The following is a 116,576-nucleotide window of genomic DNA, read 5'->3' on the forward strand; positions in this document are numbered from 1 at the left end:
AGGGAGGCGTGACAACTACGTGATTTTGGAGGTATAACAATGCGAGACTAATGCGATTCCAATGGAGTTTCCCATGTCCTCTAAAGTATCTCTGGACTGACTCAGCCATTTTTTTGGTTATACTCTTCAATACCATGTAGTGTCTAATTTAATTTAACCGAGTCTGCAATCAAGTTTGTTTAGGTAATATACACAGGGTAACACTTTACTTGACACCCAGTGTCATAACACATTATGACACATTCATAACCATGTCATAATATGTCATAACAGCTGACATAACTTGTCATAACCTGTTATAATATGGCCATAACACTGTCATGACACATATATCTAGATCTGTTGTGACATATATTGTGTTATTTTATGGCTGGTTATGACACCTACATAAGACTGTCAAAACCCACAAAACCTACCACACAAGGCAAAACACTCCATTACACCATAGCCTACGTGTCAACAGTATGTTTATGTTATATGCAGTATATGTTTTTTAATTGACCCAATTAAACTACCATTGTAATTGTGCACACATTGATGTCAGACATGCAATGCTCTGCTGCTGATGACTGGGATGAATGCAGGAGCAGATTTCAGTAACAGGACAAGGCATCCTCTTTTTGACTGATGACTGATATAAGGGAATGTAGGTGATAGGCCTTTCTGGCTTGTATGATTATGATGGTCATAATGCTTCTTGACAGTGTCATAAAGTGTATTTTCTTAGTCCAAGTAAAGTGACACAGGATGGTCATAATGCTTTGTGAAGGTGTCATAAAGAGTATTTTCGTAGTCCAAGTAAAGTGACACAGGATGGTCATAATGCTTCATGAAAGTTATTTAAAATATGATGAAAAAAACATGACTGTAAAGAATGCATTACATCAACAACAAAGGAGTTAAGAAACAAACTTTCAAACGAAAGGAAACTTCTTGGCAGGGAAAAAACTAATTTAAACAAATGTGGGTTTTGACACTCTTATGTAGGTGTTATAACCAGCCATAAAATAATGCAATATATGTCACAACAGGTGTAAATATATGGGTCATGACAGTGTTATGACCATATTATAAATGGTTATGACCGTGTCATAATGTGTTATGACACTGGATGTCAAGTAAAGTGTTACCGAAACAGTAATACAACAATTTAACTGTTGTAAATCTCTAAAACTGATAAGCTGGTTTTACTATAAAAAATATTTGCCTAAGCATGCCTGTTAGATATGGCTGGAGCTAGATACTGTCTGCCTACCTACCTAGGTACATTTGTCTGGTCTGGTCACTGTGCAAAGGTTGAGGGTTATGCCATATTTATTTCTATTAGTCTAGATATTGTTCTAAATGTAATCTTTTTGCCTATGCACATGTATGCATGTTCAACTAGTCTACTCTAATGGTGTTATGCTGCCACAGTTCAACTGTCGTTCAAACCTGGCAATGAAGTATCATTTATTATCTTTTTTTGTCTTACAGACGTGTGGTGCCTGGACTTCTTTCTGGCGTGGATTCTTGGAGAGAAACATCAACTGAAATCAAATCAAATTTAATTTGCCACATGCGCCAAATACAACAGGTGAACACCTTACAGTGAAATGCTTACAAGCCCTTAACCAACCATGCAGTTAAAAAAAAAAAGTTAAGGAAAAAACAGATAAGGAAAAAATAAAAATAGCAAATTATTAAAGAGCAGCAGTAAAATAAAATAACAGTAGGGAGGCTATATACAGGGGGTACCGGTACAGAGTTGATGTGAGGGGGCACCGGTTAGTCGAGGTAATTGAGGTAATATGTACATGTGGGTAGAGTTAAAGGGACTATGCATAGATAATAAACAGAGTAGCAGCAGTGTAAAAGAGGGGGTGGGGTGAGTGGGGTGGGAGGGACAATGCAAATAGTCCGGGTAGCCATGATTAGCTGTTCAGGAGTCTTATGGCTTGGGGGTAGAAGCTGTTTAGAAGCCTTTTGGACCTAGACTTGGCGCTCCGTTACCGCTTGCTGTGCGGTAGCAGAGAGAACAGTCTATGACTAGGGTGGCTGGAGTCTTTGACAATATTTAGGGCCTTCCTCTTACACCGCCTGGTATAGAGGTTCTGGATGGCAGTCAGGATGCTCTCAATGGTGCAGCTGTAGAACGTTTTGAGGATCTGAGGAACCATGCCAAATCTTTTCAGTCTCCTGAGGGGGAATAGGCTTTGTTGTGCCCTCTTCACAACTGTCTTGGTGTGTTTGGACCATGATAGTTTGTTGGTGATGTGGACACAAAGGAACTTGAAGCTCTCAACCTGTTCCACTACAGCCCCGTCGATGAGAATGGGGTGCTCAGTCCACTTTTTTTCCCTGTAGTCCACAGTCATCTCCTTTGTCTTGATCACATTGAGGGAGAGGTTGTTATCCTGGCACCACACGGCCAAGTCTCTGACCTCCTCCCTATAGGCTGTCTCATCGTTGTCGGTGATCAGGCCTACCACTGTTGTGTCGTCGGCAAACTTAATGATGGTGTTGGAGTCGTGCATGGCCATGCAGTCATGGGTGAACAGGGAGTACAGGAGGGGACTGAGCACTCACCCGTGAGGGGCCCCCGTTTTGAGGATTAGCGTGGCAGATGTGTTGTTACCTACCCTTACCACCTGGGGGCGGCCCGTCAGGAAGGCCAGGATCCAGTTGCAGAGGGAGGTGTTTAGTCCCAGGGTCCTTAGCTTAGTGATGATCTTTGAGGGCCCTATGGTGTTGAACGCTGAGCTGTAGTCAATGAATAGCATTCTCACGTAGGTGTTCTTCTTGTCCAGGTGGGAAAGGGCAGTGTGGAGTGCAATAGAGATTGCATCATCTGTGGATCTGTTGGGGCAGTATATACTGTATTCTATACTATTCTACTCTATCTTAGTCCATGCCTCTCTAACATTGCTTGTATATATATGTATATATTCTTAATTCATTCCTTACTTAGATTTGTGTGTATTGGGTATATGTTGTGAAATTGTCAGATATTACTTGTTAGATATTACTGCACTGTTGGAGCTGGAAGCACAAGCATTTCGCTACACCCACAATAACTTCTGCTAAACACATATATGTGACCAATACAATTGTATTTTATTTTATTAGAATCAGCTCACTGAAGCTGGCCGTTTTAACAGACTTTTACTCAAGTAGAATTTTTCTGGGTGACTTTTTCTTGAGTCATTTTCTATTAAGGTACATTTTACTTTTACTCAAGTATGACAATTGGATACTTTTTCCACCACTGCCTTTTGGAAGCTCCATATGCGACTATCACCGGCTTCCTCGCAACATACCAGAAAGTGTTTTACTATTTTCATTAACGTTGTAGACCAGACTGGATCGCCTTCAACAGAACAGGTATGTTGAACTTTTAGTGTCAGTGTGGTAACGTTTCTTTTGAGGGGGATTTCAAAGATTTATGAATTGCGTTGAAACTGGTTTTCTAAACATATCCTCCCTTGCAGTAAATAAAGGAATTATTCCTTGATTAATTCCTTGGCTAATTGCATCTCTCTGGCTCAGCCATAACGCTACTGTCCATACCACACTATGGTTTGAGTTTTTTGCAGTTTTAGTGTTGAAATTCTGAATGACATCCATGTGAAAAAACCCAACAGAATGTAGCTAATTAGCTGCTGACGTTGAATCCGCCCCCCTTTTCTGTTTTGGTGTCGTATATTGATTACGTGGAAGAAAGTTGTTGAAACCGAAACAAGTAGCTGACTCGGGCTCTTTCAAACGTATTTTCACTCTTAGCTAAATGTTTATTTTAAGTGAAAATGAGAGCAACATACAAAACCTTGTTCGGATGTGTTTTGATATCGAGTGTTCTTGTGAACGCGCTCGGTTCAATCTCTGCAATGTTAGTCGGTGCGGGACTTGGAGGAGTAGCAGTAGCAGCAGTATATCGTTATTTACTTGAAAGTGAAAATTGCAATTCAAAATGGACTCATTTTAATTCAACAGGTATATGCACAGCTAAACTGTTATGGTTGATATTTTGTCATGGTCTACTTGGGCTATTTGGTACTCCACTGATCGTGTAGACAGTAGCTATGTTACATTAATGCAGCAATATGTAACTTTGGGCGACCCGACCAAATTCACAGAAATGTATTATATATGTATGTATATATATATATATATATATGTGTGTGTATATATACAGTGGGGAGAACAAGTATTTGATACACTGCCAATTTTGCAGGTTTTCCTACTTACAAAGCATGTAGAGGTCTGTAATTTTTATCATAGGTACACTTCAACTGTGAGAGACGGAATCTAAAACAAAAATCCAGAAAATCACATTGTATGATTTTTAAGTAATTAATTTGCATTTTATGGCATGACATAAGTATTTGATACATCAGAAAAGCAGAACTTAATATTTGGTACAGAAACCTTTGTTTGCAATTACAGAGATCATACGTTTCCTGTAGGTCTTGACCAGGTTTGCACACACTGCAGCAGGGATTTTGGCCCACTCCTCCATACAGACCTTCGCCAGATCCTTCAGGTTTCGGGGCTGTCGCTGGGCAATACGGACTTTCAGCTCCCTCCAAAGATTTTCTATTGGGTTCAGGTCTGGAGACTGGCTAGGCCACTCCAGGACCTTGAGATGCTTCTTACGGAGCCACTCCTTAGTTGCCCTGGCTGTGTGTTTCGGGTCGTTGTCATGCTGGAAGACCCAGCCACGACCCATCTTCAATGCTCTTACTGAGGGAAGGAGGTTGTTGGCCAAGATCTCGCGATACATGGCCCCAACCATCCTCCACTCAATACGGTGCAGTCGTCCTGTCCCCTTTGCAGAAAAGCATCCCCAAAGAATGATGTTTCCACCTCCATGCTTCACGGTTGGGATGGTGTTCTTGGGGTTGTACTCATCCTTCTTCTTCCTCCAAACACGGCGAGTGGAGTTTAGACCAAAAAGCTCTATTTTTGTCTCATCAGACCACATGACCTTCTCCCATTCCTCCTCTGGATCATCCAGATGGTCATTGGCAAACTTCAGACGGGCCTGGACATGCGCTGGCTTGAGCAGGGGGACCTTGCGTGCGCTGCAGGATTTTAATCCATGACGGCGTAGTGTGTTACTAATGGTTTTCTTTGAGACTGTGGTCCCAGCTCTCTTCAGGTCATTGACCAGGTCCTGACGTGTAGTTCTGGGCTGATCTCTCACCTTCCTCATGATCATTGATGCCCCACGAGGTGAGATCTTGCATGGACCCCCAGACCGAGGGTGATTGACCGTCATCTTGAACTTCTTCCATTTTCTAATAATTGCGCCAACAGTTGTTGCCTTCTCACCAAGCTGCTTGCCTATTGTCCTGTAGCCCATCCCAGCCTTGTGCAGGTCTACAATTTTATCCCTGATGTCCTTACACAGCTCTCTGGTCTTGGCCATTGTGGAGAGGTTGGAGTCTGTTTGATTGAGTGTGTGGACAGGTGTCTTTTATACAGGTAACGAGTTCAAACAGGTGCAGTTAATACAGGTAATGAGTGGAGAACAGGAGGGCTTCTTAAAGAAAAACTAACAGGTCTGTGAGAGCCGGAATTCTTACTGGTTGGTAGGTGATCAAATACTTATGTCATGCAATAAAATGCAAATTAATTACTGAAAAATCATACAATGTGATTTTCTAGATTTTTGTTTTAGATTCCGTCTCTCACAGTTGAAGTGTACCAATGATAAAAATTACAGACCTCTACATGCTTTGTAAGTAGGAAAATCTGCAAAATCGGCAGTGTATCAAATACTTGTTCTCCCCACTGTGTATATATATATATATATATATATATGTGTGTCATTCTCATTGAAAGCAACCGACTGTGTCATTGCGTTTTGGTACACCAGAAGTACATTCATTTCCAATGGAATGCAGCGTTTGCCTCGCAGCGTTGCAGAGGCAGTTGCAATGCGTTCGGTGTGGTACATATGTTAGATTTATCGAACATATGCGTCAAACTGTATGCTTTAAAGGGTTGACAGAAATGGTAGCAGAAGGTGAATGTTGAACTTTTATTGCACACATATCTAGATGATGCTGCATACTATTTTGCGCATGACACAGTCGGTGTGTTCGAAGCGTTACACACCGACTGTGTCATTGCGTTTTGGTACACCAGGAGTACATAAATCTAACGTATGTGCCACACAGAACGCACTGCAACTGCCTCTGCAACGCAATGCTGCAAGGCAAATGCAGCGTTCCATTGGAAATGAATGTACCTCATGTATTACTAATCACATGTTATGAAAATTACCACCTATCCCCATGGATCATTTGAATCGAAATTATGATGGTGGTGTAATAGTGATCACTTTCTGCCCCATCAGGTTTGGAATTTGACCTAGATCATAAGCTGTTTGGTCAACATGTTGCCTCCAGAGTTATCCTGAAAGCTGTAACGGGTTTCATGAACAATAAAAACCCTAAAAAGCCCCTGGTGCTTTCTCTACATGGCTCAACTGGCACAGGGAAGAACTTTGCCAGCGAGCTGATAGCTGAAAACATCTATAAGGAGGGCATGGCCAGCAGTTTCATCCACCAGTTTGTATCTACAGTTCACTTCCCCCATCAGAGAAATATTGAGAACTACAAAGTAAATTGCTATAATTTTGTTATTCCTTTACACAGTAAAGTAATTTAAGTATTATTAGGAAGGAAATTCACAGTAATGAAAAGCTGTAAGATATAGGATGTAAATGTCTTTTGTGGCTGTGCTGGAAGTTATTCTCCACAGCTCTAGATAAGTCTGTTTATACTGTTGTATTCATCCCCATTCCCCAGTCAAAGCTGAAGCAGTGGATCAAAGGCAACGTCACCATCTGCCCACGCTCCATATTCATCTTTGATGAGATGGACAAGATGCAGCCAGGTCTGATCGACAGTATAAAGGCCTACCTGGACTACTACAAAAATCTGGACGGGATCTCATACCGCCATGCCATCTTCATCTTCCTCAGGTAGGGGAGACAGACCAGCGGTGTGTGTTTAAGAAATCATGTGTTGTTTTTTATACTTTTATACTATCATTTTTAAAACTGGATCTATAGTCATCCATTATCCTATCTTTACCAGTATTCTATTTAGCTGAAAGTCAGCTGTCAATAAGAAATCTAATAATGCGAAATTAAAGTTTTTATTTCTTATGTCTTAATATTTACTGTGTGTTTAAGGCACTGCATCGCAGTGCTTGAGGCTTCACTACAGCCCCGGGTTCGATCCCAGGCTGTGTTACAGCCGGCTGTGACCGGGAGACCCATGAGGCGGCGCACAATTGGCCCAGCGTCGTCCGAGTTAGGGGAGGGTTTGGCAGGCCGGGATTTCCTTGTCCCATCGCGCTCTAGTGACTCCTTGTGGCGGGCCGGGTGCCTGCAAGCTGACTTTGGTCGCCGGTTGGACGGTGTTTCCTCCGACACATTGGTGCGGCTGTCTTCCGGGTTAAGCGAGCAGTGTGTCAAGAAGCAGTGCGGCTTGGCAGGGTCGTGTTTCGGAGGACGCATGGCTCTCGACCTTCGCCTCTCCCGAGTCCGTAGGGGAGTTGCAGTGATGGGACAAGACTGTAACTACCAATTGGATATCACGAAAAGGGGGTAGAAGTACCCCAAAAAATATTTACTGTGTGTTGATCATCTCCATAGCAACGCTGGAGGAGAGAAAATCATGCAGGTGGCCCTGGACTTCTGGAGAGCAGGGCGAGACCGAGAGGAAATGGAGCTGAAAGATCTGGAAACAGCGCTCTCCCTGTCCGTGTTCAACAACAAGCAGAGTAAGACACCTGTTCACTACTGTAGATGCACTGTTGTAACTCATTCTCGTATTTAACAAATCATGCATTGAAAGATCAAATCACACGTGTGTCTAACGTTAAGATCCGTCCCTTTTGGGTTTTTTATCCTGGGTTTAGAAAACAGGAGGCTTTTTAGACCTCAAATACAAAAATCCCCAGTGTTCTTATTTATTCTGTCCATCCATGTTTCTTGTCCCTAACCCATCTTATGACTGTCTCACTCCAACCTCTCTCTCTCTTTAAAGGTGGGTTCTGGCACGCCAGTCTGATAGACAAGAACCTGGTGGACTTCTTTGTCCCCTTCCTGCCTCTGGAGTACAAACACGTTCTGCTGTGTGGCATGGCTGAGATGGCCGCCAAGGGCCTGAAGCCCAACCATGACGTGGCCACCCAGATGGCCAGAGAAATGATTTACACCCCCAAAACAGAGAAGCTCTTCTCCGTAAAGGGCTGCAAGACCATCAGCAGCAAGCTGGACTACTACACATAGACTGCGTTGCAGTTGGCGGCTGTGGAGTGAACAATTTACGAATCATAATGAGTAGTAACTTAGGATGAAAGGGGATTTGTTGGTCTGATCAGTCAGTCTGCAGTCGCCAACGGAAATTTAGTTGATTTCAAAGAGGGAACAGCTATCTATCTACCGCCTACTCTACTGTGTGGACTTTCTTAATGAGAACATCTCCGCCAGTCGGCGGGAGGAAGTCAGTGACAAAGTGGATGACCCTCAGGTATCCTAACCTCAACACAACCATGTGGAGGACATCAACGGGCTTGCGCTGATGTCACTTTTCCCTGAATAGTAATGAATGGACTACTGAGATCCCAGCTGCTCGATCCCAACTTTTATGTATTCTGTAAATGAGAATCTCCAAAAACATGTTCCTTTTTTTTTTTTTCCAGGGAATTCAAATCAAAGTTGATTTGTTTGTATACACAGATTTGCAGATGTTATCGCATGTGCAGTGAAATGCTCGTGTTTCTAGCTCCAACAGTGCAGTAATACCTAGCAATAAAAACATTGTAAATACAATACACATAATCCAAAACATAAACAATTTTTTAAATCATAGCTCAATATTAGAAAGATGTTCCTAATGTTTGTGTTACGAACCCCGTGGCTTTAAACGTCTAGGGTGGATGGACATGAGACCCGTAACATAATTCATGCAAATTAGGATGATGACATGGAACAGTGAGAACAAAAAACTACACGACAACCATATCTACCGTCAAACATAAAAGGTTTATTGCTGAACACACTGTAAAGGTTTGGGAAAAAGGGCTGAGCAGGACCCAAGAAATGAAACAACAGTGTAAAAAACCCTTAAACTGATCTTGCCTGCCTCAAGAACCGCTAAGCTACTGCTAATCATTCAAAAGTACAGTGGGTGGTCCGCTCAGGTCTAACTAGTGTTTTTAGACAGATTTCTTCCAAGGGTAATGTACGCCCAAGGGCAACTAGCTTAAACTCCCCTTTTCCCAGAAACACACACAGTTACCAAACAGAGTAATCAGCAAATTAGTGAGTACACAATACACAGGACACCACAGTATCCATACTCACATAGGGCAAATAGTCTCTAACAAAGTTACCAAACAGAGTAACCAGCAACTTAGTGAGTAAACAAAAAACAGGACACCACAGTATCCATACTCACATACGGAAAATAGTCTTTCTCTCTAACAACAAACACAACTGACCGGCTTTTATTCAATGGGATGTGTGATTGAAAAACCAGCAACAGGTGGTGCAATGCAGAGGAATGTTCACTGATTGGTCCACCTTAGCAATCAGCAGACACCTCAACGACCACCAATCAGGAACATACAGGACACCTGTTATTAGGGCAGAAGGAGAGGAAACACAAAAAGACACAGGATACCTGTATCCGTAACAGTTTGGTATGTATACTCAGTGTAGATTAAGTTAATGTGCAGCAGAATACCAAAGTGGTAAGTGAAAACTAGTTGTGTATAAGAAACAAATGTGGTTTAAAGCTACAATCTGTAATAATTTTTTTCATCCAAACGGATTGTCGTCAATACCTGGGCTACCAAAACCTTTAAAAAAATCTGCCTTAATACTTGCATCTATTTTGCCTTTGGTTTTAATCCTTAATTATTCACGTGAAGCATTGTGTACATTATAAAAACTGCTGTAAGTTTAACTTTGTGGGTATACAAGTATATAGTGGTCAGTCCATCAACTTTTTCATTTTTCCTAAATAATTGAATTGAGTAGTCTTAACAACCATTCCTTGACAATGTCTCTGGAGCGAAGTAAATCCAAATGGTATGTGTTTTAATATAAGCCACAATTAAACAATTGTATGATTTATTTTCAGTTGGCATTCGGCTGTTCCTGGTTTAAATGCACAAAATCATTACGGGAAGGAAGGTTCACTATTTGTCATTTAAATGTTTGTACAAAAACTTTTGTTTTACTTTTGTTTGAGTAAATGAAAAATCAAAGGTTGAAGGAAATGTAAGAACTCCTACTGTGAAGTCAGAACCCCGATGGAGGCACCAAACACTATATATTTCTACATTTTACTCTAAGCTCAGAACTACAATGAATCTCAAAGCATTCTAGCTTGCTCATTAATGTGTTATATTCATGCAAGTCAATAACAAATTAACTGTGATTTTGGTCAATGGACATGTTGTAGGCTTGTCTGATGTAGTCAATCTGTAATATTATCATCTCCACTCTCACCGAAAGTATTGGGACATTCACTTGTGTGTATTAAAGTAGTCAAAAGTTTAGTATTTGGTCCCATATTCCTAGCACACAATGATTACAAGAAGCTTGTGACTCTTCAAACTTGTTGGATGCACTTGTTTGTTTTGGTTGTGTTTCAGATTATGTGGTGCCCAATAGAAATCTATGGTAAATATGGTATTGTGTCATTTTGGAGTCATTTTTAATGTAAATAATTGAATATTTTTCATAACACTTCTACATTCATGTGGATGCTACCATGATTACAGATCGTCCTGAATGAATTGTGAATAATTATGAGTGAGAAAGTTACAGAAGGACAAGTATCATACCCCCAAGACATGCTAACCTCTCACCATTACAATAAAAGCAGAGGCTAGCATTTTTTGTGGGGGTAGGATATTTATGCCTCTTTCTCACATTATTCACAATTCATTCAGATTAAGCGCAATCATGGTAGCATCCACATTAATGTAGAAGTTTTCATAAACATATTCTATTCTTATTTACATTAGTGACTCTACTAGGACCTTCACGTTCTCCATAGAGCCCCCGTGTAGAGCTGAAGGAGCCCCACAGCCAATCTCCCTACAGACTTGCAACCTGCCAGTCAGTCAGCTTCACATACCGAGGCCCAGGATTGATTGGACTTCACCTCCACTCTCCCAGAGCACCTCAGACCTGATCCATTTTCAAGCCTCACAGTCGAGGCAGATCACATTGGCATCATTTTAATTTGGTTTTTGAATAACACTGACCAACAGTAGACTAATCTCCTCTGCACCCAGCTCCATATAATAGTCTTTCTATCGCTCCCTTTCCAAACTGTGGTTCGTCTGGACACCAACAGCTCCCACAGCCAAGCTGTCTACACACCACCGTTGCAGCCATCATGTCCCAATGAAAGCCACATACTGTCATCCATTTTCCTTTGTTAAGGACTAACACTCTCCCAGAGCACAGGCTGGTCCCATTCTGAAGTCAGACTGTGCCTTCTGGTGGCTGGTCTAACTGAGCCTGGAGAAACAACCACCAGGTCTTAATCCTTGATGTGATGGGAAGTCATTAATTGGTGTAACACCCATTCCACCCTCACAGTATGTGTTAGTGAATGCATGTGTGACACCAACAGCCCTAGTATACAGTCAAGTTTTAAATATACTAAACATATATAAGATAGCCCTGTATGCATTTAAACATGTGTTTATCAGTTTAACAGCCCTACATACAATAACACAGGTTTATATCAGTATAACAGAATCCTACCTGTACTCAAGCAGATGATCATCAATATCACTGCAGGTATCATATTGGTCTTAAACTGGGGCTCCACTGAGCTGTGTTAGCCTGCTGTCAGAATACTTTTCTGAGGAGTGGAGGGGACTGGCTATCATTCTCCCTTTCTCACACTAATAACCATCCTTTTTCACACTCATTGCGCTTAATCAGTATAATCTGTTTTGAACCCCCCCCCAACGCTGCAATCCTCTCAGAGCGCAGTCACGTATGAATGTTGTTGTGAAGCAATTTGCAACCAAGAAAAACAAAATCAGAAGAACGATTTATATGACAACTGTATTTGACAAACATTTTTAAAAAAAAACATTATTTAGTCACATTCCTTTGAGTACGTTTCAGAATTTAGTTACGAGACACCTTGATGCAAAATATGCCTTCTGATCTTTTCTGGGCTTTCGTGATTATCTCCATGGCTGGACACACGGTTTAAACACAGATGTCCGTTATTCCATGCCAGCCGTAACTGTATGTTACAGGCACAGTCTGTGTAGAGGGGCGGTTTCCCAGACACAGATGAAGCCTAGTCCTGGACTATAAAGCAAGGTCAATGGAGTCTCCAATGAAAATGCTTTTTAGTCCAGGATTAGGCTTCATCTGTGACCGGGAAAACGTCCCATAGAGTTCTTCATTTACACCAGCAGTACAGCATTAATGCAGCCGTCGTTCTCTGGGTTATTTGTCACCTGGGCGTATTTACCTGAGGAGGAGAAAAAAAAGATGCATTTTAATCTTAATTTCAGAAATGGAATTGCACTGACAGATTGTATGCAGTTGTTTATATTAGTGTTGTCAGGAGTGAAATAAAGCTAATACATTGTCATCACTGATTATTCTTTACTTTGATTAGAAGACTGGTGTGGCCAGATGTTTCTGCACCGTTTCATAAAAGTATGCATCTCCTTGTGGCAATGTCAGACAAACACCAACCCAACCCCCACAATTCTAGCAGCTATGCAGCCCCCTGGTTAAATAAATCAAATATATAGGGCCGGTTTCCATAGTCGTGGACTAAGAAGCATGTTTAATGGAGAATCTCCATGGAAAGTGCTTTTTAGTCCAGAACTAGGCTTAATCTGTGTCTGGGAAACCGGCCCATACTGATCCAGATAAATATCAATAGGCGGCCATGTGAGAAGACAGGAGATGACTCACCCCAGATGACCTTTCCCCCCTGCGTTACCAGGCCCAGCTCGCTGACGTTGACCTCTACCACGGTTCCCTTGGTGATGACCCCCAGGGTGGTGTAGAGGGGTGACGAGGGGTTCTTCTTCACCCCCAGGATGGGAAGACAGAACGTGGCCTTCAGCTCCGGGTGGGTCACATGGGCCTTTTTGAAACGTAGACCCTGAAGAAAGGAAGTGACAGGCGGGTGGGGACAGTTATTGAGTTATTTCAGGCCATTTCATTTTTTATAGTCTTAAAGTAGTAGGAACGTCATTGAAATAAAGGGAGAAAGCAGCTCAACACTGAGCCCACTGGAGGAAGTTTGCCAATGACCTTTGGTCCCCAAAGAGCAAAAGGATTTAAGTCAAGTTGTTTTACCTAATTTAGTTGAATGCACTGGTTGTAACTAAGTCTCTCTAGACAGTAGTCTGATAAATGTGTTAAATATAGTAAAAGTTACTCTGATGCTCACACAGTGATAAGGAGGGTGTTTACACATCAGAGTTTCAATCCAACCTTGCAACTACCTGAGAAAGGCGTCAACATGCCAAATACTGTATATTAAAGAATACATGCATACATATACACACATTAAGGGCTGGACGATATATCGAATTAACTTCATTAACTTGAATGTATGTTTTTCGCGATATTCCAAATGGCTGTATCGCAGAATCGTTTGAATCCGCTTGTTCTCATGTTGTCTTTTAGGTCTTGTCTCGTTCGCTCCTTCTGTGCAACTTTACATTTACACCAGAGATCTGTTTATAATGACGAGATACTCATGTATCCGCCCTAACAATGGGGGTGTTGTCCCAAAGGCGGGAAGGAACGCGACAAGCGTAGGTTCAAAATAAGCACATAGAATCGCATTGGGCTTATTTTGGACAGATTTTGGCGAGAGTGAAACCTCTCGCTTTGCCTCTTTCTCCCAAGCTCCTCCCCCTACCAAAATCAAATTTGATTTGCCACATGCGCCGAATACAACAGGTGTAGACCTTACAGTGAAATGCTTACTTACAAGCCCTTAACCAACAATGCAGTTAAGAAAATAAAAAGTGTTAAGTAAAAAATAGGTAAGTAAAAAATTGCAAATAATTAAAGAGTAGCAGTAAAATAAAATAACAGTCGGGAGGCTATATACAGGGGGTACCGGTACAGAGTCAATGTGCGGGGGCACCGGTTACCACTCAAAACAACAAAGATGAAAGATCACTTCTTCCTCCCTGACAAACAGTTTCAACTTGGTATATTTGCATTTGAAGTTTGGTCCAAGAGAATGGGTCATATGGACACTGAAACACATGGATACATTATTTTACTGTAATAGAGGATAAATTAACCTTTCCAACCATACTATGTTTTAACTCCTCAAATTTCGAGCAGAGCATACACTACCAAAACTGATGTACCAATGAAGTTTCATTCTGGAAAATTAATGCTCAGTTTTTCACGCGCGCATTATGGTACCACATATCGCTAGCAGCATTTTTGTCAAATAAAAATAGCTATACTAGCTGTTTAGTCGGTTTTATAAAATGTGCAATAAGCATAAAACAATTATAAAAAGGAATTGGCAACTCATACTCATTCTGAGAAATAAGGTAGGCCACTTAATTTCAACATCTGAACAAAGTGGACAGGCTAGCATGCTGTTCAAACAGTCAGAAGGTTGTGTTCATAGAGCTTGTGAAATTATACCTAGATCTAAGTTGGCTAAACTTGAAATATAAATATTAGCTGGCTACTCACTAGCACGTGGGCCTGTTTATGAGACCGGTGTTCATTTTCTATAATGCCTGCTACATTATTATTGAATGTGCATTATGCATGGTTCTGGTTAAATTTGTAACAAAAAGGACATTTTTATAGACAGACCTGAAAGCCAGTAATTGTCAGTGTCAGTGATAATTGCATAAAAAAAAGCAGGTACAACTATTTTGATAAAATCATTACATTAGTGTTTTATGGTTGTGGAAGGCATATATTCAGCCTAGGTATAATTTCACAAGCTCTGAATTCATTAGATTATTGCTGACTTTTAAATTCAGTGTATTTGACCTTTAATTGCACAACAAAGCTTATTGTTGTTGTTTTTTTTAATGGAGAAATTAGTTTTAGGCCATATTGCCCAGCCCTAACACACATATACAGTGCATTCGGAAAGTATTCAGACCCCTTGACTTCTCACATTGTTACGTTACAGCCTTATTCTAAAATGTATTTAAATGATATCCCCCCCCCCCAATCTACACACAATACCCCATAATTACAAAGCGAAAACAGGTTTAGAAATGTGAGCAAATTTATATATATATATAAAAAAAAACTGAAATACCTTATTTACTTAAGTATTCAGACCCTTTCCTATGAGACTCGAAATTGAGCTCAGGTGCATCCTGTTTCCATTGATCATCCTTGAGATGTTTCTATAAATTGATTGGAGTCCATCTGTGGTAAATTCAATTGATTGGACATGATTTGGAAAGGCACACACCTGTCTATATAAGGTCCCACAGTTGACAGTGCATGTCAGAGCAAAAACCAAGCCATGAGGTCGAAGGAATTGTCCGTAGCGCTCTGAGACAGGATTGTGTCAAGGCACAGATGTGGGGAAGGGTACCAATAAATGTCTGCAGCATTAAAAGGTCCCCAAGAACACAGTGGCCTCCATTTTTAAATGGAAGAAGTTTGGAACCAACAAGACTCTTCCTAGAGCTGGCCGCCCGGCCAAACTGAGCAATCCGGGGAGAAGGGCCTTGGTCAGGGAGGTGACCAAGAACCCAATGGTCACTGACAGAGCTCCAGAGTTCCTGTGTTGAGATGGGAGAACCTTACAGAAGGACAACAATCTCTGCAGCACTCCACCAATCAGGCCTTTATGGTAGAGTGGCCAGACGGAAGCCACTCCTCAGTGAAAGGCACATGACAGCCCACTTGGAGCTCTCCAAAAGGCACCTTAAAGGACTCTGACCATGAGAAACAAGATTCTCTGGTCTGATGAAACCAAGATTGAACTTTTTCGATCTTAATGCCAAGCGTCACGTCTGGAAGAAACCTGGCACCATCCCTACGGTGAAGCATGGTGGTGGCAGCATGCGGTGGGGATGTTTTTCAGTGGCAGGGACTAGGAGACTAGTCAGGATCAAGGGAAAGATGAACGAGCAAAGTACAGAGAGATCCTTGATGAAAACCTGCTCCAGAATAGTTATGTAAATAAGGTATCGGTTTCCCCCCTCCATAAATTTGAAAAAATGTCTAAAAAAACATTTTTGCTTTGTCATTATGGGGAATTTTGTGTAGATTGATGAGGGGAAAAAAACAACTTCATCCATTTTAGAATAAGGCTGTAATGTAACAAAATGTGGAAAAAGTGAAGGGGTCTGAATACTTTCCGTATGCACTGTATACATACAGATATACACACACGTATACATACACTAAATATACAAAAGTATATGGACACCTATTCAAATTAGTGGATTGGGCTATTTCAGCCACACCCGTTGCTGACAGGTGTATAAAATCCAGCACACAGCCATGCAACATCCATTGACAAACATTGACAGTAGAATGGCCTTATTGAAGAGCTCAGTGACTTTAATTGTGGCACTGTCATAGGATGCCACCTTTCCAACAAGTCAGTTTGTAAAATTTCTGCCTTCCTAAAGCTGCCCCGGTCAACTGTAAGTGCTGTTATTGTGAAGTGGAAACATCTAGGAACAAGCTCACAGAACGGGACCGCCGAGTGCTGAAGCACGTAAAAATCACCTGTCCTCGGTTGCGACACTCACTACCGAGTTCGAAACGGTCTTTGGAAGCAACGTCAGCACAAGAACGGTTCGTCGGGAGCTTCATGAAATGGGTTTCCATGGCCGGGCAGCCGCACACAAGCCAAAGATCACAATGCGCAATGCCAAGCATCGGCTGGAGTGGTGTAAAGCTCGCTGCCATTGGAGCAGTGGAAACGCGTTCTCTGGAGTGATGAATCACACTTCATCATCTGGCAGTCCACCAGGAGAACGCTACCTGCCCAAATGCACAGTGCCAACTGTAATGTTTGGTTCAAGAGGAATAATGGTCTGGGGCGGTCTTTCATGGTTTGGTGCTAGCCCCATTAGTTCCAGTGAAAGGAAGTCTTTACGCTACCTTCTAAAAGATTCTGTGCTTCCAACTTTTTGTGGCAACAGTTTGGGGAAGGCCCTTTCCTGTTTCATCATGACAATGCCCCCATGCACAAAGCGAGACCCATACATTATTATTTTTTTTTTGTCATTTAGCAGACGCTCTTATCCAGAGCGACTTACAGTTAGTGAGTGCATACATTTTCATACTGGCCCCCGTGGGAAACGAACCCACAACCCTGGCGTTGCAAGCGCCATGCTCTACCAACTGAGCTACAGGGGACCCATACAGAAATGTTTTGTCAAGATCGGTGTGGAAGAACTTGACTGGCCTGCACAGAGCCCTGACCTCAACCCCATCGAACACCTTTGGGATGAATTGGAACGCCGACTGCAAGCCAGGCCTAATCACCCAACATCAGTGGCCGACCTCACGAATGCTCATGGCTGAATGGAAGCTAGTCCCAGCAGCAATGTTCCAACATCTAGTGGAAATCCTTCCCATTATTTTGGAATGAGCAGGTGTCCACATACTTTAGGTACGTAGTGTACACACACACACACTGAACAAAAATATAAAAACACAATATGCAACAATTTCAAAGATTTTACTGAGTTACAGTTAATAAGGAAATCAATTGAAATAAATTCATTAGGCCATAATCTTTCACATGACTGGGCAGGGGTGCAACTATGGGTGGGAAGAGGCCCACCCACTGGAGAGCCAATCAGAAAGATTTTTCAACACAAAAGGGCTTTATGAAAGAAATACAGCTCAGCATTTTAGCTAAATAAGCTTTTTGTGTGTATGGAACATTTCTGGGATTTCATTTTTTTCAGCTCATGAAACCAACACTTTATACCATAACTTATTATTTCACATGTATACAGAATGTATATGATATGGGTCAAGGAAGGGTAAAGAGGAACTTTGTGTGTGGAAAGTTACTGAGTGATATGGAAAGTTACTGAGTGAGAAAAGGGGAAGTGCAGAAAGTTCATACTCTGTTCAAATATATTATTGTTGAATATGAATGTTCCTAAGGAGGGAGGCAAAGGTCAACAGCCAAGCCAGTTGCTGCGGAACCAGGACCATGAGGGATGTGGCACTCAACTCGCGATAAGGTCAACAGACACTGCTGGGAGGGGGGCCACAGGGGCCCACCCAGAAGACCATCTGATTACAGTCCTCTCACACACACACATTTCCACACCCAGGGCCATGACAATACCAGTAAGAAGAACCTACTGTGTTTCTGCCTAACAGAGAAGGAGTGTTTATTTTAGACATCCAAGGAGATGACTTGGTTTGAGCTTTTTCTAGTCATCCGTTTGAGTTTCTGCTCTGTTTGTTCAGAGCCTTAACAGTATGTTCATATACACATATATACAGTGCATTTGGAAAATGTATTCAGACCCCTTCACTTTCGTTACAGCCTCATTCAAAAATGTATTACAGTGGGGGAAAAAAGTATTTAGTCAGCCACCAATTGTGCAAGTTCTCCCACTTAAAAAGATGAGGCCTGTAATTTTCATCATAGGTACACGTCAACTATGACAGACAAAATGAGATTTTTTTTCTCCAGAAAATCACATTGTAGGATTTTTAATGAATTTATTTGCTAATTATGGTGGAAAATAAGTATTTGGTCAATAACAAAAGTTTCTCAATACTTTGTTATATACCCTTTGTTGGCAATGACACAGGTCAAACGATTTCTGTAAGTCTTCACAAGGTTTTCACACACTGTTGCTGGTATTTTGGCCCATTCCTCCATGCAGATCTCCTCTAGAGCAGTGATGTTTTGGGGCTGTCGCTGGGCAACACGGACTTTCAACTCCCTCCAAAGATTTTCTATGGGGTTGAGATCTGGAGACTGGCTAGGCCACTCCAGGACCTTGAAATGCTTCTTACGAAGCCACTCCTTCGTTGCCGGGCGGTGTGTTTGGGATCATTGTCATGCTGAAAGACCCAGCCACGTTTCATCTTCAATGCCCTTGCTGATGGAAGGAGCTTTTCACTCAAAATCTCACGATACATGGCCCCATTCATTCTTTCCTTTACACGGATCAGTCGTCCTGGTCCCTTTGCAGAAAAGCATCCCCAAAGCATGATGTTTCCACCCCCATGCTTCACAGTAGGTATGATGTTCTTTGGATGCAACTCAGCATTCTTTGTCCTCCAAACACGACTGAGTTGAGTTTTTACCAAAAGTTCTATTTTGGTTTCATCTGACCATATGACATTCTCCCAATCCTCTTCTGGATCATCCAAATGCACTCTAGCAAACTTCAGACGGGCCTGGACATGTACTGGTTTAAGCAGGGGACACGTCTGGCACTGCAGGATTTGAGTCCCTGGCGGCGTAGTGTGTTACTGATGGTAGGCTTTGTTACTTTGGTCCCAGCTCTCTGCAGGTCATTCACTAGGTCCCCCCGTGTGGTTCTGGGATTTTTGCTCACCGTTCTTGTGATCATTTTGACCCCACGGGGTGAGATCTTGCGTGGAGCTCCAGATCAAATCAAATCAAATTTTATTGGTCACATGCGCCGAATACAACAGGTGCAGACATTACAGTGAAATGCTTACTTACAGCCCTTAACCAACAGTGCATTTATTTTAAACAAAAAAAAGTAAGAATAAAACAACAACAAAAAAGTGTTGAGAAAAAAAAGAGCAGAAGTAAAATAAAGTGACAGTAGGGAGGCTATATATACAGTAAAATAAAGTGACAGTAGGGAGGCTATATATACAGGGGGGTACGCAGCAGAGTCAATGTGCGGGGCACCGGCTAGTTGAGGTAGTTGAGGTAATATGTACATGTGGGTAGAGTTAAAGTGACTATGCATAAATACTTAACAGAGTAGCAGCAGCGTAAAAAGGATGGGGTGGGGGGCAGTGCAAATAGTCCGGGTAGCCATGATTAGCTGTTCAGGAGTCTTATGGCTTGGGGGTAGAAGCTGTTGAGAAGTCTTTTGACCTAGACTTGGCACTCCGGTACCGCTTGCCGTCACGGTAGCAGAGAGAACAGTCTATGACTAGGGTGGCTGGAGTCTTTGACAATTTTGAGGGCCTTCCTCTGACACCGCCTGGTATAGAGGTCCTGAATGGCAGGGAGCTTTGCCCCCAGTGATGTACTGGGCCGTACGCACTACCCTCTGTAGTGCCTTGCGGTCAGAGGCCAAGCAGTTGCCATACCAGGCGGTGATGCAACCAGTCAGGATGCTCTCGATGGTGCAGCTGTAGAATTTTTTTGAGGATCTGAGGACCCATGCCAAATCTTTTCAGTCTCCTGAGGGGAATAGGCTTTGTCGTGCCTCTTCACGACTGTCTTGGTGTGTTTGGACCATGATAGTTCGTTGGTGATGTGGACACCAAGGAACTTGAAGCTCTCAACCTGTTCCACTACAGCCCCTCGATGAGAATGGGGGCGTGCTCAGTCCTCTTTTTTTTCCTGTAGTCCACAATCATCTCCTTTGTCTTGGTCACGTTGAGGGAGAGGTTGTTGTCCTGGCACCACACGGCCAGATCTCCGACCTCCTCCCTATAGGCTGTCTCATCGTTGTCGGTGATCAGGCCTACCACTGTTGTGTCGTCGGCAAACTTAATGATGGTGATGGAGTCGTGCCTGGCCATGCAGTCATGGGTGAACAGAGAGTACAGGAGGGGACTGAGCACGCACCCCTGAGGGGCCCCCGTGTTGAGGATCAGTGTGGCAGATGTGTTGTTACCTACCCTTACCACCTGGGGGCGGCCCGTCAGGAAGTCCAGATCGAGGGAGATTATCAGTGGTCTTGTATGTCTTCCATTTCCTAATAATTGCTCCCACAGTTGATTTCTTCAAACCAAGCTGCTTACCTATTGCAGATTCAGTCTTCCCAGCCTGGTGCAGGTCTACAATGTTGTTTCTGGTGTCCTTTGACAGCTCTTTGGTCTTGGCCATAGTGGAGTTTGGAGTGTGACTGTTTGAGGTTGTGGACAGGTGTCTTTTATACTGATAAGTTCAAACAGGTGCCATTAATACAGGTAACGAGTGGAGGACAGAGGAGCCTCTTAAAGAACAAGTTACAGGTCTGTGAGAGCCAGAAATCTTGCTTGTTTGTAGGTGACCAAATACTTATTTTCCACCATCATTTGCAAATAAATTCATTAAAAATCCTACAATGTGATTTTCTGGATTTTATTTTCTCAATTTGTCTGTCATAGTTGACGTGTACCTATGATGAAAATTACAGGCCACTCTCATCTTTTTAAGTGGGAGAACTTGCACAATTGGTGGCTGACTAATTACTTTTTTTCCCCACTGTACAACGTTTTTTCCCCTCATCAGTCTACACACAATACCCCATAATAACAAAGCAAAAACAGGTTTTTAGAAATGTTTGCAAATTTATATACAAAAAAAAGCAACTAAAATATCAAATTTACATAAGCATTCAGACCCTTTACTCAGTACTCTGTTGAAGCACCTTTTGTAGCGATTACAGCCTCGAGTCTTCTTGGGTATGACGCTACAAGCTTGGCACACCTGTATTTGGGGTGTTTATCCCATTCTTCTCTGCAGATCCTCTCAAGCTCTGTCAGGTTGGATGGACAGTGTTGCTGCACAGCTACTTTCAGGTCACTACAGAGATGTTCGATCGGGTTCAAGTCCAGGCTCTGGCTGGGCCACTCAAGGACATTCAGAGATTTGTCCCGAAGCCACTCCTGCGTTGTCTTGGCTGTGTGCTTAGGGTCGTTGTCCTGTTGGAAGGTGAATCTTCGCCCCAGTCTGAGGTCCTGAGTGCTCTGGAGCAGGTTTTCATCAAGGATCTCTCTGTATTTTGCGCTGTTCATCTTTCCCTCGATCCTGACTAGTCTCCCAGTCCATGCCGCTGAAAATATCCTCACAGCATGATGCTGCCACCACCATGCTTCACCGTAGGGATAGTGCCAGGTTTCCTCCATACGTGACGCTTGGCATTCAGGCCAAAGAGTTCAATCTTGGTTTCATCAGACCAGAAAATCTTGTTTCTCATGGTCTGAGAGTCCTTTAGGTGCCTTTTGGAAAACTCCAAGCGGGCTGTTATGTGTATTTTACTGAGGAGTGGCTTCAGTCTGGCTACTCTACCATAAAGGCCTGATTGTTGGAATGCTGCAGAGATGGTTGTCCTTCTGGAAGGGTCTACCATCTCCACAGAGGAACTCTGGAGCTCTGTCAAAGTGACCATCGGGTTCTTGGTCACCTCCCTGACCAAGGCCCTTCTCCCCCGATTGCTCAGTTTGGCCGGGCGGCCAGTGCTAGGAAGAGTCTTGGTGGTTCCAAACTTCTTCCATTTAAGAACTTTTTTGGTACCCTTCCCCAGATCTGTGCCGACACAATCCTGTCTCTGAGCTCTATGGACAAATACTTCGACCTCACGGCTTGGTTTTTGCTCTGACATGCACTGTCAACTGTGGGACCTTATATAGACAGGTGTGTGCCTTTCCAAATCATGTCCAATCAATTGAATTTACCACAGGTGGACTCCAATAAAGTTGTATAAACATCTCAAGGATGATCAATGAAAAAAGGATGCACCTGAGCTCAATTTCGAGTCTCATAGCAAAGGGTCTGAATACTTATGTTAATAAGGGAGCAGTTAATTTTTTTTATACATTTGCAAACATTTCTAAAAACCTGGTTATGCTTTGTCCTTATTGGGTATTGTGAGTAGATTGATGAGGTAACAATTTAATTTAATCAATTTTAGAATAAGGCTGTAATGTAACTAAATGTGGAAAAGGGGAAGGGGTCTGAATACTTTCCGAATGTACTGTATATACACACACGCACACACACACAGTATGCTAGTCAGTAGTGGCGTTATCCTCCTTACCATGGGTCTGATGAAGCGTTCATATTTGGGAGGCTTGCGGGTGAAGTTGTCGCCTACGAAGCACACTTTGGTCACCATCCTCTTCCAGGCCTTTTTCTGCCTCTTGCCTGTACGGATTACTTTGAGCACCTCCGTCTCCCCCTGGGCCCGAACCTTGGGCAGGGGCACCTCCCATTTACCCTACAGGGAGAAATAGAAGATCGGATCAGATAACATTTCAGGATGCCTTTAAAAACCTGTTTTCAACTAAACTGGCATGGCCTTTGCACACATAGGTCCAATTTCATTGAAAGTGCATTTAGGTCCAGGACTAGGCTTAATATGAGAGTGCTGGAAACCCGTCCATACAGTATTAAGTTGACATTTGAAACAATTAGTCAGGATTCAGCTAGGTATTGTTCCCTTTTACAAGAGAATCTGTCCAGACATACAGTGAGGGGAAAAAAGTATTTGATCCCCTGCTGATTTTGTATGTTTGCCCACTAACAAAGACATGATTAGTCTATAATTTCAATGGTAGGTTTATTTGAACAGTGAGAGACAGAATAACAACAAAAAAATCCAGAAAAACGCATGTCAAAAATGTTATAAATTTATTTGCATTTTAAATGAGGGAAATAAGTATTTGACCCCCTCTCAATCAGAAAGATTCCTGGCTCCCAGGTGTCTTTTATACAGGTAACGAGTTGAGATTAGGAGCACACTCTTAAAGGGAGTGCTCCTAATCTCAGCTTGTTACCTGTATAAAAGACACCTGTCCACAGAAGCAATCAATCAATCAGATTCCAAACTCTCCACCATGGCCAAGACCAGAGAGCTCTCCAAGTATGTCAGGGACAAGATTGTAGACCTACACAAGGCTGGAATATTTCCCTCATTAAATTGCAAATCAATTTATAACATTTTTGACATGCGTTTTTCTGGATTTTTTTGTTGTTATTCTGTCTCTCACTGTTCAAATAAACCTACCATTAAAATTATAGACTGACCATGTCTTTGTCAGTGGGCAAACATACAAAATCAGCAGGGGATCAGGGGCGGTGTGTTCATTAGGGCGATATGGGCGACGCACTGCCAAACGGGAAAAGGAAGGGATTTTTTTTCTAATCAATTATATCACGGCAACAGTAGTTATCAGTGTTCTAATCTAGACGTCTGATCTGCCACTAAATGTCCAATCAGGCTAAAGTCGTGCTTCAAATGTCCCCGCCCGTTTTGGGGCGATTTCAGTCAGGTTGAAAATCGCCCAGAAGTCTCTCATAGCCTCTAATGTAAAATCAATTTTTTTCAAATATCAGAGCTTTCAATACAATCTCTATGGGTTTCTGAGGGCTTGCACTTACGCGCTTTCGTCATACGTAACATAACCATGAACGTAACTAAGAAAAGAGCGGGTAGCCTCATCAATCAATGCACTACTACTGTCAAAATGGCTAGCCTTCAGTGCAACTCGATTGTCTCTTTGAAAGAAGTTCCTTTTTGTCGGCGAACAAATCAAGATAAATTGGCAACGAAACAATTAGGACCTCCCAGACCAAATTTAATAATTCAACAGGTTTCTACTAAGCAGAGTCGTGAACACTGTCTACGAGAATCGAGACGACCTCATAGAATGTTTTGAAGCCATTCGGACGGGTTCATTGGGTTCATTTGACCAGCCCACCGTGAGAGAGGCATCTGGCTACGTGAGGATGCTACATGATGAAGATTTTATTTTTTTCCTGCGGCTTTTTCACAAAATCATGCCCCACGTCGACATTCTGTACCAGAAGCTACAGAAGAAGGACATCGATGCTGTCTTTATCAAACGTGCCCTCGACAGCTTCACAAGCAGTGTGCAGGCCATAAGGTAAGATTAAACAATATCATTCGATCTTTCTCAAAGCAGAGCTTTATTTGAGAATGTATGCATGAAAGGAGACTGCATTTGTGTTTGAAATTACATTATTCTCATTATATATGGCCAGTGGTGTAATCTAGCTTATTTTATATACTATGTGTACTGTACAGTGGTGCTCATAAGTGTATGAACACATTCTAAAGTTGACTAAAAAGAGGAATAAAAAAATAAAAAAATATTTTGGAAATTGATCTTAATGACTTAATTAAAAAAGTTGGAAAATCCAACCTTTAAGGACACCAATTTTCTTTTCTTTTTTATTCCTCTTTTTAGTCAACTTTAGCATGGGATCATAAGCTTATGAGCACCACTGTATACTGTGCTGAACATCCAGGCTATGTGAGACACAAAGGCTAACTTAAACACTAAAGACTTTATGCATCCCTGCCCATTTTAAGTGGAACTGAAGTATTTGTACTATACATGGATACATTGCATATACCTGTGCATCACATAGACAACAATACTGTACAAAGCCAACAAACACATTGGTCTGTTTGCCTTCAGGGACTCCTCTCAACAGCAGCTGCAAGAAGCAACAGGAGCCAAAAGACCCAGAACAGCTTTGAGAGAAGAGGAGAAGCAGAGGCTGTCTGAAGAGGTCTGCAACACCATCCTGGATCACACCAAAGAAAGGTTCTCTTTCTCTGGCCACCTTGTGAGTGCTACCTTACTGCAAGCAGACATGTTTGAAAGGTACTGCCATTCATTTCCTGATGAGGCTCTGAATGCCACTGTGAATGCATACCCCATGATGAGCAAGGCAAAGCTCAAGACAGAACTATCTCTGATCTATGAGAATCCTGAATTCAAGGGCTGCTGTGGTGCACTGGCACTGTACCAGGTTCTCATGAGCTACAACCTCCAGGAGACGTTCTCTGAGACTGTGACTCTGTTGAACATCCTCATAACTACTCCCATGACAACAGCTGAAGCTGAGAGATGTTTCTCAACTTTGACACGAGTTAAGACATTCCTGCGAAATTCAATGGGCCAGGAACGTCCTGAATGCACTGGCCATGCTTTCCATGGAGAGGGAACTAGTCCTCAGCATGCCTGATTTCAATGAGAAAGTCATTGAACGCTTTGCTGTATTGAAACAGAGAAGAGAACAGTTTCAGTACAAGTAATGTAGCCTCTCTCTCTCTTTGTCCCTCCCTGTCTGTCTCTTTAACACACACACGCCCAAATCAGTTCACAGTTGATGTTGTTTAAAATAGTTATTTTTCATTTTAAAAAAAAAAAAAAAAAAAAAAAATCTGTTCATGTTCATTTTTACAAATCTATACAATTGGCCAGAATATGGTTGTTCATATTTACAAATCTATACAATTGGCCAGAATATGGTTGTTCATTTTACAAAGCCATACAGATAGCTGTGTTTACCTTTTCTAGAAATTACTTTCAAATTCTGTTTTCAGGCAAAATGTCTATCACTGTTCATTTTCACAAATCTATACAAGAGGGCAGAATATGGAAGTCTATAAAAATGTCTTATTACCAATAACTTGCATCAATGTTTTCAGTAGCCTCTATCAAAAGCTCCTGCTTGCTTGTTGTGAATTATGCTCAGGTGCACATATTTCCAATTCAACCATGAGGCAAAAAATGTGGTAAAAGCTCTTGTTGATCCTGCAATCTGAACAAATACCAAGATGCTGTATTTTCAGCTGATATTTCATTTGTTTATGGAAATGCATATTGTTTATGCAGTGTTGAGGAATGTGAAAGAACACCCTTGATTATTTTTACTGTGATAACTTATTTTGATTTTGTAAGCCAACACTTTTGAGATCAGTCAATAAATGCTTCTGGTATTGACTTATATGCTGCCCCTGTCTTCATGTTGTTGCTGGACATATCTTTTTAAAAATGTGTGTTGGTCACCTAAATCATCAGAAAAATTGCCCCCCCTGAGAATTTTTTCAGGAGCCGCCACTGCAGGGGATCAAATACTTTTTCCCCTCACTGTACACTATTACCGGTCTTCAGGGAGATGATGACGAAAACACAAACATGTAAAAGAAAGGCATTGAATACTCACAGCCTTCTCCTTCCTCTTCTGTTTGATCATGTTGGAGAGGATCTTGGCGCGTGACTGTCCCTCTCTGTCCAGCAGGTAGGCTGGTACTGCTCCCTCAGGAGTCTTGTCGTCGTTCTTCTGCTTGGTCTTCCTCTGTTCGTGCATTTTGAGGCTGTGGTGATACATAGCGGTCAACAAACAGCGGCAATGGCAAAGGAAACATTTGTTTGCCCGCGCTACAGACAGCTATATTGGTCCATTAATACAGGACTAGTAAAGGCCCAGCGCACTACTTTCGTTAAGATTTTGTACATTTTATTCTGATTTTTCAGAGGGTGCTGCAGCATGGTAGTGTATGACTATATACTCACGTCTTTTTCATTTGGATCTTCTCAGAGTGCCTCTGTTTGTGGTAGAGTTTGGCCTTCAGACCAATCATCTTCCTGGCTTTATGTGAGCGCTCATGGGCCTCACGGCTTTCCTTCTTCCTCTTCCTCTCCTGATGGTCCAGGCGCTGGCCATGGCGCTTGCGATGTAACTCAATGTGTTCGTTCTGGGGCTGGGGTAAGAAGCAAAGAAGGATTACAGTTCGACTCCTTCCTTAAAGGTTTGTGGCTTTCTGAACGTATTCTTAAGTAAACAAACATCACAGAAATAATGAATGATTTCAGAATATTCAATTCTAAAGGTAGGCTAACTTGGCTCAAGGATCCTCAAAATGTTTGGCATGATGACCATTAAAGTAACTTAGTTAACTAATTGCTGATTGATTAGTCAGCTAGCGTTAGGTAATTAGGGTAAGGCAAAATCAAAACAATTCAGGCCAGAGCAGTTCGACCAACATAACACATTTGTTTGAGAAACTGTATGTCGTCAGGTGTCTGCCACATGTTAGCTAGCCAGCATACTAATACATTTCCCTATCAAATATGTTATAAAGAACGTGAAACATGGGGACATCTTACCATTTTGTGTCTTGAATGTTACGTGTTCAGGTACAATACTTATTTGATGGAATTGGTTGTTTCAAATGTGTTTTTCTTTCGTCGTTTTGACTTAAGGCTTGGGTCGTTGGTGTTTTCCCCGAAGCCAATATTTTAGAGGAAGTACGTCATTGGAGTGTCCTCTCAAACAAATTCCGGAATGAAACCTGGTAAGAGGGTTCAGGAACTGTCCCGTTGCATACTTATAAATTGTACTAAGTTGATGAGTTACCTATAAATTATTAACAAAAAATATAAAAAATCTGGCCGGTTTTAATATTCATTACACCTTTCAGAACTATTCAACAATAAATAAAAATGGCTTTTTAAAATGTAAAACCAGAAGTGAAATTCTGATGGGACTGCTTGCTTGGGGGTGTATGTTGAAGGTTCCCCTCATAAGGAAAGCTAGAATTTATGTGGATAGATTTCTTCTAGTTGCATCATTGAGATAATGAATATATTACTGTTTTTGATTATTGTTATAAGGAAAAATGAAGGCCAGGCATTTAGAGAATGTGTTTACATTATTTGACAGCCAGTTCAAGGCCAACAGTAGTAGCTAATTTTAGAGTTGAGCATGGGCGTAGGTCTGGGGGTCCTCCCTCAGAAATGTTTGGCCATCTAAAGAATTTCCTGCATTTCTACTAGGGCTGTCCCCGACAAAAAAATTATAATCTTGGCTGACCAACAGTAGTCTTTTCTAATCGATTGGTTGTAATTTTAAAACGTGTATTTTTCCATATATAGACACACCCTATGTGTTTTAATAAAATAAACTAGGCTATATGTACTGAACTTGTTTGAGCTTTAGGCAGGCTGTTTGATTAAATAATTATGACACACAAATGACTCAAGAGGGAGCCAGAGAGCAAGATAGCCTAACCAGAAGAAGAAAAAACTGTTCCCGACCCTCCTCCCGCTGCTGCTGGCCTTCACAGATTCTGCCATTATGCACCTGAAGTTGCCGGTAATAGGCTGCTACACCAGCGGTCAGCAACCTTTATCATTTGGAGTGCCAGTGTATCTTACCATTTTTACCAATCTGAGTGCCAGTTATGATTTTCATATGCACATTTTTGTGGAACAGTTTCATTTAACTTATAATAGTCTTTGTATCTCATTTTACCTTTTAGTCATTTAGCAGACGCTCTTATCCAGAGCGACTTACAGTTAGTGAGTGCATACATTTTTCATACTGGCCCCCCGTGGGAAACAAACCCACAACCCTGGCGTTGCAAGCGCCATGCTCTACCAACTGAGCTACAGGGGACTATCTCAAAATCATTATCTGTGGTTAATCTACATTCTATCTAAATCTAAAAGTAACTTATTGCCATTGCCACCTATGTAAAAAATAGCCTACATAAAGATAACACATAAAAACATTGCAGCCTGCAGGTAGAAAATATCCTGATATAAATAAATATCCTATAAATCACATTGGCTACCTGTCTGTAACAAACTTGAAATATTGTACAACTATCAACTGGGACGCCGAAACTTGCGCTGGCAAACTTGAAACATTGTATAAAATATTCTGGGCCCAGTTTCCAGCGCCAGTGACCTCGGGGCAAATACAGCTGTAGGCTATTTGTGCACAGGATAAGAAGTAATCAGGTATTTTATGACATTTCCACTGGATAACAGCATTACATTTTTCCCTTTAATGCCGAGTGGTTATCGAAAGGGAGAGCTGGAAATATTGTTCAAATACTTTGAGGAACTATTGTCATTCTCAATTGATTCTAAAATCATACTTTGTTTACTTGCTGTTTGAGTTGAAGAAAAATTACTTTGAGAAGCTCCACAGCTCATTAGTGGTGGTGAGTTAAGACAATCAGAAATACTATAAGACATCCCCAAATCAAATCAAATTGTATTTGTCACATACACGTGTCTAGCAAATGTTATTGCGGGTGTAGCGAAATGCTTGTGCTTCTAGCTCTGTCAGTGCAGTAATATCTAACAAGTAATATCTAACAATTTCACAACATTGACCTAATACACACAAATCTAAGTAAGGAATAAAATTTAAGAATATATACATACAGTTGAAGTCGGAAGTTTACAAACACCTTAGCCAAATACATTTACACTCAGTTTTTCACAATTCCTGACATTTAATCCTAGTAAAAATTCCCTGTCTTAGGTCAGTTAGGATCACCACTTTATTTTAAGAATGTGAAATGTCCGAATAATAATAGAGAGAATGATTTATTTCAGCGTTTATTTATTTAATCACATTCCCAGTGGGTCAGAAGTTTACATACACTCAATTAGTATTTGGTAGCATTGCCTTTAAATTGTTTAACTTGGGTCAAACATTTTGGGTAGCCTTCCACAAGCTTCCCACAATACATTTAATTAATTTTGGCCCATTCCTCCTGACAGAGCTGGTGTAACTGAGTCAGGTTTGTAGGCCTCCATGCTCGCACATGCTTTTTCAGTTCTGCCCACAAATTTTCTATAGGATTGAGGTCAGGGCTTTGTGATGGCCACTCCAATACCTTAACTTTGTTGCCTTAAGCCATTTTGCCACAACTTTGGAAGTACGCTTGGGGTCATTGTCCATTTGGAAGACCCATTTGCGACCAAGCTTTAACTTCCTGACTGATGTCTTGAGATGTTGCTTCAATATATCCACATAATTTTCCTTCCTCATGATGCCATCTATTTTGTGAAGTGCACCAGTCCCTCCTGCAGCAAAGCCCGCTCACAGTATGATGCTGCCACCCTCGTGCTTCACGGTTGGGATGGTATTCTTCGGCTTGCAAGCATTCCCCTTTTTCCTCCAAACATAACGATGGTCATTATGGCCAAACAGTTCTATTTTTGTTTAATCAAACCAGAGGACATTTCTCCAAAAAGTACGATCTTTGTCCCCATGTGCAGTTGCAAACCGTAGTCTGGCTTTTTTATGGCGGTTTTGGAACAGTGGCTTCTTCCTTGCTGAGCGGCCTTTCAGGTTATGTCGATATAGGACACGTTTACTGTGGATATAGATACTTTTGTACCTGTTTCCTCCAGCATCTTCACAAGGTCTTTTGCTGTTGTTCTGGGATTGATTTGCACTTTTCGCACCAAAGTACGTTAATCTCTAGGAGACAGAACGCGTCTCCTTCCTGAGCGGTTTGATCCCATGGTGTTTATACTTGCGTACTATTGTTTGTACAGATGAACGTGGTACCTTCAGACGTTTGGAAATTGCTCCCAAGGATGAACCAGACTTGTGGAGGTCTACAATTTTGTTTCTGAGGTCTTGGCTGATTTCTTTTGATTTTCCCATGATGTCAAGGAAAGAGGCACTGAGTTTGAAGGTAGGCCTTGAAATACTTCCACAGGTACACCTCCAATTGAATCAAATGATGTCAATTACCCTATCATAAGCTTCTAAAGCCATGACATCATGTTCTGGAATTTTCCAAGCTGTTTAAAGGCACAGTCAACTTAGTGTATGTAAACTTCTGACCCACTGGAATTGTGATACAGTGAATTATAAGTGAAATAATCTGTCTGTAAACAATTGTTGGAAAAATGACTTGTGTCATGCACAAAGTAGATGTCCTAACCGACTTGCCAAAACTATAGTTTGTTAACAAGAAATTTGTGGAGTGGTTGAAAAACAAGTTTTAATGACTCCAACCTAAGTGTATGTAAACTTCCGACTTCAACTGTATATGGACAAGCATTGACAGAGCGGCATGGACTAAGATACAGTAGAATATTATAGAATAGAATACAGTATATACATATGAGATGATTAGTGAAAGATATGTAAACATTATTCAAGTGACTAGTGTTCCATTTCTTAAAGTGGCCAGTGATTTCAAATAGGCAGCAGCAGCCTCTAATGTGCTAGTGATGGCTATTTAACAGTCTGATGGCCTTGAGATAGAAGCTGTTTTTCATTCTCTCAGTCCCAGCTTTGATGCACCTGTACTGACCTCGCCTTCTGGATGATAGCGGGGTGAACAGGCAGTGGCTGTGGTGGTTGATGTCCTTGATGACCTTTTTGGCCTTCCTGTGACATCGGGTGCTGTAGGTGTCCTGGAGGGTGGGTAGTTTGCCCCCGGTAATGCGTTCGGCAGACTGCACCACCCTCTGGAGAGCCCTGCGGTTGCAGGCGGTGCAGTTGCCGTACCAGGCGGTGATACAGCCCGACAGGATGCTCTCAATTGTGCATCTGTAAAAGTTTGTGAGGGTTTTAGGTGCCAAGCCAAATTTGTTCAGCCTCCTGAGGTTGAAGAGGCTCTGTTGTGCCTTCTTCACCACACTGTCTGCGTGGGTGGACCATTTCAGTTTGTCAGTGATGTGTACGCCATGGAACTTGAAGCTTTCCACCTTCTCCACTGCGGTCCCGTCGATGTGGATAGGGGGGTGCACCTTCTGCTGTTTCCTGAAGTCCACGATCATCTCTTTGTTTTGTTGACGTTGAGTGAGAGGTTATTCTCCTGGCACCACACTCCCAGAGCCCTCACCTCCTCCCTGTAGGCTGTCTCGTCATTGTTGGTAATCAAGCCTACTACTGTTGTGTCGTCTGCAAACTTCATGATTGAGTTGGAGGCGTGCTTGGCCACGCAGTCATGGGTGAACAGGGAGTACAGGAGTGGGCTGAGCACTGTAATTATAATAATACAGGGCCTAAAATTAACACCCGCCACCTGCCAAATGCAGGTAGATTTTGACGTTGGCAGGTGGTCAGGGCTCGACAGTGCGAGCATTTCACTTGCATTTGTGAATAAAAATAGTGAAATATGATCACATTCATAGCAAAGTAAATGCTGCAGTAGCTGTTTTATAAATGAGAAACTACCTGTTGCACAGATTCCAATTGGCAGCGGGAAGAGCTTCACAGGATTGGTCGACTTGATTACCAACCAGCGAATGACGTGGCGGGTGAAATCCAGAGGATGGCCATTTGTTTGAGGCCAAACCCCTCAGCCAATTAGATGACCTGGAACTTCTACAGGAGGCCATGGAGGTCAGGGAAGCTCTGATATAACAGGTCATGGAAATGACATCATCATCCCAACTCAAGACACCTCAATTGGTAGATCACGAAGCAAAACGTTTGGGAACCCCTGATCTAGTGTGGATGTAGGAAGATACTCCTACTGATAGCTAACATCACTTTACAAACGAGTACAGCACAAACCTGTGTAAAAGCTATGAGATGAACCACCCAGAGATTCTACAGTTGGTATTTCAATTGTTCTCCTTCACAGGTTTGACACGGTTCCAGGAGGGGGAGAGGAAGAGGCGTGGTTTCGTATGATATGTTATGAATCCAATTTGTACAATATCTTATGAATTTGTTGTGCTTAAGATCCTGGACAGCATCTTCAAAACCTGCACAGAGACATCGTTTGATAGTGTTGTGCACACAATGAGATCTCTGCCTATGTACTGTACTGTAGTCGTGTCGTGGATTTGTGAGTGTCCATAGAAGAGGAGTGTCCATAGAAGGAGAGTGCAAATAGGAGTCTCCATAGAAGAGGTGTCCATAGAAGTGTCCATAGAAGAAGAGTGTCCACAGAAAAGAATTGTCCATAGAAGAAGACATTAGCAGCAATACAGTAGTGGGTTTGTTGGTGATAGTAGTACAGCGGTAGTAACAGTGCCCCTAATTGTAATACTGGGCTGGAGCTTGGGATGTCACTGGAGGTGACAGTGTGGGAGGAGCACCTGAGCTCGGTGACTTGGCTCAGAGACGAGGGGCTATCCGGGACATCCAGTTATGTCCCAGGTTGTAATGGATCTAATCTTTCCTCCTCCTGTTTCAGGGCTACTCCAATGCCCTGCAAACTCTGACAACGCCACCTTCTCCTTCCAGCTGGACAGCTACGAGGCCATGAACCTCCAGCACCAGAACACCCTGTTCAACAAGATGGCTGGCCTCGCCTGATGACATCACCTCCTGTTCCTGAACTACAGGAAATGGCTGCAGGATTTGCGATTGTTGCACTTCGAAACTGAACAGTTGGGGTTTGACAAATCTCGGCATCCAGTTCAAGTATGTGGCATGGCCGTGTTGTGTCACAAGAGACTAGGATTGGACTAATGGACTTTTGTACCAAACTGAGCAAGAGCACAATTCAGTGGTTATAGTATGTTTCTGTGGAATATACATGGATGTTTGAATGTAAATGTAAGCCAGGAATGCCACTGTCAATACTCTTGTAAGGGCGTTTGCTGTGCAAACAGATGAATCAAGAACATGGTACTCTGTGTATGTTGGCATACAGTACTGCTGCTGAACATATTGTAGTGGTGGAGGTATGTCATTCAAATGTATAGATATTGTATGAAAGATGCTCTTGTGATGAAAAGTGTCCCCAATGTGTCATTTCCATGAGTTTGTAAAACTATCACAATTCAGGTGTCCACAGCACTGTACACAGACAATTTACCTTGCAAAGGTTTATTATTATTAAGTCCCGTTTGGCTCAGTTGGTAGAGCATGGTGCTTGCAATTTCAGGGTTGTGGGTTTGAATCCCACGGGGGACCAGTATAAAAAAAAAGTATGAAACTGTATGCACTAACTACTGCAAGTCGCTGTAAGAGCATCTGCTAATTGACTAAAATGTAATTATTATTAATTTAAAACATACATTCATATTAAAATAAATGGCTTTCTAAAAACAAGATCAATGTGACATTGCATGGAATGAGGATTGTTCTGGAAAACATTGTTAAAAATACAAATTTTGGCTCGTATCAGTGCATCAATCAAGTCATGAAGACGATCACAGTGGTCTTCACTTTTCATACCCCTTTGTACTCATGTGCACAGTAACCTGTAAAAAGAGGCTCAGCTGGGATACCACGCCTGGGGAGGAGAGGACAGGAAGAGAGAGTTACAAGTCAAGAGAGAGGACAGGAAGAGAGAGTTGCCACATTGTATACCACAGTCAAGAGTTGATCATAATCTTTTACACACCTGTCTATAACAGGGGGCCACCATAGAATTAAATAGAACAGCAATTAACAGAAGTATGCATCTTTATGTCTCGACATACTGGACCATGCGACAGCGGTGCTTGGCCAGACGACTGTAGGCATCGTTTAAGTTCCTCACATCCCTGTCACTCCACAACCGCTCCCCCACAGCACTGGCACGGGGCCTGAGGATAGGAGAGAAACACGTTATGGGACCAACAGACTTCTTAGTAATGAATGTATAGGCTATAACATTGCTGAACATGTGTGAGAAAGATGAGAGAAAGGATGTTTTATGATTATTATTGATAATATTTATGGGGTGTTGTGTGGTGTACCAGAGTCTAGGTGTCAGGTTGGTAGCATCCACATATTCTCCCCACAGACATGCCTCTCCCCCAATCACCAGCTTTTTCTGGGTATCCGTGCCTGGGTTCACAAGGTCAAAGGTCAATTAGGGGTCAGGGGGTAATCACATTCACATAAATGTTTACATATGATGTTTATATATGCCCATTTCTGTATTTAATCTTACCATGGGAACAGAGTTTTTGGAGGTATATTTTTTCTGCTACTTCAGTCAACAGGCTTGCACTTAGTTGCACAGAAATCCAAACCGTGTGACCATTGGCTCATAAGAAAAAAAGCAGATGGCTTTTGGCATGGAGGGCGTTTTCCCTATTCAGACTCAGAGCAGGTGGGTGACCTCAGAACTGCGTCACATGAATCCATTATCACTCTAGAACAGGAGGGCCAGGGGCCAGGCAAAGTATTTCTTAATCACAAACCATAAAAGCAAGTCAATCACTGTATTGGTCTTTGCTGCCCTACTGTTAATATAGAGTGAAGTATTGTCAGTGGTGGAAAAAGTACCCAATTGTCGTACTTGAGTAAAAGTAAAGATACGTTAATAGAAAATGACTCAAGTAAAAGTGAAAGTCACCCAGTAAAATACTGCTTGAGTAAAAGTCAAAGTATTTAGTTTTAAATATACTTAAGTATCAAAAGTTAAAGTACCAAATCATTTCAAATTCCTTATATTAAGCAAACCAGGCAGCACAATTTTTTTTTCTTTTTTTTCCATTTACGGATAGCCAGGGGCACACTCCAACACTCAGACATCATTTACAAAAGAAGCATTTGTGTTTAGTGAGTCCGCCAGATCAGGTAGTAGGGATGACCAGGGATGTTCTCTTGATAAGTGCGTGAATTGGACAATTTTCCTGTCCTGCTAAGCATTCAAAATGTAACAAGTATTTTTAGGTATCAGGGAAAATGTATGGAGTAAAAAGTACATTATTTTCTTTAGGAATGTAGTGTAGTAAAAGTAAAAGTAGTCCAAAATATAAATAGTAAAGTAATGTACAGATTCAAAAAATGACTTAAGTAGTACTTTAAAGTATTTTTACTTAAGTACTTTACACCACTGGATATTGTGATGAGTGTTGGGCCAGTGTGTAAAATGACCAACTAAAAACTCCTCAAACCTTAAAATCAACAAGAACCAAATAAGTTGGACATTGAGGATGCACGAGTCATACCAACACAGCAAAGAAAAGAGCCGAGGAATAGTACTTTCCCAGAAATAAAGCCTCTCTCCAAAGCATTTAGATAGGCTGCGTTTACACAGGCAGACCAATTCTGATCTTTTTTTCCAAATTGGTCATTTGACCAATCACATCATCTCTGAAAAAGATCTGATGTTATTGGTCACAAGACCAATTATTGGACAACATTTTCAGAATTGATCTGCCTGTGTAAATGCAGCCATATAGGGGACACACCATTGAAGTTCTGTGGGTCGGCCTTGTAAGCGGCCTGCCAGTCCTGGCATTAGGAGATGCGGTTGTGGTACCAGGGTGTGGAGAGCAGGGTCTGGTAGCCTGATGCTGTGACCCTCGTCATCTCAGCCTGGTACTGCTGCTGGTTGCCTTTCCACACATGGATTAGTGAGTCTGCCTTCAGCTACATACACTACCGGTCAAAAGTTTTAGGACACCTACTCATTCAAGGGTTTTTCTTTATTTTTACTATTTTCTACATTGTAGAATAATAGTGAAGACATCAAAACTATGAAATAACACATATGGAATCATGTAGTAACCAAAAAAGTGCTAAACAAAGTTTATTTCCTTCTTAATGCGTTTGAGCCAATCAGTTGTGTTGTGACAAGGTAGGGGGGTATACAGAAGATAGCCCTATTTGGTAAAAGACCAAGTCCATATTATGGCATATAAATAAGCAGAGAGAAATGACAGTCCATCATTACTTTGAGACATGAAGGTCAGTAAATACGGAACATCTCAAGAACTTTGAAGGTTTCTTCAAGTGCAATCACAAAAACCATCAAGCGCTATGATGAACCTGGCTATCATGAGGACCACCACAGGAATGGAAGACCCAGAGGAACCTCTGCTGCAGAGGATAAGTTCATTAGAGTTACCAGCCTCAGAAATTGCAGCCCAAATAAATGCTTCACAGAGTTCAGGTAACAGACACATCTCAACATCAACTGTTCAAAGGAGACTGTGTGAATCAGGCCTTCATGGTCGAATTGCTGCAAAGAAACCACTACTAAAAGGACACCAATAAGAAGAAGAGACTTGCTTGGAACAAGAAACACGAGCAATGGACATTAGACCGGTGGAAATGTGTCCTTTGGTCTGGAGTCCAAATTAGAGATTTTTGGTTCCAACCGCCTTGTCTTTGTGAGACGCGGTGTGGGTGAACGGATGATCTCCGCATGTATATTTCCCACCGTAAAGCATGGAGGAGGAGGTGTTATGGTGTGGGGGTGCTTTGCTGGTGACACTGTCTGTGATTTATTTAGAATTCAAGGCACACTTAACCAGCATGGCTCCCACAGCATTCTGCAGCGATATGCCATCCCATCTGGTTTGGGCTTAGTGGGACTATCATTTGTTTTTCAACAGGACAATGACCCAACACACCTCCAGGCTGTGTAAGGGCTATATGACCAAGAAGGAGAGTGATGGAGTGCTGCATCAGATGACCTGGCCTCCACAATCCCCCGACCTCAACCAAATTTAGATGGTTTGGGATGAGTCGGACCGCAGAGTGAAGGAAAAGCAGCCAACAAGTGCTCAGCATACGTATACGTGGTAACTCCTTCAAGACTGTTGGAAAAGCATTCCAGGTGAAGCTAGTTGAGAGAATGCCAAGAATATGCAAAGCTGTCATCAAGGAAAGGTGGCTATTTGAAGAATCTCAAATATAAAATATATTTTGATTTGTTTCATACCTTTTTTTTTTTTGGTTACTACATGATTTCACATGCGTTATTTCATAGTTTTGATGTCTTCACTATTATTCTACAATGTAGAAAATAGTAAAAAGAAAAGAAAAACCCTTGAATGAGTAGGTGTTCTAAAACCTTTGACCGGTAGTGTACAGTAGACACACATAGATACACATGCAACATGTGGTTGAGAAATAGCCTTAGTATTTAGGAGTATTATTAGCACTAATTAGTGTAGAGTAGTATTTTTGGGGGAGAAAGACATTTAAAACAAATGCCACAGCAGAGCTCTCCATGGATAAGCTTGCATCAGGGTACATTCAAGATGCAAAACCACAGAGCAGGGACCAATTGAAGGAGCTTTCCTCTTGCAAGATGCTTCCGGTGGAGTGGTTTTCATCAGTGCATTGGTGTTTGTATCTCTTCGTGGTAGACATCACAATACAGATGGAGCAAAGTTCCAAAGTTGCCTGCATTTGTAAGGTTTTACAGTGCATTCGGAAAGTATTCAGACCCCTTGACTATTTCCAAATTTTTGTTAAGTTACAATATCCCCATAATGACAAAGCAAAAACAGGTTTATACATTTTTGGGAATGTATTAAAAATAAAAAATGGAAATATGACATTTACATAAGTATTCAGACCCTTTACTCAGTACTTTGTTGAAGCACCTTTGGCAGTGATTACAGCCTCGAGTCTTCTTGAGTATAACGCTACAAGCTTGGCACACCTGTATTTGGGGAGTTTCTCCCATTATTCTGTGCAGATCCTCTCAAACTCTGTCAGGTTAGATGGGGAGCATTGCTGCACAGCTATTTTCAGGTCTCTCCAGAGATGTTAGATCGGGTTCAAGTCCGGCCTTTGGCTGGGCCACTCAGACATTGAGACTTGTCCCGAAGCCACTTCTGCGTTGTCTTGGCTGTGTGCTTAGGATCGTTGTCCTGTTGGATGGTGAACCTTCGGCCCAGTCTGAGGTCCTGAGCGCTCTGGTGCAGGTTTTCATCAAGGACCTCTCTGTACTTTGCTCCGTTCATCTTTCCCTCAATCCTGACTAGTCTCCCATTCCCTGCCGCTGAAAAACATCCCCACAGCATGATGCTGCCACCACCATGCTTCACCGTAGGGATGGTGCCAGGTTTCCTCCATACGTGACGCTTGGCATTCAGGCCAAAGAGTTCAATCTTGGTTTCATCAGACCAGAGAATATTTTTTCTCATGGTCTGAGAGTCCTTTAGGTGCCTTTTGGCAAACTCCAAGCGGCCTTTCATGTGCCCTTTACTTAGGAGTGGCTTCCGTCTGGCCACTCTACCATGAAGGCCTGATTGGTGGAGAGCTGCAGAGATGGTTGTCCTTCTGGAATGTTCTCCCATCTCCGCAGAGGAACTCTGGAGCTCTGTCAGAATGGCCATCGGGTTCTTGGTCACCTCCCTGACCAAGGCCCTTCTCCCCCGATTGCTCAGTTTGGCCCGGCGGCCAGCTCTAGGAAGGGTCTTGGTGGTTCCAAACTTCTTCCATTTAAGAATGATGGAGGCCACTGTGTTCTTGGGGACCTTCAATGCTGCAGACATTTTTTGGTACCCTTTCTCAGATCTGTGTCTCGACACAATCCTGTCTCAGAGCTCTATGGACAATTCATTCGACCTTATGGCTTGGTTTTTGCTCTGACATGCACTGTCAACTGTGGGACCTTATTTAGACAGGTGTGTGCCTTTCCAAATCATGTCCAATCAATTGAATTTGCCACAGGTGGACTCCAATCAAGTTGTAGAAACATCTCAAGGATGATCAATGGAAACAGGAAGCGCCGGAGCCCAATTCTGAGTCTCATAGCAAAGGGTCTGAATACTTATGTAAATAAGGTATTTCAGTTTTTTATTTTTAATACATTTGTCAGTATGGGGTATTGTGTGTAGATTGATGAGAATTGTAAAAAAATAAAAATAATAATTGAAATCCATTTTAGAATAAGGCTGTAACGTAACAAAATGTGGAAAAAAGGAAGGTGTCTAAATACTTTCCGAATGCACTGTATGTCCACTTCTTGCTCACAATGTTTAACATGTTACAGTGTTGCTGATCTTGAATGTAACCCTGATATAAGAGAAGCATTGTGCAGCTGGGAAACAATGCATTATGAATGCCAAGTGAACATGTATAGAAAGGAAAATAACTGACAATGTAGGAATTGTCAGGGATAGTATCTGGAAAGTAATGCATTGCAACAAGCTATGAAAATTTATATTTCGGGCCACCTGTCAATGTTGTAATACAGTGTTTCTCAATAATGGTCCTGGGGACCCAAAGGGGTATTTTAGATTTTTCCTAGAAATAAACAGCTGATTCAAATGATCAACTCATCATCAAGCTTTGATGATATAAATCAGGTGTGTAGTGCTAAGGCAAAAACAAAAGTACCCCTTTGGGTCCCCAGGACCAGGATGGAGAAACATGTGTAATAGATGTAAACAAGACACTTTTTCAACTGAATAGGCTGCTCTCAAAACCACCAAGAGCTAATGCCACAACAAAATAGTGCCAAACCCACCTTCCAGCAGTGACCATCTCTGTACAACACAACTTTCGCCCAGAGAGCAGACATTTCGATACAGCTGTACAATATTCAAGCGCAAACCTGTTGAGTGAGGTCTTTCAGTTTTTAAGCACTATTTTGGCATTTTCAGCTTTGGAGTGTTAGGCCAAAAAAATCAGAGCAATTTCCATCTCTCCTGGAACACTGTCCTTTAGATTTTTACACGTTGGGAGTATAAAAACACCATCTGATGAAGACAACTGACCCTTGAAGCCCAGCGGCTCGGCCCTGTAGTACTTCTGCCAGTCCTGTCCGTAGCTAATGTAGTCTAGGTACCAGGGGGCAGAGAGGATGGTGGTGAAGCCTGCCTCTGTCACCTTCTGAAGCTCCTCCTCCACCTTGTTCCCCATCCACACATGCACTACCGTGTCCGACTTCAACTGCAAGTATTACACTGATTTGTTAGGACTCAGAAAACATGTTTGTCTGTGTATTATTTGTGGATGTGGTGGTCAGACTTGGGTTTCAAATAGCCGATCGATTCAAATACTTTGAGCGTTTGCTTGAGTCTGAGGGAATTAGATTAAGCTTAATTGAATCCCCTCTCTGCCTGGAGTGCCAGATGGGTGGTATTTTCCGTTTTGGGACTTTTGTATTGGTCTATTCATCCAGGCAAGCTCAAACAGGCACAGATACACTGTACATAGACTTTAAGTATGTGAACCAAGGTCTGGTGGTTATCAGATAGAGTTGGAAAGGAAAAGCTAATACTAACAGGGGGGAAACTATAGAAGCCAAGCCATGAAGCTAAATGTACTACTATGTAAACACCAGGTAAGAAGTGAGTAAGGTAACTGAAGATATTTTGATTATAGAAATATCAGAATTTGATTTCAGAAACATCAGAGTGGCTGCTTTTCTCTCTTTCAGTGCTGATAACTGCTGTTGTTCAGTTACCTTTACTCCATTGTCAAATACCTCCTGCCAGATCATGTAGCCCTTGTTGGTAGTGGTGACAATATCCAAGAGCCTATCACGTGACAGAAAATAACCACATGATAATGTGAATAATTAAGCTTCAGAAAAAAAAGAGTGGAAATCAAGGAGTGGAAATCTTTGACAATATATGGATAAGTTACGGTTTCTCAGGTTGGCCGAATGTCTGATCAACGTAATTTGTTTAACTTTAAGGCCATGTCTGAATGAAGCCACACCTCTGGATGTAGAATGATTCCAGCTTGCTGTAGTCCGTCCCAAAGCCTTGCTGCTCCATGAACTTCTGGATGTCAGGGTTGGACTTCCTGTGGATCAGAGGCAGAAAGTAGAAGTGTTTTTATTGATGTGCTTGATCAGATCAAATCAAATTGTATTGGTCACATGCGCCAAATACAACAGGTGCAGACATTACAGTGAAATGCTTACTTACAGCCCTTAACCAACAGTGCATTTATTTTTAACAAAAAAAGTAAAAATAAAACAACAACAAAAAAAGTGTTGAGAAAAAAAGAGCAGAAGTAAAATAAAATAACAGTAGGGAGGCTATATATACAGGGGGGTACCGGTGCAGAGTCAATGTGCGGGGGCACCGGCTAGTTGAGATGGTTGAAGTAATATGTACATGTGGGTAGAGTTAAAGTGACTATGCATAAATAATTAACAGAGTAGCAGCAGCGTAAAAAGGATGGGGTGGGGGGGGCAGTGCAAATAGTCCGGGTAGCCATGATGTTGGCCAAGACACAGCCTACAGTACTGTTTCTGTGATTTAATTTCCATTGACTGTCAAACAAGCCAGTGTCACATGGCTGTTGGCTATTGACAATTATTGTGGTCATATAACTTTGTAGTGGATGAGGAGTCTGTGGTTCAGTGGGTGCTGAATATGTTAACTGTAACTCCCATTGGAAAGTGCATGTTAAATGTCCCTGTCTCACCAGCAGCTGAAGTCGACCTCGTCTCCTCCCAGATGGACGTAGGCATCAGGGAACACTGTGCTGACTTCCTTGAAGAACATGCTCATAAAGTCATAGGTGGTGTTGAGGATGGGGTTGACTGGTCCGAACGAACCAGAGGGGCTGGCTCCAGAGTAACAGGGGGTCAGCAGGTCCTTCTGCCCTGGAAGGGCATGAGTGAGAGGGGTGCATTCGAGAGGCAAGAGGAGTCATTTGGTGCAGATAAAACGAATGCAATATCAGGTAGCTGCATTTTTCAGTTAAATTCTTACAAAAAGATTATGAAAATGTGCATGTCTTAAAGACAAAAGACTACCCTGACCCCATAGAAATGAACCCCTCGATACAGCCAGAAAATGTTAATCTGAATGACCCCACATTCACCTTTGCCCCATGACTGAGTGTGCCCAGGGGTGTCAAACTCAGGGACAACCCGAATGCCCCTGAGGCGAGCAAACTCGATTATCATCTTCACATCAGAAGGCGTGTACACATGTGTGTATGGGTGGTATGCTCCCTGCAGTCATGCAATAGAAAAAGTTATCTACACACAATTGACATCTATATAAAACATGCATAATTTATGGACATGTACTGTACTTCATGATCACAATGAAGATTAGACTGGTTATATATCCCTACATCTATGATTACAGATGTGTTAGCAATATGATGGCTCTACCTAGCCCTCCAATAGGCTTTGTGAAGCTCCGACCCTATCCTTTTCACTTTCGCTATATCACCTTCAATCATCTAGTCCTTTCAGGTGTGTGAAAACTGAAGGCATAGCAGCTGAAATGGGACCAAGATATCAATAACAACGCCCACCACACTCACCTGTTGACTCAGCTGGGGGAAGGTACGGCTCAGGTAGGGGAAGGAGGGGTCATCTACTATGTGCCAGTGGAAAACATTGAATTTGTTCCACGCCATGGCTTCCTGTGTATGGATCGGGGGAGAACAAGATGTTATGAGTATAACGTTATGTTATGCCATTAACAGAAATGGAAAATGATTTGATCATATGGCCAACACAAACATTTAACCATAACAAAGTGAACTGAAATCAGGATCTATGTATCATCCTCTCACCAGATTGGCTAAGATGACTTTGATGGGCAGGAAGTGACGAGAGGTGTCCAATAAGAGGCCTCGATGTGCAAACCGTGGGAAGTCGTGAATGTCTGTCCTATTGATGCTTTTCTGTGAAAAAAAAGAAATGCAAAATTAAAGTATTATTGAAAAATTGCTACAATTTAAACTATTTACATATAATCACATGGCACTAATGCAAACTTACTGCTCCATATTCATCCTTATACACCAACTGGCTAAAAGTCTCCAGACCTAGCACATAGACAATGGTTAATCAACAGAGTCACAATCGCAACATGATTGCAAACACATGCTTTACAACTAGAGATGTGCATCTTTCCAGGATGTATGGGCTCCGATACGATACAGGAAAGATACGTTTTAGTTTAGTTTGAAATGATTTGTGAGATTCGGTTTGATGTGAGTTGTGTGTGTGTGTGTGGGTGTGTGTGTGTGTGTGTGTGTGTGTAAATGATGTATGTCTATGGTGTATGTACTATGTAGGCTCCTGTGTTGAGCCATAAGGGAGACTAGGCCTCTACCCCCCCCCACACACACACACACACACACACTTTGGTTCTGAATTAACTTGTCATTTTTGCAGATGAAGTGTTTGAGCTAGTATCAATGTATCAATATTTATCGTTTAGAAATGAGCTATGACATTAGCTATGACATAGCCAATGAATACATTGCAACACTTATGGAGTAAGTACTTTCTGTAGCTCTCAAGGTCTAGACACAAGAAACTCTGTAAGGCAACCACAAAAGTTGCACAAGGGTTATGAAACAAGTGAAATGTTCTAAGCACGCAGAACAATAAAGGGTTATTACAGTACGAAAATAGAGGAAGAAGTGACGGTCTTGAACAAACCTCTTCATCAGAATATAAACATAGTGTGTAGAATAAAAGCCATGACCCCTACCTCTGTGTGTGTGTGTGTGTGTGAATAAAAGCGAAGGACCCTACCTCTTAGAGCTCCCCACACCTTAGGTGCTTTCAGCACAGCAACAGGAGAGTCCACTGACAGTTCGTCTGTGGAAAGGCAGAGAGAACACAGTAAGTCCTATGTTTTTATTAATTTTTTTAAACATCTGATAATGCCTATTGATTCAAAGACATGCATTTGTCATCCATCCAGGTAAGTGAATGTTTCTTCTTTGATGTGTGAGTAAATACATTCACTTCTCTATTAGTTTGGGGCCTTGAAACTCGTCTATGACCAAACTTGCATGTGTACTACTGGTGTGCATTCATGAAAAAGTAGCTAAGGGTCTTTACAACAAAGATCTGAACATAGAATAAACCCATTATCTCCCAAGACAATCCAGGTAATCCCTCCGTAGGATAATCTCAATTGCATTTCCTTGATTCCTCGCGTCTGCTCTCCTCAACTCCTTCTCAAAACCCATTGGATGAGAAGGTCAGAGGTCCCTCCCTTCTGACCATCTCATCCAATGGGTCTCCCTCTCGGTCGACTACTGACGTATAATATACTGGCAGACTTAAGCCGTACTACAGGATAATACTCCCCTAAACACTGGTGTGGGATGATGAGACCCCGATCCTCAATCCCTCTGGGGAGGCCCCTCCATTATACTACTGAAGTCTCTGCCATTTGCATGTATCCTGCTTCAGTCCAAAACTTGAAAACATGGGTCCGTAGTCACAGAGACTCAGAAGTGCTGATCTAGGATTAGGTCCCCCCTGACCATATGCTTTAGAAATCAGATCCTGTATGAGCACACTCAAAGTCTTTGTGCATACGGACCCTGTCTTAGAACACCAGCACTCGCACTTGTCTTTTCTTACTAGCACTGACTTTGCTGATAGCGGTTTTATTGGGGTAAAATGTACATATTATGACTGAAATATGTAGTTGTCTCTCCTAGCTACCATAAGATGAATGCATTATAATTGTAAGTCGCTCTGGATAAGAGTGTCTGCTAAATGACTAAAATGGAAATGGCCTCCCGAGTGGTGCAGTGGTCTAAGGAACTGCATCGCAGTGCTAGCTGTGCCACTAGAGATCCTGGTTCGAATCCAGGGCGGCGCACAATTGGCCCAGCGTCGTCCAGGGTAGGGGAGGGAATGGCCGGCAGGGATGTACCTCAGTTGGTAGAGCATGGCGTTTGCAACGCCAGGGTTGTGGGTTTGATTCCCACGGGGGGCCAGTATATAAAATAATGTGTGCACTCACTAACTGTAAGTCGCTCTGGATAAGAGCGTCTGCTAAATGACTAAAATGTAAATGTAAATGGAAGACAAACACCATGCCTGGGCACTCACATGATTCGTCAGATGTCACACTGGGGTAGCTGTCACACTCCGAGTCAGCTGACGTGATCCACACCTGTAATTCAGATATGTCAGAGGCCAATGCCTTCTTGCTCTTGTTTTGCCCTTGCTTTCTGGAACTGGTAAAGATGTACTCATCATACCTGAAGGAGAAGTTAGGAGGAACAAAACCAGTGTATGTCATGTGTATTAGATATTTCTTGTGGAACTGTAGATATTACTTGCTAGATATTACTGCACTGTCGGAACTAGAAGCACAAGCATTTCGCTACATTCGTAATAACATCTGCTAACCATGTGTATGTGACCAATACATTTGATTTGATGTTGTTTATGTGACGATTGGTCTAGAACCCCAGGAAGAGAAGGAATGTAAGGGGAATTTCTATCCATAATATACTTCAGTGGCAAGTCATTTGTATTTATACATTAATTTCTCGTACTTCTGAAAAACTTTCAGATTGATACATCTGTAGGCCTAATTAAATCAAACGTGACTACCGGCATTTAAAGCAAACGTTAATTATTAAAATGGTCATCTGCAGTTCAAACAACAATAAGCACCACATTTTGGGGTAAACAGCTTTGGGTTGGGGCTGGAGAAATGTAACCACTCAAATTCATAAACTCATGAGGCAATTATAAGTTATATTCTTCAAGAATCAATGGGTACATTCATTTAAAAGTAAAACAGTTGCTGTAGCAACCGTATATTGCCACTTTAAAAGGAGTTCAAGCAAAACAAACAAATCATGAAAGCATGCTGATGCCTATTATTCACATGACTCGGCCGTCTTACCTTCTATATGCATTTTGAAGAAGTATGCAGCTTGCACCAGAAGACGATTCTTTAGCGTCGATTATATGGAAGCTAGCACCGCTGAGTTTGAATACTACCGTGGATATTTGGACTTTCTGAGGCAACGGCCAAAGAGATCCATACTGAGAATCAGTAGGCTCCTCGTCCATTTCAGCGTCATTATAATCATAATCTTGCGCTGCCCGGCAGACAACAAGCGCGAGCAACAACGCTGCAAACTTCAGCGTCGCGAACATGATGTGCTACGTTGTTGCCAGCTACCAGTCAGCTGACAACTGGCGAGACGGTAATAGATCCGAGAGGGCGAGGCTTGAATCAATGTGGAAATAGAACAAATCGAATCTAGCAAATCATATAAGACATCTCACAATGAGACAGTACATCACTGAAAATCGAGCATTTGTTTGGTTGATGGTCAGGCAGCCAGTGAAATATGTGACCATTGGGACTGGCTAGATGACCTTACAATCTAGCTATCTGAGGACTTTCAACTCATAAATAATGGAAAGGAAATATAAATACATTATTTATGAGTTAGAAGTCCTCAAGATAGCTAGGCTATTTATTGTAAATACCTACTACAAGTATGAATGTCTAGAATATCTCCACAAACACATTACAACATGAATATGTTTATTTGCTCTCATCCCCACCGGATGGATTAAAGTCTTATTGCCACAGAAATAGATTATGGTTAAAAAAAGCATATGGACAAAAATACATAAGCAGGTTGAAAGGTAATCTAGCCAGTCCCTATGGTCACATATTACACTGGCTGCCTGAGCATTGACCAAACGAATGTTCGATTTTCAGTGAGTGAGTACGATAAGACTTGTTAATATGACTCCTTGCTCTTTGAACGTTCTAGAATAAACCTTTTCTCAAACTTAAATTTTCTCCAGCAAGTGGCGATGTTGTCACAAAAACAGTTGTTTCAGGTTCTCTAATGAAGTTTTCATTCAGTATCACATCAACCTCAACAATATCTCCTCATTTCACAATTTCTAACTGGATTAATTATTTGTGACAATATGTTTCTGCAGTAAAACTTTTGGAATTTTGCAAATGTTGCATGCCAATATGACCTATATCCATCTAAATCATACTGTGCCGTGTCTGTCCATTATATTTCACAAATATGAACTAATTTAGCTGTAAAGACCCTGGCAGGCAAAATGTACAGGGTCCCCTGTAGCTCAGTTGGTAGAGCATGGCGCTTGCAACGCCAGGATTGTGGGTTCGTTTCCCACAGGGGGCCAGTATGGAAATGAATGCACTCACTAACTGTAAGTCGCTCTGGATAAGAGTGTCTGCTAAATGACTAAAATGTACACTAGACTATGTTGGATCATGGCCAGGCCTCTGGTGATGTGTATATTGGCACACACCTACAGTGCCTTCAGAAAGTATTACATACCCCTTCTCTTATCCCACATTTTATTGTGTTACAGCCTGAATTCAAAATGGATTAAAGCAACAAAACAAATCTCACCCATCTACACACAATACCCCATAATGACAAAGTAAACACATATTTTTTGAAATGTTGCATATTTATTGAAAATGAAATACACAAATATCTCCCTGAAATATTCATATCTCTGAGTCAGTACATGTTAGAATCACCTTCGGCAGTGATTACAGCTGCGAGTCTTTCTGGGTATGTCTCTAAGAGCTTTGCACACCTGGAATTGTACAATATTTGCCCATTATTCTTTTCAAAATTCATCAAACTCTGTCAAATTGGTTATTGATCATTGCTAAACAACCATTTTCAAGTCTTGCCATAGATTTTTACTGTAAGTCAGTCTTTTTGGTAAGCAACTCTTTTTGGTAAGCAATGTGTTTTACATTAATGTCCTGCTGAAAAGTGAATTCATCTCCCAGTGTCTGGTGGAAAGCAGATTGAACCAGGTTTTCCTCTAGGATTTTGCCTGTGCTTAGCCCCATTCCATTTATTTTTTATCCTGAAAAACTCCTGATAGAGAAATATGTATTTCCAATGACATCATCAACCAATTAGTAGACAATTAGTAGGCAATTAGTACAATTCACAATTGGTCAAAACCACATGAATGCACACCGATGATGTCATTGAAAACACTTATCTTCCTCTATGTTTTTAGTACAAAACATAGAAATGCACAATTTTCACATATGTTGATGTTGGGGTGGTGCAGGAGATGATGACTAGGAAGTTGAAAAATTGTGAAGCTTCCCTTTAAGGAAGTTGACTTCATGGAATTCAAATGTAGCCTAATATAAATTTTATTTTGTGCATTTTATCATCCAGTAGGCCAAGTATGGTGTGCAAAAAATATGAACTCAAATGCCTACATTACAGAGTGTAGGTAGGCTATAGGCTCTATATGCCTACTGATGGATCAGGATCCAATTTGTCTGTTGAGCATCCGTTTGTAATAAAGGGCACAGTTCTGCAGGTGAGTAAATATTACCACTCTCGGATTTGAGTCGGCTGACTCTTTCTCACTCACTATTTAACTGTTTTATTACCTCCCCCTTCTTTCTGCCTTCCCTTGTCATCCTACCGCCTCTGCCTCTGCTGCTGCTGCTCTGTTCGCATCACGCTATGCTACTTCCCACTCCGCTTCCTCGACACGAGGACGTTCCTCCCCCTTTCTCACTATAAACACACCCATTGATTTTACGGAGGGAAGACCCGACTCACCCGAGCGCACCGTACGCACTAGCGACATAGAACTCCTATATGATCAGACGCAAGTCTGGAGTCAGTCCGCGAGCGCAAACCTTTATCTTTATTCCTTTAAACTGGACTGAACGACGAATGTTGAACTGGAGATCTCATCACTGAACGATACATTTGCATGATTCGACTCCATTGACATCTCTATAGGGATAGAAATAGTGTCCAGATCCTCTCCAAATAAGGCTATTTCTTATTGAGGAACCCAAGACGCGCATACTCCCAAGCACAAGTGGCTTGCTTGAACCAGCATCGTGGCTACTCTTCCAGCAGTGGCATGTTCGAAGGATAAAGCGGACAAAATTGAACTCCTACTTTCACCCAAAGAGGTATGCATGGCACATATTTTCCACATTTGAGAATTGTTATTGCCATTATTGTTGCTGTTGTGATATAGGCTCCATGCATGGAGGAGCTCTGATAGAGCATTTGAGAAGATCACATCTACCATTATTGTGTATTTTTTTGGGGAAACGCCTAATTTAAGAACAAAGCCTAAAGACACCTTCCTGTAATGTATTTTGCAGCATGACACTTAAAGAAATTCCTCAAACATATGTCTAGGAGATGCCATATTATAATAATTTAGAGGACAATATTCAGAGGGAACGTTATGTTTTACATTTGCAATATCATGTTAATATTCTAGGCTGCATGTATTCTAGCATACTTCAATGAGAGAAGCAAGACAAAGCGAAGATTGAGATCATATAGCCTAAAATGTGTTATTTTTAGGGCACGAAGAGGAGTTTTAACATGTGTATGTCGTTTATAAATATCTTCAAGCCAATCCCATCTAGAAACACTGAGGCTATATTTATAAACAGAATAAATCATCCCTTGAAATTGTAACCCTTATATTGTGTTGTCTTCTCATTGATTAAACCCGGTCTATTCTGAATGGTCTCCCTGGGTGCCCTTCACAGCTGCTCCCGGTGTAACCAGATTAACGGGGGGTATCAGGTGCGATATAGTGCCAACATAGCTGCTGATGTGTCTTTAATGTAGGCCTACCTTATTCGGTTAAATTCGGTAAGGAACACAATTTTAGTCCAGTGGAGCGTTGGGTTTAATAACACAATTAACCTCTCGCGCAGAGACGGTGACAGCCAGTCGGGGACCGCCGGCATTGTACTGGGTACATGACAATTAGGACTGATTGGATTTGAATATACACTCGCGATGACGGCTGTTTACACTGACGGGTTATGTTGACATCTTGCCCAGTGATAGGGTTTATTTTTCCTGTAGCCATTGGACAGTTATAGGATACACATGCCTTGCTGTTTACTTTTGAAAGTTTTCTCCCTGCATAGTATCCCTGGTCCACTTTGAACACCTGGCAATGATTAGACAGATTCCAGCCAGCCCCAGACATCAGATCAGACAGGGTCTGTGTGTGTGTCATGACATCATCCAGCACAGCAGCTATCTGTCTATCTGTCCCAGTCATATCAGCGTCTCTGGCAGATAGGCATTGCTTTCTTGATCCCAGCCCAGGGAGTGACCCTGCTGATATTGATCATATCACACACTCCCCATGAAATCAAAATGAGACTGAGAGTCTGCATCCCAAATGGGACCATATTCTCTATATAGTGCACTTCTTTGACCAGGGCCCATAGGGCTATATAGGGAATATGGGGCCAATTGGGACGCAACCTGAGAATGAGATGGAGACTCACTACCCTTAGGACTGTGTAGAGATTAGTAATACACTCTAACAGGGTTTGGCTTGGCTTGGACTAGCTTCCATTTATATTCAGGGTTTCTGGTTAGAAAAGGGACTTTGAACTGTAGGCTATATCCCCAGGCTTTAAATATATTATCATGCATTATTCTATCATGTTTTTGTATGGGTTTCCATATGTTTGTATGGGTTTTCATTTTAGAATCACCCATGCCACTGGCTATGTCTATTACTTGATTATTATACAGTATAATAATGTAAATACAATTCAGAATTTTGTTCTCTTTCTCCAGGATTCAATGAAAATGTCTGTCTGCGTCCATGAGAACCGCAAGTCACGTGCCAGCACTGGCTCCATGAACATCTACCTGTTCCACAAGTCGTCGTACGCTGACAGCGTCCTCATGCACCTGAACACGCTGCGGCAGCAACGTCTCTTCACCGACGTCCTCCTCCACGCCGGGAGCCGCTCCTTCCCCTGCCACCGTGCCGTGCTGGCCGCCTGCAGCCGCTACTTCGAGGTAAAGACACTGTTTATCAAGGCAGGGAACTGTTAGTGTTTCCCATTGGAAAACATGTCACTTTTAGCTGCCATGCTAACACTAGCTGGGCTAAATGCTAATGAGCTAATGCGCTAACTCTTGGTTTCCCACCCCCTTGTTTGTCTGTCAGGCTATGTTCTCTGGAGGTCTCCGGGAGAGCCAGGCCAGCGAGGTTGACTTCAGGGACTCCATCCACCCTGAGGTCCTGGAGCTATTATTAGACTACGCCTACTCCTCCCGCGTGGTCATTAACGAGGAGAACGCAGAGTCCCTCCTGGAGGCCGGGGACATGCTGGAGTTCCAGGACATCCGGGACGCCTGCGCCGAGTTCCTGGAGAGGAACCTGCACCCGTCCAACTGCCTGGGCATGCTGCTGCTGTCCGACGCCCACCAGTGCACCAAGCTGTCCGAGCTCTCCTGGGGCATGTGCCTCAGCAACTTCCCCGCCATCTGCAAGACGGAGGACTTCCTGCAGCTCCCCAAAGACATGGTGGTGCAGCTCCTTTCCCATGAGGAGCTGGAGACAGAGGACGAGAGGCTGGTCTATGAGGCCACCCTCAACTGGGTCAACTACGACCTGGAGAGGAGGCACTGCCACCTGCCAGAGCTGCTGCAGACCGTCCGCCTGGCGCTCCTCCCTGCCATCTTCCTCATGGAGAACGTGTCCACGGAGGAGCTGATCAACGCCCAGTTAAAGAGCAAGGAGCTGGTGGACGAGGCCATCCACTGCAAGCTGAAGATCCTCCAGAACGACGGGGTGGTGAACAGCCCCTGCGCCCGGCCCAGGAAGACCAGCCACGCCCTGTTCCTCCTGGGAGGGCAGACCTTCATGTGTGACAAGCTGTACTTGGTGGACCAGAAGGCCAAGGAGATCATCCCCAAGGCGGACATCCCCAGCCCCAGGAAGGAGTTCAGCGCTTGCGCAATCGGCTGTAAGGTCTACGTGACCGGTGGGAGGGGCTCGGAGAACGGTGTGTCCAAAGACGTGTGGGTCTACGACACCGTGCATGAGGAGTGGTCCAAGGCGGCGCCCATGCTCATCGCCCGCTTCGGCCATGGGTCAGCCGAGCTGAAACACTGCTTGTACGTGGTTGGAGGACACACGGCAGGCACCGGCTGTCTCCCCGCCTCGCCCTCGGTGTCCCTGAAACAGGTGGAGCAGTTCGACCCGGCGGCCAATAAGTGGACCATGGTGGCGCCGCTGAGGGAAGGCGTGAGCAACGCGGCGGTGGTCAGTGTCAAATTGAAACTCTTCGCCTTCGGAGGCACCAGCGTCACCCATGACAAACTACCCAAGGTGCAGTGCTATGACCCGCAGGAGAATTGCTGGGTGGTACCCGCCTCCTGCCCGCAGCCCTGGCGCTACACTGCCGCCGCCGTCCTCGGCAACCAGATCTTTGTGATGGGCGGGGACACAGAGTTCTCTGCGTGCTCGGCCTATAAGTTCAGCAGCGATACCTACCAGTGGACTAAAGTGGGAGACGTGACGGCCAAGAGGATGAGCTGCCAGGCCGTGGCGTCAGGTAACAAACTCTACGTGGTGGGGGGCTACTTTGGCACGCAGCGGTGTAAGACTCTGGACTGTTATGACCCGACGCTGGACGCTTGGAACAGCATCACTACCGTACCCTACTCCCTCATCCCCACTGCCTTCGTCAGCACCTGGAAACATCTCCCAGCCTGAGCCGGATGGCATTCTGGGATAGCCCCACACCTCCATCCCAACCCCCCTCCCATGAGGTATGGAGATCAGTCTCTCTCTTTCTTTCTTTCTTTCTCTCTCTCTCACTCTCTCTCTCTCTCTCTCTCTCTCTCTCTCTCTCTCACTCTCTCTCTCTCTATCTATCTCGCTGTGTCTCTCTCTCTCTGTCTCTCCCTGTATGTCTCTTTATCTCTCTCTCTCTCTCTCTCTCTCTCTCTCTCTCTCTCTCTCTCTCTCTCTCTCTCTCTCTCTCTCTCTCTCTCTCTCTCTCTCTCTCTCTCTCTCTCTCTCTCTCTCTCTCTCTCTCTCAGTGTTGTTGTTTGTTACTGTCTGTCAGTAGGGGAACGAGATGGAATGCATAATGTATTAGTGATACTCTGGACAGTCCAAACTGGAGAGTTCAAGTGATTTCAAGTATTCTCAGCTGAGCTGAGTGCGTAAGACAGTTTCTTGTTGTCAGTTTTTCCCCAACATTTTTTTCACTTAGTCACATATCTATTGGGCTGTGTTTTGAGCTCTCATTGTCACATACTGGGATGTTATTAGTAAAATTCCCAGCTCATAGGTTAAAGATAGCTGTTTTCATTCAATAGCCAGTAGATCAAAATCCCATTCTCCCTCCGTCACCCTACAAAGATCCTGATTGAATCAAGCACAAATGGACTATTGATAGAGTAATTAGATTGCCATGCGATTTTGGCCAGGGCTGAACTGCATGCTTTGAATACTAACCAAGCAGCCGCTGCTATTTGATTTCTGTCTGTCGATTCCACTGAAAACCACAGATACAGGGATAAACAAAATGCATCAGACCACAGATTTCACCATAGCTGGATATCCCTTTGTATCTGAGCGTGTGTGTGTGTGTGTATTTGAGCATGTGTGCGGGGGTCTGTGTGGAGAGAGGGGAGTGAGTGGTAGGATAGAATATAGGGGATTGTATGTGTAGGTTATGAGAGTTATGAGACCGCAGGGTTGGGGTGAGGCAATTTTGACTTTGCAGCTGGCCTAAGGGGAAATCGCTCAGTTCTGCCTCCAGGACAAGACTCATGACAATAAACTTCAACCTGCACGAGGCAGCGAGGGAGGAGGCACACAGGGGGTAATTGAAACAGAATAGAATACTTTTATTATCCCTGTGGGTGACATTTGTCTGAGGGGGTTGAGGGGGGAGGCCAATTAGACAAGTTACATGCCGGCAGGCTACAACATCCTGGTGAGGCTAATCCACTCTCAATCGCCTCCTTTTGATGGGTTTATGGTGCTCTGGGTGGGAGGGAGAGAGGGAGGGAAGAGAGGAAAGAGTGGGAGGGAGAAATGGAGGGATGGAAGAAACGGGAGGGAGGGACGGAGGACAGGAGGGAGGGAGAGAGAGAGGGGGATGGGGGAAAGAGGGATTGAGGGAGGGAGGCAGCCAGCAGCTCAGGGAGGCAGACTGCTGCTCTTCAGTTGCAGTCTGGGGTTACTGAGATGAGGAGAAGGCAGAGGGTGGTAGTAGGGAGTAGTGGGGAGAGAGTAAGGCTTTGGCATTTGTCTTTTAGAGAGAACGCGGCTGCACAGCCATGCAGACAAGCAAAACACACAGCCAGTACACTCCGGCCCTGACAAATAACAGTGCCTGGCCTGGAAGTGAGTGTTTACTGTTGCTCTGAGCAGCCCCAGTCTCCCCCACCTCTCCCCCACTTCTCCCCTGTGCCCTGTGTCTGTCTGTGTGTGTCTGCATAGCCTTATAGTAACCACTCTCTGTCTCCGTGACGATAAGCAGGCCAGACGGATGTAGAGCACAGACCATTGGCAACTGTGCTCATTCTGAACACTGGAGACCCTGGTGTCATAATCCGACTCTCTGTTTCACACTCACACACGATCGCATAAAGGCACACGCATGCACACACACAATTGGCAGACCTTCTCATTTCGCAGACCTTGGTGAAATGGCTGTGTGCCCTCAGCTCATGAGCCAAAGAGAGCGGAGAGACAGAGAGGGAGAGAGAAACAGGAGAGAGTGAGACAGAGAGGGAGGGATAGATAAATAGATTGATCGATCGGCCCTGGGATACTGATGCGCCTCTCCACTCCACTATTCTCCGCTCTCCTTTTATGAAATGCTCCCTGACTTATAAGTGCTCATTTTTCTTCAGTGACTCATCTCTGAAACTGCAGTGAAGGCTTTAACCTAGACCAATGCAAAATGACTGATTTTGGGTGTACAATTATTTCAGATGTCAGTCACTGATTTATAATAAGGGCTGATCCTCTCTTCTGTGTAGGTGCCCATTTTTCTGTTATCAGTTATAGTGTGGAGCGGTGACTACACAGAGACACAATGACAGTGATGTATTACTGTCCACTAAATAGTGGGAGGGGAGGAGAGAAGGGTGAAAAACAGATCTCTCCTCTTCAGTTTGTCTGTTCTCACACTTTTTTAGTTGCTCAACACTTCCCAGGGGGACTCCACTCTACATTTCCCTACTCTTCCCTCCCCACTCTACTCTGCACTTCCCTCCTCTCTCTACCCTTCCCTCCCCTCTCTACTCTTCCCTCCCCTCTCTACTCTTCCCTCCTCTCTCTACTCTCCCCTCCCCTCTCTACTCTTCCCTCCCCACTCTACTCTGCACTTCCCTCCTCTCTCTACTCTTCCCTCCTCTCTCTACTCTTCCCTCCCCTCTCTACTCTTCCCTCCCCTCTCTACTCTTCCCTCCTCTCTCTACTCTCCCCTCCCCTCTCTACTCTTCCCTCCCCTCTCTACTCTCCCCTCCCCTCTCTACTCTTCCCTCCCCTCTCTACTCTTCCCTCCCCTCCCCTCCCCTCTCTACTCTTCCCTCCCCTCTCTACTCTTCCCTCCCCTCTCTACTCTTCCCTCCTCTCTCTACACTTCCCTCCTCTCTCTACTCTTCCCTCCCCTCTCTACTCTTCCTTCCCCTCTCTACTCTTCCCTCCCCTCTCTACTCTTCCCTCCCCTCTCTCTTCATCCCTCCCTTTCTCTTGCTCCCTCTCCCTCCATCAGGTCTAGTCTGTCCTGCTGGCTTGTACTGGTTAGAGCCCCACTAGGAATCTGGTGTCAAGCCAATTCATGTTTTTGTTCAGTGATCAGCTTTAGTCTCGCAAGGGTGCCAATATTGATCAAATCCAATTTGTTATCGTTCCATTTTGTAACTCCCAAGGTTGGTAAGGACTAGGGAACTCCAGGGTATAGAATCTCCCAAAATCTGAAATGAGGATTATTTTATCAGTCAGCTAGCTCATTCCACTCATGCGTTGGAGAGGAGAGAGATGCTTCCTTCGCTATGCTATGACCTCCAGGCAGATATCCCCATCACTACGCCAGTATAACTAGATATTTTCTGTAAGCCTAAATGAGAAAGGCCTCTTCTGGGAGGAAGAGTTGGCTTCTTGCATAGGATGTTCGGGCGCAACCGTTATGCACTCATCTCTGTGTGTGTGTGTGTGTGTGTGTATGTGTGTGTGCGTTTCCTCTAGCTACCACAGCCAGTTGTAAGATTGGGTTTCCCCCTCTAGATAGGGCCACATGGGAAGAAGGCGAGAGAGATTGGGGAGGAGGATATGTTTTTAAAATGGATATTAGACTCATGTTACACATGGGGCCTTCCCTAGGCTATAAACCATCTGGGGTGTAATGCTGAAAAAAGAAAAAAAGAAAGCTTTTAAAACCGAAAAGTCAGAATGAGATGCAGAGCAGAACTCAAAGGCCGTCAGATTTGAAATATCTATCTGGATTTAGATTTGGGGGAGCGTTAAAAAGAAGCCTAACTGTGTCGGGAATGGCAGTAAAGTGAATGAATTTCACAAAGGAGTCCATTAGCCTTCTAGCCTAATGCGTGATATCTCTGGCACTTCTCTAGAGAAACAGGTGCAAACGCCACAGCAGGCAAAGCAGTGTCTGTTTAGTTTTTTTACTGAGGGGAGAAAGAGAAGGAGTGAGGGGGACAGTAAGGGAGTGAAGATAGGGTCTGGAGTCTATTTGAGGGATTTTTCCGTCCAAACATTTGACTCTTAGCAAATGTGTTAAATTGTCTACTTTTGAGCCTTTTTTCGAGGCGCGAAAGCAGAGATATTTTCCATGACCTCTTAAACACTGTTTGTCTAATGTTTTTTTTTTTTCTCTCTCTCCTTTTTCCTCAGATTTCTCTGTTTTGCATCATCCACTGGATTCCAGATGTGAAGATAGAATCACACTCTTTAACTTCCTGTCTGTGCAATAAAAAAAAACGACTTTCTAATTTTCTTCCATGAAAAAAACTGAACCATGGTGTAAGTGTGAAAACGCACATTGATCCACCCTAATGCTACTGTGAGTTTACAGATGTTTAAAGAACTATCAATGCTCCTGAGAGGACCTTGTACACAGAATGATGTCATAATGTCAATGATGTCATATCGTTTTTGAGAGAGAGGTTTGGACGTTATTCATGCAAACAAACCCAACAACCTGCTGCTTGTGCTGTAAGATCCAACAACCCCCTAATCCCAGTGTACTATCGGCATACCGCGCCTGTGCTTCTCAGCCTTCCATGAAACACCCATCAACATATCAGTCAGTCACACACTCACACTGCCTGGATTTCTTTCCATTCAATCATGAAATACTTGTACTACGGACTATGTCTTTGCTCTTCTCACTCTGATAATTCTGTGATATGAAATTAGAAAAATAAATGTAAAAACCCTCTGTACAGGGCCTTTAATTTAATAGCATGAAGGAAGTTTGTCCTGTTTGGACATAGGATACATGTGAGGAGAGGGGAGAGACCTTGATCAGCATGTGAGTGACCAGAGACAGACAACTCTTCAGCTTGATTATAACCAACTGATCCATAAACAGTTTTATCTCCTCCCTAGTGTATCTGAGACATTAGACTCTTCTTGTTCCAGTCGTTCTGCCCTCGCCAAGGAAGAGGAGAGAAGAAAGAGAGAGATGGACAACCTCCTCCCCTCCTCTTCCTGTCTCCGTCACCTAGTAGGCGTTTGGGGTTTAAAACGGTGTAATGGGTGTTGGAAGTTCGTCTTTGGCAGTTTGCTGTGAGACCTGGCTCTAGCTGTCACTACGTGTCGTGGGGACTTGAGGTGCCAGCACCAGCTGAGTCTGAGAGGGGCGTTGGGGAGAGGGTGAAGGAGGGTCATGTCCTGACATGTCTACCGATGTGAAGTTGCCACCCCCTTTCACCCTGCCTCCCCCCGACCCTGCCTCCCCCAACCCCAAAGGAAGCCCATTCTGGCAGTAGGTCACTACACTCTCCTGATCCAAAATAACAATAATCCAAGAAGAGTAGTGAACAATGCAGCACAGAACTGAAGAAAATGCTAATTCAAGCTCAGTTGGACACTATGGGCTCGATTCAATCTGTAGCGCTGAATATCAGGGTTACAGCGTGATTGAAATTGAAAGGCAATGTTTCCGCGTTCGCAGAGACTGCATTTACGGTAATAGCTGCATATGTCGGCTCAATCGGAAATGACCTTTACATTTTAAGCTTGCTGTATGGATTGCATCCAGCCCTAAAGGGTTTGCTCTTGCACACTATTTACTGTTTGTTCTAAAGTAATTCCAATGAGAAGTATTATTTTGTTGGATTACTGATGGATAGATTTTCCACTTTGCCTAGAAGATTATTCTGAACTCTTCAGAGCATGTACTACGGACATGGGGACTCAATAAGATTGGCATGATGAACTTCTCTGGTCAAGATCATCTTGTCACCTTGCTAACCCAAACTTAATACATTATTGTCTTATCTTGCTCCAATGTATCATGTTTCATAAATCTTAATTTATATGAAAATTACTTTACTTTATTTGTTTACGTAAAGAAAAAGTTGAATCCTATTTATTGTTTCTCTGCCTGCATTCATTTCCAAGTGAATGAATGTTGATCTTTTTAAGGGTATATCATGCATGACCCTTTTTTTTGCACTGTTCAGTTTCTCCCAAAGTGGAACCTGTTCCAACCATTTGGTCAGTGAGGTGAACAGGTCAGAGGTTAGAGGTCTGGGGTTAGGGGTCAGTGTAGGGATGGACGCTCAGATTACCTAGAGTGCAAGTGTCCAGTGGGTGGGTCAACAAGGCCTTGCTTAGAGAATGTGTTTGTTTTAGAGATGGACTCTTGGTAGAGTAACATCTCCCATTTAAATGTTGACTCTGCTAGGAGGCATATCTGCTTAATTCTAAGTCCCACACTCAAATATTCAATATTCTGACTTGAGAGGAGCGTATGTAGCTCAGACTTCTGTGTACATCATTTATCAATGTCAACAGGAGACTTGCACGAATAATATGAGCTAAGCATGTAGATCTCAAGTCAGAATACTGCCCTTTTAGTGTGAAGATGAGGAGGAGAAAGAGGATGTGTAGTTAGCTGAATCCTGTAAGCTTAAATGGCAGGCAGACCCCGCAGTGCTCTTCACCATCGTGTCACTGATGTATGGGAGGAAATATGACAGGGAAGAGTTCCAAAGACCAAAAAAGAGAATGTCTTAAATACTTGCATCCAAAACTTCGTACCAGTAGTCGTTGATTTCTGGATGTTTTTGTCTGTTTGTCTGTCTGGGTGGCCAAAATATTGACATGTACAGTTTAGCATGATTAAATAATTGTCACGGTCAACATAAAAGCTAACAGTTGTATAGATTTTCCCAGGCAGGATGTGTTCTGGATGGATTCAGTGAATCGCCTCAATCCCTTGCATTCCACATTCCTGTTTGATTATTTGAGCCACCAACCTCCCAGATCAACTCCCACCTCCCAGCCCACCTCCCAGCCCAACTCCCACCTCCCAGGCTTAAAAAAGCACAAACTGTTTAAGGAATTCTATGGAGAGCTCATTGGCTCCTTGATGTCGACCCCCTAACCAACCCGCTCACAGAACACTGCGCCTTTCGCCTCACCAATCAGATAAGAGGGTTCCTTTTGAACATAAGTTACCTTGGCAACGGTCAACAGTGAGTGCCCCTCCAATTTACAAGTAATTGTTGAGAGTCATTTTCTTCCCTTTCTCTTTTTGCCCTCTCTCTCTTCCCCCTTTATCGGGATTCAGCTCGCTTACGTGTAGTGTGTTCTCCCTGACTGGCTTGCTGTAGGCGTTCACCAAAATGATGTAAAATTCTGACAGGATGCATCTTTAAAAACACTGTCAATGTGCATTTGTTTTCATTTTGTCTGTCATGTCAAAGTTTTATTTTATTATGATTTTTTTAAATAACATTGTTTTGTACATGTGACAGATTTTCTTTCACAGTGTAAAATTCATGACAAAATAAACATGAGTTTTTCCTCTTTACTGTAATGACTTGCCTTACCTGTCTTTATTTGCAATTGAGCTTTGATATATTGTCTATGTAACTATGTGGTGTACACACACAATGACATCTTTAAGATTTATTTTAACACTATGTTTAAACCAACATCCAATGTATTTTCCAGGCTAAACACATGTGAAGGCACGTGAAGGTTTTGCATATAGGCTATCTATCATTCCTAAGACAAACTTCCCCCATAAACCTCCTGCAAATATTTTGACATAGCTCTTGAGTAGTAGGAATGAGGAAAAATACAACCCACTCATTCCAGCAGTAGCACCATATCCTTGGGTCCTGAAGGTCTAGCAAGCTCATTACTGCATGTTTCACATATTTAGGCAGCTTTAGAGGGAATGTAGTTCACTTTAATTGTCCCACGGTATTAAAGCCCATTGTATTGTCCATCCACACAGCCCTTTGTTCTGTTAGAGGAGAGACTAAAATAATCGTATCTACTGTATGCATGTGGTTTTCCTTCTCCGCTCTGCTCTCACTCTGTTCTCTCTCCCTCTGCACTCTCTCTGTTCTCTCACTCTGTTATCTCTGTCTGTTCTCTCTGTGCTCTCTCTGTTCTCTCACTCTGTTCTCTCTCCGCTCTGCTCTGCTCTCTCTCTGTTCTCTCACTCTGTTATCTCTGTCTGTTCTCTCTGTGCTCTCTCTGTTCTCTCTCCGCTCTGCTCTGCTCTGCTCTCTGCTCCCTCTCAGTTCTCTCTCTGCTCTCTCTCTCTTTCTCTATCTGCAGCTCGGGAAGGAACAAGGCAAAAAAAGACTGACCAGATAGTTTCCCTTTTTCTGCCAAGTCACCTAGGCAACGGTGACCTTTATCTGCTGAAAACTGTGGGGGCTGAGGAAGGAAGAAGGAGAACTCTCTCCCTCTGCTCTCTCCCTCCCTTCCCTCATCTCTCACTTCCTACGCCCTCCACTCGCTCTTTCCACATGAGACTGTGCAGAGAATACAGTACCTATCTGCTTGCCAACTGTGGACTCCCTGTGTTTAACGTTTCCTTGTTTCTCCAACAAGTTTAATATCCCATTAGTGTGGAGACTGCAAAGCAGAGAGCACACAGCACAGCACAGCCCAGCTGCTTACTAAGATGGCATCCCAAATGACCCTATTTAGTGCACTACTTTTGACCAAAGCCCCATGGAGTTTGGGTGCCATTTGGGACTCAACATAACACTGCATTCCTCTAGTGCTGTGGAGTCCAGCTCCTCTCCTTTCTGCTCTGCTTAGTGTTTCTATTTAAATGTTTTGTCTAAAACAACTCTTGATCGTTGACAGCAGGTTGTGAAACACCAGTTTAACTGGCTCCAGTCCTGACCCTCACCATAGACAAACACAACACACGTACCCTTTCACGGAAATATGTGGAATGCGACTAAAAGAGACATTCTTCAAGTTCATAGGTTGGATTCAGCTTCACTTTTGTGGTTAGAACCGAAAGTATTGCGATGCCCAGCCTTTTTTGCAGTGTATCCGTGAGATGGAATGAATTTTCCTCCCTCTTTAGTTTCCTCCTCATGGGACAGGGCACAAGATGTGGCCAAAGACAGACTCCAGTGGTAGAATATTGTTGCTGCCTTATGTCCCACCCGGGACGAAGAGGACTGAGGAAGTACGTTTATCTTCCCCCAGCGGCAATGCTGTATGACAAAGATATACTGACTAGCACTTGAGTTGAAGTTTTGGTCTGTGTGTGAGGGACTGGGAGGCTCCTCTAGTGCCCCTATGTGAGTTAATAGTCCCTTATTAATCAAAGGAAATTGAATATCCTGTCTAGCAGGAAATGGCTCCTGTTTCCCTAAACATAACATTACCAATGATAACTTGACCTCCAGTGATTGCTGGGAAGTCTGTCCTCACCAAGTTCACTTCAAACCCCTGCTTTGTGCTGCAGATGGAGGGAGGGAGGGAGCGAGGGAGGGAGGGACAGAGAGCGCGACAGAGACAGAGAGAGACACAGAGAGAGAGAGAGAGAGAGAGAGAGAGAGAGAGAGAGAGAGAGAGAGAGAGAGGGAGAGAGAGAGAGGGAGAGAGGGTGGGTGGGTGGGGGAGAGAGAGAGAGAGAGGGACAAAGAGAGGGAGAGACAGAGAGAGAGAGACAGTGAGACAGAGAGAGACAGAGAGACAGAGAGAGACAGACAGTGACAGAGAGACAGAGATAGAGAGACAGACAGAGACAGAGAGAGACAGACAGTGACAGAGAGACAGAGAGAGACAGACAGAGAGAGACCGACAGAGACAGAGAGACAGACAGAGACAGAGAGAGATAGACAGACAGAGACAGAGAGAGACCGACAGAGAGAGAGGGGAGAGAGCAAGAGACAGAGAAAGACAGAGAAAGACAGAGAAAGACAGAAAGAGAGAGCAAGAGAGAGAGTGAGAGACTGAGAGAGAGAGAGAGAGAGGGAGAGAGAGAGAGAGAGAGAGAGAGAGAGAGAGAGAGAGAGAGAGAGAGAGAGAGAGAGAGAGAGAGAGAGAGATTAAACATATTCAGATTTAGAAAGACTGCTTCTAAAATATAACAGGGACAGAATGATTGCCCACCCAGGCACCAACCTACGCTCTGGCAGCATGTACTACGTGCCCACAGGCGATAAAAACAATGTTCCTGCATGTCACCGTCGCCTGGCAACACGTCTAGCAACTCTCTGATTCAGCCTTCCCAGTTCACACGCACACGCACGCACACGCACACACACACACACACACACACACACACACACACACACACACACACACACACACACACACACACACACACACACACACACACACACACACACACACACACACACACACTGGGTGTGAGCCTCCTGTCAAAGTAGAGTTGAAAAGAGAGAGAGAGGTCCTTTGAGATGTGCCAGTAAGAGAGATAGAGAGAGACCAGGGAGCTTCAGGCCAAGTAAATATCAGAGCAGAAAAGACTGTGTATACATGTACCCCTGGAGGGGCTTTAAGTGACAAAGTAAAACATTCTCTTCGTGGTGGGGCCATTTCTATGTGAATTTAGGGCCACCTTACATTTACTGTTGTGCTGCAGGTTTGCTGATCTGTGAGACAGGTGGGGAATGATCAAGAGCACACTAGATGTGCAGTTTATTCATTATTAATGAGAGGTAACATAGGCCTCTCAATGAGGTGACATAGGCATCTCAATGAGGTAACATAGGCCTCTCAATGAGGTAACATAGGCCTCTCAATGAGGTAACATAGGCCTCTCAATGAGATAACATAGGCCTCTCAATGAGGTAACATAGGCCTCTCAATGCGATAACATAGGCCTCTCAATGAGGTAACATAAGCCTCTCAATGAGGTAACATAGGCCTCTCAATGAGGTAACATAGGCCTCTCAATGAGGTAACATAGGCCTCTCAATGAGATAACATAGGCCTCTCAATGAGGTAACATAGGCCTCTCAATGAGGTAACATAGGCCTCTCAATGAGGTAACATAGGCCTCTCAATGAGGTAACATAGGCCTCTCAATGAGGTAACATAGGCCTCTCAATGAGGTAACATAGGCCTCTCAATGAGGTAACATAGGCCTCTCAATGAGATAACATAGGCCTCTCAATGAGGTAACATAGGCCTCTCAATGAGATAACATAGGCCTCTCAATGAGGTAACATAAGCCTCTCAATGAGGTAACATAGGCCTCTCAATGAGGTAACATAGGCCTCTCAATGAGGTAACATAAGCCTCAATGAGGTAACATAGGCCTCTCAATGAGGTAACATAGGCATCTCAATGAGGTAACATAAGCCTCTCAATGAGGTAACATAAGCCTCTCAATGAGGTAACATAGGCCTCTCAAAGATACTCGCAATACTTGCATACAGCACAGCATGTGGCTAGATGTATTGGTTTTAAGCCCACTGATCCTGGTCTGCGTCCGAAACGGCACCCTACTCCCTATGTAGTGCACTTTTTTTGGCCTATGGGCTCTGGTCAAGTAGTGCCCTATATAGGGAATAGGGTGTCATTTCAGACACAGCCCTCAACTGCTGTATAGTAATGAAAGTGTGCAGCAGCCTCTGCCTCTCTTTTCCAAGCCCTCCAGCTGATCTCTGGCTCTCTGCTGACCTCTGGCTCTCTGCTGATCTGGATCACCTGGCAGTTAGACATACAGGAGATAACACATGATGGAAGAAAGGGTAGAGATAGTTAGCTAGCTAACAGATGCTGGACTTACTGCAGCAGAGAGGGAGAGCCGACGAGGGGCTCAGGGGCCTACTGTAGGTCTGGACCACACAAGAGTATCTAAACCCACGTCAGGTCCTGTTCTCTTTGTGTGTTATATCAGAAAAAATAAAAATAAAGAGTATCTTTGACTCTTAGGTAGGAGATTTGAAATGTGATTGCACAGAGATTGCACTTCCCTTGCTGAAAGAGAGTGATTGTCGATTGCTGCATCATAAGAGAACATACAGAGAAAAGAATGAGAGATATAATGTTTGTATCAGAAATGCCCCAATGTTTCCATGGAGTGAGAGAGGGGAGACAGTTCATTGGTTCTTCTCAGGTACAACACATCTGCTTCTGTCCCCTCTACAGCATGATTGGACGAACAGGGAAATTAAAATTGATTTAATTAGCTTGGAGGGGGTCCAGAACGCATTACAATAGCTCCTCTCTCTACCAAAGGAGGCTGGTGGGAGGAGATATAGCAGGACGGGCTCATTGTAATGGCTGGAATGGAAGAATTGGAACGGTATCAAACACATCAAACACATGGAAACCACATGTCCAGCCATTGCAATGCTCACCATCGTCCTCCTATAGCTCACCAGCCTCCTCTGCTCTCTACCCCTCTTACAGTTCCCCTCACTCTGTTTTAACTCCCTTCTTCCTCATTAGATCCTCCTAGCTTTGTCCTTTTTGCTCTCTGTCTGCAGTCCTTGGAGAGATCTTGGGTTGATTAGGTCGCCTTCCAAATGCAGTCAGCGCCTGATTTACTACTTGAACCTAATCTGAAGTGATTTTCCATCAGAATGAGGACAGTAGTTAGCTAAGCGATGGAATTAATCGAACACTGGGGAGGAACAAACAACCACTGATCTTGCCTGTCTGCTCTGCCTGTCTGCTCTGCCTGTCTGCTCTAGATGTCTGCTCTAGATGTCTGCTCTACCTGTCTGCTCTAGATGTCTGCTCTACCTGTCTGCTCTAGATGTCTGCTCTACCTGTCTGCTCTGCCTGTCTGCTCTAGATGTCTGCTCTACCTGTCTGCTCTAGATGTCTGCTCTAGATGTCTGCTCTGCCTGTCTGCTCTAGATGTCTGCTCTGCCTGTCTGCTCTAGATGTCTGCTCTAGATGTCTGCTCTACCTGTCTGCTCTAGATGTCTGCTCTAGATGTCTGCTCTACCTGTCTGCTCTGCCTGTCTGCTCTAGATGTCTGCTCTACCTGTCTGCTCTAGATGTCTGCTCTACCTGTCTGCTCTAGATGTCTTCTCTACCTGTCTGCTCTACCTGTCTGCTCTAGATGTCTGCTCTACCTGTCTGCTCTAGATGTCTTCTCTACCTGTCTGCTCTACCTGTCTGCTCTAGATATCTGCTCTACCTGTCTTCTCTAGATGTCTGCTCTGCCTAACTGCTCTGCCTGTCTGCTCAGCCTGTCTGCTCTAGATGTCTGCTCTGCCTGTTTGCTCTAGAGGTCTGCTCTACCTGTTTGCTCTAGAGGTCTGCTCTACCTGTCTGCTCTGCCTGTCTGCTCTAGATGTCTGCTCTGCCTGTCTGCTCTGCCTGTCTGCTCTACCTGTCTGCTCTGCCTGTCTGCTCTAGATGTCTGCTCTGCCTGTCTGCTCTATCTTCTCTCCAATTCCAGATTCGATCTACAAAGACTGTTCTAAGCTTAAACATAAAACTATTTAGGAAAACAAGCTCTTGGAGTTGTTGTTTGTGTAAAGAGACAGTTGACTGGGTGTGCGTCCCAAATGGCACCCTATTCCCTATATAGTCCACTACTTTTGACCAAGGCCCGTAGGGAATATGGTGCCATTTGGGACTCAGTATGGGTGAGTGTCAGGAGAAGGACAGCGGCTCCGCTCCGCTTCGCTTGGCTTATCAGTGTCAGAGTTGACACAGCTTATCTGTGGGATAAAGCACCAGGATGCTCCTTAATCCAGTCCTGTCTCAGAAACCTCTCAGCTGGTTTACAGATGCAGACTGGACGTGACACAACAAACAATTTGGAGTGGGATGTGATGCTCAATGCTATCTGTCAGATGTGAGTGGTAACGAAAGGGGCTAAAGTTGATGTCGGTTTATGGGGAGAGGGTCAAGCCTTCTCTGACTAATAAGACAGAGGATTGCAACAGATTCTGGAAGCTTTTCTTGGGAAGCAGCCTAAGGTCATAGTCATCTGATGACTATGGTTAACCTAGGCTAATATGGTCTAGCATGGTACAAGTTACCAACTTCGCCCAATCCCAGTTAAAGCCAGTAGTATATTTCTAACATTGCCAAATCCCACAAATAAGATATTTCTGATTACATCTTTGGATAGTGGGAAATAAGTTAAAAACCCTCCAGACAAGGTTTGTGCTGTTCATCTTTCGAAAGCCTGTGAAAATAGCTGTTCATAGCAAGGTCATCAGAAGCAGGCAGCTGTAAATGTTTTATGAGGAGCTCAATAAGCTCTGTTTTGTCCAACAACTTTGACACCAACCTACCTCACCGTGCAACAAATCTTCCAGCTCCACACCTAGAGACTAATGGTTTTACAAAGCTTTATCCTTGGAAACGCATGAAACTCCCCATCACATACTGATAAGAAAACTGACTGATACTCTCTCTCTCTCTCTCTCTCTCTCTCTCTCTCTCTCTCTCTCTCTCTCTCTCTCTCTCTCTCTCTCTCTCTCTCTCTCTCTCTCTCTGTGTGTGAAGCACTGGGGCTGAGGCTCCATACCTTTGTGTTGCAGCCAAGCCTTGTAACGCACCCGCTCTCATTTCTCTCATAGCAGCAGATTTAAAAGCCTTCCTTCCCTCATACTTTGTGCTTGTAAATTCCAAACACACCACCGCATCGCCCCGTTGAATATATGAGAAGGATTTTTTTCTTTCATATAAGACAAAATGTGTTTAGGGTCGTTAGAGTATAATTATTAACGTCATAAGTATTGCTTTTAGTGCCACTTAGCTTACCTCAGCGCTCAGAGGCTTATCTCATGGATAGAGATGAAACACCATATGGACTACTTAATAAGGTGGATGCAGTCTGCGTCCCAAATGGCACCATATTCCCTATATAGTACACTACTTTGAATCCTACTACACCGGCTCTGACGCTCGTCGGATGTGGCAGGGCTTGCAAACTATTACGGACTACAAAGGGAAACCCAGCCGCGAGCTGCCCAGTGACGCGAGCCTACCAGATTAGCTAAATGTCTTCTATGCTTGCTTCGAGGCAAGCAACACTGAAGCATACATGAGAGCACCAGCTGTTCCGGATGACTGTGTGATCACACTCTCCGTAGCCAATGTGAGCAAGACCTTTAAACAGGTCAACATTCACAAGTCCGCGGGGCCAGACAGATTACCAGGACGTGTACTCAGAGCATGCACGGACCAACTGGCAAGTGTCTTCCCTGACATTTTCAACCTCTCCCTGGCCGAGTCTGTAATATCTACATTTCAAGCAGACCACCATAGTCACTGTGCCCAAGAAAATGAAGGTAACCTGCCTAGATGACTACCGCCTCGGTAGCCATGAAGTGCTTTGAAAGGCTGGAATGTCACACCCTGGCTCTGGGACTCTATATGTTGAGCCAGGGTGTGTTCATTCTATGTGTTGTGTTTCTATGTCGGGAGTTCTAGTTGTTGTATTTCTATGTTGGCCAGAGTGGCTCCCAATCAGAGGCAACGAGTGTCAGCTGTTGCTGGTTGTCTCTGATTGGGAGCCATATTTAAACAGTCTGTTTCCCTTAGTGTTTGTGGGATATTGTTTCCTTTTGGTCTAAACCGTAGGTCTGCACGTATCGTTTGTTGTTTTGTTTATTTCCGTATTATCACTAAAGATAAATAAACATGTTCGTTCATCACGCTGCGCCTTGGTCTACTCCATACGACGATCATGACAGAAGATCCCACCATACCAGGACCAAGCAGCGTGTCCAGGAGCAGGCGGCCTGGACATGGGAGGAAGCGCCGGGAAAGGAGCTGGAAAGGTTGGCGATGGCCCAGGTGGGCAAATCGTGGTCCTGGGAGGACATGCTCGGGGGCAAGGGGCCATGGGCTAAGATTAAGGCCCTGGCGAGAGAGGAGCAACGGCGTAAACAGTGTCGTCGTCGGTCGGACGAGAGGCAACCCCAAATAATTTTTAGGGGGGGGCACACGGCATGGGCGACTGGGCAGCAGGAGGCTGCCACAGGGCGATTTGGGAGATTTGGAGAGGAGGCCACCGGGTTTGGGGGGCCAGAAGGCAGGTTGGCGGAGCCTGGATGGAGAGCGGAACCAACTTCCCGTACTCAGGCATGGCAGCATGGGACTGGGCAGGTTCCGCGGTATGCGGAGCGGCGTACTGTGCCACGAGTGGTCCGGCATAGTCCGGTACGTCCTGTGCGAGCACCCCGCACGTGTCGTGCGAAGGTGGGCATGCAGCCAGGACGGAGTGTGCCGGCTCAGCGCTCGTGGTCTCCAGTGCCTCTCCTCGGTCCCGGATATCCTGCGCCAGTGTCACGTGCTGTTATGCCAGTACGGGTACACAGCCCTGTGCGTCCTGTGCGGATGCCTCACACAGAGTGTGTGAAGGTAGGCATTCAGCCAGGACGGGTTGTGGCCGCTCTTCACTCCAGGTCTCTTATCCGTCTCCACAGCCCGGTCCGGCCTGTTCCTGCCCCTCGCACCAAGCCTACGGTGCGCGTCGCCAGCCCGGCCCGGCCTGTTCCTGCCACTCGCACCAAGCCTACGGTGCGCTTAGCCAGCCCGGCCCGGCCTGTTCCTGCCACTCGCACCAAGCCTACGGTGCGCGTCGCCAGCCCGGCCCGGCCCGGCCTGTTCCTGCCACTCGCACCAAGCCTACGGTGCGCGTCGCCAGCCCGGCCCGGCCTGTTCCTGCCACTCGCACCAAGCCTACGGTGCGCGTCGCCAGCCCGGCCCGGCCTGTTCCTGCCACTCGCACCAAGTCTACGGTGCGCGTCGCCAGCCCGGCCCGGCCTGTTCCTGCCACTCGCACCAAGCCTACGGTGCGCGTCGCAAGCCCGGCCCGGCCTGTTCCTGCCACTCGCACCAAGCCTACGGTGCGCGTCGCAAGCCCGGCCCGGCCTGTTCCTGCCACTCGCACCAAGTCTACGGTGCGCGTCGCCAGCCCGGCCCGGCCTGTTCCTGCCACTCGCACCAAGCCTACGGTGCGCGTCGCCAGCCCGGCCCGGCCTGTTCCTGCCACTCGCACCAAGCCTACGGTGCGCGTCGCCAGCCCGGCCCGGCCTGTTCCTGCTACTCGCACCAAGCCAGGGGTGCGAGTCGTCAGCCCGGTAAGGCCCGTTCCGGCTCCACGCACCAAGCCAGGGGTGCGCATCGTCAGCCCGGTCCGCCCGTAGCTGCTCCACGCACCAAGCCAGGGGTGCGCATCGTCAGCCCGGTCCGGCCCGTTCCTGCTCCACGCACCAAGCCAGGGGTGTGCGTCGTCAGTCCGGCATAACCCGTGCCTGGGTCACCGGTGCCTGGTCAGGTACCGGTCAGCTACTACACACCGGAGCTGAAGCTATCCGCTCCTACGATGTCCAGTTCAGCTCCAGCCAGCGGGGCCAGACCGGACCAGGGGCGCTATGGGGGGATTATTGGAGGGTGGTGGGCAAGCCCGGAGCCGGAACCGCCTCCGGGGAGGAATGCCCACCCAGCCCTCCCCTGTTTGGTTCAAGTTGAGGCGCGGTCGCAGTCCGCGCCTTTAGGGGGGGGGTACTGTCACACCCTGGCTCTGGGACTCTATATGTTGAGCCAGGGTGTGTTCATTCTATGTGTTGTGTTTCTATGTCGGGAGTTCTAGTTGTTGTATTTCTATGTTGGCCAGAGTGGCTCCCAATCAGAGGCAACGAGTGTCAGCTGTTGCTGGTTGTCTCTGATTGGGAGCCATATTTAAACAGTCTGTTTCCCTTAGTGTTTGTGGGATCTTGTTTCCTTTTGGTCTAAACCGTAGGTCTGTACGTATCGTTTGTTGTTTTGTTTATTGTCCGTATTATCACTAAAGATAAATAAACATGTTCGTTCATCACGCTGCGCCTTGGTCTACTCCATACGACGATCGTGACATGGAAACCCTAGACCCACTCCAATACCGCCCCAACAGATCCACAGATGATGCAATTTCTATCGCACTCCACACTGCCCTTTACATTTACATGTACGTAATTTAGCAGACGCTCTTATCCAGAGCGACTTACAAATTGGTGCATTCACCTTATAACCACTTTACAATATGTTTTTTTTTCTTTTTTCTTTTTGGTGGTGGGGTAAGGGGGGGTAGAAGGATTCCTTAAAGAGGTGGGGATTCAAGTGTCTCCGGAAGGTGGTGAGTGACTCCGCTGTCCTAGCGTCGTGAGGGAGCTTGTTCCACCATTGGGGTGCCAGAGCAGCGAACAGTTTTGACTGGGCTGAGCGGGAACTGTGCTTCCGCAGAGATAGGGGGGCCAGCAGGCCAGAGGTGGATGAACGCAATGCCCTCGTTTGGGTGTAGGGACTGATCAGAGCCTGAAGGTACAGAGGTGCTGTTCCCCTCACAGCTCCGTAGGCAAGCACCATGGTATTGTAGCAGATGCAAGCTTCAACTGGAAGCCAGTGGAGTGTGCGGAGGAGCGGGGTGACGTGAGAGAACTTGGGAAGGTTGAACACCAGACGGGCTGCGGCATTCTGGAGGAGTTGTAGGGGTTTAATGGCACAGGCAGGGAGCCCAGCCAACAGCCAGTTGCAGTAATCCAGACGGGAGATGACAAGTGCCTGGATTAGGACCTGTGCCGCTTCCTGTGTAAGGCAGGGTCGTACTCTCCGAATGTTGTAGAGCATGAACCTACAGGATCGGGTCACCGCCTTGATGTTAGCGGAGAACGACCAGGGTCACGCCAAGGCTCTTTGCACTCTGGGAAGAGGACACAATGGAGTTGTCAACCGTGATGGTGAGATCATGGAGCGGGCAGTCCTTCCCCGGGAGGAAGAGCAGCTCCGTCTTGCCGAGGTTCAGCTTGAGGTGGTGCTCCATCATCCACACTGATATGTCTGCCAGACATGCAGAGATGCGATTCGCCACCTGGTTATCAGAAGTAACCACCTATAACCACCTGGACAAAAGGAACACCTATGTGAGAATGCTGTTCTTTGACTACAGCTCAGCGTTCAACTCCATAGTGCCCACAAAGCTCATAACTAAGCTAAGGACCCTGGGACTAAACATTTCCCTCTGCAACTGGATCCTGGACTTCCTGACGGGCCGCCCCCAGTTGGTAAGGGAAGGTAACAACACATCAACCACGCTGATCTTCAACACTGTGGCCCCTCAGGGGTGCGTGCTAAGTCCCCTCCTGTACTCCCTATTCACCCACGACTGCGTGGCCAAGCACGACTCCAACACCATCATTACGTTTGATGACCACACAACAGTGGTAGGCCTGATCACCAACAACGATGAGACAGCCTACAGGGAGGAGGTCAGAGACCTGGCAATGTCGTGCCAGGACAACAACCTCTCCCTCAATGTGAGCAAGACAAAGAAGCTGATCATGGACTACAGGAAAAGGAGGGCCGAACAGGCCCCTATTAACAGCAATGGGGCTGTAGTGGAGCGGGTCGAGTATTTCAAGTTCCTTGGTGTCCACATCACCAACAAACTATCATGGTCCAAACACACTAAGACAGTTGTAAAGAGGGCACGACAACACCTTTTCCCCCTCAGGAGACTAAAAATATTTGGCATGGGTCCCCAGATCCTCAAAAAGTTATACAGCTGCACCATCGAGAGCATCCTGACCGGTTGCATCACTGCCTGGTATGGCAACTGCTCGGCCTCCGACCATAAGGTGCTACAGATGGTAATGTGTACGGCCCAGTACATCACTGGGGCCAAGCTTCCTGCCATCCAAGACCTATATACTAGGCGGTGTCAGAGGAAGGCCCAAAAAATTGTCAGTCTCCAGTCACCCAAGTCATAGTCTGTTCTCTCTGCTACCGCATGGCAAGCGGTACCGGAGCGCCAAGTCTAGTTCCAAAAGGCTCCTTAACAACTTCTACCCCCAAGCCATTAGACTGCTGAACACTATTTACACTGCTGCTACTCGCTGTTTATTAGTCACTTTACCCCTACCTACAGTGAGGGAAAAAAGTATTTGATCCCCTGCTGATTTTGTACGTTTGCCCACTGACAAAGAAATTATCAGTCTATAATTGTAATGGTAGGTTCATTTGAACAGTGAGAGACAGAATAACAACAACAAAATCCAGAAAAACGCATGTCAAAAATGTTATAAATTGATTTGCATTTTAATGAGGGAAATAAGTATTTGACCCCCTCTCAATCCGAAAGATTTCTGGCTCCCAGATGTCTTTTATACAGGTAACGAGCTGAGATTAGGAGCACACTCTTAAAGGGAGTGCTCCTAATCTCAGCTTGTTACCTGTATAAAAGACACCTGTCCACAGAAGCAATCAATCAATCAGATTCCAAACTCTCCACCATGGCCAAGACCAAAGAGCTCTCCAAGGATGTCAGGGACAAGATTGGAATGGGCTACAAGACCATCGCCAAGCAGCTTGGTGAGAAGGTGACAACAGTTGGTGCGATTATTCGCAAATGGAAGAAACACAAAAGAACTGTCAATCTCTCTCGGCCTGGGGCTCCATGCAAGATCTCACCTTGTGGAGTTGCAATGATCATGAGAACGGTGAGGAATCAGCCCAGAACTACACGGGAGGATCTTGTCAATGATCTCAAGGCAGCTGGGACCATAGTCACCAAGAAAACAATTGGTAACACACTATGTCGTGAAGGACTGAAATCCTGCAGCGCCCGCAAGGTTCCCCTGCTCAAGAAAGCACATATACAGGGCCGTCTGAAGTTTGCCAATGAACATCTGAATGATTCAGAGGAGAACTGGGTGAAAGTGTTGTGGTCAGATGAGACCAAAATTGAGCTCTTTGGCATCAACTCAACTCGCCGTGTTTGGAGGAGGAGGAATGCTGCCTATGACCCCAAGAACACCATCCCCACCGTCAAACATGGAGGTGGAAACATTATGCTTTGGGGGTGTTTTTCTGCTAAGGGGACAGGACAACTTCACCGCATCAAAGGGACGATGGACGGGGCCATGTACCGTCAAATCTTGGGTGAGAACCTCCTTCCCTCAGCCAGGGCATTGAAAATTGGTCTTGGATGGGTATTCCAGCATGACAATGACCCAAAACACACGGCCAAGGCAACAAAGGAGTGGCTCAAGAAGAAGCACATTAAGGTCCTGGAGTGGCCTAGCCAGTCTCCAGACCTTAATCCCATAGAAAATCTGTGGAGGGAGCTGAAGGTTCGAGTTGCCAAAAGTCAGCCTCAAAACCGTAATGACTTGGAGAAGATCTGCAAAGAGGAGTGGAACAAAATCCCTCCTGAGATGTGTGCAAACCTGGTGGCCAACTACAAGAAACGTCTGACCTCTGTGATTGCCAACAAGGGTTTTGCCACCAAGTACTAAGAGGGGTCAAATACTTATTTGCTCATTAAAATGCAAATCAATTTATACAATTTTTGACATGCGTTATTCTGGATTTTTTTGTTGTTATTCTGTCTCTCACTGTTCAAATAAACCTACCATAAAAAGTATAGACTAATCATGTCTTTGTCAGTGGGCAAACGTACAAAATCAGCAGGGGATCAAATACTTTTTTCCCTCATTGTACATGTACAAATTACCTAGACTAACCTGTACCCCCGCACATTGACTCGGTACAGGCACCCCCTGTATAGCCTCGTTATAGTTACATTTTCTTTTCTTTTTTACTTTAGTTTATTTAGTAAATGTTTTCTTAACTCTATTTCTTGAACTGCATTGTTGGTTAAGGGCTTGTAAGTAAGCATTTCACGGTAAGGTCTACACCTGTTGTATTCGGCGCATGTGACAAATAAAATGTTATTTGATTTGATTTACTTTTGACCAGGGCCTATTGGGAATAGGGTGCCATTTGGGATGCAGTGTAATAACAGTGTGGTACAGGTTTGAGTCCCTGCAGGCAGGCGGGCGGGAGGTGTAGCAGGCAGCCTCATAACATTGTTTACACCCTTCTCTCTCTCTCTTTGAAATAGGTCTGTTTGGTCTTTTAATCAAGCTCTCACTCAAAGGAAAGGCGTTGGTTCGCCCTGCAATTTCTACTGTTATAAGGGTTTTTTGCTGGGGTGTGGTTAAGGTTGAGTTTGTGATAAATGGCATATGTGATAAGGAGAGGGTGAGAGAGAGGAGGGGTTGTTGAATTAGCTAGGTTGGTTATTTATTATTTTCACTTTAAAGTAGCATAGTTTTGGTGAAGTCTGTTAAACACTAAACATTATTGAGGTGAGCGATCATCAGCCTTCTAATTACAGCTAGGAATTTGGTAATGAGTCCGTTGCCTGGCAGTTGAACAGTGCTTGTGTCCCAAATTGCACCCTATTCCCTATAAGTGCACTAATTTTGACCAGAGCCCTAGGGGCCCTTGTCAAGGGCCCTGGTCAAAAGTAGTACACTATATAGGGAATAGGGTGCAATTTGGGACACATCCAGTGAGCCTGCCTCCACTGTTGTCAGACTCCAGTGATTCCCTGTCAGCTGCCCTTTTCAAACACACAGAGGAGGTGATTAGATTAGAAGGAGGAACCAGCACAGAGGATGTGATTAGATTAGAATGAGGAACCAGCACAGAGGAGGTGATTAGATTAGAATGAGGAACCAGTACAGAGGAGGGGATTAGATTAGAATGAGGAACCGGCACAGAGGAGGTGATTAGATTAGAATGAGGAACCAGCACAGAGGAGGTGATTAGATTAGAATGAGGAACCAGCACAGAGGAGGTGATTAGATTAGAATGAGGAACCAGCACAGAGGAGGTGATTAGATTAGAATGAGGAACCAGCACAGAGGATGTCAATATTGACCCGTTTCAATCTGCCACTCAATTGACCGGCAGGCCTTGGATGCATCTCAAATGGCACCCTATTCCTTACGTAGTGCACTATTTTTGCGGCTCAGGTCAGACACTCCATCTGAATGAAGTTCAGACACTCCATCTGAATGAAGTTCAGACACTCCATCTGAATGAAGGTCAGAAACTCCATCTGAATGAAGGTCAGACCATCCATCTGAATGAAGGTCAGACCATCCATCTGAATGAAGGTCAGACCATCCATCTGAATGAAGGTCAGAAACTCCACCTGAATGAAGGCCAGACACTCCATCTGAATGAAGGCCAGACACTCCATCTGAATGAAGGTCAGACACTCCACCTGAATGAAGAGTGAGGAGGGAAATAGGTGGAGTGTTGACAACAGCAGACAACAAATTATGGGGAATGTTGTTAACGGATCAAAACTATCAATATTCCATCCATGCCAACACAAGGCCACTGTTCTACCTCCACAGCAAAGAACTGACCCCCCTCACACAGACACACACACCCCACCCTACCAAACCCCCAATGAAGATACATGTCAGTAACAAGATCAGTGCTCCTGCCAGCCTGCTAGCAAGTCCAAACAACAGTCCCAAGCAAAGACCTTCATCTACAAACCAAAACAACCACAGAGAGAAAACAAGTCCAGCAAACAAAGAACAACATAGCTTCAGGAAAAGCCTTTGTTTATGGAGGCACACTAGCTTTACCTGAGATGCCCGATTAATTAATGGGGTCTGACATGACGAGGTAGCTAGCATAGCCACCGTTAGCTAATGTTAATGAAGGAGGGAGGAGGCCAACTTCAGACGCAGTTGTATGTGGGGTTGAGGGCAGCGCAGACGTGCCATGGTTTGGAGTCAGACGTTTATTTTATTTTTTATTTTTTTTATTTTTTTGTCATTTAGCAGACTTGGTTTGAAGTTTCAAGCCTTCACTCTCTTTCATCAACTAAAGAGCTGCTCCAAATTAAACAGCTCGCTAGCAGATGGAGCGGAGGTGGGGGTCGGACGGGACAGGCGGTGTGGGACGGGACAGGGTGTGTGTGTGTGTGCGTGTGCGTGTCTGCGCACACGTGTGTGAGTGTGTGTGTGTCTGCAGGGGGAGTCTGGACAGAGAGGAAGCCCACTGAGTTTGTAATTAGCAGAGTTAGTCAGGACGTCCAACAGCTGGCGAGGAGTTTGACTGATTTTATCCTCTGCCCCCCAGGCAGCTTGCTAACTGTGCCTCTGATAGAGAGAGACACATTCCGCTCCTCCAACTAGGACTGACCTCCGACCAGCGGCATGCAGCTTCACTCTCTAAACATTATCTCTGCCACACACACACACACACACACACACACACACACACACACACACACACACACACACACACACACACACACACACACACACACACACACACACACACACACACACACACACACACACACACACACACACACACACACACACACACACACACATGGTTTCCATATGTTTGATGTGTTTGATCTCTGCACCTTAGCACACACGGTCTCACTCATGCACACACCCACACAGACATATCACAACTGCTGCTACCAGACTCTTATTATACTGGATGTCTGGATGTCTCTGTGCTGTGGATGGGGCCTGGATGTCTGTATGTCTCTGTGCTGTGGATGGGGCCTGGATGTCTGTATGTCTCTGTGCTGTGGATGGGGCCTGGATGTCTGTATGTCTCTGTGCTGTGGATGGGGCCTGGATGTCTGGATGTCTCTGTGCTGTGGATGGGGCCTGGATGTCTGTATGTCTCTGTGCTGTGGATGGGGCCTGGATGTCTGGATGTCTCTGTGCTGTGGATAGGGCCTGGATGTCTGTATGTCTCTGTGCTGTGGATGGGGCCTGGATGTCTGTATGTCTCTGTGCTGTGGATGGGGCCTGGATGTCTGGATGTCTCTGTGCTGTGGATGGGGCCTGGATGTCTGGATGTCTCTGTGCTGTGGATGGGGCCTGGATGTCTGGATGTCTCTGTGCTGTGGATGGGGCCTGGATGTCTGGATGTCTCTGTGCTGTGGATGGGGCCTGGATGTCTGGATGTCTCTGTGCTGTGGATGGGGCCTGGATGTCTGGATGTCTCTGTGCTGTGGATGGGGCCTGGATGTCTGGATGTCTCTGTGCTGTGGATGGGGCCTGGATGTCTGGATGTCTCTGTGCTGTGGATAGGGCCTGGATGTCTGGATGTCTCTGTGCTGTGGATGGGGCCTGGATGTCTGGATGTCTCTGTGCTGTGGATGGGGCCTGGATATCTGGATGTCTCTGAGCTGTGGATGGGGCCTGGATGTCTGGATGTCTCTGTGCTGTGGATGGGGCCGGATGGATAAAAGCCTCTGTGCTGTGGATGGGGCCGGATGGATAAAAGCCTCTGTGCCTCCTCTCTTTTTCTTCGCTGCTGCGTTGCTGTGCATACGCCAACTCTACTGAGTGTCCTGCTTCTGTTCCTCCATCTGAGGCTAGACACACACACACATGCACACACACACACAGACAGACAGACACACTCATAACCACAACCATGCGCTGAACACACTTCCAAACACCCACAAAGGCATGCGCTCAACCACAGTAATTCAGACATAGACCCCCCCCCCCCGCACACACACTTATTGACCACCCCTAGTCACACTCATAGACCCCCCCCTTCCCACACTCATAGACCCCCCATCCCACACTCATAGACCCCCCCTTCCCACACTCATAGACCCTCACTTCCCACACTCATAGATCCCCCTTCCCACACTCATAGACCCCCCCTTCCCACACTCATAGACCCCCCATCCCACACTCATAGACCCCCCATTCCACACTCATAGACCCCCCACCCCCTCACCGCCCCCCTTCCCACACTCATAGACCCCCCCCTTCCCACACTCATATTACATATATTATATTATGTATTATAGGAGGATGAGTGATACAAGTTCAATGAAGATTAGTAGAAGGTTTAGGTTTAGGGTTATCTCATTGATTCTATTGCGCCAGGCAAATACTTGTTGAACGCAGGTTTCGTGACAAGTGCTGTACGTAACAGTTCTGTAACAGAGTGTTGTAACAGTTCGGAGCCATATATAACAGACTCCAGTGTTAGCCTCTGCGTCACGGCTAGCTGGATTAGCCCAATTGGTGTCTTTGTAAAGGCAGTGGCTGCATCCCAAATGACACACCTTCCCTATTTAGTGCACTACTTTTAACCAGGGCCCATAGGGCTCTGTTCCAAAGTAGTGCACTGCATAGGAATAGGGTGCAATTTGGGACGCACTAAGTGATTCTAATTGGCCCGGCCTGTTACGCCTCAGACCCTGTCATCCTAATCTGCATTAATCCCTCTTTGTGTTAAACACAAATTAGTTTGTGAAGTGGGGCTCGATTTAGGTCAATCCTCTGGAAAAGAGTCCGGCCGGCAATGTTTGCCTGTGTGTGTGTGTGTGTGTGTGTGTGTGTGTGTGTGTATGTGTGCATGCTTGTGAGTGTGCTTGCTTGAGTCCCCTGTTACAGATTTAAAGGGAGAGGGATGGAGGGATAGATTCAGGGTGGAGGTGTGGAGGGATGGAGGGATGGATTCAGGGTGGAGAGGTGGGGGGTGGATTCAGGGTGGAGGGGTGGAGGGGTGGAGGGGTGGAGGGATGGATTCAGGGTGGAGGGGTCTAGGGCTAGCCAGCCAGTAACTGGGTGGAGGGGTCGAGGGCTAGCCAGCCAATCACTGGGTGGAGAGGTGGAGGACTAGCCAGCCAGTCACTGGGTGGAGGAGTGGAGGACTAGCCAGCCAGTCACTGCGTTATGCTAACAGCTATTATCACTGTTTTCATTGAAGATTAGCGAGGGGATTTAGCCTGGGATTCTACAGAGAGGGAGACAGACAGCGGGTGATTGGGTTCTGTGCTCATGGGTCTGTGTGTTTGTGTGTATTTGTGTGTGTGTGTGTGTGTGTGTGTGTGTGTGTCTGTGTGTGTGTTTGATTGTGTGTGTGTGTTTGTGTGTGTATGACTTTATGTGTATGAGCTAGTGTCTGTCTATAGATGTGTGTGTGAGAGAGAAAATAAAGGGTGAGCGTCAGGAACACTCGCTTCTCTCTCTCTCAATTCAATTTCAATTCAATTTAAATTTAAATTCAACTCTCTCAATCTTTCTCTCTCTCTCTCTGTCTCTCTCTTACTCTCTCTCCCTCTCATACTCTCCCTCTCACTTTTTCTCTCTCTCTTGCTCTCTCTTTCTCTCTCCCTCTCTCTTTCTCTCTCCCCCCTTTCTCTCTCTCTCTGTCTCGCTCTCTCTTCCTCCTTCCCTCTCTCCCTCCACCAGCTCACACATGATAGATAGAATGAAATGACGAAGCATTCCAATTATGGTGGAAAATGACTTTGCCCTTCCGCAAAGTCACAGAGACTATTACAGAAACTATTATTTCTGTTGATTCCTGCGACAGCGTATGGACTGGATCTGGGTGAAAAACAAGTATTTTATGTTCAGGGGGGAGAATAGTGCTGTATGAAACATGGGCAGGCAGAGAGGCAGGCAGTTAGCAGTGGGGAGAGGCAGGCAGGGAGGGACGAGAGGCAGGCAGGAAGCAGTGGGGTTAGAGGCAGGCAGGCAGGCAGGGAGGCAGGGAGGGAGGGAGCAAGGGAGGGACTAGGGCGGAGAGGCAGGCAGGGAGGGAGGGAGGAGAGGCAGGGAGGAGAAGCAGGCAGGGAGGGAGTTGAGGCAGGGAGGGAGGGAGGGAGGGGGGAGGGGGGGGGGAGGAGGGAGGAGGGAGGGAGGGAGGGAGGGAGGGAGGGAGGGAGGGAGGGAGGAGAAGCAGGCAGGGAGAGAGTTGAGGCAGGCAGGCAGGGAGGAGAGGCAGGGAGGGAGGGAGGGAGGGAGGGACTAGTGAGTTGAGGCAGGCAGGGAGGAGAGGCAGGGAGGAGAAGCAGGTAGGGAGGGAGGTGAGGCAGGCAGGGAGGAGAGGCAGGGAGGAGAAGCAGGCAGGGAGGGAGGTGAGGCAGGCAGGGAGGGAGGAGAAGCAGGCAGGGAGGGAGGAGAGGCAGGCAGGTAGGAGAGGCAGGCAGGGGTGGAGGAGAGGCAGGCAGAGAGGGAGGAGAGGCAGGTAGGGAGGGAGGAGAGGCAGGCAGGGAGGAGAGGCAGGCAGGGAGGAGAGGCAGGCAGGGAGGGAGGAAAGAGAGGCAGGCAGAGAGCGAGGAGAGGCAGGCAGGGAGGAGAGGCAAGGAGGAGAAGCAGGCAGGCAGGGAGGATAATCTTCAGGAGGGAAATGGGAATGCCCCTTTATCTCCTCAGTCTCCATAGCCTTCACTTTTCTCTCTCTCTCTCTCTCGCTCCCCTCCCTCCCCCCTCCATCCCTGCCTTGCTCCCTTTAAGTTTCTCCTTCCTTTCTGTTTCTTTGTGTTTCCCAATTCAATTACGTTTTGTGATTTTGTTTAATATTTAAAGATTGGAAAGGGTCCAGCTGGCAAACCATTACAGCTGTGGAGGGAGGAAGGAAACCTCTCTTTGTTCAGTGTACAACTACAGTACACCTCAGTGAGGGCGAAACAGCCTGGCTCAGCCTACTGTACTCTCTATTGCCTTGACGTTCAACCTTCATACCTCTATAAACCTCCTATAACCTCCATATCACATCAACATCCTTACAGTACCTCCATCATCCATACCCTCTGAACAGGCCCACTTCATGTGCCGGGTCTCACCTACACCAGAGCCAATTCCTTCCTTCCCTCTGCTCTCTCACATCGATACATTTTCCATTTACAACTGACTCCCCTTGCTTACATTGATACATTTTCCATTTACAACTGACTCTCCTTGCTTATATTGATACATTTTAAATGTTTTAACTAACCAACTCTATATAATACTGCATATTCATTTTTTTCAGAATTATCCTCAATACTGCTGTATTAGACAATCATTCAGTTTCTATATTACTATTCAGCGTTTTCCTAATTACTTTTTCAAGGGGAATATATGAGAAACTAAACATCTCTGTTTCACATTCCTCCCTTGCTGCATCATTATCTCCAACTTCGGCTCTCTCTAGACGTTAACATCCGACAAGGCCCAAATCCCCGTCCTTTGCATAAGAAAGAGACGGAGCCATCGTGGACATAGGTCGGGGTGCTTTGTAAGGATCTGACGGCGAGCGAGTAAACTGCCTATTCCATCAATCCTATTTTTCGTAGCTGTCTATATACCACCACAAACCAATGCTGGCACTAAGACTGCACTCAATGAGCTGTATAAGGCCATAAGTAAACAGGAAAACGCTCATCCAGAGGCAGCGCTCCTAGTTGCCGGGGACTTTAATGCAGGGAAACTTACATCCGTTCTACCTAATTTCTACCAGCATGTTAAAATGTGCAACCAAAGGAAAAAAAACCTCTAGACCAGCTTTACTCCACACACAGAGACGGGATTCTTCAGATAGCATTGAGGAGTACGTCACATCAGTCACTGGCTTCATCAATAAGTGCATCGATGACATCGTCCGCCACAGTGACTGTACGTACATACCCCAACCAGAAGCCATGGATTCCAGGCAACATCCGCACTGAGCTAAAGGCTAGAGCTGCCGCTTTCAAGGAGCGGGACTCTAACCCGGACGCTTATAAGAAATCCCGCTATGCCCTCAGACGAACCATCAAACAGGCAAAGAGCCAATACAGGACTAAGATAGAATTGTACTACACCGGCTCTGACGCTCGTCGGATGTGGCAGGGCTTGAAAGCTATTACAGACTACAAAGGGAAGCACAGCCGCGAGCTGCCCAATGACACAAGCCTACCAGACGAGCTAAATCACTTCTATGCTCGCTTCGAGGCAAGCAACACTGAAGCATGCATGAGAGCACCAGCTGTTCCAGATGACTATGTGATTGCGCTCTCCGTAGCCGATGTGAGTAAGACTTTTAAGCAGGTCAACATTCACAAAGCCGCAGGGCCAGACGGATTACCAGGACGTGTACTCCGAGCATGTGCTGACCAACTGGCAAGTGTCTTAACTTACATTTTCAACATGTCCCTGACTGAGTGTAATACCAACATGTTTCAAGCAGACCACCATAGTCCCTGTGCCCAAGAACACTAAGATAACCTGCCTAAATGACTACCGACCAGTAGCACTCACGTCTGTAGCCATGAAGTGCTTTGAAAGGCTGGTCATGACTCACATCCACACCATTATCCCAGTAACCCTAGACCCACTCCAATTTGCATACCGCCCCAACAGATCCACAGATGATGCAATCTCTATTGCACTCCACACTGCCCTTTCCCACCTGGACAAGAGGAACACCTATGTGAGAATGCTATTCATTGACTACAGCTCAGCGTTCAACACCATAGTGCCCTCAAAGCTCATCACTAAGCTAAGGATCCTGGGACTAAACACCTCCCTCTGCAACTGGATCCTGGACTTACTGACGGGCCGCCCCCAGGTGGTAAGGGTAGGTAACAACACATCTGCCACGCTGATCCTCAACACGGGGGCCCCTCAGGGGTGCGTGCTCAATCCCCACAGACAATGATGAGACAGCCTATAGGGAGGAGGTCAGAGACCTGGCCGTGTGGTGCCAGGATAACAACCTCTCCCTCAACGTGATCAAGACAAAGGTGATGATTGTGGGCTACAGGAAAAAAAAGACGACTGAGCACACCCCCATTCTCATCGACGGGGCTGTAGTGGAACAGGTTGAGAGCTTCAAGTTCCTTGGTGTCCACATCACCAACGAACTATCATGGTCCAAACACACCAGACAGTCGTGAAGAGGGCACGACAAAGCCTATTCCCCCTCAGGAGACAGGGAGGCAGGTAGCTTAGTGGTTAAGAGTGTTGTGCCAGTAACCGAAAGGTCGCTGGTTCTAATCCCTGAGCCTACTAGGTGAAAAATCTGTTGATGTGCCCTTGAGCAAGGCACTTAACCCTAATTGCTCCTGTAAGTTGCTCTGGATAAGAGCTTCTGCTAAATTACTAAAATGTAAAAATGTGAGACTGAAAACATTTGGCATGGGTCCTCAGATCCTCAAAAAGTTATACAGCTGCACCATCGAGAGCATCCTGACTGGTTGCATCACCGCCTGGTATGGCAACTGCTCGGCCTCCGACCGCAAGGCACTACAGAGGGTAGTGCGTACGGCCCAGTACATCACTGGGGCCAAGCTTCCTGCCATCCAGGAACTCTATACCAGGTGGTGTCAGAGGAAGGCCCTCAAAATTCTCCAGACTCCAGCAACCCTAGTTATAGACTGTTCTCTCTGCTACCGCACGGCAAGCGGTACCGGAGCGCCAAGTCTAGTTCCAAAAGGCTTCTCAACAGCTTCCACCCCCAAGCCATAAGACTCCTGAACAGATAATCATGGCTACCTGGACAATTTGAACTGCACCCCCACCCCGTCCCCCTTTTTTACTCTGCTGCTACTCTGTTTATTAGTTATGCATAGTCACTTTAACTCTACCCACATGTACATATTACCTCAATTACCTCGACTAGCCGGTGCCCCCGCACATTGACTCTGCACTGGTACCCCCCTGTATATAGCCTCCCTACTGTTATTTTATTTTACTGCTGCTCTTTAGTTATTTGCTTTTATTTTTTTTGCTTAACACTTTTTTTTATTTTTTTACTTTGCATTGTTGGTTAAGGGCTTGTAAGTAAGCATTTCACTGTAATGTCTACACCTGTTGTATTCGGCGCATGTGGCAAATAACATTTGATTTGATTTGATTTGATCCTTGGAGACCATGACCCATTTTTCAACGTTCAACTCTCCCTGACCCTTCTGTTCTGTGTGCACAGACATTCTCCATCTATCAGACCTCATGAAAATACATAAAACTCCTCTCTCCTTCCCTCCTCCCTTCTCCCTCCATCTTTCCCTCATGACTGATCTTCCGGGATATTTTCCCATCTACAAAGCAGTCCCTCCCACGTTTAGAGACAAGCCATGGCCGTTCCTTCCCCCTACATATCTTGACCTGGAGCATCTTTAGTGTAGCATGATCTCCATAGTGAGCAATATTGTAGTCAGTTGTGTTTAGTGCATACTGTATATTCAGTGCTCTGTCTACCCCTATCCACTCCATAATGCTAACTCTCATGAAAACATGTCTGAACCAAGCACTGAATCACTGTTTTGTTCTCTACAAAACCCTAGGTTTTTCTCTGTCTGTATTGTTGTCTTTTTCTCTCTCCCTATCCTCCCCTCTCGCATAATCCCACTCTTTCTCTTCTTACTCATCTCAGTCCCATGCTCTGACTCAGAGAGCAATGTCTCCTCTCCTCTCCTCTCCTCTCCTCTCCTCTCCTCTCCTCTCCTCTCCTCTCCTCTCCTCTCCTCTCCTCTCCTCTCCTCTCCTCTCCTCTCCTCTCCTCTCCTCTCCTCTCCTCTCCTTTCCTTTCCTTTCCTTTCCTTTCCTCTCCTCTCCTTTCCTTTCCTTTCCTTTCCTTTCCTCTCCTCTTCCCTCTCCTCTTCTCTCCTCTCATCATTAGTGGGACTCACAACACCTCCACTGCCCGCCTGACTGAGTCATCACTTTGGCCCCACTCCAGCATGAATGAGCCCACTTTGGCCCCGACCCAGTAGGGACGACCCTGGCTTGGCATCAGTTCAATCATGATGGAGAGAGCTCTGCAGTCAAAGGTTGCCATTCAATATTCACATTTCCCTTTGCCTCAGGCAGGCCATGTGTTTGGTTTCCTGAGTGTGTAGTTTCTGTGTGTGTGTGTTTGTGTGTATGTGTGTGTGTTTGTGTGTATGTGTGTGTGTGTGTTTGTTTCTGTGTGTGAGAAAGAGATAGAATAAGAGAGAGAGAAAAAAAGAGAAAGAGAGAGAAATACATTATTTATACTGAACAAGAAAATAAATGCAACATGTGATAATTTCAATGATTTTACTGAGTTACAGTTGATATAAGGAAATCAGTCAATTGAAATAAATAAATAAATTAGGCCCTAATCTATGGATTTCACATGACTAGGCAGGGGCACCCACCTTGGAGCCAGGCCCAGACAATCAGAATTAGTTTTTGCCCACAAAAAGGCTTTATTACAGACAGAAATATTCCTCAGTTTCATCAGGTGTCTGGGTGGCTGGTCTCTGATGATCCCGCAGGTAAAGAAGCCGGATGTGGAGGTCCAGGGCTGGTGTGGTTACACGTGGTCTGCGGTTGTGAGGCCTGTTGGACGTACTGCCAAATTCTCTAAAACGAAGTTGGAGGTGGCTTATAGTAGAAAAATGAACATTGCATTCCCTGGCAACAGCTCTGGTGGACATTCCTGCAGTCAGCAAGCCAATTGCACGCTCCCTCAAAACATGAGAGATCTGTGGCATTGTGCTGTGTGACAAAACTGCACATTTTAGAGTTGCCTTTTATTGTCCCCAGCACAAGGTGCACCTGTGTAATGATCATGCTGTTTAATCAGCTTCTTGATATGCCACACCTGTCAGGTGGATGGATTATCTTGGCAAAGGAGAAATGCTCACAAACAGGGATGTAAACAAATTTGTGCACAAACTTTGAGGGAAATAAGCTTTTTGTGCGGATGAAACATTTTGGGGATGTTTTATTTCAGCTCATGAAGAATGGGACCAATACTTTACATGTTGCATTTATATTTTTGTATGATGAGGGAAAATACACTATATATACAAAAGTATGTGGACACCCCTTCAAATTAGTGGATTCGGCTATTTCAGCCACACCCGTTGCTGACAGTTGTATAAAATCGAGCACACCGCCATGCAATCTCCATAGACAAACATTAGCAGTAGAATGGCCTTACTGAAGTGCTCAGTGACTTTCAACGTGGCACCGTCATAGGATGCCACCTTTCCAACAAGTCAGTTTGTCACATTTCTGTCCTGCTAGAGCTGCCCCGGTCAACTGTAAGTGCTGTTAATGTGAAGTGGAAACGTCTAGGAGCAGCAGCTCAGCTGAAGCGAGTAACGCGTAAAATCGTCTGTCCTCGATTGCAACACTCATTACTCAGTTCCAAACTGCTTCTGGAAGCAACTTCAGCACAATAACTGTTCGTCAGGAGCTTCATGAAATGGGTTTCCATGGCCGAGCAGCCGCACACAAGCCTAAGATCACCATGCGCAATGCCAAGCGTCGGCTGGAATTGTGTAAAGTTCGCCGCCATTGGACTCTGGAGCAGTGGAAACACGTTCTCTGGAGTGATGAATCATGCTTCACCATCTGGCAGTCCGACGGACGAATCTGGGTTCGGTGGATGCCAGGAGAACGCTACCTGCCCAAATGCATAGTGCCAACTGTTGTCACGCCCTGGCTCTAGGGACTCTTTTAAGTTGAGCCAGGGTGTGTAGAGTTTATGTTTTGTGCTCGTTGTGTCTAGTCTAGTTTTTGTATATCTATGTTGGCCAGAGTGGTTCTCAATCAGTGGCAACGAGTATCAGCTGTTGCTGGTTGTCTCTGATTGGGAACCATATTTAGTCAGGTGGTTTTCCCACAGTGTTCGTGGCACCTGTGGACGTCACGTGTCGATTTGTTGTTTTGTTCGTGTATCATTTAATAAATAAGTATGTTCACCTTCCACGCTGCGCCTTGGTCCTCTATATCCGACGATCGTGACAACTGTAAAGTTTGGTGGAGGAGGAATAATGGTTTGGGGCTGTTTTTCATAGTTTGGGCTAGGCCCCTTAGTTAACGCTACAGCATACAATGACATTCTAGACGATTCTGTGCTTCCAACTTTGTGGCAACAGTTTGGGGAAGGCCCTTTCCTGTTTCAGCATGACAATGCCCCCGTGCACAAAGCGAGGTCCGTACAGAAATGGTTTGTCGAGATCAATGTGGAAAAACTTGACTGGCCTGCACAGAGCCCTGACCTCAACTCTATTGAACACTTTTGGGATGAATTGGAACGGCGACTGTGAGCCAGGCCTAATCGCCCAACATCATTGCCCGACCTCACTGATGCTCTTGTGGCTGAATGGAAGCAAGTCCCCGCAGCAATGTTCCAACATCTAGTGGAAAGCCTTTCCAGTACAGTGGAGTCTGTTATAGCAGCAAAGGGGTGACCAACTCCATATTAATGTTCAAGCAGGTGTCCACATATTTTGGTAATGTAGTGTATCTCCAGTGTCAATGCTCCAGGCTTTTGACTTCCGCACATCAGTCACCACAGAAAACCACCTGCAACACAACCATTTTCTCTAACATCCTCCAACATTTACTTAGCTGTTTAGCTCCTGAGCCATGCTCAGTTGAAGGTCAAAGGTCAGTAGCGGGGAAGGATGGCTTGCTCCACCACAGACCTCGGCTATCCCAAGATGCCCTGGGGCCTCAGGTCACGCATGCTAAACCCCTGAGAAACTAGGCTGGAATGTTAATTGACCCAGAATGACAGCACACACACACACACATGGGCAGACCGGGGTGCCCGCACACACACACACACACACACACATCCACACATGGGCAGACCGGGGTGCTCGCACACACACACACACACACAAACACACACACACACACACACATACACACACACACACCCACACACACACACGCACACACACACACACACACACACACACACACACACACACACACACACACACACACACATACACACACACACACCCACACACACACAAACATTGGAGCGGTACACGCACGCACGCACACACACACACACACACACACACACACACACACACACTGGAGCGGTACACACACGCACGCCGCACACACACACACACACACACAAACACACACACACACACACACACACACACACACACACACACACACACACACACACGGGCAGACCGGGGTGCCCGCACACACACCCACACACACACACACACACATATACACTGGAGCGGTACACACACGCACGCACGCACACACACACACACACACACACACACACACACACACACACACACACACACACACACACACACACACACACACACACACCTTCCTCGTTCAAAAGGCCTTAAGGCTACTTCTGCTCCCACTAGCCACGTCTAGGATGCAAATGCCCCTCTAGATACTGCTAGGGGAGCCTGGAGAGGGCTAGATAAGACCAAAGGTTACCGTTTAACCCTGTTTGGTGTACTGAATGGATGAACAACCCTCTTATGGGATAGTTTGTTCCCCTGTGTTCCATTTCCACACAAACAGTCTAATGACTCTCCATTGTGATGCACAAGATTGGCTTTAATTTGTTCTAGTAGGTAATAACGTGTTTATTCCTGGATGTTTTCACTATAATAAGCTTTTTACTGTTTCAAACTGCTTTTCTATCCACCACAGCTCAGTGAAGCGGAACAACTAATATCTCAGGAAAATAAAACATCTGGGAAACGCAGTAACTACAGCAGTAGGTTGTGTGTGTGCACGTGTGCATGTGTGCTTGTAAGCGAGTGTGCGTTTGTGTGTGCATGTGTAAGATGGTATGCTACTCTTCTCTTCCTCCCTCAGGTCTGTTCCTTGGCCCTCTGAGAAAAGGATGAGTAAAGCTTTGTTTACTCATTACCATTAACAATAGAACTCACACTTCCGCTGGGGAATAATCGGACACAGTGAACTGAACTGGCGCTGACTCATACTTTTCAAATCCCCAAACTTTAGAGGGGATAGAATACAAATAGAGAGGCCAGGGTGATGCTGGTTGTTGGGTACCAGGAGGATTTGCCTTCTTCCTAGAAATAACTAACTCTAGTCCCAGAATGTAAAACAGAAATCAAAATAACAAATTCTGGTCCCAGAATGTATGATACAACCCAATGCTGAACTGAATAGAACAGAGAAAGGGGAAGGGTTATATGGGGGACAGACAGTCAGAGAAGGGGAGGGGCTATGTTGTCAGGAGAGAGAGACTGAACAGTCATCCTGTTCTGTCTTAATCATCCCAACCACAACATTCCATCTCAAAAGCACAGACAGACAGACAGACACAGGGAGAGTCATGCTACTGAACTGCAACCCATCTTCACTCCTCCTCTTCCATTCAAATGTGACCGACTGGGGTTTGAAAGCTACTACAGCCTCTCTTGAACCCTCTTCAATCCTAACGCAACCTCTCCATCCACCCCCTCCATCCTAACCCCCCCACTCCACCCCCCACCCCCACCAGTCCCCCCCTCTGGTGTAACCACTGCTACATGTTTAGGAAACAGGGCCTGGGCCTCAATGGGGATGTCCAGTCTACAGTCAGGCACCCAAACAAACCCGACCTGGCATGGCTCTGGTCTGCTGATGAATCCCTATAGAACAGACAGAACAGACTGACAGGCTGTAGCTGAAGCTAAATCGACCCCCAGCCTTACCCCACCAGTTACCCCAGTCAAAGAAAAAAGGGAGATAAGGACAGGGGGTCCATGTCTGGACCCCCGTCAGTGTGGTTGTACTCAGAGAGAGAAGAGGTTCAAAGGGAGATGGTGTGAGGGTGTGAGGGAGGTTGTGATTACTGTGATATTAAAGGGAGGGGGTGTGAGAGAGGTTGTGAATACTGTGATATTAAAGGGAGGGGGTATGTGAGAGAGGTTGTGATTACTGTGATATTAAAGGGAGGAGGTGTGAGGGAGGTTGTGATTACTGTGATATTAAAGGGAGGGGTGTGAGAGAGGTTGTGAATACTGTGATATTAAAGGGAGGGGGTGTGTGAGAGAGGTTGTGGATTTTATTTTTATTTTATTTCACCTTTATTTAACCAGGTAAGCCAGTTGAGAACAAGTTCTCATTTACAACTGCGACCTGGCCAAGATAAAGCAAAGCAGTGCGATAAAAACAACAACACAGAGTTACATATGGGGTAAAACAAAACATAAAGTCAAAAATACAACAGAAAATATATATACAGTGTGTGCGAATGTAGTAAGTTATGGAGGTAAGGCAATAAATAGGCCATAGTGCAAAATAGTTAAAATTTTGTATTAACACTGGAATGATAGATGTGCAAAAGATGATGTGCAAATAGAGATACTGGGGTGCAAAATTAGCAAAATAAATAACAATATGGGAATGAGGTAGTTGGGTGGGCTAATTTCAGAATGGTTGTGTACAGGTGCAGTGATCGGTAAGCTGCTCTGACAACTGACGCTTAAAGTTAGTGAGGGAGATAAGAGTCTCCAGCTTCAGAGATTTTTGCAGTTCGTTCCAGTCATTGGCAGCAGAGAACTGGAAGGAATGGCGGCCAAAGGAGGTGTTGGCTTTGGGGATGACCAGTGAGATATACCTGCTGGAGCGCAGACTATGGGTGGGTGTTGCTATGGTGACCAGTGAGCTAAGATAAGACGGGGATTTGCCTAGCAGTGATTTGTAGATGACCTGGAGCCAGTGGGTTTGGCGACGAATATGTAGTGAGGGCCAGCCAACAAGAGCGTACAGGTCACAATGGTGGGTAGTATATGGGGCTTTGGTGACAAAACGGATGGCACTGTGATAGACTACATCCAATTTGCTGAGTAGAGTGTTGGAGGCTATTTTTTAAATGACATCGCCGAATTCAAGGATCGGTAGGATAGTCAGTTTTACGAGGGCATGTTTGGCAGCATGAGTGAAGGAGGCTTTGTTGCGAAATAGGAAGCTGATTCAAGATCTAAATTTTGATTGGAGATGCTTAATGTGAGTCTGGAAGGAGAGTTTACAGTCTAACCAGACACCTAGGTATTTGTAGTTGTCCACATACTCTAGGTCAGACCCGCCGAGAGTATTGATTCTAGTCGGGTGGGCGGGTGCAAGCAGCGTTCGGTTGAAGAGCATGCATTTAGTTTTACTAGTGTTTAAGAGCAGTTGGAGGCTACTGAAGGAGTGTTGTATGGCATTGAAGCTTGTTTGGAGGTTTGTTAACACAGTGTCCAATGAAGGGCCAGATGTATACAAAATGGTGTCGTGCGCATAGAGGTGGATCCGAGCGCCACCAGCAGCAAGAGCGACATCTTTGATATACACAGAGAATAGAGTCGGCCCGAGAATTGAACCCTGTGGCACCCCCATAGATACGGCCATAGGTCCAAACAACAGGCCCTCCGATTTTACACATTGAACTCTATCTGAGAAGTAGTTGGTGAACCAGGCGAGGCAGTCATTAGAGAAACCAAGGCTATTTAGTCTGCCAATAAGAATGCGGTGGTTGACAGAGTCGAAAGCCTTGGCCAGGTCGATGAAGACGGCTGCGCAGTACTGTCTTTTATCGATCGCGGTTATAATATCGTTTAGGACCTTGAGCGTGGCTGAGGTACACCCATGACCAGCTCGGAAACCAGATTGCATAGCGGAGAAGGTACGGTGGGATTGGAAATGGTCGGTGATCTGTTTGTTAACTTGGCTTTCAAATACTTTCGAAAGGCAGGGCAGGATGGATATAGGTCTGTAACAGTTTGGATCTAGAGTGTCACCCCCTTTGAAGAGGGGGATGACCGCGGCAGCTTTCCAATCTCTGGGGATCTCAGACGTTACGAAAGAGAGGTTGAACAGGCTAGTAATATGGGGTTGCGACAATTTCGGCGGCTAATTTTAGAAAGAAAGGGTCCAGATTGTCTAGCCCAGATGATTTGTAGGGGTCCAGATTTTTCAGCTCTTTCAGAACATCAGCTGTCTGAATTTGTGTGAAGGAGAAGCGGGGGGGTGGCATGGGCAAGTTGCAGCAGAGGGTGCAGAGCTGGTAGCCGGGGTAGTGGTAGCCAGGTAGAAAGCATGGCCAGCCGTAGCAAAATGCTTGTTGAAATTCTCGATTATAGTAGATTTATCGGTGGTGACAGTGTTTCCTAGACTCAGTGCAGTGGGCAGTTGGGAGGAGCTGCTCTTATTTTCCATGGACTTTACAGTGTCCCAAAACTTTTTGGAGTTAGTTAGTTAGTTAGTTAGTGGGACCGGGTGTGAGGGAGGTTGTGAATACTGTGATATTAAAGGGAGGGGGTTTGAGAGGTTGTGAATATTGTGCTATTAAAGGGAGGGGGTGTGAGAGAGATTGTGAATACTGTGATATAAAATGGAGGCGGTGTGAGAGAGGTTGTGAATACTGTGATATTAAAGGGAGGGTGTGTGAGAGAGTTCGTGATTACTGTGATATTAAAGGAAGGGGGTGTGAGAGAGGTTGTGAATACTGTGATATTAAAGTGAGGGGTGTGAGGGAGGTTTTGAATACTATGATATAAAATGGAGGGGGTGTGGTTGTGAATACTGTGATGTTAAAGGGAGGGGTTTGAGAGGTTGTGATATAAAAGGGCTTAATTCTTACTCACGCATAATGCTTATCACTTATTAACAGTGTCCCGTGGTTAGAATATGGTATGGACAGGCCTTGTAATTCATAAAGGTCTGTGTAGAGGTGAACGCAGTACATTATAGTGGTTTAGGCTTGTAGCAGTTGAATAACTAATCACTGAAGATTTGCTGTTGTGTTTTCTTTGCCCGAAGAAAGACCTACTTGCGGATCAAAACTTTTCGTCCATTTTAGACAAAGAAAGCACTTTGGGAATTTTACATGGTATGGTTTTTGAAAATACCTGTGGACTGCAATGAACCTGTCCAGTGCTCAGGTAGTGTGGTTCTGTTCAGTTCTGTAGGTGTTGAATAATACATTAACATACTGTAGCTGTGTGTCTCTGAGCCCTGATAGGAGAAGAGAGGGAGTCATGAGCAGAGCATTCATATTTGAATAGCTCTCTCTCGTTCATTCTCTTTCTTTCTCTGTGGGTCTGATAAATGACCTCTGATGTGTGTGTGTCAGCATCGTTAATATGAATAATGAGAGAGACAGAAGGAGACAGAGAGAGAGAGTGGAAAGAGAGTGAGAGAGAAAAAGAGAAGTAGTGAGAGAGAAACAGAGAGAGAGAGGTAGAGATAGATGTGGTTGAGAGAGAGAGAACGAGAGATGGAGATAGGGAAGGAGGGAGAGAGAGGGAGAGAGGGAGAGAGAGAGAGATGGAGAGGGAGAAAGAGAAAGAGAGCGAAAGAGAGAGAGATGGTCTGTGGGCGACTGATATAGGTCAGGTCAGGACAGACCAGTAAACATCTAGAGGACAATGTGATGCTTTTTTACCATTTATATCAGGGGTGTCAAACTGATTTTGCCCCAGAGGCCGTATTAGGTCTTCAACGAAGTCCAGAGGGCCACACTCAAAATTGGTTATATTTCCTCCCCGTCACACCTGCCCTTTTCAGCCAGGTCACCGTTAATCCATCCATGTCTGAGGACGTTGGGAGATTACATAGAAACCGGCCACTAGGGGCAACAGTGAGCGCTGTTACCTTCAAGTAGGTTTCGATTTTGCTAGGGCAGGGGTTCCCAAACTTTTTTGGCCCACAACCCCATTTTGATATCAAAATATTATTACGACTCCAACCATGTGAAGAAAAATATACAATTAACAGCCAATATTTACTTTTTTATTTGGGGCTATGGCAGTCTATTGAAAAACATTCTAACATAATTTCTGATTGTCTTCTCAACTCACCATCACATACAGTACCAGTCAAAAGTTTGGACACACCTACTCATTCCAGGGTTTTTCTTTATTTTTACTATTTTCTACATTGTAGAATAATAGTGAAGACATCAAAACTATGAAATAACACATATGGAATCATGTAGTAACCAAAAAAGTGTTAAACAAAAGCAGCCAACAAGTGCTGAGCATATGTGGGAACTCATTCAAGACTGTTGGAAAAGCATTCCTCATGAAGCTGGTTGAGAGAATGCCATGAGTGTGCAAAGCTGTCATCAGCTTTAGATTGTAGGTAGGTATTGTAGTTAGGTATTGTAGGTAGTTTATCTAGGTAGTTATTGTAGGTTATTGTAGGTAATTATTGTAGGTAAGTATTGTATTCGGCTGAGCCCGGTGAAGCACAAGGCTAGCTAACCCACTACCTGGACCAATAAAGCTAGCTAGCTAGCGGGTAGCTACTGGTAACTATTATAAATTGTGGATAGTTGTTTCCAATGTTATTTCACGCTTAAGAGTACCTGTAATTATGCCAGCTAGCTACCTACCATTCAGCTGTTTTTCTAACCTCATTATCTGAAGCGTTAACGTTAGGTAGTTAGTAGCTACTGTACTCGAAATGTAGGTAGCTTGTTGCTACCTGGATAGCTAACTAAACAATAGCTGGAACGACCTAGCTGTAATATCTGGAGACGCTTTCTCTCCGTTGGGACAGACGCGAACTGGCTGAATCGATTCAGTGGCTAGCTTTGCACTTAACTGGCTAACAGTAGCTACTAAGGGTAAGTTATAACCTACATTTATTTTTGTTTTGTTTTTACATACTGGTAACAAGAGTCGTTCAAGGGAATTCGGGACATGGGTGACTAGTTAACGTTAGCTTGGCTCTCTCTGTGTGTTTCGTGCCGTCGGAGGAGGGGTGGTTCGTTGGCAGAGAGCAATGGCTAGCTAGTATGCTAACTATTCTAGCTAACTAATTGGCTGAATAAGTTGACGACGTACTCACTCAAACTGTCAAAACTAACCCAAAACTTTACACAACGTTAGACACGGACACGAATGATCTGTTTGGCGTGTTAACACACTGGTTTGTTGTAACCGAGTATTGGTGCTAAACCGTGTTATTGGAGGCTGGCATGCTAGTTGGCTATGGCGTCATAGGATTCGGTGCCCTGGACGGTTTTCACAGAAGAATACTGTATCAAGTTAGCTTGCTGAATAAACTAAGTTAGAGTCTATTCCTAGAAAACATTGAACCACTGTAGTTTACAACAATTATAATTTCTAAAGTGGAATTGGGAGAGTTATATTTGAGTGTTTCAGTGAAACGTAAGTGAGGGAGGCCTCGCTCTCTCGCTTTCCCAGATGTTTAGTTCATTTCATTCCGATCTCCTTTGCATTATTGTAGCCTTTTTCTGTAGCCTGTCAACTATGTGTCTGTCTATCCCTGTTCTCTCCTCTCTGCACAGGCCATACAAACGCTTCACACCGCGTGGCTGCTGCCACTCTAATCTGATGGTCCCTGCGCGCACGACCCACGTGGAGTTCCAGGTCTCTGGCAGCCTCTGGAACTGCCGTTCTGCGGCCAACAAGGCAGAGTTCATCTCAGCCTACGCTATCCTCCAGTCTCTCGACTTCTTGGCGCTGACGGAAACATGGATTACCACAGAAAACACTGCTACTCCTACTGCTCTTTCCTCGTCTGACCATGTGTTCTCGCATACCCCGAGAGCATCTGGTCAGCGCGGCGGTGGCACAGGAATCTCTCCCAAGTGGACATTCTCTCTTTTTCCCCTGACCCATCTGTCTATCTCCTCATTTGAATTCCATGCTGTCACAGTCACTAGCCCATTCAAGCTTAACATCCTTGTCATTTATCGCCCTCCAGGTTCCCTTGGAGAGTTCATCAATGAGCTTGATGCCTTGATAAGTTCCTTTCCTGAGGATGGCTCACCCCTCACAGTTCTGGGTGACTTTAACCTCCCTACGTCTGCCTTTGACTCATTTCTCTCTGCCTCCTTCTTTCCACTCCTTTCCTCTTTTGACCTCACCCTCTCACCGTCCCCCCCTACTCACAAGGCAAGCAATACGCTTGACCTCATCTTTACTAGATGCTGTTCTTCTACTAATCTCACTGCAACTCCCCTCCAAGTCTCCGACCACTACTTTGTATCCTTTTCTCTCTCGCTCTCCTCCAACACTACTCACTCTGCCCCTACTCCAATGGTAATGTGCCGTCGCAACCTTCGCTCTCTCTCTCCCGCTCTCTCTCTCCCTCTGCTAAATCCTTCTCCCTTCAATCTCCTGATTCTGCCTCCTCAACCCTCCTCTCCTCCCTTTCTGCATCTTTTGACTCTCTATGTCCCCTATCCTCCCGGCTGGCTCGGTCCTCCCCTCCTGCTCCGTGGCTTGACGACTCATTGTGAGCTCACAGAAGAGGGCTCCGGGCAGCCAAGCAGAAATGGAGGAAAACTAGACTCCCTGCGGACCTGTCATCTTTTCACTCCCTCCTCTCTACATTCTCTTCCTCTGTTTCCGCTGCTAAAGCCACTTTCTACCACTTTCTACCACTCTAAATTTCAAGCCTCTGCCTCTAACCCTAGGAAGCTCTTTGCCACCTTCTCCTCCCTGCTGAATCCCCCTCCTCCTCCCCCTCCCTCATCCCTCTCTGTGGATGACTTCGTCAACCATTTTGAAAAGAAGGTTGACGACATCCGATCCTCATTTATTAAGTCAAATGACACCGCTGGTCCTGCTCACACTGCCCTACCCTATGCTTTTACTTCTTTCTCCCCTCTCTCTCCAGATGAAATCTTGCAACTTGTGATGGCCGGCCGCCCAACAACCTGCCCGCTTGACCCTATCCCCTCCTCTCTTCTCCAGACCATTTCCGGAGACCTTCTCCCTTACCTCACCTCGCTCATCAACTCATTCTTGACCACTGGCCATGTCCCTTCCGTCTTCAAGAGAGCGAGAGTTGCACCCCTCCTCAAAAAACCTACACTCGATCCCTCCGATGTCAACCACTACAGACCAGTATCCCTTCTTTATTTTCTCTTCAAAACTCTTGAGCGTGCCGTCTCTAGCCAACTCTCCTGCTATCTCTCTCAGAATGACCTTCTTGATCCAAACCAGTCAGGTTTCAAGACTGGTCATTCAACTGAGACTGCTCTTCTCTGTGTCACGGAGGCTCTCCGCACTGCTAAAGCTAACTCTCTCTCCTCTGCTCTTATCCTTCTAGACCTATACTGTGAACCATCAGTTCCTCCTCTCCACCCTCTCCGAGTTGGGCATCTCCGGCGCTGCTCACTCTTGGATTGCGTCCTACCTGACAGGTCGCTACTACCTGGTGGCGTGGCGAGAATCTGTCTCCGCACCACGTGCTCTCACCACTGGTGTCCCCCAGGGCTCAGTTCTAGGCCCTCTCCTATTCTCTCCATACACCAAGTCACTTGGCTCTGTCATATCCTCACATGGTCTCTCCTATCATTGCTACGCAGACGACACACAATTAATTTTCTCCTTTCCCCCTTCTGATAACCAGGTTGCGATTCGCATCTCTGCATGTCTGGCAGACATATCAGTGTGGATGTCAGATCACCACCTCAAGCTGAACCTCGGCAACACGTAGCTGCTCTTCCTCCCGGGGAAAGACTGCCCGCTCCATGATCTCGCCATCACGGTTGACAACTCCATTGTGTCCTCCTCCCAGAGTGCAAAGAACCTTGGCGTGACCCTGGACAATACCCTGTCGTTCTCCGCTAACATCAAAGCGGTGACCCGATCCTGCAGGTTCATGCTCTACAACATTCGCAGAGGACGACCCTACCTTACACAGAAAGCGGCACAGATCCTAATCCAGGCACTTGTCATCTCCCGTCTGGATTAATGCAACTCGCTGTTGGCTGGGCTCCCTGCCTGTGCCATTAAACCCCTTCAACTTATCCAGAACGCTGCAGCCCGTCTGGTGTTCAACCTTCCCAAGTTCTCTCATGTCACCCCGCTCCTCCGCACACTCCACTGGCTTCCAGTTGAGGCTCGCGTCTACTACAAGACCATGGCGCTTGCCTACGGAGCTGTGAGGGGAACGGCACCTCCTTACCTTCAGGCTCTGATCAGACCCTACACACAAACGAGGGCACAACGTTCATCCACCTCTGGCCTGCTAGCTCCCCTACCTCTACGGAAGCACAGTTCCCGCTCAGCCCAGTCAAAGCTATTCGCTGCTCTGGCACCCCAATGGTGGAACAAGCTCCCCCACGACGCCAGGACAGCAGAGTCACTGACCACCTTCCGGAGACACTTGAAACCCTACCTCTTTAAGGAATACCTGGAATAGTATAAAGTAATCCTTCTTCCCCCACCCCCCATCAAAAAATAATTTTAAAAAATAGGTGGTTGTCCACTGGCTATCATAAGTTGAATGCACCAATTTGTAAGTCGCTCTGGATAAGAGCGTCTGCTAAATGATGTAAATGTAAAAATGTCATCAAGGCAAAGGGTGGCCACAAATAAAATATATTTTTGATGTCTTCACTATTATTCTACAATGTAGAAAATAGTAAAAATAAAATAAAAATAAAACACTGGAATGAGTAGGTGTGTCTAACCTTTTGACTGGCACTGTACATTTAATGTGGCGCTATGACAGTCAATTACAAATTAATCTAATGAGATGGGTGTGCTTGATGCATGTCTCCTCTGAGATTCTCAAAGTCAGGGGGTGTGGTTGACAGTGCCCGCCTCATCTCTACTGTCACATCCAACCTGGATCGATATTTGGTTTTAATGCAGAGAGAGCACTGAATTCAGCTTCATACAGATATGAGCTGGCAAAGGGTACCATGAGTTTTATGGTGCTTTCAAGACAACTGGGAACTCAGAAAAATACGAGGTCAAATCATGAGGTCATCTTCAGTTCGGAAAATCTGAGCGATAGAAAGTTGTTTTTGATATTTTTGTTTTAAGACTATCCCAAACCTTAACCCTTACCTTAACCATTCTGAGTTAATGCCTGAACTTAACCTTAAACACTTCTAAATTTGACATTTGGAACAACTTCTAAATTTGAGGTTTGAGAAACATGGATGAATATCTCATTCTGAAGTGAGACTGTGAGAGCTGCCTTTCTATGAAAAAATGTCATCTCAGCTCAGTGGATTTATTACATTTTATGAAATAATTTAACATTTTATTTAGAATTGATTTTTAATGTTTTAAATTTAAATGTAATGAAGTGCACATCAAACTAGCTAATTTCATAAACTTGAATCTCTGAAATATTGCCCCTTCTGCACCCTCCAGTGCACATCAAACTAGCTAATTTCATAAACTTGAATCTCTGAAATATTGCCCCTTCTGCACCCTCCAGCCCCAAGTGCACACTCGCCTGACTTCTGCTTGCAGTGGCCACTGGCTACGGACGCCGGGAGGAGAGTTTGAATACTGGTAGGCTACGTTTGAGTTGTCATGTGTGTCTCGTACTGTTAGGGGCAGAGAAGGGGGCAATTCCACTGCTTGTTAGTAAGAGGCAGATGTCAGCAGCAGCAGAACAAATTCAAATCAAGTAAAAAAAAGACAGCATAGCTAACTAGCAGATTTACATCATCATTCGCTATGTTGTCATTTCCTGATGTCAATTGATTAGTCTTCTCTTGTTACCAGGAGTCACTGGCTCTTACTTGCTTACAATGTGTGATGAGTTGTGTTTTGCGGAAAATAAATAGGCCTATATATGTTGACATTTTGGCTACAAAGACAGTTGGTATAGTATGAATTATGAAGCCGATTTTCTTTTATGGGGGTTGGGGGGCTGCCCAAAGCTCTGTGCACAGTGCTGCTATTCATGCACCTTGGTTGGAGAGCGAGGTTGCTAGTCGTGACAGTGTTATTTTTCTCAAAGCATGGTGATAGGGAAACAACTCGTGTGTGTGTGTGTGTGTGTGTGTGTAGGCTGAATCAGAGCTGCTGGACGTGTTATGTCCGTGCATTGGGCTGGTCTGTCTGACGCTTTAACATCTTGTTACAGTTAGCCTACGCTACGACTATGGCATCCAGTCTGTCATATGAGAGATTGTCCCTCTTCCCCCTCTTCCCCAAGTCTGACTATAAAAGGTGTTGGTCCTCTGATGCCAGACCTGATCCAGACCCAGATGCTTAGCTAGGGGTATCAGATGATATGTCTGTGTCTGAAATGGCATCCTATTCCCAATATAGTGCACTACTTTTGACCAGAGCCGTGTGGGCCCTAGTAAAAAATGGTGCACTATATAGGGAATAGGATGCAATTTCACCCTACAGGGGTATCAGATAATATCGAGGTCACATCTGTGTCTGAGTGGCGTTCACCCCCTGATCTGCTTCAGTCCGGGACAGACCTTTCATCCATCCCCCAATCCGGTTTGGGTTTCCTCACTCACAGAAAGGAGAAAGTCATAGAAAAACTGTTTGTTATATCAAACCAGGTTTCATCCAACCTTTTCATGCAAGTCTGCGAGTTGTTGGCTAGAAGACACGTGCCAATACCAGAGTGGGCACACTTGCTATATAACGCACATTTTTGTTGTTGTGAGAAAACCATTAGTTGAGTTGAAAATGGGACGGAAACCCATTTAACGTCTATGTTTTATTCAGTACATGGGAATTTAACTGCAAAAGGCATTTTGTATGTGTATTATGTCATTACGCACAGCCTTTTATCCGCAACAAGTCCATTTGATGAAAACACATTTCTGGTGGGAAAATGTGCATATTGTTTTTATGCAGATTTTATCATATTCGCATGAAGCTCTGTCGCCAATTGGATGGAAACCTAGCTTCAGTGGCGGAAATATTTTCACTGAGTTTTATGAGAATCCCATTTTGTCACAACCCCTCTGAAATAAAAACAGTGATTGAGAACAACAGTGTATAGGATTGAGATAGAAAGAAAGATAGGCCTCTAAAAATGTATGATGTGTAGATGTTGTAAAAAACCAAGATGAATTTGATTTCTGACATGGTTTCCTTTAAAAAGCATGAATATTTTTCATGGCTGTCTGTCAATTTCACAGATACATACAGTGGGGGAAAAAAGTATTTAGTCAGCCACCAATTGTGCAAGTTCTCCCACTTAAAAAGATGAGAGAGGCCTGTAATTTTCATCATAGGTACACATCAACTATGACAGACAAATTGAGGAAAAAAAATCCAGAAAATCACATTGTAGGATTTTTAATGATTTTATTTGCAAATTATGGTGGAAAATAAGTATTTGGTCACCTACACACAAGCAAGATTTCTGGCTCTCACAGACCTGTAACTTCTTCTTTAAGAGGCTCCTCTGTCCTCCACTCGTTACCTGTATTAATGGCACCTGTTTGAACTTGTTATCAGTATAAAAGACAACTGTCCACAACCTCAAACAGTCACACTCCAAACTCCACTATGGCCAAGACCAAAGAGCTGTCAAAGGACACCAGAAACAAAATTGTAGACCTGCACCAGGCTGGGAAGACTGAATCTGCAATAGGTAAGCAGCTTGGTTTGAAGAAATCAACTGTGGAGCAATTATTAGAAATGGAAGACATACAAGACCACTGATAATCTCCCTCGATCTGGGGCTCCACGCAAGATCTCACCCCGTGGGGTCAAAATGATCACGTGAACGGTGAGCAAAAATCCCAGAACCACACGGGGGGACCTAGTAAATGACCTGCAGAGAGCTGGGACCAAAGTAACAAAGCCTACCATCAGTAACACACTACGCCGCCAGGGACTCAAATCCTGCAGTGCGAGACGTGTCCCCCTGCTTAAGCCAGTACATGTCCAGGCCCGTCTGAAGTTTGCTAGAGTGCATTTGGATGATCCAGAAGAGGATTGGGAGAATGTCATATGGTCAGATGAAACCAAAATATAACTTTTTGGTAAAAACTCAACTCGTCGTGTTTGGAGGACAAAGAATGCTGAGTTGCATCCAAAGAACACCATACCTACTGTGAAGCATGGGGGTGGAAACATCATGCTTTGGGGCTGTTTTTCTGCAAAGGGACCAGGACGACTGATCCGTGTAAAGGAAAGAATGAATGGGGCCATGTATCGTGAGATTTTGAGTGAAAACCTCCTTCCATCAGCAAGGGCATTGAAGATGAAACGTGGCTGGGTCTTTCAGCATGACAATGATCCCAAACACACCGCCCGGGCAACGAAGGAGTGGCTTCGTAAGAAGCATTTCAAGGTCCTGGAGTGGCCTAGCCAGTCTCCAGATCTCAACCCCATAGAAAATCTTTGGAGGGAGTTGAAAGTCTGTGTTGCCCAACGACAGCCTCAAACATCAATGCTCTAGAGGAGATCTGCATGGAGGAATGGGCCAAAATACCAGCAACAGTGTGTGAAAACCTTGTGAAGACTTACAGAAAACGTTTGACCTGTGTCAATGCCAACAAAGGGTATATATAACAAAGTATTGAGAAACTTTTTGTTATTGACCAAATACTTATTTTCCACCATAATTTGCAAATAAATTCATTAAAATCCTACAATGTGATTTTCTGGATTTTTTTTTCTCATTTTGTCTGTCATAGTTGACGTGTACCTATGATGAAAATTACAGGCCTCTCTCATCTTTTTAAGTGGGAGAACTTGCACAATTGGTGGCTGACTAAATACTTTTTTTCCCCACTGTATGAGCTACAGGAGAGGTGTAGCTGTGTTTCTGTCGCCTATGTTTGTTATGTCACCCCAACTATAAGATTCTCGTATCCCATGATGCTTGTGTGAATGTGACGTTACCAGAGGTGGGACAAAGTCATTGTTATGCAAGTCACAAGTAAGTCTCAAGTCTTTGCCCTCGAGTCCCGAGTCAAGTCGAGTCAAAGATGAGGCAAGTCCCAAGTCGAGTCAAAAGTCAAAGCCATCAAGTCTCAAGTCGAGTCCAAAGTCCTACATTTTAGTTTCGAGTCATTTCAAGTCCTCTTAGCAAGCCTTTGCAAGTCATTACAAGTCCTCGTAGCAAGTCTTCTCGAGTCATAAGGCGCAAGTCCAAGTCAAGTCACGAGTCATTGATGTTAAAGTCCAAGTCGAGTTGCAAGTCTTTGTACATTTTGTCGAGTCGAGTCTGAAGTCATCAAATTCATGACTCGAGTCTGACTCGAGTCCAAGTCACATGACTCGAGTCCACACCTCTGGACGTTACACTCTCTGTCTTGTGTCTTTCAGGCTAGGCTCTTGCTGTTAAAGTGTATCTGTGATGAGTGTGGTGAAAGGAGTCAGGCGCAGGAGGGTAATCACCAAATACAGAGTTTATTCCTTTGTTGACACACAAATGCGCTCCAATAGCGATCAACGAAACAGGCACAGGGGAAACAAACATCCCTGTCAATTACACTGTAACGGAATCCAATAATACATAGGCACAGGGGGAAAATCTACCCTGGCAACATAATGTTATGAGTAGCTCCACCGAGCTACATACTCTCACAATTAACAATCACCCACAAGGACAAGGGGGCAGAGGGAACACTTATACACAGACTAATCAGGGGATAGGAACCAGGTGTGTGTGATTGACAAGACGAGACAATTGTGATGATGATTGGGGCGGCAGTGGTTAGTAAGCCGGTGACGACGAACGCCGAAGCCTGCCCGAACAAGTAGGGGAGGCAGCCTCGGCCGAAGTCGTGACAGTATTCAAGGACTTGTATCTAATTTCTTACTTTGTGTACAAACAGGTGTTCTTCTTTCTAGATTATCGTTAAAGGACATGACTAACTCTTCATCACTCCTGTGGGAGACGAGTTAACATAAATGCTTTGTCTTTTAGTTCCATATTTTAACATTTGCCCTTTCTCCTAAACCTCCTTACATCTTTGATGTCTCTGTCATGTGCCAGACTGACTGGATATTGTCTTCAGCGCTTTCTCCCAAAACCCAGAAATCAAATAAAAAGTTTGACCGTAGCCTTAGGAAGAAAGGCTGACTGATGCCTCCTAGCTGTTAGAAACTAACGTATCAGAGCAAGCTGAAGAATGTGGTCACATTATTCTCCAAATGACATCCCTCGCTTGGACTGCCAGCGGCCATGGATGCACAACGACAGAGACAGAGAGACAGAGGGAGGACGTCAAAAGAAAGAGGGAAAGAGAGGGATAAAGAAAGAAGAGCAATAGACAGAGACTTGAGGGAGAATGACAAAACATTAAGAAAAAGAGGGATGGGGAAAAAAAGCAGATTGTCCTAGAATTCATGGGTTGGGAGACAGAGACAGAGACAGAGATAGAGATAGAGACAGAGACAAAGACAGAGACAGAGACAGACAGAAGCAGAGACAGAGACAGAGACAGAGACAGAGACAGAGGCAGAGGCAGAGACAGAGACAGAGACAGAGACAGACAGAAGCAGAGACAGACAGTAGCAGAGACAGAGACAAATCAAATCAAATCAAATCAAATTTTATTGGTCACATGCGCCGAATACAACAGGTGCAGACATTACAGTGAAATGCTTACTTACAGCCCTTAACCAACAGTGCATTTATTTTAAACAAAAAAAGTAAGAATAAAACAACAACAAAAAAAGTGTTGAGAAAAAAAGAGCAGAAGTAAAATAAAGTGACAGTAGGGAGGCTATATATACAGGGGGTACCGTTGCAGAGTCAATGTGTGGGGGCACCGGCTAGTTGAGGTAGTTGAGGTAATATGTACATGTGGGTAGAGTTAAAGTGACTATCGCATAAATACTTAACAGAGTAGCAGCAGCGTAAAAGGATGGGGTGGGGGGCAGTGCAAATAGTCCGGGTAGCCATGATTAGCTGTTCAGGAGTCTTATGGCTTGGGGGTAGAAGCTGTTGAGAAGTCTTTGGACCTAGACTTGGCACTCGGTACCGCCCGAGGTAGCAGAGAGAACAGTCTATGACTAGGGTGGCTGGAGTCTTTGACAATTTTTGAGGGCCTTCCTCTGACACCGCCTGGTATAGAGGTCCTGGATGGCAGGAAGCTTTGCCCAGTGATGTACTGGGCCCGTGACCTACCCTCTGTAGTGCCTTGTGGTCAGAGGCCAAGCAGTTGCCATACCAGGCGGTGATGCAACCAGTCAGGATGCTCGATGGTGCAGCTGTAGAATTTTTTGAGGATCTGAGGACCCATGCCAAATCTTTTTAGTCTCCTGAGGGGGAATAGGCTTTGTCGTGCCCTCTTCACGACTGTCTTGGTGTGTTTGGATCCATGATAGTTCGTTGGTGATGCGGACACCAAGGAACTTGAAGCTCTCAACCTGTTCCACTACAGCCCCGTCGATGAGAATGGGGGCGTGCTCAGTCCCTTTTTTTCCTGTAGTCCACAATCATCTCCTTTGTCTTGGTCACGTTGAGGGAGAGGTTGTTGTCCTGGAACCACACGGCCAGATCTCTGACCTCCCCTCCCTATAGACTGTCTCATCGTTGTCAGTGATCAGCTACCACTGTTGTGTCGTCCGCAAACTTACATGATGGTGGTGTTGGAGTCATGCCTGGCCATGCAGTCATGGGTGAACAGAGAGTAAAGGAGGGGACTGAGCACGCACCCCTGAGGGGCCCCCGTGTTGAGGATCAGTGTGGCAGATGTGTTGTTACCTACCCTTACCACCTGGGGGCGGCCCGTCAGGAAGTCCAGGGGCAGAGGCAGAGGCAGAGGCAGAGGCAGAGGCAGAGGCAGAGGCAGAGGCAGAGGCAGAGGCAGAGGCAGAGAAAGAGAAAGAAACAGAGACAGAGACAGAGACAGAGAGAGAGACAGGCAGAGGCAGAGAGAGAGACAGACAGAGGGAGAGGCAGACAGAGGCAGAGGCAGAGGCAGAGGCAGAGGCAGAGGCAGAGGCAGAGACAAAGACAGAGACAGAGACAGACAGAAGCAGAGACAGAGACAGAGACAGAGACAGAGACAGAGACAGAGGCAGAGACAGAGACAGAGACAGAGACAGAGACAGAGACAGACAGAAGCAGAGACATACAGAAGCAGAGACAGACAGAAGCAGAGGCAGAGGCAGAGGCAGAGGCAGAGGCAGAGGCAGAGGCAGAGGCAGAGGCAGAGACAGAGGCAGAGACAGAGACAGAGACAGAGACAGAGACAGAGACAGAGAAAGAAACAGAGACAGAGACAGAGACAGAGACAGGCAGAGGCAGAGAGAGAAACAGACAGAGGCAGAGGCAGACAGAGACAGAGGCAGAGGCAGAGGCAGAGGCAGAGGCAGAGGCAGAGGCAGAGACAGAGACAGAGACAGAGACAGAGACAGACAGAGGCAGAGGCAGAGGCAGAGGCAGAGGCAGAGGCAGAGGCAGACAGAGGCAGAGACAGAGACAGAGACAGAGACAGAGACAGAGACAGACAGAGGCAGAGGCAGAGGCAGAGGCAGAGGCAGACAGAGGCAGAGACAGAGACAGAGACAGAGACAGAGACAGAGACAGAGACAGAGACAGAGACAGAGACAGAGAGAGGCAGAGACAGACAGAGAAAGAGACAGGCAGAGGCAGAGGCAGACAGAGACAGAGACAGAGACAGGCAGAGGCAGAGACAGAGACAGAGACAGAGACAGAGACAGAGACAGAGACAGAGACAGAGACAGAGACAGAGACAGAGACAGAGACAGAGAAAGAGACAGAGACAGAGACAGAGGAATGGACAGAGACAGAGACAGACAGACAGAGAAAGAGACAGAGACAGAGACAGAGACAGAGACAGACAGAGACAGAGACAGAGACAGAGACAGAGACAGAGACAGGGGCAGAGACAGAGACAGAGAAAGAGACAGACATAGGCAGAGGCAGAGACAGAGACAGACAGAGGCAGAGACAGAGACAGAGACAGAGACAGAGACAGAGACAGAGACAGGCAGAGGCAGAGGCAGAGACAGAGACAGAGACAGAGACAGACACAGACACAGACACAGACACAGACACAGAGACAGAGACAGAGACAGAGACAGAGACAGAGACAGAGACAGAGGCAGAGAGAGGCAGAGACAGAGACAGAGACAGAGACAGAGGAATGGACAGAGACAGAGACAGAGACAGACAGAGGCAGAGACAGACAGAGACAGAGACAGAGACAGGCAGAGGCAGAGGCAGAGGCAGAGGCAAAGGCAGAGGCAGAGGCAGAGGCAGAGGCAGAGACAGAGACAAAGACAGAGACAGAGACAGACAGAAGCAGAGACAGAGACAGAGACAGAGACAGAGACAGAGACAGAGGCAGAGGCAGAGACAGAGACAGAGACAGAGACAGAGACAGACAGAAGCAGAGACATACAGAAGCAGAGACAGACAGAAGCAGAGACAGAGACAGAGGCAGAGGCAGAGGCAGAGGCAGAGGCAGAGGCAGAGGCAGAGACAGAGGCAGAGACAGAGACAGAGACAGAGACAGAGGCAGAGAGAGGCAGAGACAGAGACAGAGACAGAGACAAAGACAGAGGAATGGACAGAGACAGAGACAGAGACAGACAGAGGCAGAGACAGACAGAGACAGAGACAGAGACAGACAGAGACAGAGACAGAGACAGAGACAGAAACAGAGACAGAAACAGAGACAGAGGCAGAGACAGAGACAGAGACAAAGACAGAGGCAGAGGCAGGTGCAGACAGACAGAGACAGAGACAGAGACAGAGACAGAGACAGAGGCAGAGGCAGAGGCAGAGGCAGAGGCAGAGGCAGAGGCAGAGGCAGAGACAGTTCCAGAGACAGAGACAGAGACAGAGGCAGAGACAGAGACAGAGACAGAGACAGAGACAGAGACAGAGACAGAGGCAGAGGCAGAGGCAGAGGCAGACAGACAGAGACAGAGACAGAGACAGAGACAGAGACAGAGACAGAGACAGAGACAGGCAGAGGCAGAGGCAGACAGACAGAGAAAGAGACAAAGACAGAGACAGACAGAGACAGAGACAGAGACAGAGACAGAGACAGGGGCAGAGACAGAGACAGAGACAGAGACAGAGAAAGAGACAGACATAGGCAGAGACAGAGACAGACAGAGGCAGAGACAGAGACAGAGACAGAGACAGAGACAGAGACAGAGACAGAGACAGAGACAGAGACAGAGACAGGCAGAGGCAGAGACAGAGACAGAGACAGAGACAGAGACAGACACAGACACAGAGACAGAGACAGAGACAGAGACAGAGACAGAGGCAGGCAGAGGCAGAGACAGAGACAGAGACAGAGACAGAGGAATGGACAGAGACAGAGACAGAGACAGACAGAGGCAGAGACAGACAGAGACAGAGACAGGCAGAGGCAGAGGCAGAGGCAGAGGCAGAGGCAGAGGCAGAGGCAGAGGCAGAGGCAGAGGCAGAGGCAGAAGCAGAAGCAGAGACAGAGACAGAGGAAGAGATAGGCAGAGGCAGAGACAGACATAGGCAGAGACAGAGACAGAGACAGAGACAGAGACAGAGAAAGAGACAGAGACAGAGGAATTGACAGAGACAGAGACAGACAGAGACAGAGACAGAAACAGAGACAGAAACAGAAACAGAGACAGAGGCAGAGACAAAGACAAAGACAGAGACAGAGACAAAGACAGAGGCAGAGGCAGGTGCAGACAGACAGAGACAGAGACAGAGACAGAGAAAGAAACAGAGACAGAGACAGAGACAGAGACAGGCAGAGGCAGAGAGAGAAACAGACAGAGGCAGAGGCAGACAGAGACTGACAGAGTCATAGACAGAGGCAGAGGCAGAGACAGAGGCAGAGGCAGAGGCAGGGGCAGAGGCAGAGGCAGAGGCAGAGGCAGAGGCAGAGGCAGACAGAAGCAGAGACAGAGACAGAGACAGAGACAGAGACAGAGACAGAGACAGAGACAGAGACAGAGGCAGAGGCAGAGGCAGAGACAGAGACAGAGAGCACGCAGAGGCAGAGACAGAGACAGAGACAGAGACAGAGGAATGGACAGAGACAGAGACAGAGACAGACAGAGGCAGAGACAGACAGAGACAGAGACAGGCAGAGGCAGAGGCAGAGGCAGAGGCAGAGGCAGAGGCAGAGGCAGAGGCAGAGGCAGAGGCAGAAGCAGAAGCAGAGACAGAGACAGAGGCAGAGATAGGCAGAGGCAGAGACAGACATAGGCAGAGACAGAGACAGAGACAGAGACAGAGACAGAGAAAGAGACAGAGACAGAGGAATTGACAGAGACAGAGAGAGACAGAGACAGAGACAGAAACAGAGACAGAAACAGAAACAGAGACAGAGGCAGAGACAAAGACAAAGACAGAGACAGAGACAAAGACAGAGGCAGAGGCAGGTGCAGACAGACAGAGACAGAGACAGAGACAGAGAAAGAAACAGAGACAGAGACAGAGACAGAGACAGGCAGAGGCAGAGAGAGAAACAGACAGAGGCAGAGGCAGACAGAGACTGACAGAGACAGAGGCAGAGGCAGAGGCAGAGGCAGAGGCAGAGGCAGAGGCACAGGCAGAGGCAGAGACAGAGGCAGAGGCAGAGGCAGAGGCAGAGGCAGAGGCAGAGGCAGAGGCAGAGGCAGACAAAAGCAGAGACAGAGACAGAGACAGAGACAGAGACAGAGACAGAGACAGAGACAGAGACAGAGACAGAGACAGAGACAGAGACAGAGACAGAGACAGAGACAGAGACAGACAGAAGCAGAGACATACAGAGACAGAGACAGACAGAAGCAGAGACAGAGACAGAGACAGAGGCAGAGGCAGAGGCAGAGGCAGAGGCAGAGGCAGAGGCAGAGACAGAGGCAGAGACAGAGACAGAGACAGAGACAGAGGCAGACAGAGGCAGAGACAGAGACAGAGACAGAGACAGAGACAGAGGAATGGACAGAGACAGAGACAGAGACAGACAGAGGCAGAGACAGACAGAGACAGAGACAGAGACAGACAGAGACAGAGACAGAGACAGAAACAGAGACAGAAACAGAGACAGAGGCAGAGGCAGAGACAGAGACAGAGACAAAGACAGAGGCAGAGGCAGGTGCAGACAGACAGAGACAGAGACAGAGACAGAGACAGAGACAGAGACAGAGACAGAGACAGAGACAGAGGCAGAGGCAGAGGCAGAGGCAGAGGCAGAGGCAGAGGCAGAGCAGAGGCAGAGGCAGAGGCAGAGACAGTTCCAGAGACAGAGACAGAGACAGAGGCAGAGGCAGAGACAGAGACAGAGACAGAGACAGAGACAGAGGCAGAGGCAGATGCAGAGGCAGACAGACAGAGACAGAGACAGAGACAGAGACAGAGACAGAGACAGAGACAGAGACAGACAGAGACAGAGACAGAGACAGAGACAGGGGCAGAGACAGAGACAGAGACAGAGAAAGAGACAGACATAGGCAGAGGCAGAGACAGAGACAGACAGAGGCAGAGACAGAGACAGAGACAGAGACAGAGACAGAGACAGAGACAGGCAGAGCAGAGGCAGAGACAGAGACAGAGACAGACGACAGACACAGACACACACACACAGACAGACACAGAGACAGAGACAGAGACAGAGACAGAGACAGAGACAGAGACAGAGACAGAGACAGAGACAGAGACAGAGACAGAGGCAGACAGAGGCAGAGACAGAGACAGAGACAGAGACAGAGGAATGGACAGAGACAGAGACAGAGACAGACAGAGGCAGAGACAGACAGAGACAGAGACAGGCAGAGGCAGAGGCAGAGGCAGAGGCAGAGGCAGAGGCAGAGGCAGAGGCAGAAGCAGAAGCAGAGACAGAGACAGAGGCAGAGATAGGCAGAGGCAGAGACAGACATAGGCAGAGACAGAGACAGAGACAGAAACAGAGACAGAGACAGAGACAGAGAAAGAGACAGAGACAGAGGAATTGACAGAGACAGAGACAGACAGAGACAGAGACAGAAACAGAGACAAAAACAGAAACAGAGACAGAGGCAGAGACAAAGACAGAGACAGAGACAAAGACAGAGGCAGAGGCAGGTGCAGACAGACAGAGACAGAGACAGAGACAGAGAAAGAAACAGAGACAGAGACAGAGACAGGCAGAGGCAGAGAGAGAAACAGACAGAGGCAGAGGCAGACAGAGACTGACAGAGACAGAGGCAGAGGCAGAGGCAGAGGCAGAGGCAGAGACAGAGGCAGAGGCAGAGGCAGAGGCAGAGGCAGAGGCAGAGGCAGAGGCAGAGGCAGACAGAAGCAGAGACAGAGACAGAGACAGAGACAGAGACAGAGACAGAGACAGAGACAGAGACAGACAGAGGCAGAGGCAGAGGCAGAGGCAGACAGAGGCAGAGACAGAGACAGAGACAGAGACAGAGACAGAGACAGAGACAGAGACAGAGACAGAGACAGACAGAGGCAGAGACAGACAGAGAAAGAGACAGGCAGAGGCAGAGGCAGACAGAGACAGAGACAGAGACAGGCAGAGGCAGAGACAGAGACAGAGACAGAGACAGAGACAGAGACAGAGACAGAGACAGAGACAGAGACAGAGACAGAGACAGAGGCAGAGACAGAGGCAGAGATAGGCAGAGGCAGAGACAGACAGAGGCAGAGACAGAGACAGAGACAGAGACAGAGAAAGAGACAGAGACAGAGACAGAGGAATGGACAGAGACAGAGACAGACAGACAGAGAAAGAGACAGAGACAGAGACAGAGACAGAGACAGACAGAGACAGAGACAGAGACAGAGACAGAGACAGAGACAGGGGCAGAGACAGAGACAGAGAAATTGACAGACATAGGCAGAGGCAGAGACAGAGACAGACAGAGGCAGAGACAGAGACAGAGACAGAGACAGAGACAGGCAGAGGCAGACAGACAGAGACAGAGACAGAGACAGAGACAGAGAAAGAAACAGAGACAGAGACAGAGACAGAGACAGGCAGAGGCAGAGAGAGAAACAGACAGAGGCAGAGGCAGACAGAGACTGACAGAGACAGAGGCAGAGGCAGAGGCAGAGGCAGAGGCAGAGGCAGAGGCAGAGACAGAGGCAGAGGCAGAGGCAGAGGCAGAGGCAGAGGCAGAGGCAGAGGCAGAGGCAGACAGAAGCAGAGACAGAGACAGAGACAGAGACAGAGACAGAGACAGAGACAGAGACAGAGACAGAGACAGAGACAGACAGAAGCAGAGACATACAGAAGCAGAGACAGACAGAAGCAGAAACAGAGACAGAGGCAGAGGCAGAGGCAGAGGCAGAGGCAGAGGCAGAGACCGAGGCAGAGACAGAGACAGAGACAGAGACAGAGGCAGACAGAGGCAGAGACAGAGACAGAGACAGAGACAGAGACAGAGGAATGGACAGAGACAGAGACAGAGACAGACAGAGGCAGAGACAGACAGAGACAGAGACAGAGACAGACAGAGACAGAGACAGAGACAGAAACAGAGACAGAGACAGAAACAGAGACAGAGGCAGAGACAGAGACAGAGACAGAGACAAAGACAGAGGCAGAGGCAGGTGCAGACAGACAGAGACAGAGACAGAGACAGAGACAGAGACAGAGACAGAGACAGAGGCAGAGGCAGAGGCAGAGGCAGAGGCAGAGGCAGAGGCAGAGGCAGAGGCAGAGACAGAGACAGAGACAGAGACAGAGACAGAGACAGAGACAGAGACAGAGGCAGAGGCAGAGGCAGACAGAGACAGAGACAGAGACAGAGACAGAGACAGAGACAGAGACAGAGACAGAGACAGAGACAGAGACAGGCAGAGGCAGAGGCAGACAGACAGAGAAAGAGACAGAGACAGAGACAGACAGAGACAGAGACAGAGACAGAGACAGAGACAGAGACAGAGACAGGGGCAGAGACAGAGACAGAGACAGAGAAAGAGACAGACATAGGCAGAGGCAGAGACAGAGACAGACAGAGGCAGAGACAGAGACAGAGACAGAGACAGGCAGAGGCAGAGGCAGAGACAGAGACAGAGACAGACACAGACACAGACACAGACACAGACACAGAGACAGAGACAGAGACAGAGACAGAGACAGAGACAGAGACAGAGACAGAGACAGAGACAGAGACAGAGACAGAGACAGAGGCAGACAGAGGCAGAGACAGAGACAGAGACAGAGACAGAGGAATTGACAGAGACAGAGACAGAGACAGACAGAGGCAGAGACAGACAGAGACAGAGACAGGCAGAGGCAGAGGCAGAGGCAGAGGCAGAGGCAGAGGCAGAGGCAGAAGCAGAAGCAGAGACAGAGACAGAGGCAGAGATAGGCAGAGGCAGAGACAGACATAGGCAGAGACAGAGACAGAGACAGAGACAGAGACAGAGACAGAGAAAGAGACAGAGACAGAGGAATTGACAGAGACAGAGACAGACAGAGACAGAGACAGAAACAGAGACAAAAACAGAAACAGAGACAGAGGCAGAGACAAAGACAGAGACAGAGACAAAGACAGAGGCAGAGGCAGGTGCAGACAGACAGAGACAGAGACAGAGACAGAGAAAGAAACAGAGACAGAGACAGAGACAGAGACAGAGACAGGCAGAGGCAGAGAGAGAAACAGACAGAGGCAGAGGCAGACAGAGACTGACAGAGACAGAGGCAGAGGCAGAGGCAGAGGAAGAGGCAGAGGCAGAGACAGAGGCAGAGGCAGAGGCAGGGGCAGAGGCAGAGGCAGAGGCAGAGGCAGAGGCAGAGGCAGACAGAAGCAGAGACAGAGACAGAGACAGAGACAGAGACAGAGACAGAGACAGAGACAGACAGAGGCAGAGGCAGAGGCAGAGGCAGACAGAGGCAGAGACAGAGACAGAGACAGAGACAGAGACAGAGACAGAGACAGAGACAGAGACAGAGACAGACAGAGGCAGAGACAGACAGAGAAAGAGACAGGCAGAGGCAGAGGCAGACAGAGACAGAGACAGAGACAGGCAGAGGCAGAGACAGAGACAGAGACAGAGACAGAGACAGAGACAGAGACAGAGACAGAGACAGAGACAGAGACAGAGACAGAGACAGAGGCAGAGACAGAGGCAGAGATAGGCAGAGGCAGAGACAGACAGAGGCAGAGACAGAGACAGAGACAGAGACAGAGAAAGAGACAGAGACAGAGACAGAGGAATGGACAGAGACAGAGACAGACAGACAGAGAAAGAGACAGAGACAGAGACAGAGACAGAGACAGACAGAGACAGAGACAGAGACAGAGACAGAGACAGAGACAGAGACAGGGGCAGAGACAGAGACAGAGAAATTGACAGACATAGGCAGAGGCAGAGACAGAGACAGACAGAGGCAGAGACAGAGACAGAGACAGAGACAGAGACAGGCAGAGGCAGAGGCAGAGGCAGAGACAGAGACAGCGACAGGCAGAGACAGACACAGACACAGACACAGAGACAGAGACAGAGACAGAGACAGAGACAGAGGCAGAGAGAGGCAGAGACAGAGACAGAGACAGAGACAGAGACATAGGAATGGACAGAGACAGAGACAGAGACAGACAGAGGCAGAGACAGACAGAGACAGAGACAGAGACAGGCAGAGGCAGAGGCAGAGGCAGAGGCAGAGGCAGAGGCAGAGGCAGACAGAAGCAGAGACAGAGACAGAGACAGAGACAGAGACAGAGACAGAGACAGAGACAGAGACAGACAGAAGCAGAGACATACAGAAGCAGAGACAGACAGAAGCAGAGACAGAGACAGAGACAGAGGCAGAGGCAGAGGCAGAGGCAGAGGCAGAGGCAGAGGCAGAGGCAGAGACAGAGGCAGAGACAGAGACAGAGACAGAGACAGAGACAGAGACAGAGGCAGACAGAGGCAGAGACAGAGACAGAGACAGAGACAGAGACAGAGGAATGGACAGAGACAGAGACAGAGACAGACAGAGGCAGAGACAGACAGAGACAGAGACAGAGACAGACAGAGACAGAGACAGAGACAGAGACAGAAACAGAGACAGAAACAGAGACAGAGGCAGAGACAGAGACAGAGACAGAGACAAAGACAGAGGCAGAGGCAGGTGCAGACAGACAGAGACAGAGACAGAGACAGAGACAGAGACAGAGGCAGAGGCGGAGGCAGAGGCAGAGGCAGAGGCAGAGGCAGAGGCAGAGGCAGAGGCAGAGGCAGAGGCAGAGACAGTTCCAGAGACAGAGACAGAGACAGAGGCAGAGGCAGAGACAGAGACAGAGACAGAGACAGAGACAGAGACAGAGGCAGAGGCAGAGGCAGAGGCAGACAGACAGAGACAGAGACAGAGACAGAGACAGAGACAGAGACAGAGACAGAGACAGAGACAGGCAGAGGCAGAGGCAGAGGCAGACAGACAGAGAAAGAGACAGAGACAGAGACAGACAGAGACAGAGACAGAGACAGAGACAGAGACAGGGGCAGAGACAGAGACAGAGACAGAGAAAGAGACAGACATAGGCAGAGGCAGAGACAGAGACAGACAGAGGCAGAGACAGAGACAGAGACAGAGACAGAGACAGGCAGAGGCAGAGGCAGAGACAGAGACAGAGACAGACACAGACACAGACACAGAGACAGAGACAGAGACAGAGACAGAGACAGAGACAGAGACAGAGACAGAGACAGAGACAGAGACAGAGGCAGACAGAGGCAGAGACAGAGACAGAGACAGAGGAATGGACAGTGACAGAGACAGAGACAGACAGAGGCAGAGACAGACAGAGACAGAGACAGGCAGAGGCAGAGGCAGAGGCAGAGGCAGAGGCAGAGGCAGAAGCAGAAGCAGAGACAGAGACAGAGGCAGAGATAGGCAGAGGCAGAGACAGACATAGGCAGAGACAGAGACAGAGACAGAGACAGAGACAGAGAAAGAGACAGAGACAGAGGAATTGACAGAGACAGAGACAGACAGAGACAGAGACAGAAACAGAGACAAAAACAGAAACAGAGACAGAGGCAGAGACAAAGACAGAGACAGAGACAAAGACAGAGGCAGAGGCAGGTGCAGACAGACAGAGACAGAGACAGAGACAGAGAAAGAAACAGAGAAAGAGACAGAGACAGAGACAGGCAGAGGCAGAGAGAGAAACAGACAGAGGCAGAGGCAGACAGAGACTGACAGAGACAGAGGCAGAGGCAGAGGCAGAGGAAGAGGCAGAGGCAGAGACAGAGGCAGAGGCAGAGGCAGGGGCAGAGGCAGAGGCAGAGGCAGAGGCAGAGGCAGAGGCAGACAGAAGCAGAGACAGAGACAGAAACAGAGACAGAGACAGAGACAGAGACAGAGACAGAGACAGACAGAGGCAGAGGCAGAGGCAGAGGCAGACAGAGGCAGAGACAGAGACAGAGACAGAGACAGAGACAGAGACAGAGAGAGGCAGAGACAGACAGAGAAAGAGACAGGCAGAGGCAGAGGCAGACAGAGACAGAGACAGAGACAGGCAGAGGCAGAGA

The 116,576-nt window shown here is 45.8% G+C and overlaps 4 protein-coding genes across 6 annotated transcripts; 2 read left to right on the plus strand and 2 right to left on the minus strand.

The window, feature by feature from the left end:
- Nucleotides 1–3,697: 3,697 nt before the first annotated feature.
- On the plus strand, nt 3,698–8,751 carry LOC121583216 (torsin-1A). Its single transcript, XM_041899410.2, has 5 exons — nt 3,698–3,972; nt 6,344–6,609; nt 6,798–6,973; nt 7,652–7,779; nt 8,046–8,751. The coding sequence occupies exons 1-5, from the start codon at nt 3,786–3,788 to the stop codon at nt 8,288–8,290; spliced, it is 1,002 nt and encodes a 333-aa protein (XP_041755344.2). The 5' UTR covers nt 3,698–3,785; the 3' UTR covers nt 8,291–8,751.
- Nucleotides 8,752–12,081: 3,330 nt separating this feature from the next.
- Nucleotides 12,082–27,992, minus strand: LOC121582161 (ribosome biogenesis protein NSA2 homolog). The gene is made up of 6 exons (XM_041897783.2): nt 27,860–27,992; nt 27,266–27,453; nt 26,916–27,066; nt 22,972–23,151; nt 12,977–13,169; nt 12,082–12,521 (listed from the first exon to the last, which is right to left on the minus strand). The coding sequence occupies exons 1-6, from the start codon at nt 27,860–27,862 to the stop codon at nt 12,454–12,456; spliced, it is 783 nt and encodes a 260-aa protein (XP_041753717.1). The 5' UTR covers nt 27,863–27,992; the 3' UTR covers nt 12,082–12,453.
- A 6,293-nt stretch (nt 27,993–34,285) lies between these two features.
- On the minus strand, nt 34,286–47,134 carry LOC121582159 (beta-hexosaminidase subunit beta). Of its 3 annotated transcripts, none has more exons than XR_006003320.2 (14): nt 46,754–47,134; nt 45,946–46,097; nt 44,626–44,691; nt 43,861–43,907; nt 43,653–43,763; nt 43,398–43,499; nt 42,945–43,077; nt 42,543–42,723; nt 41,826–41,912; nt 41,569–41,641; nt 40,877–41,051; nt 35,159–35,249; nt 34,822–35,005; nt 34,286–34,710 (listed from the first exon to the last, which is right to left on the minus strand). XR_006003320.2 is itself a non-coding variant. In XM_041897781.2 (14 exons), the coding sequence occupies exons 1-14, from the start codon at nt 47,008–47,010 to the stop codon at nt 34,647–34,649; spliced, it is 1,644 nt and encodes a 547-aa protein (XP_041753715.1). In that variant the 5' UTR covers nt 47,011–47,128; the 3' UTR covers nt 34,286–34,646. The 3 variants fall into 3 exon arrangements, 2 of the variants coding, with proteins under 2 accessions (XP_041753715.1, XP_041753716.1); XM_041897781.2 differs by having other exon boundaries at nt 34,901–35,005; nt 46,754–47,128; XM_041897782.1 differs by lacking the exons at nt 43,861–43,907; nt 45,946–46,097; nt 46,754–47,134 and having other exon boundaries at nt 34,901–35,005.
- Nucleotides 47,135–49,459: 2,325 nt separating this feature from the next.
- Nucleotides 49,460–60,733, plus strand: LOC121582158 (ectoderm-neural cortex protein 1). The gene is made up of 4 exons (XM_041897780.2): nt 49,460–49,828; nt 51,483–51,710; nt 51,862–53,471; nt 57,577–60,733. Exons 2-3 carry the CDS (start codon nt 51,489–51,491, stop codon nt 53,413–53,415), a joined length of 1,776 nt encoding a protein of 591 aa, XP_041753714.2. The 5' UTR covers nt 49,460–49,828; nt 51,483–51,488; the 3' UTR covers nt 53,416–53,471; nt 57,577–60,733.
- The last annotated feature ends 55,843 nt before the right edge of the window (nt 60,734–116,576 follow it).

This window comes from Coregonus clupeaformis, chromosome 15 (genome assembly GCF_020615455.1).
Source record: "Coregonus clupeaformis isolate EN_2021a chromosome 15, ASM2061545v1, whole genome shotgun sequence".
In the NCBI taxonomy this organism is placed as follows: Eukaryota; Metazoa; Chordata; class Actinopteri; order Salmoniformes; family Salmonidae; genus Coregonus; species Coregonus clupeaformis.

Coding starts and splice junctions, on each gene's coding strand:
- LOC121583216 (XM_041899410.2), top strand. CDS start 3,786: ATGAGAGCAACATACAAAACCTTGTTCGGATGTGTTTTGATATCGAGT. Junction 3,973..6,343: donor GACTCATTTTAATTCAACAG/GTATATGCACAG, acceptor CTGCCCCATCAG/GTTTGGAATTTGACCTAGAT. Junction 6,610..6,797: donor GAAATATTGAGAACTACAAA/GTAAATTGCTAT, acceptor CCCATTCCCCAG/TCAAAGCTGAAGCAGTGGAT.
- LOC121582161 (XM_041897783.2), bottom strand. Junction 23,152..26,915: donor AGAAGAGGAAGGAGAAGGCT/GTGAGTATTCAA, acceptor TTCTCCCTGTAG/GGTAAATGGGAGGTGCCCCT. Junction 12,522..12,976: donor GGGGGGAAAGGTCATCTGGG/GTGAGTCATCTC, acceptor TCTCCTCCTCAG/GTAAATACGCCCAGGTGACA.
- LOC121582159 (XM_041897781.2), bottom strand. CDS start 47,010: ATGTTCGCGACGCTGAAGTTTGCAGCGTTGTTGCTCGCGCTTGTTGTC. Junction 42,724..42,944: donor CACTCAGTCATGGGGCAAAG/GTGAATGTGGGG, acceptor ATGCCCTTCCAG/GGCAGAAGGACCTGCTGACC. Junction 41,052..41,568: donor TATTTGACAATGGAGTAAAG/GTAACTGAACAA, acceptor TAATACTTGCAG/TTGAAGTCGGACACGGTAGT.
- LOC121582158 (XM_041897780.2), top strand. CDS start 51,489: ATGAAAATGTCTGTCTGCGTCCATGAGAACCGCAAGTCACGTGCCAGC. Junction 51,711..51,861: donor CCTGCAGCCGCTACTTCGAG/GTAAAGACACTG, acceptor TTTGTCTGTCAG/GCTATGTTCTCTGGAGGTCT.